Source organism: Thermobia domestica, chromosome 10 (assembly GCF_964235325.1).
Source record: "Thermobia domestica chromosome 10, izTheDome1.hap1.1, whole genome shotgun sequence".
Lineage (NCBI taxonomy): Eukaryota > Metazoa > Arthropoda > Insecta > Zygentoma > Lepismatidae > Thermobia > Thermobia domestica.
In genome coordinates this window covers 129383213-129527391 of record NC_137463.1, presented here as the reverse complement: position 1 = coordinate 129527391, position 144179 = coordinate 129383213, and the positions used below count along the sequence as shown (strand labels likewise).

The following is a 144179-nucleotide window of genomic DNA, read 5'->3' as shown; positions in this document are numbered from 1 at the left end:
AATATCATGTCCGCAAGTTCTGCTATCGAATACTCCATTTGATCTCACATTCGAACAAGCAAAGCACAAACTACACTAAGGAACTCGTACGCTACGAACAAACCACATGAAGAATGACCTTCCACCTTCCACAACGCATTCTAGTAGGGTTGTCTTATACTTTCCTTACCTTCGATTGTTTTCTACGACAGAAGGAAGAACAAATGCTTGTGATCGAACCTGAAAACTGTGGCGTACTTCAGGTGATAACACCGTCTGTGAAAACAAAATATCTTCTAAACGATAACAATATGATGACATGTTAAGCATTCTAGACAAAATCTCGGAATCAGTCCTGCAAAACATCGGAAGCAGCGACTAAAACAAACGTCCTGATAAATTGTTTTTCCTTGTTCTTTTTCAATGTTCGGGTAACGCACATTAAGGCTAATGATAAGAAACGGATATTTTACTGTTGTTCTCTGGCAGTGGTCACATTAACATGGGATGGCGGAATAATCCCCCTCTCGTAAAAAGTATCCTCGGCTCGTATCATCAAATAAAATAAGATTTCTGCCTGGAAGAAAGCGCCCATATCACCCGGTTTTTCCCCTTAGTTTTACTTGCTTTCAGTGACAAAACTACATGGAAGAAAACAATGTTAGTGTGATGTTTGTATAACATTTTAGTACTTTTCATGATTATTCCCTTTATTAAACGCGTCTATACGTACAGCGAACAGGACAGTGTACTATCATGTATTTACCATTTGTACCAATTTATTCACATTTTCCTTTTTATTTTCCCACTATTATTTAGTGCGCGTTATGCAACCACACATGGCACGTATAAAACTGTTCGCCATTTTGTGTTTGTGCGAGATATCGACTTAGTACAGACGCATTATTGCTAGCAGTTGGGACAGCTATTCATCCGTATCCTTTTTGACCCATCTTTCTTGACAGATTATCCGGGAATCCCTACGCTTCTTTGGGGAATCCCTTGTGCACGAATTGCACGATCTCGACCTAAGCATTTTTGAATACAGCAGCTTCGGTGTCTTTGACGTGACCATGCCGCATTAGCTCTATCATTCACCATAGTCGAGCTATAGAGCTTTGAATGTCATTTTCCCACGCTTTCGGCACCTTGTAACTCCGAAATTATGTACGCTGGACAAAAGTTTATTTGAACTTTTTTTCTTTTTTCCGTGTCAGGAATCATACCTTAAATTTTGTAACATAGTCACGCGGTCACCCTGTATAATCAGAAAATTGAGTTTTATCTCTATCGTGAATTTTTCGTCATCTGACTTTATGATAACACCATTCTTGGTGAAAATAATTTGCTTCACACTAGCCCGCGGAAGGTACTTCATGATTTGATTGAAAATGTGCCGACTATTGCTGTATTTGGCGTCATAATTGGTTAATGGAAATGAATAAATCTTCGGGCGGCTCGGTGATGCAACATAGATAAGAGGTGTTACCGAAGTAGACGGTGTAGGCTCTGGCAGATCTGTGGTAAACTGCATTTCTTCCGTACGTTCAGGTGGTTTCTGTATATAAGTAGGTGAACGGGATCGAGAGCGTTTATCTACAGATTCAGCACTACTTTCAGACAACGATCGATTGCGCCAATTTCTGCGAGGATCCCTTCCTGGATCTTCCGAGGGGCTGCAGGTTGGAGGTACAACTATCCCCGGTAACCGATGCATGATCCAAGAGGATCAAGACAAGGAAAACAGTAGATACTCAGAAGTAGTTAGTATATAGGTGAAGAGCACCCCGTTGGGATAGGTGCTACAAAAGACAAAAGAATTGGTCAGAGTATGAATGAAAACAATGACCTTCAAAATTTAAAGTAAAACCCTTCAGAAGATGAGGGCCTTCTGTCAGCCTCCTAAGTAGAGTATCTGTACTGATCTCTCAAGTACGTCTGCAATACTTGATCACAGTTTAGTACAGTAAGTAACTACGAGAGGAGTTAGGTTCGAAGTGCGAACAAAAGCACCTGAACTCCAACTTATAACATTGGATATCAAACCTTTGATTTACAGTTATTTGTGATTTCTCACGTTTAACAGAGATAAATATTTCATATTATGTGTACTTTAAATAAATTATTTAAATATACCTTTTTCATAAATTTTATTTTTTAAATTATTGTTCAAAGCCTTTGTATTTTAATAAGCCTTTTCCAAAATCAATGCAATTGAATTGTGCTGCAATCTTTGGGGTTCTTTTAAACTATACGTTTGTGGATGTTTATATGTTTGTGGCCAATCCTTTCAACAATGAGATCTCGGAAACTACAGGCTCTAGAAAGATGATGTTTTCACTGATCGATTGCAAATTTTAAGTAGGTTGTCCAGTTCTAATTGAATATTTTTTAAATGGACATTATTTCTTTATTATTACATTTTTACGGGTACACTGAAGTGTTGAAATTAGAAAAAAAACTAAAGCATCATATCCTACGCATTATACATTCCAACACAACATAATTGTATACATGAGTTGTATACCTCTCAGGCGTTTATTTCATGACCAAATGATAATGAAAAACGAAGGATAACTATTTCTCCACTCTAAGTTGAATCTTTATTGTTTGGTGTGTTTTGCTCAATGAACACCATATATTACTGACATTATAATTAATTATTTGTGTAATGTACGCATTTGCTTATTACATACTGCATGCAAGTAGAAAAAAAACACTCATCATACATGAATTAAAAACTCCAACCGAAAGTAGGCTCAATTCTTGCAAACAGTGCGAGATATTGAAAAAGTAATAGAAAAAAATCTCCCCCTTTATGGTATTTCTTGCCAATTTTTATCAAGAGGTCTTTCAGTTGTGTCTGTAAAGGAACATGTACAGATGTGAGGAATAACAAGAAGATTCATGCTCATATGCGAATGATGCGCAGTGTGGAGAGCGCAGATTCAGCAAGTCTTTATAGAAAAAACTGGAAACTTTAGAAATTTATATACCTTTCGGTTTTGATTCTGATCCAATTGGATCAAAAACTACGTATAATAGATAGAGACAAATCTTTAGTAAGAATTCGGTCTGTGAAGAACAAATTCCATCTTCGACCTTATTCTTCTACTGAAACTGGAAGCTACAGATTTACCACTTTCGGTTTTAATATTAAAACCCATAGTTTCAAAATCTACCGTTGTTTTACAATATGCAAAGCAACCCACTTGTTCACCGAAAGAAGAAAAAATGAACTGAACAATAATTTATAGTACTGACAGAACTCAAAAGTACTTAATTTTACACATATAACGGATTCCTAAAAAAAATCATACTGTTTATTTGACCCTAGAGGGCTTATAACCTTAAGAGAAAGGAACTTTTCGCCCTAGTAGTCGTTTTCTTCTTTTCAAAATTCTAAAGAGATTATAATACTTAGAATACTTATTACACCAATTATAATCTTGAATGCTCTTAACTTGAGTCTTCAAAGTACACACACCTCTTACTATGTTTTCTTTCTAAGACTAGTAAGACAATATAGGAGCAAGGTACTCGTCTTTGACAAAGAAGACTCGAATTCGATTCCCGTCGAGCGCCATATATTTGAGAACACACGTTAAGCTGTTGGCATTTCCAATCCTTATATCCAAACCCTTCAAGTTTTATTTAGAATTCTTTAATTTCTTCAGTAGCATAAAAATGTAGTTTTTATTGAAATTGGATTTCGCCTAAAGATAGAATGAACCAATTAACGAACAGTAAGGTAAAAGAAGAAAGAAAAAATCGAAGAAAATCGGTTGAATATAATAGTGGAGGTAGTGAGAAGTGTAGTATACAAAACATTCCTCTACGAGATCATTCCCAATTCGGATGCCAGTATCGCTTATCACTTCTGTTCGCAAGGATGGCGATTCCCGTTCACTTTTGAAATTTGAAGCTAGCAAAGGTGATCAACTACTCAGAGAACAAATAAAATACAGTGCAGAGAGCACACAAGCCCACAAATACAAAATGTGTTTATTGATTTTATCTGCCCGATTTGTGGGCTTTCGGCATCTATGGCCATGTTGGCCAATCGTGTATGAGAGATGATGTCCCTTAATAATCACACTATCCGAGGAAAGGGAAGGAAGAAAGGATTGGGGAAGGGAGGAACCTCCTGAGACACGTATGTTAGGTACTATCTTGGCATTTGTCTGGCATGAGTAAGGAAAACCTCCCTCAGGATGGTTACCTTTTTCAACCTAGTATCCCCACGTGGAATCGAATCCCGCACCACTCGTACCAAAGACAAGAAAGTTATCGACTGCTCTACGCGGATCCACTACAGAGATTCAAGATTTCGGGGATCCGGACCCTCAGGACCTATCTACTACGTACGTTCCTGGCTGGGATTGACTTATATCTTTGTAAAATCTCAAGCGAAAGGAATCAATGTATGCAATGCACAACAATAAGATGACAAGAAAATTTGTACATGATTTGGCATCAAATATGTACTTCATGAACTGTTCAAAGCTTCCCTGGAATTTAGAGTCCACACAAATGTTTAAATAACAGTACCAAGAGCAGTTGGTTTCCAGAGGAAACGAGCCTATTCCGCCTTGTACGGGCCCAGAAACATCCTTCCAAGTAGCAATTTTTATTCCATGCTTCAACGACATGATCTCTTCTTCAGACGAAGATTTTTAGCGCGTCAAGATATTGTACCATCTTTCCAGTACTTGATTCCAAGAAAGTGTGACGTGCCATTTGATAATGTTCGACCTCCGACCTGCATTCGAATTCTACAGAGACAACTTGATTAGTTCTTATGATGAAGTCTTTTGGGGAATATGGGAATTATGAAGATGAAAGTGGAGTGGATCTCAGGAAAAACCTGTAAGTGTTCTCCCAAATATAAACATATTGTAAATGCATGTTGTACTTCCTGTCTTTGCATCTGCGGTTGAGCTAAGTTTTTCTAAGCCGTAATTAATTAAAACGTATTTGAGTTATTCAACAAGTGAAAATGTTGAATGGACTTGTCTTATTTTGTACTCATAGAGACTTGGCTTTAGATATCATAAGGATGAGCAAATCATTGACCGTTTTGCTGAATCTGGGAACACAAGATGTTTACAATTCATTGTGTAAAATCTAAATATTACGAATATTTTCTTCACAGCATTAACGTTTTCCTTAATAGACTCATCCCTCGTTCTAACGGATAAAAGAGGGCTAATAGTAGTCCGATGTTGCTGATTATCTATAAATTCCGACACTAAGTCTACTAATATTTACAATTAGATTACAAAAGAATAAGAATAACACTGTACTGTACTTTTAATTATGGTAAACAGTACTATTAAAATACCTATACATAGTAAATATACACTATCTATATGTTTGTGGCCAATCCTTTCGACAGTGAGTTCTCGGGAACTATAGGCTCTAGAAAGATGCTGTTTTCACTGATCGATTGCAAATGTTGTGCAAATTGTTCAGTTCTAATTAAATATTTAAAAACATGGCCGGTATTTTGTTATTACATTTTTAAGGGGTACACTGGAAGTGTTGATTTTTTTTTTAAAAAAAGTATAGTATTATATCCTTAGAGTTAACATTCCAACACTACATATTTGTATGCAGGAGTTGTATATCTCTGAGGTCATTGTTTTATGGCCAAATGATAATGAGAAACGAAGGATAACCATGTCTCCAGTCTAAGATGAATCTTTATTGTTTGGAGTGTTTTGCCCAATAAACACCATATATCAGTGACATTATAATTAATTGTGTATATAATGTATTTGCTTATTACATACTGCATGCAAGAAGAAAAAAAACACTGATCATGCATTAGATACTCGAACCGGCAGTAGGCTCAAATCTTGTAAACGATACGGGATACTAAAATAATAATAATAATAATAATAATAATAATAATAATAATAATAATAATAATAATAATAATAATAATAATAATAATAATAATAATAATAATAATCGAAAAAATCTCCCCTGTATGGTACCCTTTTGCTGATTTTTATCAAGATGTCTTTTATTTATTTATTTATTTATTTGTGTCTGTAAAGGGATATGTACAGATGTTGTGAGGAATGACAAGGAGATTCATACTCATATGTGAATGATGCGGTATGTAAAGAGGCCAGGTTCAGCTATAACAATAAATTCAACATTATGAATTTAAAATAAGGACATTCAAATTGAATCAGTTGCTCCAATCAGGGGCGTCGTTAAGGGGGGTAAGGGAGGAGCCTCCCCTCCGAAGTTACCAATTTTTTGGCAGGTTGTCAAATTAAAATATCTAGTTGACAATTTGAAGAATGCCGTTTTGTTCAATTGACTTGGTTTAACATTTTCTTAGGTACCCAGTTGCTGTAAATTATTATCAGTTCATTCATAGATTTGGCATAAATTTTATGTAGTTTCCTATCTTGAAATAAATAGATATATTCGTTTAAAGCTTCTTTCCTTGTTGCAAGTGATCACACTTCACTTTTGTTCATTTGATGTTCCTAAACATTTTGAAGAATATATTTAATAAAAACTCGAGAAATTGTATACACGACTCCAAAAGTGCATTACCACCTGCAATTCTCCTTTTCCTGCAATAGCAGGCAACCCAAAAAGTTCGGCGCTTCGGTTGGTTGCGAATTCGAAAGGCGTTGGACCATACCTCAATTTTGTAACAAATATATCAGTGTGGCAAACTGAAAATAACCGAATAAAACGAATTATTGAAAATGACAATTTCATTATCGTGGCGGAGTTGGATGACATCAAAAGTTACAACATGATCTTACTTAAGCAGTTCAAACAAGATGAATGGCAAGAAACACATATCACAGGAAAGCATTTCTCTCCTCCTCCGCAACAATAAAAATTATCTCATAAAAAGAAAAAAAAGTTGCATAATGTGAAGGTTTAATATAAAAGCCTCACCAAATATCTTGAAAGTTGACAATGGAAAATTCAAGAACAAATGAACCGAAGTGCATGCGAATGAATTGTGCACAGATATTGCAGACGTAAAATATGGATATGTGTTTCGTATTTTCCTTAAAAAAGGTTGGGTGGGGCACGAGCCCCTCCGAACCTTTGATCAAGAAATATGAAACGTGCTAGTAACACTATGTCAAATGTGTGTAAAGGACTTGAAGAACTGCAACGAAACTTTGTGTATGGACAATACGCCAAAAATAAACAAATACGGGTTTTTATGTTCTGTGGAAAAACGATTTTAGGTGGCAAAAGTCCCCACGCAAAATGTTTAAAGCTGACGCCCGAAAGGCAAGGAGAAGTGAACGAAAGTGAGTGAAATTGTGAACAGAGATTGCAGACGTAAAACGAGGATACGGGTATCGAATTTTCTTGAAAAAAAATGTTGGGTGGGGCACGGACCCCTGCAAACCTTTGATCACGGAATATGAAATGTGCTAGTAATACTATGTCAAATGTGTGTAAAGGACATGAAGAATTGCCAGGAAACTTTACGTATAGACAACACGCAAAAAACAAAGGAATACGTTTTTTTATTTTCTGCGGAAAAACGGTTTCAGGGGGCAAAAGAACCCACCCCAAAATTTTGAAAATTAACGCCGGAAAGATTAAAGAAGTGAACCGAAGGGAATGAAATTTTGCACACATATTATAGACATAAAATGTGGGTATACGGGTTTCGTATTTACCTGGAAAAGACGGTTAGGTAGGACACGGGCCCCTCCAAACCTCTGATCACGAAATATCGAAAGTGATAATAGCAGTATGTCAAATGTGTGTAAAGGGCATGATGAATTGCAACGAAACATTGTGTATGGACAATATGCCAAAAATAAACGAATATGTGTTTTTATGTTCTGTGGAAACACGATTTTAGGGAGCAAAAGTCCCCACGCAAAATTTTTAAAGCTGACGCACGGAAATCAAGAAGAAGTGAACCGAAGTGAATTAAATTGCGAACAGAGATTCAGACGTAAAATGAGGATACGGGTTTCGTATTTTCCTTATAAAAATGTTAAGTGAAGCACGGACCCTTCCAAATCTTTGATCACGAAATTTGAGAAGTGCTAGTAACACTATGTCAAATGTGTGTAAAGAACATGAAAAATCGCAACGAAACTTTACGTATAGACAATACGCGAACAAAAGGATTACGGCTCTTTTTATTTTCTGCGGAAAAACGGTTTCAGGGGACAAAAGAACCCACCCCAAACTTTTAAAAATTTACGCCCGAAAGACAAGAAGTGAACCAAAGTGAATGAAATTTTGCACACATATTGTAGACATAAAATGTGCGTATACGGGTTCCATATTTACCTGGAAAAGACTGTTAGGTAGTGCACAGACCCTCCAAACCTTGATCAATTCTGTTTTTATATTCTGTGGAAAAACGATTTTCGGGAGCAAAAGCTCCCACAAAAATGTTGAAATTTTATGCCTGAAAGGCAAGTTGAAGTAGACCGAAGTGAATGAAATTGCGAAAAAATATTGCAGATGTCTAATTAAGGAATACGGATTTCGTATTTTCCTGGAACAAACGGTTGGGTGGGGCACGGAACCATCCAAACATTTGATCAAGAAATATCAAAAGGGCTAGTATCAGTATGTAAGATGTGCGTAAAGGACATGACGAATTGTAACGAAAGATTGTGTATGGACAATACGTGAAAAATAGACGAATATGAGTTTTTTTTATTTACTGCGGAAATACGGTTTTAGGGGACAAAAGCTCGCACCGAAAATTTTAAAAGTTGACGCCCGAAAGGCAAGAAGAAGTAAACCGAACTGAACGGAATTGTGAACAGATATTCCAGACGTAAAATGAGGTCACGGGTTTCATATTTTTATTAAAACAAAGACGGTTGGATGGTGCACGGACCCCACGAAATATGAAAAGTGTTAGTAACACTAGGTCAAATGTGTAAAGGACATGAAGAATTGCACGGAAACTTTACGTGTTGACAATACGCAAGAAATAAATGAATACGGGTTTTTATTTTCTGCGGAAAAACGGTTTTAGAGAGCAAAACTATCACCCAAAATTTTGAAAGTTTACGCCCGAAAGGCAAGAAGAAGTAAACCGAAGTGAATGAAATTATGCACAGATATTTTACACACAAAACAAGGGAATACGAATTTCGTATTTTCCTGGAAAAAAGATAGTTGGGTGGGGCACGGAGCCCTCCAAACATTTGATCATGAAAACATTGTAAGCGTTAAAGGTGCCTCCCGAAATATTATAAAATACTATATATACTGTTTGTGCTTACTGTTGATCTTCCAAATTTGAAAAATCGGATGGATACACTTGTGAAACACGAAAGGTCTTATTTTACATATCCAATATCTACACACAATTTCTTTCGCTTCTGTCCACTCCTTCCGCTACCAGACGCCTCGGTCCACCCAAAAGTTTTTTTCTTTGCAGGAAAATACGAAACACGTATTCCTTCATCTTTCCTCTACAATATTTGAGCACAGTTTCATTCACTTCGGTCCACTTGTTTTTGCCTTTTGGGCGTTAATTTTCCAATTTTTGCGTGGGGGCCTTTTCCCCTTTACCGTTTTTCCACAGAAAATTAAAAAACGCATTAGTTATTGTCACTACACAAAATTTCGTTGCAATTCTACATGTTCTGTAAGCACTTTGGCATATTGTTATTAGCACTTTTGATATATCGTGATCAAAGATTTGGAGGGGTCTCTGGCCCACTTAACCGTTTTTTCCAGGAAAATACGAAACCGGTATTCCCTCAGTTTATGTCTACAATATCTGTGCACTTGTTATTACCTTTCGGGCGTCAACTCTCAAAATTTTGGGTCTGGCTTATCGCCCCCTGAAACAACTTTACCGCAGAAAATAAAAATACACGTATTAGTTTATTTTATGTGTAGTATCTACCTACAAAATTTTATAAAAATCGGAGTGTTTCACTTGGGAAGTGTTACTTGTCAGTCATTGTAGAACTATTTTCCTTGTTTTTCCATCAATAAGAAATTGCCTGACAAGTAAAGGGTCCAAATGGATGAATCGAGTTGCGGGATAAGACTTAGTGCGACTGATAGAGGATATGGAAATATGTATATGTGCAAAGTTTTAAGGGCTGAACGCCATAAGAATCGGAGAGGGGTCAAAATTGATGGGGGGAGGGCTATGCTATGTTATTGAAATACATCAAATAAACTATTGAATCATGAAAATAGTGAAAGATAGACAATGCAAACGGTGATAGTTTCTCATAATGACAGAAGAAGAATGGGCAGAGTAGATCGCGAACCTCTGGCGGCACTTTCAAATCCGCCATTTTGAAATCTGTGATAATTTTGGAAATGGAAAGGTAGATGTGATATATCAGTTAGGGCCAGCATGTTCTCAAAACTCAATTATGAACTTTAGTGATCGGTATCTGTACTTAGTTGTTAGATTTAGGATAATCTAGGAGACTGATACTCGTATGTTGAAAGTTTGGACTATCACGAAAACACATGTAAGTTGAACATGTCCAAAGCCAAGAAAACTAACCTCGAAATTTGATATCCAATTTGTATATTATTATACTTCACTGTCGAATATCAAATTTCACTGTTAGTTTTCTTGGTTTATAGATAAGAGTTATTTTTTGTCCACAATACGACTAATAATGCTAAAAGACTCACAAATCAAATTTAGTTCGTACCTTTAGCATTTCTCACAATCAACGTTCAATTCTAGTTCTTAGCCTTTCAAAATTATGAGCCTCATAGACTCCTTCTTTCTTACAAATACTAGTATCAATAATATAACGTATTGAAAAATTATCTTAACGGTAACCCACCAACAAACTGTAAGCAACCCCTGTAAAATAAAATGAAGTATTTCATTTTAACGAACCACGATTATGCTCTTTAGGCTAAGGGAGACAATGATTAAGGCAAGAAAATGTTGATGGAAGATATGATGGAATGAGAATATGGAAGGTAATTGAAGTATCCCGAGAAAACCCACACACGATACGATGGTGTCCACCACAAAGTTTCTTGGCTGAGGATCGAACCAGAGGCCCCACGTACCAGAAACAAGTGTTTACCACTGAGTCACCGTGTCCTCCCCCAATCCCTAAAAGACGCTGGCATCCAGTTAAGAATAACTGACATAAAAAACGTACTTACCATTTTCTCACAAAGAGAACTCCACCAATCCCAAATTCTGACCGTTTGTACTTCTTGCATGTTGGTTTATCACAAACATTATTTAGTATATCAATACATCTGTCAGAATAATAGTGTTTCCTCCAAAGTAGGGGCAGGTGACTTAGTGATAGAGCGCTTATTTCTGGTGCGGGATGGACCTCGTTCGATCCCAGACTTAAAGTTTGTAGTGGATACCATCGTACCCGTGAGATTTCTCGGAATTATCCTGTTTCTCCTACATTCTCATTTCACAAATTATTTCCCAAAAATTAGCTTCCATCTTTTACCTCTCTTTATTATTGGATCGGATTTCAGTTTACCATCCCTTGGGTAGCAAAATTACATGAGATATGGAGCTACGGATTAACGTGAGATCCGAAATACTTGCGCTCCCGCCGGGTCTCCTATGCGAAAGTCGCAGACGCTACCCAATATCCATGCGTGATCTCTCTGTCTTCATTAGCCTAGAAGGCATAACATTTAAACTTTGTAGACTTCATATAATTTCAGTTCTTCCTCGATAGCCAATTCTATACTGAGACAAAGTAGATCAATCAAATGTGTCCATCTTCCCTTTTTTATAATTTTAATGATGTTCTTGTAACTTTGACCGTGTTCTAAGATTCCTGTTAGTAGAAATATCGTATTTAATTGTAGTTAACTTGCCTCGGTCAACGTTTCATAAAATATCCCCATAATTCTTCAATTTCTTTGAGGTGACCTTTGTGCTGTTCCTGTACCATATCGAGTTGTGCATTAATGGAAGCCATGGCTAAAAATAATATACATCTCCTTTCCCCCGACTTCGATCCGACATTTTGTTCTCGAGTTATTGCTGTTTTGAGCATTTTTCCGACTGGTTTTTGGCTGGTCATAGCGCCAAAAGGAAGCATTTGTGCACCCAGGTTGTCTTCTCATGGTGTCAGGAATCAGCTCCCAAACGTTGTCAGTGTTGTTTTGAAACACGCTCTATATTTCTATATTGTTTCGGATTAGTTTCTCTTTGCCAATCAATTTCCAGTATTCCCAAAACAAACCAAAAGTGAACTAAATTCACTAAATCGCCTACCCCCTATGCTTTCTTCTTGTATAGTACTTATTATATATTTATATTGTAGTTGTCAGCGATTGCCAATATTGATTGAAATATCTGGTTAAAATGCTAGTAGAGGAATTCCCTCTTCAGTACAGAAATTCCCTCCTTGCATCCTACCGCAATTTTAGGCGAGATGGGATTAAGTAAGATGGGAAATCCCATCTCGCCTAAAATGATAGGCATTGTTATCTTGGAGATATAAGTGGCTGATAAATCGTTAGGCTAAGTGGGATTAGGCTAGATGGGATGGAATCATCTAAAAAGGTAGGGGGACGGTAGGTAGCGGCATGACGTCACGCCGTACCCCATGCCTATCTTTGTCCATTGTAAGTGCTTAGGAAGTAGGAGATCGCCGTACCCAGTTGTTTGGAGGTGGGGATAGGTTCCCCCGCGTTCACAAGTACTTTTACCTCTGCTGCTAAGTATTAATTGCTGTGAGGACTAACGAAAAATATTACGTGATAATAATAATAATAATAATAAAGGATCTGAATGATAAATACATTTTTTTCAACTTGTATTACAATTGCTGTCTCTTCCCGTTAATCTGGTTATATTAGTTTTGTAAGGAATAAAGAGGCTTCAAACAACAATTTGATTTGTATAAAAGAAAAAAAGCCTTATCAGTTGTATTACAAACTGACCACTGACCTTCTGTCTGTTTTTTTTAACACAATGTTACGAGGCATAGAAGCCACCACGCCTGCGGTGTGCTTGCTTTTTTGCGTCAGGCACCTTCAGTACTAAAATTAAGACTTTCATTCTGTCAATTTGTGTGTAGCTAGGTATTAGTCAGTCACACAGGTTCTTTGCAACGCTGAATTTTACAAGAAAGGTTTTTTCAACGGATAGGAAGCGAAGCCCATCGTACGTTGTAATCCCTTCCCCTCTTTTGCACAGTGTGTGAAATTTAACTTGTATACTGTAGTAAGTTACAGAAAAGATAATGCTATTTTTTTAAAATGACATGATCGAATAAGATTGGCCATTATTACAATATATTCAAGATGGAAAATATTCATTTAACAGTCGTCGTACTTAGTTGCCTGCACTGAAATTCCCATAATGTGCCTTCTTCTTTCCTAATATGGTCTCCGAGCTTCTTCGTGGCTAAGTGGTTAGCGTACGAGCCTTTGGCGTGAGAGACCCGGGTTCAATTCCGGTGAGAGCTCATGTAGTACGGATTTCACGATTAATCAGCAGGTCCCATCTCACATAGCCTCGCTGCCAAAAGGGACGACAAAATCAACTCAACTCATATTCAGCACAATAGGAGATCTAACTCCGAGGGAAATTTTGCCCCTGGTAAACCTCCCAAAATCATCAACGGTACGAAATATGTCTGCAATGCAAGATGTCAATCATTTCCAACTCTATGCTCTGTGACCTAGTTTGCTTTTCATGTTTTCAGTAAACTAGACAGACAAAAGGAAGAATAGACGCTTTCTTCCAGAAAATTGTGTTCGAGGGTGGGGGCTCACACAGGCCCGTATCCATGGGGAGTCTAGGGGGAAGGGCTCACCCTAAATTTTTACATGAGAATGATTTATGAGCATTAAAGTAGTCAGCCATTAGGATTTTTTTGTTTTAGGATGATAGTAGATTCGACTCCTGGTGTAAGCTCAACTTTCAGTCCTGTCATTTGCAAGTCTCGTTTCGTACAGATTCGGTGAAAAACCTCTAAACATGTGCTATGACTAGTATGCGAACTAGTTTTTTTAGCAAAAAAGAGAAATTTCTTGCTTTAGACTCTGGCCTGTAATCCAGTTTTTCTGGAGGCGAGATAGTATGGTGGGAACGGCCAATCAGATTCAAGTTCCGAACCCACATTAAAAAACCTTCCTTTATAACCTTGGTGTTGTATAAGGCGAAAAACTAAAATACACTGATAGCTCCAGTAATAGATATTATGGGAAAGAGATTTAAAAAATAGGTGGTTTTGAAATAGAGAAAGGACAATACCGGAGCTTTATTAGTTTTACTAGCATATATTACCCGCTTTGCTAAGTTGAAATAAGAATTTAAAAGCACAACTCCGTATTTCATGTGTTTAGTACCCATGAAATATGTGTTTTCGTTTTTAATGGCATCGATTTAAACAGCATCGGGAAGATCATTGATCATCTCGGCGACCCCAAAAATCATGGATTCGACACCAATAATGGTCATTTTCGGTCATTTATATGTATATTTCCTCCTCCCCCATGTTGCGGGCCATGGCATCGAAAATGTCACTGTTCATTTCAGCGACCCCCCACAAATGTGTATTCAGCACTAATTATCGGTCATTTTCTATTATTTCTAAATATCTCTTCCTCCTCTCCCCTTAGTTGTGGGGTTGAATTTGAATTTAAAGGGATCGAAAGTACCACTGTTCATCTAAGCGACCCAGAAAGCTATAAATTTGGCACTGATAGTGGCCATTATCGATCATTTTATATATCACTTTCTCCCCTTCCCGCAAGTGGCGGAGCTGATTTTGCATTTAAACCGGATCGAAAATGTCACAGTTCATCAGAATGATCCCCAAAACTTTGGATTAGGCACTGATTTCGATTATTATTATTATATATAGCTCTCCCTCCCCCGTGCTGCGGCACACGTAATCAGAATTGTCACTGTTCATCTCAGCTACTCCTAAAACTATTGACTCGATACTAATATTACTCAGTTTCGATCATTTTTAAATGTTTATACCCCTCTCCTCCATTGTACCCCCTTCCCAACTATTAGGGCTGAACTTGGATTGAAACAGCATCAGAAGTGTCACTGTTTGTCTCATCGGGCCTGAAAACTATGGATTCAACACTAATATCGGTCATTTTTGATCATTTTTAAATTTCTCTCCCTCTCGCCCTCCCCTACGTTGCTTTATCAAAGTGAATAGCCTAAAGTAATTCCTGCCCCTAAGCTCATGTATGTTGAAAATTTCATTTAGATTGGTCTGGTGGTTCAAAAGTGATGAAGTCACAAAGGCAGTCAAATTTATTTTATTTTTTTACTTATATCTCCCCCTCCCCTTCCTTACATTGGCTCGTCAAAGTGAAACGATAAAAAAAAGCACCCAAGGCCCGACCCTCATATTTGTTGAAAATTAGATGGAGATTGGTTGGGTGGTTCAAAAGTTATTATGTTTTATTAATTTCTATTTATATGTCCCCCTCCCCCCCTAGGATGTACAGTTAAAGTGAAATTACAAAAATTTTTCCAGATCCAAACCTCATATATCTTGAAATTTGATTGCGATCGGTCGGATATTCAAGATATAGTTCAAGAGTTATTAAGTTACAAAAATAGTCACTTTCAGTTTATATAAATTGATTTTATATATCTCCCCTCCTTCTCCGCCCCCACGTTGCTCCGTTAAATTAAAATTACAAAAACGATTGAGGCCTGAGCCTGAGCCTCATGTATGTTGAAAATTTGATCAAGATCGGTCGAGTGGTTCAGAAGTTATTAAGTTCTATTTATTTTACACCCCCTCCCCTAAGTTCTACCATCAAAGTGAATAGCATTTAACCAGCCCAGCCGTAAAACTCTTCCATGTTACAAATTTGATCAAAATCGGTGGGCGGTTCGGGAGATTTAGAGTCACAAACATATTGTTTCTCAATTATATATATATTAGTAGTGTCGAATCTAGATATTTTCCTATGAGGGCAACGTGTGCCATGACCCGCAACATGGGGGAGGAGGAAATATACATATAAATGACCGAAAATGACCATTATTGGTGTCGAATCCATGATTTTTGGGGTCGCCGAGATGATCAATGATCTTTCCGATGCTGTTTAAATTGATGCCATTAAAAACGAAAACACATATTTCAAGGATACTAAACACATGAAATACAGAGTTGTACTTTTAAATTTTCATTTCAACTTAGCAAAGCGGGTAATACATGCTAGTAATACTAATAAAGCTCAGGTACTGTCCTTTCTCTATATCAAAACCACCTATTTTTTTAAATCTCTTTCCCATAATATCTATTACTGCAGCTATCAGTGTATTTCAGTTTTTCGTCCTTATACAACACCAAGGTTATAAAGGAAGGTCTTTTTAATGCCGGTTCGGAACTTGAATCTGATTGGCCGTTCCCAACCATACTATCTCGCCTCCAGAAAAACTGGATTACAGGGCAGAGTCTAAAGCAAGAAATTTCTCTTTTTTGCTAAAAAAAAACTAGTTCTCATACTAGTCATAGCACATGTTTAGAGGTTTTTCAACGAATCTGTATGAAACGAGACCTGCAAATGACACAGGACTGAAAGTTGAGCTTACACCAGGAGTCGAATTTAGTATCATCCTAAAACAAAAAAAATCGTAATGGCTGACTACTTTAATGCTCATAAATCATTCTCATGTAAAAATTTAGGGTGAGCCCTTTCCCCTAGACTCCCCATGGATACGGGCCTGTGTGAGCCCCCACCCTCGAACACAATTTTCTGGAAGAAAGCGTCTATTCTTCCTTTTGTCTGTCTAGTTTACTGAAAACATGAAAAGCAAACTAGGTCACAGAGCATAGAGTTGGAAATGATTGACATCTTGCATTGCAGACATATTTCGTACCGTTGATGATTTTGGGAGGTTTTCCAGGGACAAAATTCCCCCTCGGAGTTATATCTCCTATCAGAGATGGAATGTGTCAGTGGGTCAAGTGGGTCAAGTTTTCAGAGTGGGTCAGTGGGTCGTGGGTCAGCAGCATGTGACCCACTGTGACCCACCACCACCATGACCCACTGCGACCCACCGACTCAGTATGTTCTACCGACCCTCTCTGCTCACTGCATTGTAGACAGTATCTTCTGAAGAGTGGTAAATTTGTCTCCGTTTTATTTTCAAGACCTTCATTTCCCTTCCTTTTCCACTTGTTTCTGTCTACTTACCTGAGGTGAGTATATCTAACCAAGTGAAAAAAGAACTTCAGGCACTTTTGGATATTGATATTTTTAATAGTAATAACAGCAATAGGACTTACACTACAACTTGGCTTTTGAGACTAGTAGCGTTCCAGACCCCCAGGACCCACCCCCTGCGTACGTTCCTGTTCGAGACCTTTGAGTTTTTAGAGCTAACTACTGGAAAAAGTACATTTTTGAATCACTGTAATATATAAATTATTATATAAAAAATTGAATGTAACTATGTGTGCCTGATCATCACGGTCAAATTGCAAAGTCAAATGAAATTACTTTTGGTATATAGTTAGGCCTTAATCCAAACTGGGATGTTATATTGCTTTTATTATAATGCAATAATAATATCCTAAGGAGGTAGCGAGTATCCGAATTTTTGCGAAACAAAATGAGTATCTCGCAAGCCGTTAAACTTACGGAGCTGAAATTCCGTGTGTTAACTCTTTATTGAAAATAAACAGAATGTGTCCTAGCATTCTTTAAATTATCCTTTATGTGGGGGTAGGGCACTTTCTATATATGGAAAATTGGTAGTGAGTTGTTTTGTAGAAATGATCGAAAACGATCGATGTTATTTAAGAAAAAAATCAGAAACAAAAAATATAGTGATTGGCTTCATATATCCATTGCTTTCTGCTGTAATAATTTCTGAAGCTTATGTTTGTTATATGGAGTGCTTACAGTACAGGACAATCAACCCATAAAGTTGTTAGAAAAATAGGCATAAAATTTGTACTGTAAGCTTAATTACACGGAAATTTTAAGTTTGGGTTGTACGCATAATTATATGGAAAATTTTACCTTTAAATTAAAATTACCTTAAATTTTTTTCCTTTAAATTGGTCTACTTACCTTGATTTGGAACTTTCAAATTTCATCCTTTTTTCCATTGAAAAGTATCCATAATTAAACAAGGAAATACTTATACTATGATAATTTAATTGAAATTCCTCGTAATTTGGCACATGACAAACAGCAGTGTGGTAATTGAAGTAGAAGGAGGGAAAGAAATTCCCATTCAACTCTGAACACTTTCCAGGAACCTCGTTCCCGTTCGCTATCTAGACGGGGGAGGGAACTTGGTAATGGTATGAAACCTTCATGTGTAATTACAAAAATTAAATTATAAACAAATAAGAAACAATCAGTTTATCAGGGTTTAATTGATAATTTATTCACAAGTTTCCCTATCAAAGGGGTGGTAGATGAAGTTTCTGTTCTACATGGGTCGACATTACCAACTGACATGATCGATATGGAAAAGATGTTGTATGGTGATAGAGAGATGATACTTCTTTGTGAGTATTTCAAACCTGAACAAAAAAAATCGTTATCAGACTTAAGTCTAACAAGTAAATTGTCGATGAGAAGTTGCAGAAATCGGGTAGAAGTATTATCAATTTCCACGACAGAGTGGGAATGGGGATTTCCCCTTATGAATTTACAGATGACTGATATTAGAAATAGCCAAATGCTCAAACATTGTCTAACTTGTTGTTCATCAATGTTAATGGCCCACCGCTAGACATGCTCAAAGTAGATGAGCTAGTTATTTCTTGGCTGAAAGATGGACATCATTCCACTACGGATGATTTACCGCCAAAAAGTTACCAACAGGAATTAAATCCGATTTCAGATTTGTTTTAAGGTGGAATATTACGAGTTACGGAAAATGTATACTTATATTACTAATGGCTTGTTTGTGTTATTCAATTTTGTACCTAATTTTTAGTAAGTCTCTTCTTTGCTTTAGGTAAACTACTTTGAATAAATATTCATAATAATTACTATTATGCATATTTGTAACTTAAATTTAACGTGGTGTTTTAGTGATTACACAAATTTCAATTATGAGCATACTTTATGGAGATGCTCTCACATAGGGTACCCGAGCACCTTTATACCCTATGAACAACTGATTTTTCAAGTCTTTTGTGCCAAAAATACTGTGAACTGAGAAACCATAACCTTTTCCACATTGTACAGGGGTATTTTCCTGCGAATAGAAGTTTCTTGTGAAATGCCTTCAGAAATTAACACTTGCAAGAATACTCTCTTAGTACAAGTATATTTTAGGCACACACTAATTTCCCCCACCTCGAACTGTTTCAATTTCCTCACTGACAGACACTTTACCATATTATATCGTAAAGGACAGTTCCACCGTTATTGTAACAGAGTGGTGCTTGAGCGATTGACTAGAAATTCAAACTCCGATTAGTGACAATTTCACAGTCTTGTTTCATTACAAGTGTAAACTCTTTAGTCAGTTAAGAAGAGGCCGTGGATCGTGTTCAGACTTGATGACGATGGATTTTGGTGAGTTAGAGTAGGTCAAAGTGGATGAGAGTGGTTCATTGTGGGAGGTGTGCCACGGTGGGTCAGAGTGGGTCACCGTGGGCGGTGGGTCAGAGTAGGTCATCGTGGGTGGTGGATTATAGTGGGTCGTGGGTCAAGTGGGTCATGGTGGGTGATGGGTCAGTGGGTCATGGGTCAAGTTTTCATTGACCCACGCCAACTCTGTCTCCTATGGTGCTGAATATGAGTTGAGTTGATTTTGTCGTCCCTTTCAGCAGCGAGGCTATATGAGATGGGACCTACTTATTAATCGTGAAATCCGTACTACATGAGCTCTCACCGGAATTGAACCCGGGCCTCTCACGCCAAAGGCTCGTACGCTAACCACTTAGCCACGAAGAAGCTCGGAGATCATATTAGAAAAGAAGAAGGCACATTATGGGAATTTCAGTGCAGACAACTAAGCACGATGACTGTTAAATGAATATTTTTCATCTTGAATATATTGTAATAATGGTCAATCTTATTCGATAGTGTCATTTTTTTTTAAAAAATAGCATTATCTTTTCTGTAACTTACTACAGTATACAAGTTAAATTTCACACACTGTGCAAACGAGGGGAAGGAATTACATCGTACGATGGGCTTCGCTTCCTATCCGATGAACAAAACCTTTCTTGTAAAATTCAGCGATGCAAAGAACCTGTGAGACTGACTGACTGATAGCTACACATAAATTGACAGGATGAAAGTCTTAATTTTACTGCTGAAGCTGCCTGAGGAAAAAAGCAAGCACACCGCAGGCGTGGTGGCTTCAGTGCCTCGTAACATTGTGTTTAAAAAAACAGACAGAAGGTCAGTTGTCACTTTGTAATACAACTCATAAGGCTTTTTTTTATACAAATCATATTGTTGTTTGAAGCCTCTTTATTCCTTACAAAACTAATATAACCAGATTAACGGGAAGATACAGCAATTGTAATAAAAGTTGAAAAAATATATTTATCATTCAGATCCTTTATTATTATTATTATTATTATTTTTATTATTATTATTATTATTATTATTATTATTATTATTATTATTATTATTATTATTATCACATAATAATTATCACAGCAATTGTAATAAAAGTTGAAAAAATATATTTATCATTCAGATCCTTTTATATTATTATTATTATTATCACGTAATATTTTTCGTTAGTCCTCACAGCAATTAATACTTAGCAGCAGAGGTAAAAGTGCTTGTGAACGCGGGGGAACCTATCCCCACCTCCAAACAACTGGGTACGGCGATCCCCTACTTCCTAAGCACTTACAATGGACAAAGATAGGCATGGGGTACCTCGTGACGTCATGCCGCTACCTACCGTCCCCCTACCTTTTTAGATGATTCCATCCCATCTAGCCTAATCCCACTTAGCCTAACGATTTATCAGCCACTTATATCTCCAAGATAACAATGCCTATCATTTTAGGCGAGATGGGATTTCCCATCTTACTTAATCCCATCTCGCCTAAAATTGCGGTAGGATGCAAGGAGGGAATTTCTGTACTGAAGAGGGAATTCCTCTACTAGCATTTTAACCAGATATTTCAATCAATATTGGCAATCGCTGACAACTACAATATAAATATATAATAAGTACTATACAAGAAGAAAGCATAGGGGGTAGGCGATTTAGTGAATTTAGTTCACTTTTGGTTTGTTTTGGGAATACTGGAAATTGATTGGCAAAGAGAAGCTAATCAGAAACAGGATAGAAATATAGAGCGTTTTTCAAAACAACACTGACAACGTTTGGGAGCTGATTCCTGACACCATGAGAAGACAACCTGGGTGCACAAATGCTTCCTTTTGGCGCTATGACCAGCCAAAAACCAGTCGGAAAAATGCTCAAAACAGCAATAACTCGAGAACAAAATGTCGGATCGAAGTCGGGGGAAAGGAAATGTATATTATTTTTAGCCATGGTTTACATTAATGCACAACTCGATATGGTACAGGAACAGCACAAACGTTACCTCAAAGAAATTGAAGAATTATGGGGATATTTTATGAAACGTTGACCGAGGTAAGTTAACTACAATTAAATACGATATTTCAACTAACAGGAATCTTAGAACACGGTCAAAGTTACAAGAACATCATTAAAATTATAAAAAAGGGAAGATGGACACATTTGATTGATCTACTTTGTCTCAGTATAGAATTGGCTATCGAGGAAGAACTGAAATTATATGAAGTCCATAAAGTTTAAATGTTATGCCTTCTAGGCTAATGAAGACAGAGATATCACGCATGGATATTGGGTAGCGTCTGCGACTTTCGCATAGGACACCCGGCTCCGATTCGCGGCGGGAGCGCAAGCATTTCGAATCTCACGTTAATCCGTAGCTCCATATCTCATGTAATTTTGCTACCCAAGGAATGCTAAACTGAAATCCGATCCAATAATAAAGAGAGGTAAAAGATGGAAGCTAATTTTTGGGAAATAATTTGTGAAATGAGAATGTAGGAGAAACAGGATAATTCCGAGAAATCTCACGGGTACGATGGTATCCACTACAAACTTTAAGTCTGGGATCGAACGAGGTCCATCCCGCACCAGAAATAAGCGCTCTACCACTAAGTCACCTGCCCCTACTTTGGAGGAAACACTATTATTCTAACAGATGAATCGATATACTAAATAATGTTTGCCATAAACCAACATGGAAGAAGTACAAACGGTCATAATGTGGGATTGGTGGAGTTTTCTTTGTGAGAAAATGGTAAGTACGTTTTTTTTAGTCAGTTATTCTTAACTGGATGCCAGCGTCTTTTAGGGATTGGGGGAGGACACGGTGACTCAGTGGTAAACACTTGTTTCTGGTACGTGGGGCCTCTGGTTCGATCCTCAGCCAAGAAACTTTGTGGTGGACACCATCGTATCGTGTGTGGGTTTTCTCGGGATACTTCAATTACCTTCCACATTCTCATTCCATCATATCTTCCATCAACATTCAGTTGCCTTAATCATTGTCTCCCTTAGCCTAAAGAGCATAATCGTGGTTCGTTAAAATGAAATACTTCATTTCATTTTACAGGGGTTGCTTACAGTTTGTCGGTGGGTTACAGTTAATATAATTTTTCAATAGGTTATATTATTGATACTAATATTTGTAAGAGAGAAGGAGTCTATGAGGCTCATAATTTTGAAAGGCTAAGAACTACAATCGAACATTGATTGTAAGAAATGCTAAAGGTACGAATTAAATTTGATTTGTGAGTCTTTTAGCATCATTAGTCGTATTATGAACAAAAAATAACTCATATCTATAAACCAAGAATACTAACAGTGAAATTTGATATTCGACAGTGAAATATAATAATATACAACTTGGATATCAAATTTCGAGGTTAGTTTTCTTGGCTTTGGACATGTTCAACTTACATGTGTTTTCGTGATAGTCCAAACTTTCAACATACGAGTATCCGTCTTCTAGATTTTCGTAAATAACTATGAAGATTATCCTAAATCTAACAACTAAGTACAGATATCGATCACTAAAGTTCATAATTGACTTTTGAGAACATGCTGGCCCTACGACTTTTGAGAAAATGAGGGAATACGGGTTTCGTAATTTCCTGGAAAAAACGGTTAAGTGGGCCACAGACCCCTCAAAATCTTTGATCACGAAATATCAAAAGTGCTAATAACAGTATGCCAAAGTGCCTACAGAACATGACGAATTGCCACGAAATTTTGTGTAGTGACAATAACTAATGCGTTTTTTTAATTTTCTGTGGAAAAACGGTAAAGGGGAAAAGGCCCCCACACAAAATTTGGAAAATTGACGCCCAAAAGGCAAAAACAAGTGGACCGAAGTGAATGAAACTGTGCTCAAATATTGTAGAGGAAAGATGAAGGAATAAGTGTTTCGTATTTTCCTGCAAAGAAAAAACTTTTGGGTGGACCGAGGCGTCTGGTGGCGGAAGGAGTGGACAGAAGCGAAAGAAATTGTGTGTAGATATTGGATATGTAAAATAAGACCTTTCGTGTTTCACAAGTGTGTCCATCCGATTTTTCAAATTTGGAAGATCAACAGTAAGCACAAACAGTATATATAGTATTTTATAATATTTCGGGAGGCACCTTTAACGCTTACAATGTTTTCATGATCAAATGTTTGGAGGGCTCCGTGTCCCACCCAACCATCTTTTTTTCCACAAAAATACGAAATTCGTATTCCCTTGTTTTGTGTGTAAAATATCTGTGCATAATTTCATTCACTTCGGTTCACTTCTTCTTGCCTTTCGGGCGTAAACTTTCAAAATTTTGGGTGATAGTTTTGCCCTCTAAAACCATTTTTCCGCAGAAAATAAAAACCCGTATTCATTTATTTCTTGCGTATTGTCAACACGTAAAGTTTCCGTGCAATTCTTCATGTCCTTTACACATTTGACCTAGTGTTACTAACACTTTTCATATTTCGTGGGGTCCGTGCACCACCCAACCGTCTTTTTTATGAAAATACGAAACCCGTACCCTCATTTTACGTCTGGAATATCTTTTCACAATTCCATTCAGTTCGGTTAACTTCTATTTGCCTTTCGGACGTCAACTTTTAAAATTTTCGGTGCGAGCTTTTGCCCCCTTAAATCCGTATTTCCGCAGTAAATAAAAAAACTCATATTCGTCTATTTTTCGCGTATTGTCCATACATAATCTTTCGTTGCAATTCGTCATGTCCTCTACGCACATCTTACATACTGATACTAGCCCTTTGGATATTTCTTGATCAAATGTTTGGATGGTTCCGTGCCCCACCCAACCGTTTGTTCCAGGAAAATACGAAACCCGTATTCCTTAATTAGATGTCTACAATATCTTTTCGCAATTTCATTCACTTCGGCCCACTTGAACTTGCCTTTCAGGCATAAAATTTCGACATTTTGGGTGGGAGCTTTTGCTCCCGAAAATCGTTTTTCCACAGAATATAAAAACAGAATTGATCAAGGTTTGGAGGGGTCTGTGCACCACTTAACAGTCTTTTCCAGGTAAATACGGAACCCGTATACGCACATTTTATGTCTACAATATGTGTGCAAAATTTCATTCACTTTGGTTCACTTCTTGTCTTTCGAGCGTAAAGTTTCAAAAGTTTGGGGTGGGTTCTTTTGAACCCTGAAACCGTTTTTCCGCAGAAAATCAAAAACCGTATTCCTTTTTTTTTTTTTGTATATTGTCTATACATAAAGTTTCGTTGCAATTCTTCATGTCCTTTACACACATTTGACATAGTATTACTAGCACATTTCATATTCCGTGATCAAGGTTTGGAGGGGTCCGTGCCTCACCCATTTTTTTTTTTAAGAAAATACGAAACCCGTATCCTCATTTTACGTCTGCAATCTCTGTTCGCAATTTAATTCACTTCGGGTCACTTCTCCTTGCCTTTCGGGCGTCAGCTTTAAAAATTTTGCGTGGGGACTTTTGCCCCCTAAAATTGTTTTTCCACAGAACATAAAAACCCGTATTCGTTTATTTTTGGCATATTGTCCATATACAAAGTTTCGTTGCAATTCTTCATGCCCTTTACACACATTTGACATACTGTTACTATCGCTTTCGATATTTCGTGATGAGAGGCTTGGAGGGGCCGTGTCCCACCTAACCGTCTTTTCCAGGTAAATACGAAACCCGCATACCCACATTTTATGTCTACAATATGTGTGCAAAATTTCATTCCCTTCGGTTCATTTCTTTAATCTTCCGGGCGTTAATTTTCAAAATTTTGGGGTGGGTTCTTTTGCCCCCTGAAACCGTTTTTTCGCAGAGAATCAAAAACCGTATTCCTTTGTTTTTTGCGTGTTGTCTATACGTAAAGTTTCCTGGCAATTCATCATGTCTTTTACACACATTTGACATAGTATTACTAGCACATTTCATATTCCGTGATCAAATATCTGTGCACAATTCATTCGCATTCACTTCGGTTCATTTGTTCTTGAATTTTCCGTTGTCAATTTCAAAATATTTAGTGAGGCTTTTATATTAAACCTTCATATTATGTAACTTTTTTCTTTTTATGAGATCATTTTTTGTTGCGGAGGAGGAGAGAAATGCTTTTCTGTGATATGTGTTTCTTGCCATTCATCTTGTTTCAACTGCTTAAGTAAGATCATGTAACTTTTGATGTCATCCAACTACGCCACGATAATAAAATTGTCATTTTCAATAATTCGTTTTATTTTGTTATTTGCAGTTTGCCACACTGATATATTTGTTACAAAATTGAGGTATGGTCCAACGCCTTTCGAATTCGCAACCAACCGAAGCGCCGAGCTTTTTGGGTTGCCTGCTATTGCGGGAAAAGGAGAATTGCAGGTGGTAATGCACTTTTGGAGTCGTGTTTACCACTGACAAGAGTAGAATAGAAGGGCGTGCAAACTGGAAACAAAGACAGACAGAAGAGGCAGTTCGGTGGCAGGTACGTTGGACGAAAAAGCATTTGATGCAAGAGCGTATACAAGAGAACAGGCAGATTGTGGAGATTAATAAGAATTTATATTAATAAAAACTTTTTACTATCTATAGTATGTAAATTTGACAAATTTAAGAGTTCTTTCCTAATAGTAAAATGTCAAAGGGAAGTAGATTTTGATACCAGAGTGAATATATTGTGTAACCGTGTCTGCTTTGATTTGAAACAAAAGGTGATCATATTAATATAGAGGACAACAATAGCTTATTTTTAGGGATGAGCACGATCGAGTTCTTTGAAACTCGACTCGACTCGAAACAGACATCTTTGAGCTCGACTCAAGAACTAGGCTCGAAAATTTTCCTTCAACTCGACTCGAATTCGGATCGTGTTTCGATTCGAGTCGCGCCAAAACGAGCCAATTCGAGCTAAATCCTCTGTGTAGTTCCAAGTACTCTACTCAAGTATCCTACATAGACAATATAATTATCAATGATACATCAACAACAACAACAACAACAACAACAACTACTACTACTACTACTACTACTACTACTTATTATTATTATTATTATTATTATTATTATTATTATTATTATTATTATTATTATTATTATTATTATTATTATAACAACATTGTATATAACCATGAAAGGTAGGCGGTTTGTATCTTAATACTGAAAATTATTTTACTGTCGATCTCGGTCATTGAGAAGTCTTTAGGAGCAAGGACATCGGTCATGAGGTTCTGGGTTTGAGTTCCGGAGGAGGAAGTATTCGGGCTCAAGCCAAAAATTGTTAAAAGTAATAGGGCGCCGGCCAAACATGTCCAAAACTGCTCGGCCCGGGTTTAGGCCTTGTCAAGGGCTCGAGTGGTTCGTATCACAGCTCATTCACTATCGAGCCGAACCGAGAAGTGACCCGAGCGAACAGCTCACCCAACTTAGTTGGCTCGAACCGATGGGTCATCCGAGCCGAACCGAACTGAGCTGATTGCTCACCCAACTGAGCCGGCTCGAGCCATCGACTCAATTGAGGTGAGTCGAACTGAGCCGATGGACTAGTTTCAACAAAACTGGCTAGAGCCAATGGCTCGCATGAGCCGAGTCAGTGACTCATGCCAACCGAGCAGGCTCGAGCCATCAGCTCAATTGAGCCGAGTCGGTGACTTGTCCCAACCAAGGCAATGGCTCATCCCAATCAAACCGGCTCGAGCCGTTTGTTCAGTTGGAACCGAGCCGAGCCAGTTGACATCACTACCTAGTCTGGGCTTCTGCTTGGGCTAAAAAAAAAATCGACCGTACAGGTCTCAGCCTTGATGGTAAGAACTACATAATTGCATTGGTAGGCCTATATACTTACATTGGTCCTCACGACATCAGGCTATCTCGTTATAAAAATGTATTGTCGTCTTGTTGTCGAGACGAGACGATACATAATAGAAGTACCCCACAAGATGCACTAATAGTACGAGACGATATGCACCCCTGTCGTGAACAACACTAAAAGTATTCCAAATTACTGCTTACACTTCTCATGGTTTTTCCTTTCCAGTCTAATCAGACCATGATTTCAAAACGAGTTAAAACGAGCAGAAGGAGCGAGCCATTTATCTAACTCGACTCGACTCGAAACTCGACCTCAAAACAGTAACTCGACTCGAGAAAATTAGCTTTGACTCGATTCGAAACTTGAATCGAATTCGAGTCGAGTCAAGTTTTAGCTCAACTCGTGCCCATCCCTACTTATTTCAGTTCTGTTTTGCAGTCAGACTATCTATTTACAGGGCTTTGCGAGTAGAGAGAATTGAACAAAAGTGTGTTTTGGGAATAGTATCACCAGTGCCTTGTGTAAGCGGGGCGACGGTCCCGAGCGAAGAAGTTAAGGGGGCGCAAAATGGGGAGGAAAAAAGAAAACAAGGGAATGGAAAAAAAGAGAAATACTTGGAATATTACTAGTATGTACTAAATCCTATTTCTGCTTTAGAAAGTGATCCTATGTTACTTATGTTAGGAAAATATATGTGTACATATATAAAATGGAAGGAAAAATTAATAAAAAGTGCTCAAAATCAAGGAAAAGCAGGGTTTATTTTTGAAAATTTTCTTGCGCTTCGCGTCAGCCATGGTGGCGCTTCATGGCTCTCTTTCGACCTCACTCATGTATACGGGGGCGCCGTCGTATACTCTCGCCCGGAGCACTGATTTTTCATGGCATGGCACTGGGGAGCACAGTAGATTTCTCGGGGTGTTGATCGATGGGGGCAAGCTACAATGGATGAGTCAAGTCATTTTGTCGCTTCCGCTGTGAACCTAAGTATAGGCTATTATTCCAAAAGTCACATTTTGGGAGATCAAACAATACGTCTGTTGGATAAAAGCATAGACCGGTGTGTTTCACTTCGTTTTCATAAAAATGTGTAGCCTTTCCTACCCTTTTTTTATATATATATTTTTTAAATCCTGTAGTTGCTTCTTTCGGAAAGTTAAACAAAAATTGCAATTCTTCTTTTCTTTATACTATTTATAAGTCAAAGCATTACATAAGCATTGTATGTTACTTACGTAGATCACTGGGTTGGAACTATGGGGGAGCAAGTAAGGCACGTGTCCCGGGCGCGTGGTTGGAAGGGCGCCTAAAAGGGAGGTTATATATTAGTATTTTTCTTGCCGATATTTAATACTTTTCATCAGAGTGCGAAATCATGAAATCGAAGTGAGAGGAGACTGGAGGACAGAAGAGAAAAAGCTCTGCGCACTTCTCGTGAGGATTGGCTGGCGGGGATTACCTAAACTAGCCATGAGTTGTCAAATTAACAGTTATGCATCGTGGGTGATGATAATGATTCTCAGTTGAGGTGTGAAATTGGGGGGTGTTCGTATTCGTATCTCAGATGGGGTATGGAATGGGATGAATATGAAAATAAGATTGCTGTAAAGTTCTCCACAGGGTTGGTAAAAGTGAGACTAAGATTTTCGAAACACTTGGCAATTTTTTTATCAAGACTTGGCAATTTATTTAATCATGGCTTGGCAATTTCAAGTTTCATCCCCCATAATCTCGTAATGCTCGCTACGCCGCTGGCTTCAATTTGTGTCAATTGCTTTCAATATTTGTTAAATGGAGGTCTGTAAAACCGAGAGATGAGTGTACTGTATTCTTACATTCTTAGAACTATCCATTACAAAAATCTCACCAATTTCCTTGGCTGTTATATGCTAGTTTATAAACAAACTTGATTAAAAATGTAAAAGAAAAGCTTTACTGTCCATTATTTAAATATACATAAAACTTGTGTAACTTCGATATTAAAATAATGTAAGTTCTAATATATTTGAAATTTTTAAATCGATTATTTCTTAAGAATTACACTATCACAACAGAATAAATTGTCCAAATATGCGAAATACAGACATTATTTCTTAGCTAGACGATTTTTTTAGCTCTTTAGGATAACAGATTTGATTAAATTTAACTTTGTAGTACTATGCACGTTACAATTCCTACCCCTTCTGAAAAACAAAATCCTCCATGCATCAGTGGAACCTTGCAAATTTACTCTAATCACAATCTTGTTGACTATTGCATGATAAAATACAAACAAATCCGTTGATTTAGTTTGTTTTTTTGGTGAATTAACATATCTACATAATTTTTACCTTATTTTTACTTGATTTATCCAGATTAACTTGTAAGTGGAGTAATTTTAGTGCTTTCCTGTTCTTACTCACGTGTCTTACTAAAGAAAGAAAAAAAGAACGACAAAGAGTAAAGACGATATGTGATCGACGTGTATAGTAAGTGTATGAGTGCATAGGCACTTTACTTGACTACCTCGCTTCATTCACCTTGCCAAACTGCGGGCAGGAACACTTCCTGTCGATTACACAACTCGTTTTTTCTTCTTTTTTTGAGATAACTCCTGTTCTTTGTTAAGCCTGTGTGAGTATGTCATGAGTGTCTGTGAAATTCCGTTGCTATAGTGTTCCTTTTTTTTAGTCACTTGATGAAACTTTCAGAGGCATTGAATAACGTTATCCACACTATTAAACAAAACGTGACGCCAATTTGTTTTTCACTTGAGAGGTAAGCTTGAATTCTGACATTTTCTACACCTAATATTATTTTCTACAAATCTAGAGATTACTGCACGCTAGCGAAGCATGTGAAAATATCTATCTTTAAAAAGGAAAAAAAAAAGCTTATGTTTGGTGGTGCCTGTTTATTTGGTAAATCAATGCTAACCTATTAATGTGCTTTGTTAGTTTTTTCTATTTGTTGAATACCACGTTTAATAGAAATTCAAATTTACTGTTCTTATGCGAAAACACTTTCCAGTATCTAAGACATCTCTTACAACATTTTTTAACAAATAGTGAGAGGAGAAAAAATGGAGATTCTTTATCCCCTGAGATGATAATTTCAGGGATTGGGACGGGGGTATTCCTCCCTGGAGCATATTTCCAATTCTGCTCAACGTGAGTTACCAGTATTTTTTCAGTACTACTTTCATCCCCAGCAGGTCCGCAACCAGCCACAAAAGTGTAGGGGGTTGGAGAAGTTTAACTATATACTTTCACGCAAGTTATCTACTAAAATAATAATAATAATAATAATAATAATAATAATAATAATAATAATAATAATAATAATAATAATAATAATAAACTTTATTTTTACGTGCTGAGAACAGCTAAAATACAGTAAAAATACAGCACTTCGTCTTATTCTACATTATTTTTATCAATGAATATATAGTACTAGTGATAAAATTATGATTACATCTATAACATAAATTATTAATAATAAAAACACTGACAGTGTAGTGTACGTCAATTATTAAAACAAAGAAGTGTCAAAAATTACAAGTAAAAAATAAAAACTACTAAGTTATAGTTAAAATTCTAAAATAAAGTCATATTTTAAGATATGCATTCATTATAGCTTTCTAAAATCCGACAGATTAAAATATGTTTTCTACTATGCGGTTGCAATAAAATTTTTACCCTTGTACCATATGTTGGAACTTTAAAATCAACATTTTTAAAAATATAGTCTGACGTATATTGGTTGTCAAGTAACTTTTCTACAAATACAGATTCAATCAATTTTCTCCTGTCAGCCAGTCGTTCCAAATTAAAATACATTATCCAATATTCATACGTGCTAGAATAATAGTCAATTCCTAAGTTAAAACAAAGTATTCTAATAAAACACGTTTGCACCATCTCGAGTTTGTTTACGAGAGTGTTTGTTAGGCTGTTCCAAGTCACTGATGCATATTCTAGTTTCGACCTTACCAGTAATTTATATAAGAGTACATATGTATTTGATTGACAGAAAGCAGGCCATTGATTAAACAGGTAACCGATTATTTTTCTTGCTTCATTACATACATTTTGTATATGATCACCAAAGCGTAGTGACATGTCAAATGTTACACCTAAATCCTTTATTGTGTCAACTTTCTGTATTACAGTACCTTGTATTTCGTATTGACTTACATAGTATTGTGATTTGTTAATAATAATAATAATAATAATAATAATAATAATAATAATAATAATAATAATAATAATAATAATAATAATAATAATAATAATAGATATTTCAATAGTATTTATTATCCCTACAAACATCAACACGTTCTGTTATGTATAGATTCCTTTTAGTAGCGTAATAGAGCTACTCATATTAATTTTCTTTATCACCCTTTTAAGATTTTTGCCACAATATTATTTACCCAAATGTCAATAAAGTGTTTTATTCTTAATCTGGAGAAGGCAAGTGGGGGGGGGGGGAGCGTTTTACTAATTTCGTGACTTAAATATTAGATATTTAGATTGGATTATATTTATCATCATCACAGGCCTTCTGCCATTATTGGCAAATTTCTTGCCGCAACTGAAAAGCCTCCATGTTCCACGGTTTTCCTGTAACTTCTTCGTCTTCGAGTATGATTTTTCTGTTTCGATATCCTCCATTAATCATAGTATCCCTCGCCCCCACCTTCTCTTTCCTGCCACAATACTCTCTAGCACGACCCTCATGATACAGCTACTTCTTAGCCAATGTCCCAAACAGTTTCTATTCTTCTTCTTCTTAATATTATCTGAAATTGTTCTTTTCTACTCCACCATTTCTAAGACACTCTCATAGATCTCATTCGTTTTCCGCTCGACCCAGCTAATTTTCTCCATTCTTGTCTACACCCACATTTCTAAAACTTAGAGTCGTTTTTCATCATTTTAGCCTAATGTCCATGTTTCTGACCCATGCAGTATAATCCTCCACACGAAGCATTTTATAAATCTTTTTCTTAGCTCTTTATTCAAGATCCCACAAAATGGTATTTTCTTTTTCGTAAGGGCTTCTTTCGCCATTCCTATCCTTGCTTCTATTCCTCGTTCAGATTTCTATCATCATTAATAATGCGAGTAATACCCAAGTATCGAAAACTAGTAAGCATAGTACCTATACTATTTAAAACAAGTTAAACACACATTTAAAGAGAAACGAATTAAAAGATATAAACCATTCTTTCTCCTTTTCTCCTTTCCATTTATTAAACGAAATAAAGTTATGTGCAGTTACTACTAAAACTTTCATGAAATATGTATGAAGAAATTATAATAGTCGTTTTCAGAAAACTTTGAATAAAGTTAAACTACTTCGTATTGTTTTTTCATTTCAAATTGCATAAGCCATATTGTAGGGTTGTTATTGTGCTTATTTATAAAATATGAGCAAAATCGCCTTTTTTACTTATTCTATATTTTTTTAATTGTCTGACAAATTACAAAGAAACACTACCCCTTATGTATAGTTATGGAATGAACGACTCACACCACATTATAGGGTTGTTAATAAAGTATTCATTTATGAAATGTAAACAAAATGGTTTGAACAGTTTTTGGTTAAACTGCTTATGCCACGTTATAGCGTTGTTAAATGCAATACGAACAAAATCATCAGAAAAGTTTCTGAGAAAATCGTTCGAAAAAAAAAATCTCATCTCAAGAATAAACTAACTTTTAAGAAAATTTTCATGGGAAATGGCTTAGGTCACATTACAGGATAACTAATTAGATATTTATTTCTGAAATACGAACAAAATCGCCTTAGTTCATTGTGAAAAACTCTCAAAATATCCCAGGAGTAAAATAACTGTTTAAACTGTAATAATTGTTTAAAAATGACTTACACCGTATGTCTATTAATGAAATATTTGTTTATATAACATATGAACAAAATTTCCTGAGCTGTTAATCAACAATCGTGTAACAACCGTCGGAAAACTGTTATCTCTTTTGGATATTTTCTAGAGAAATGACTTAAAGCATATTAAGGGTTGTTAATGGTATATTGATTTATTAAATATAAACAAAATTGTTAGAGCTGCTGTAGAGAAAATCGCAAATTTTAGTTTTCAGCTTGCAATAAACTGCCCCCTATTATTAGAGGTAAGAGGAAAATTCAACAAGCTCTATTAGAAACTGTAGAGAACCTTAGAAAATAGTTAAGTTTAAAATTCGGTCTGGATATGTTGAGCAATATGGCCTCCTGGCAAGTGTATATACATCTTGAAAAACGAACAGAGGGGCAGATATCCAAAAATAACTTTGTCGGTATAGGGCCCACGAAACTTGTGAATTTGTTGATATTTTGAACTCGATTATTTTCACGGATTCCATACTTTCTTCTCTCCTACCGACGCTTGAAAGTAAAAATGCAGAGAAACATAAGCGTCTCTGGCGGGGGGACGAGGGGGTCGCGTCTCCCCCAATATTTTGAAGTACAAAATATTCAATATTTCATTCTAATTTAATTTATTTACTAACGACAGAATAACAAATAAATAAATAAATAATAATAATAATAATAATATTTATTTGGAATATATTATTCAGGCTGTGGAACGATTATAGAAATATCAGAGTTCTTGATATACCTTAGGGGATCCTTGAAGGTAAGCAGAGAGGTAACAAATGAAATCGAAGATAACAAATAGGTTGGGCTAGGTAGCACCATTTTAATCACTTTCTTCGATGTCCCCCCCAAATTTTACATGCCAGAGACGCCAGTGCAGAGAAATAAATTAGAATATAAAAGAATAGGATCGGACATACAAAGGGTAGAACCTATGTGGAGACTCCATTGAAATTGATTTGATGAAAATTAAGAAGAGTGCAGTATTGCATAAACTGCCCAAAATTATGCATTCTTAGCCATATCAACCTGTACAACTTCAGTTCAATAGCATTATTTTTGATAAAGTAACAAATTTCTTCCAAAAATTTGCAGATTTGGACTGGTATTTGACAGTAGTATCGATTAAAGGTGAAACTGAGTTATACGACCCATTTTCTAGCCTCGAGCAATAATAAAAATAATAATACCGTAATAATAATAATAATAATAATAATAATAATAATAATAATAATAATAATAATAATAATAATAATAATAATAATAATAATAATATAACACAAAAGGTGTTTTGAAATAATACATCTTCCCTGTTGCTTCTCATTTAATTGTCAAATTCATTCTCTTATGCTAGCTCCTAAATGCCTATTCATACATACAGAACATCCCAGCTTCAATTAGAATTCGCGGGTTTTGAAACTTGTTTTATATCCCAACTGACCGACCTTTTCTAAATCCATATGTGTTTTGCACTATTCCGCTTAATACCATTACCGTCATTCCACTCGCTATATTTTATTTACGATATCATTGAGGAATTACCAATAAAGTGCCTGTGACACATCCATACATCGACACACTGTGGATTTGTCCTGCAACTAGGGGGCCTAGGGGACCAGGCCCCTAAATTATCATTATCTCCCAGACTAGATTGCGTCATTATATGCTATACAAAATACAATTTGCATATATATGTAAAAGATGGTTTATTTTAATTTCATTTTAAACCCTTTATGAAAATACGAGATGAAGAAATGTGAAAAGCGGGGAACGAATGATAGGGTGATAGAGATACCGTCTTTTCAGCATTTTTTAATACAAAGGGCCTGTGACACACCCATAAGGTATCTGGGCCACAACAACCGATTTTGATGAAACTTGGTAGACTAATAGGACACCTTGCAAAACTGATGTAACTAGCAGGAATTTGTCGAAAAAGCTGTAGTTTCTGAGATACAATCGATTCATTGAAGATGCCATTTGTCGTGATGTCTCGAGAACGGCTCCACCGAGATCAAGCAAACTTTGCGAGCCATAGTAGATACATGATAGCTTTAAAACGAAATTAAAACGAATTGTCTGGACCTGCGCAGAACTGCGCATAATGCGCAAATAATTGTGCGCATGCGCATATCTCGAAAACGTGAAGACTGCGATATATTTTTCTCTTGCTTAGTTTGAACTACATGACGAGTATAGCATAATGCAAGAAAAAACTAGACTCAAAGGTGAGCGTTTTCAAGCAACTGATGTAAGAAGATGTTGGGGGTGGTCTGCCCCCGGATACCACCCTCTAGTTACGGCACTCTGTCTGGCTTCTCAATTATACATTTCAATTACACTTCTGTAAAAGTCTTATGATTAACGTTAATAGTCGCCATACTCGGGTCGTAGTGATATCAAGCACTGTGAGTCATCAATTTTGCACAACAGTAACACAGTATTAAGAGAGCGTAAGGATAAACAATCAGGCCTATGGTCGCGGTCTATTGGAACACATCAGTGTGATGCAGGCATCTATGCTTCAAAGAAACTTGCTAAAATCATAGACCATAGGGTTACCAATATATAGTTAGTGTGGCCATGAGACGAGACCTTTGGGGTTGTCTCAACTCGTCACGTGGAAGTCTCGTTGCAAAAAGTATAGCCTGGTTTCAATTAGAGATGGGCAAAACCGGTTTTTATAAAAACCGGAAACCGGTTTCTAGAAAAACCGAAATTCGAAAAACCGAAAGTTCGGTTTTCTCCAAAAACGGTCAGGTTATTCACCGAAACCGGTTTCGGTTTTTCACCAAATCTTGTTTCTGTGAAAACTTTTGGAAAACATAAAACTATTTCTATGGAAACGGAATCGATTTCTGGAGAACAACTGAACACTATTCTGGTCAGAAATAGAACCAATCCACAGTGTGTCGAAAGCTCCTTCCAGGTAATTTTCACTAGTCCCCTCGTCAGAACCATTATAACTTTAAATCAGTTATGTACAATATAGAATAAGTAAGAGAGCAGGGTCATCTTCAGAGTTACATTTGAAATTATGAGATTATGAAATAATAAAGTAAGGTAGATTATGTTCTTCATATTCAATGTAAGTTACGTTGTTTTGGAAGTTATACTCCCTTTACACTCTAACCCACCCCCAAGAAAGGCCTATTGCAACTATACTATTCACACAACTAAAGTAAGTACTTGTTCGTGCAGCTACAACATGTCACCGTCGATTGGCACTAGCAGACAACAGCTGCATTTTGCATGAATATTACTCATACCACTGTTTTTGGAATGAACAGTTTATAATCTAAGTATATTTTTGTGCGATTCTGAGCGTTCGAAGTCACGCACATCCCTTGTTAGCATGATTTGTTGGTATTACCGAGGGAAATTACACACAAACTCACCACAGCATCGTCTGTGACATCGTTCAATAAATGAACTAGAATAGCCTGGAAACTTGTGAACCTAGTTGAAAATATTACTTTCTGATGATGGTGCAGTGAACTGAATTTTCATAACATGTCTCTCAGGGTTGAAGAGAGTGTAGTGTCGAAAGTTTTCGTTTAAAACAGGAAAACCATGGTAGATAAATGCAAAAGAAAATATCAAAAGAATCTATATATTAAGATGCAAGGTTTATATGTTTGTCTCTAAAGAAAGGTTAATATGTTTGTCACCAATCTTTTCGACAATAAGATCTCGAAAACTATAAGTGCTAGAAACATACCGTTTTCGTTGGTCGACTCCAAATTTTGTGTAGATTGTCCAATTGTAATCGAATATTTTAAAAGAAACGCAGCCGTTCTTTCTTTATTACACTTTTTAGGGTTACATTGGAAGTGTTGAAATTTTAAAAAAAGTAAAGCAGCATATCCTATGAGTTATACATTCCAACACAATATAGTGTATATAGGAGTTGCCTATCCCCCAGACGTTTGTTTCATGGCCAAATGATAATAAAAATGAAGGATAACCATTTCTCCAGATTAAGATGAATCTTTATTTTTTTGGAGTGTTTTGCCTAAAGAACGAAATATATCACTGACATTATAATTAATTATATGCAAGAAGAAAGAAAACATTGATCATACATGAATTTGAAACTCCAACTGGAAATAGGCTCGATCTTGCAAACGGCGGGAGATATTGAAAAATAATCGAAATAATCTCCCCTTTATGGTAGCCCTTGCCGATGTTTATCAAGATGTCTTTCACTTGTATCTGTAAAGAGACAGGTATAGATGTTGTGATGAATGACAAGGAGATTGAGGTTCATATGGGAATGATACGCTGTGCAGAGAGCGCAGGTTCAGCTAGTCTATCTATTAAAATGCTACAATAGCAATTAAGAGCGACTCAGCTCCAACCTATAACTTTGGCATTCAAAACTTTGATCTACGGTTATTTGTGATTTCACGTTTATAACAAAGACAAATATTTTTAAAAAGGTGTACTTTAAATAAATTACTTAAAGAGATATTTTTCTCAAAGTTTATTCTTTTAATTATTGTTCAAAGCCTTTGCATTTTAATAAGCCTTCTCCATAATAAATGCAAGTGAATTGACTGCCATCTCTGGAGTTTTTTAAACTATACATATGAGGACGTTTATATGTTTGTGGCAAATCCTTTCGACAGTGAGATCTCAGAAACTACAGCCTCTAGAAAGATGATGTTTTCACTGGTCGATTGCAAATTTTACGTAGATTGTCCAGTTCTAACTCAATATTAAAAAAAAACATGGCCATTATTTATTTATTACATTTTAACGGGTACACTGGAAGTATTGAAATTAATAAAAAAACTAAAGCATCATATCCTACCTATTATACATTCCAACACCATATAATTGTACATAGGGGCTGCATATTTCTCAGGTGTTTGTTTCATGGCCAAATTATAATGAAAAACGAAGAATAACCATTTCTCCAGTCTAACAAGTGAAGAGAGGGAGATTATATATCGAAGTGGAAGATGATTCATATACCAATCGAAAGCACTAATGACACCTATTATGAAACTGTAATAAAAATTTTCGGAATGCATATATAGTACGAGTTATATGAATATAAAGGGTGTCCAGAAAGTCCCTTGCCACCCCTAGAAATCGCAAACGGTGAGACAATTACCAAAACAGGAAAACTCGTTTGTCATCATTTCGAAAGTACAAGGCATTAAAGTAAAAAGTGTTCTCCGAGGGTCACTCACAGGGTCCCAGGCGGGGTCCAACTCAAAAATTACAAATGGTAAGGGGATCAAGTAGCATATCGTTGGAAAGATGTTGGAAAATAAAAGAAGATGGAACAAGTCTTGATTCTCTAAAATTACCCTGTGCAAAATGGCGGCTGATCAAAATGTCAGCAAAAACATTGTAAAGTCTATGGCCACTCCAAAAAGCCTGAAACGGCGAGACAGATGTCAAAACAGCAAACCACGTTTGTCATCATTTCAAAAGTACAATGATTTAAAGTAAAAATATTTGTCCCAGAGGGGGTCATCCTCAAAATTTTCAAATGGTAAGGGGGATCAAGTAGCATATCGTTGGAAAGCTGTTGAGAAATGAAAGAAGACAGAACAAGTCTCGACTCTAAAATTACCCTGTGCAAAATGGCGGCCATTCAAAATGTACATCCTCATTTCGATTCTCCAAGTACATTCGCTTTCCATTTAGCAATCGGTACTTGTTGTCATTGTGGCACGATTGCACGTATTCGCTGTTCCTGGTGCAAGAAAATTTTTGTTTGAATCATTTTATACTTGATAATCCAGGCAACGAGCATAAGTAACACTATAGTACATTATATATTAACTAGTCAGTTCCATACTTAAATGTGTCAAAGTTACTTCTTTTCTTTTCTTTATTTCTTAACTAGCAGCGTTCACCCCGCTTCGCTGCGGTCACCCCGGAACGCAATAAACTTTGTTACTTAGATAATTTTTACTTTTTCGCTTTCAAGTGATATGATAAAAACCATAGAAGATTGCAGTAAATCTTAACATTATATCGCCTGTCATTTATGTTAACCCGCCCCGCTTCGCTGCGGTCATCCCGGTGCTGGCATATTGTAAAAGTGTCTGTAAAAATAAGCAAATCAATTAAAAAATTTTAAACAGAAGATTCAAGCTATTTTCCGCTGTATATCGCCTGTCATTTATGTTAACCCGCCGAGTGACACGGTCATGCGGGTTGCATATAAATACGTTTATTTTTACCTATGATGAACTAATAACAAAGGATTTGTACGTTATGGACACTTGAATGGTCAATTATCTCAAGACACTGGTAATTAAAAATTAAAGTGATATGATAAAAACCATCTAGGGTCCAAATCCTAATAACCCCCCAAAAATGAAAGAAATTGGTTCAGCCGTATTAGCGTGATGAGCGGACAAAATTTTGTACGTTCTCTTTTATATATATAGATTTATTTTATTTTATTTTTTTTATTTATTTAGACATTACTGGGCCCAAAGAGCAGAATCTCACATTAGGGGCATTTCCCTTCTTTCAGTTGAGTACAATAATTAAAATGAAAACAAACTAAAACCTGACTACAGACAGAATAACTAAAAAGCAAGATGTTTGCGTAGTGCGTCCTGACTTGTTCCATCTGCTTTCATATAATAACAGCTTTCAAACAATATGCTATATGGTCCCCCTTGCCATTTGAAAATTTTGAGGAGGACCCCGTCTGGGACCCTGCGGAGGACCTTGGACAAATATTTTTACTTTTAATCATTGTACTGTTGAAATGGTGACACAGGTGTTCTCCTGTTTTGACATGTGACTCACCGTTTCAGTTTTTTTTTTTTTTTTTTTTTTTTTTGGTTTTTGGGTGGCCATAGACTTTACAATGACGTTTTCGCAGAAATTTTGACCGGCAGCCTTTTTGCACAGGGTAATTTTAAAGAATCGAGACTTGTTTCGTCTTCTTTCATTTCCCAACAGCTTTTCAATTTCCTGTTATGTCCAATATGTTACTTAATCCCCTTACCATTTGCAATTTTTAAGTTGGAGCCCACCTGGGGTTCTTCGGGTGGCCCCGGAGCAACATTTTTTGCTTTGATACGTAGTATTTTTAAAATGATCAAACACGTGTTTTCCTGTTTTGGCATCTCTCACAGTTTGCGATTTTTAGGAGTGGCAACGGATTTTCTGGACAACCTGTATATTCATATAACTCGCACAGTATATGCATTCGGAAAATTATTATTACAGTTTCGTAATAGGCGTCATTCGTGCTTTCGATTGGTGTATAAACCATCTTCCACTTCGATATATAATCTCCCTCCCTTCCCTTGTAAGTTGAATCTTTATTGTTTGGAGTGTTTCGCCCAATGAACACCATATATCACTGACATTATAATTGATTATATGTGTAATGTATTAACTTATTTTAAAATGTATAAAACCCTGTTGTTCTGTATGGTTGCGAAATATGGTCTCTTACTCGGAACGAAGAACATAGATTGAAAGTATTTGAGAACAAGATCCTGAGACGAATATTCGGACCCAAGAGAAACGGGAAATAGAGAATGGCGGAATCTTCATAACGAGGAACTACATAATTTATACGGTTTATCCAACATTCTTAGGATCATCAAATCTAGGAGGCTCAGGTGTGCAGGTCATGTAGCCAGGTTGGAAGAAAGAACGAACGCTTTCAAAATCTTAACTGGAAGACCAGCTGGAAAAGGACCATTAGGAAGACGTAGGCGCAGATGGGAGAACAATATTAAGATGGATTTCGCAGAAATAGGAATACAAAATAGAAACTGGATCCAATTGTCTAAGGATAGAAGTCAGTGGAGTACTTTTGTGAACGCGGCATTGAAACTCCGGGTTCCATAGGTCATAGAGTTATTTAGTTTATGTATTTGCTTATTACATACTACATGCAAGAAGAAAGAAAACACAGATTATACATGAATTAAAAACTGCAACCGGAAGGAGGCTCAAATCTTGCAAACGGCACGAGATATTGAAAAAGGAATCGAAAAAATCTCCCCATTACGGTATCTCTTGCCGATTTTTATCAAGACTTCTTTCACTTGTATCTGCAAAGGGACATGTACAGATGTGAGGAATAACAAGGAGATTCATGCTCATATATGAATGATGCGCTGTGTAAAGAGCGCAGGTTCAGCTAGTCTATATATTAAAATGCTAGGTTTATATGTTTGTCTCCAATTCTTTCGACAATGAGATCTCGAAAACCACAAGTGCTAGAAACATGCCGTTTTCACTGGTCGATTCCAAATTTCGTGTAAATTGTCCAGTTCTCATTCAAATTTTCAAAAACCGTGTCGTCGTTATTGTTCTATTCAATATTTTAGGAGCCGGTTTGAGCCTATAATGTTAACTTTGTTGCAGGCCGAAACTACGGTGTTAGGCGACCAGTAGAGATGATATGTAGGTCGGGTTGACGGATATTGCAGGCGCTTAGCTTAAATCTGAATGACAAAACCTATTGCATGCTGGCAACTTTAAAGGCCTCAAGAGACGCAAAGAGGCGTACTCGGACGGATATGGATTTATTAGAAAAAAATACTTCCATTTGATATCGTGTTACTCCTACAAATTTGCTACAAACTCACTCCAACATCCAACATGTATACATAGTAATTCACTTCCTTTGTGAGTTTCCTATCCTTTACTTGTGTGAGTAGGGAGACATGCACAGTGGGAAGGAGATTCACGGTCATAACAGAACGATGCGCTGAGTAGACAGCGCAGGTTTAGTTCGCTAATTATAAAAATATAAATGGAAAATGAAAGGTAATTGAACGTTGATGGTCTTTTTTCTTCAATGAAAACAAAGAAAATTTCTGAATTAGTACATAGACCTATTATATCACTGTAGTTATGAACATAAAATCGAGAAAATCATAAACCTTAAGACAAACTACAAACTTTATAACAAGTTCACAGCTGTCCCATCAGATATCAAATTCAGGACCATGTGCTTTAAAAGCGCTCTCCACTAGACTAACGGAGATGGTTACTTTAAACTGACGGTAAAATTATAACTTACAAAGTAGTATGTTTGTTTACATAACAGAGAGAGAGAGAGAGAGGCAGACAGAAAGAAAGATAATTCATATATTAAATAGTTTTTTTCTCTATAATGTTTAATTGTGTTGGAATGTGTTATGTGACACCTGTGACAGAGAAAAGAGAATAAATGTAGGAAACACTTCTCTATTTACCCTTGCGCTTAACTTTGGAAGTTAAGTTGGATTGTAAGAAATTAAGAGGTAAGGAGTTATAATACGAAACATCAAGTATTGCTTTTCATCATGATGTCGCATAAACGTTCCTGATGCGTACTTTTGTAAACCTTACAAGAGCAATATTTCTTATGGTGCGTAGTTTTCTTTAATATATATATATATATATATATATATATATATATATATATATATATATATATATAGCCTACTTTTGTAAATCTATAAATAGAATTAATGATGAACAAGAATCACGTATCACAAGAATCACAAGAATCTGAATTCATCTTTTAACAAACTCTCATACATAGTTTTCGTTATTTAATTTTTGAAAATAAATTATCAGATCAACCAGGAAGCAAAAATAGGTCCTGCGACAGTTGGGGCTCTACAACGAAATAACGTTTGAAATCAAATCTAAACACACACAACTCAAATGGAAGACAAGGACTCACGTCCGAAACTTCGAACACTAAAAACCGACAATGCCTAGACCTGTCTGCTCAAAAGAAATGACTTTTGGAAATCTAAAGTTGATGATTATAAGAACCATGTTACTCAAACTGATATTGACTCATATTCATAACAACTTCTTATCTATAGTTTTCGAAAAACAAATAATTTCGTAAATCTAAAATTAATAATGTACAAAAATCACGTTACTAACTTTTTACACATTCTTATGTCTATCTTTGAGAAAGTATATATATAAAGTACAAAGACAGTTCGGTATTAAATAAACTTTTATCAAAATATTAAGATGTATTGGATAAATTTTCATGAGTAGTTTTCGAATTTGTGCAATGTCGTTCGATATTTATTTAATTTACCTTAGAAATTATACATCCAGTCCTAATAATGGCGCACGTAAGTTTGTTAAAAAATAAAATTATCTTAAAAATTAAAAGCTGACCTATCTCAAAATGAAGAAAAATAGTTACGTTGAATATTCACACAACAAATGTAGGAATCGTTGTAGAAATGAAATGTTGATTCAAGAAACACATTCATGGCTGTCAATCATACTGTAAATAGAATTATTGAACAATATTAAGAAACGCTTAATGCGGAAAATAGTGATGGCATCGGTCTCGTCTCGTCTCATTACGAAATTTTTAGAAGAGACCGAGGTCGAGACGGATGTTTGTAAATCGAGACGAGCCGAGACTCATCATATCGTGACATACTCTAGACGAGATCGAATCGAAACAGACACTTGAAATTCGAAGGAAGATACCGAAACATGACTAAGCCCAATCTCGAAAGTCTCGCTGTTTCTCAAACACTGGAAAAAATACTGAAATTATATTTACTCAAAATTCGTGTCTGTTATGTTAAATAGACTCTATAGGATAGTGGAACAATTACCCGTGGGTAGCCACAGTCATGGGCTCATGCACGGGAGAAAGGAAGGAGACCAAATGCCACCTATAATGACGTGGTATATCGAAAGCATTTTAAACAGCAGACAATTTTGAGTTAGGATTCAATATATTTTATTCTCTTTCTAATCATTTTAATCTTTAAAAGAACATGTTGCAAACATGTTCCAAAACGTAATTTTGTAATGCAAACACACGATTTTCAACCTACCAGCAATATTTTCTCACGTAGTTCAAGAATTACTCAGGGAAGAACTTGTTTTAAAATTCTCCTATAAGTAATGATAGACCTACCAACTTTCCTTTAACCTTTTTGGGAACAATGGGATTACACTTTCCGCCAAAGGCGCCTAACGTTATTTTTGTTAAAACCTTGAATCTATTTCACTAGGGAAATGGAAATCTTACTCGAAAGATGATTTTTCTTGAGTGTGTTGCGTAACATGGAAGAGATATGGTCCTATCAATTCTAGAAAAAAGCGGCTCATGAAAAGATTAAAACTCAAATTAAAATTTTCAGATTACAGGAGAATAACAGCAGAAATTTTGCAAAAGTCTAGGACAATATCATAAGGAGAAACAACATCTGATTAAATAAGAAAATTATTTACAAGCATTTTACATTCAAAATGTGTAAAAAAAAATGTATATATTAATACAATATTTCAAAAATGTTTTTACTAAGCCTTAAATAGCAAACATTCTCTTTGCCTCTGTTTCTTATTTCTACGTGAACTGTAGTTCGAAATACAATCAGAGGCGAATCCACGGGGGGCGATCGTCCCTCCAGAAGAGGAAACTTTCTTGTTTTATATATAAATAAATCCATCGCAGAGTTTGGAGCTCTTAAAAGTAGCTGTAAGCAGCAATATTACACCCCCCCCTGAAGTCCGTCCTGGATTCGCCCCTGAATACAATCCCAATATGTGTTGTGAAATTACGAATTCTGTGTTGCGGAAATGTTCAGTACTGCCTAGGCCCTACTTTATAGAAACTTATGTAATTACACTATATATAACCCGAGATGGTTCTTTCATCCTTAATAGAAATAAATAAGAAGGCATCACTTCTTTGCTTGCATCTTAACTTTTCTAAATGCGAGGTGGATTGCCTTGGAACAGATGAAACTACATTCGACGAAATCTTTAGAAGATTTAATGAGGCTGCACCAGGCATACGTCCTCTAACAATTCAGAATGCTTGTCTTCTAGATTCTGCTCTCACGTCGGAAGCACTCACGAACGTGCTAAAGAATAAAATATCTAACTTAGAATTGTTCTTGTCTCGACTTTCCTCAATTTCAGCCCATTCAGCCTTTTTTCTTTTACGGACATCTTTATCAATCCCTCGTTTAACCTATTTTTTTTATTTTTTTTTTTTACAATGCTTTCCATCTTGGCATGAGAGTTCCTTGCTGGAAAAATATGATACTGTCCTGAAAACTGGCCTTGAATCAATTCTGAACTGATCCTTAAATGACGACTCTTGGATGCAAACATGTTTACCTGTTGGCTCCGGAGGGTATACCAGTATATAATATTTTCGCTTTATTTTGACCTGAAGAATAGCACTCTGTTGTCTGTGGGCGCCATTTTTAGAACACTCGATATATATAATACTTGTATTGTTACACTACTGAATGGTTGATGGGATGATGTAAAGTTTAGCTTCTCTTTTAGCACCGAGGACAGATGAGACGTGAACCTAGGATATAGCTTAAGTGGGTGCAAACCACATGATCTCCCATCGAGAATCGAACCCACATTTCCTATGCGGAAGACGTGTTCACTAACCATATAGCCACAAGAAGCTAATTCTTTTAATGAGTAAATATAATATATTATATTGTACATTTCGTTTCTTGTAGGTTCACGTTCTTTGAAAAAGGAATACAGAAGATGTCCTTTCAGAAGTCTTGTCATTCAATGTCCCTTTTTAGAAGAAAAAAGCCAGAATCTTCCTCGAAGTCAGAAAGTACGTTACGAGATCTTCAAGATTCCTTGAAGCTGCAACAAATGAAAGAAGAACACGAAATACGAATGAGTATCCTGAAAGAAGAGCTTAAAATGAGGAAGGAGGAGCTTCATATGAAAAGACAGGAACATTCGATCAGAATGGACATTCTGAGAGCTAAACTCCACGCTGGACAATCTTTGGGAAATAATAATATCAAATCTTTGTGCCAACACCAGTTACCTCCTGGATGTCACTCAGTGAATTATCAGCATTCACAACATTTATCTAACCGAGACATTGGACAAACGCAGAGGTTTCCAACATATTTTCAAGTATAAAATTATTTTACTATAAAGCATGTTAAGTTGGCTCCTCTTTAATCGTCTACTTAATTCAGTTATCTGTGAAGCCGTGTTAATGTAGTCAATTGTTGATATTATCACTCCATTGTACAAATTGGACATTTATTGTCCAGGCTCGTATTGTCTGCTCAGATTGGTTTCACTGTATCACTTTCATTCGTTTCATATGCTTTTCATGCCATATAAATAAAATATAATATTTTTATCACGAGATATAATCGAAATGCTCTTCTCCAAAAGGACCTCAGTCATATTTAAGTCATTGTGATATAGGGTATGTATAGTAACTTCTGAGAATTGACAAATCATTCTAGTACAACATCAAGTCATAAGTCACATCGAGAATTATGCATCAATTGAAAGGTTAGATGACTAATTTCCTTTCAATATTTGAAATCACATACTTTTTAATTTTTATCAGCGGAAAACCTATTGATACAACAATTCAAATATCACTCTTTAAAAATTACAGTTTCGGTAAAAAAAAAGCTAGAATCTCTCCGTTTTTATGTCTACTGATTCTGCATTTTCTGGCACTTTCTTCACAGTCATTCGATCTATATACTGATTTTTACTAAAGATTGCCAAAATTTTCCAGAATCCGTACTCCGGAAAGTTTCTGGAATCGGAAATTTTACTTTCCGGAGTTCGGAAAAAATCAGGATTTTTCTGAAATTCGGAACTTTCCGAATTCCGGAATTTTTCCGATTTTACTCTCCGGATCCCGGAAAGTAAAAATTCCGGAATTGGCCATCCCTAATTTTTACCTACAATGGTCTTATTCACTATCAAACGTGAACAATCATTATCACCACTTTCACTATCACTATTATCTGTCTCCTTTGGTCTAAAGATATAATCATGCGACTTCTAATTAAGCTAACTATTTAAATCAGAAGTTAACATCGCAGTAACTCAATTAGCAATAGAAATTAATTGTAGTTTAGTTTATTTTAATCTTGTTGATATTAAAAAAAACGAAATGGGGACGTAAGGGCTCATGGACAACAATATTAATCAATAGTTGTATCTATATATACTTTTTGGCTGGCAACACTGTCTAAAGGAACATCTTTGGACAGATGAACTGTTCCTACGCATTCTTCAATTAACCGTCGAAAATAATTTTATCACAGTAAGAATTGTAGAACAAGACGGTATTGATGAGCTAAGTTCCATGCGATTGACAAACAATATCCAACTGGCAACGTGGTAATTGCATGGAATAAATGAATTCTCATATCAAGGAAATACTCTTACTTAGGACAATGCTAACATTGATACTGAAACAAAGGTCCATTATTAATCAAGAGAATAAGTTCGTTTGGAAAATTATTATTTTTTTTTTAATTTAGAATTTTCGTTTTATGAAATAAGTCGAGTCAATACTATTCCAACCACTTCTGTGATCGTTAAGAGGTTTTTTTTTATATGTTTCTATCTGAATATTGCTGATTACAACTTTGAAACTACGTATGTGAGAACAATCGGAAACTTTTAATTATCACTATGAACTAATAGAGACAGAGATTTGAATTTTAAGAACTTTCTTAAGATTTTCCTATATAGTCTCCATACAGAGTTACATATTTCTCCGGCGTTTTTTGACCTGCCAAAAGCCGTCGTTGTAGAGCTCCAGAGATCCCAGGCAAAACCATTTCTACACCTCTATTGTGAGTTCATCTGTGTTTCAAAATGAGGAAGGTTGTCAAAATGAATGCACCGAAGTGGATTCTTCATCTATGGAAACAGGAAGAAGTAATTTGGTGCAAGATTAGGAGAACAGGTTGGGTGCAGCAATATTTCCAAGCTACGTCAGCAGTTTTCACTGACGCTACGTGGAATTTACGAGTGGGTGCATTGTCCGCAAGGAGACCGATTCCTTTCGTGAGCATACCGCGACGTTGTGGCTTAGCATCATCTTGTAACTTCCTCAGAAGGGAGCATGAGTAAGTGCCAATGCTAGCACCACATCTCTAAACGTAGTCTGTAAGGATGACTCCATGATAATCTGAGAAAGTATGTATCTCAAGTCAGGGACGCCCGAACAAAATTTTCTTGGGGGGGGGGGCACATCTCCATGACTATATTAAGTCTGGTGTTAATATACGTGGTTTGCTATATTACGTATACAATTTCGTGAGCCAGAGGGGGGGGGGCTCCACTCTGCCCATGTCTCAAGTATCTCAAATGTATACAATGATAAATTGTAGAAACTCGACTTCACTTGCTTCCATTTATTAAGTAATGATGGTTTTCCTTTTATTTGTATTACTAATTTACTTAAATAGGGTATGAAGAATAAGATCAAACAACCTTTCAAATGTTTTAAAAAATATCAAATAAAACTATCATTAAACATCTCAAGAACCATTTCAATAAGTAATAACGAGACTCATGATTAGTTGGTTTATTTTAGAAACTGTGCTATTAGTTTAATGCCGAAATTAATATATTCGTGTTATTTTAACCATGGTTACTGTCTCTTTGCAGCTAGGTTTTGATTTTAAATTATGAGTCATAATTTTCCTTAAAATTATCTGCCTAAACTTCATTTAAGGTGACACATTTTATGTATAAAATTGCCATTCACTTCCATTACAAAAGGTAGCTGAATCTTTGTTAGACTTGTTACAGCACACATAAGCACAAGTATGCTGTATATATCATATGGTTAATTCCTTTCTGCAGAATGTACTGTATTCTAATTTATATTGTTAGTGTAGTATTGGTGAGAAATGATGAGTAAGGAATATATACATGAATATATCGTTATGTCTGTACTATTAGTTTAAGATCAAGAATGAATATATTTATGTTAATTTTAGCATGATTACTCTCTTTGCATTAGGTTTCATTTTAAATCCTACCAGTCATAAATTTCCTTAAAATTATTCAGCTAAACTTCAGTTTTATTGCCAAATTTTCTACAACAGAAATGAAAGCACTATCCACTTACAGTGCCAAAAGATACCGGTAGCTGAATTATTGAAACTGGATATATTCATAGCATTTAAGGTATGTTCTACATATTATATGGTTGGTTCCTCTCTGCAGAATGCGCTCTATCATAATTAATATTGCTTGTTTAGTATTGCGAAACATTAATTGCATAATTATTATTATTGCGAAATAACGATTAAGGAATGCATGGAGTGACGTAGCATATTACAATGTACAAAATGTATTTTAATATACCATCATCAATATACATAAAAAGCGGTAACACAAAATGCACACTTATGATCGTAAATTACAAATCGATACTCATTCTCTTTTTGTTCACATTCACACACATATCACACAGGCGATATTAATGACAATAATGCATTCATTCACGAACAAATATTTTCATTGAAAACAACTATAACAAAACACACACTTACATACAAACATCATAAAGTAAACAGAGACATGATATGACTTACAGAGTGATTTACTTCTAATAACAAATAAACGACAAAACATAAAGAAGATATGGGCGTATTGAGAAACGAAGTTAAATATTTTTTTCCTTAAGCGGGAATCAATTTATCAACAGAATGAGAATATACATTCAAATTGGCTATAGGACTAGTTTAAGCAAGAACCTTCTACTTTAAAATGCTTAGCAGAAGAGTTTACAAATTGTCATGGGTTGTGCGTTTTTCACAACATAAAGCTAGTATTTAAAATTATAAATATTTACAACACTTTCATTCTGTGAAACTGATATATACCAATATAGGAATAATAGCTAGATACATATATTATGTTTTCTTTAAATAATAAAAGAATGTTTTCTTATATGATGTATATATATTTGTATATACGCTGGCAACTCCTATGTTTAAATGATGAATTTATGTATTGTATGTGAGATTACTTACTATGGCTAATAGTACATTTTTAAAGATAACGAAATCACACTAGGTGGGTATAGTTATTGATGCTTTTTGCCAAATTACAAATTATACTATGATTATTCTATTCATTTATTTATTGTTGTTTCTTATCTTTGCAAGTGTTTTCGTTATTATGAGTGAGAATTTACCATACAAATAAATTCTATTCACAATCTCAATCTGAAACTCAATTATACCCTTTGGATAAGGTAAAGTCAATATTTTCTTTATACGTTCTGTTTTATGTATACAATTAAACTTTGTAGAAATCCATTTGAGGATTACATCAATTAGAAAATCAGATTAAGTACTTAATGTGTATAAATATGGCAATTATAGGTGAATTGTATAAAATTTGAAAAGAGAAGCAAAATCTTCCCATGAATGTTATAAGCTATTTCTTTTTTACACAATTTATATGGTATGTATGGATTCTAACTTCAGTGGAGGTTCTTAACTCGGATAAAAATCCAAGCAATGATCCCACTTTAAGCAGTTGGCCTCGTTTTGTATAGCTTCGACGCTAAAACCGAACGTTAAACTTTAAAAAAAAAAAAAAAAAAAAAAAACTACTAACTTAAATAATGGATTATATACTTAGAACTCTGCCTTTTAAAAGAATAAGCTATCCGTTTTTTATTTATATTGTTACTAAAAATTGTAGTTATGTAACATATGTGTAGTTATATATTATGTGTATAAAGAGATCGTGAATAGCCTAGTTGCGCGATGTTAATGTATGGATGAATATTGCCAAGTAAAATACATGTATCGTCTAACAGTAACTCATTAGCCACCACTAACATCGAGTAAAACAAGACTTAGTAACTTGATTCTTCGTTGTATGTAGTTATTTCTTTCCGTAACCCTGGGCAAAACCTGGTTTCAATGCTGTATCAATTTGAAGATTTTCCTGGGCTTCGACATCATTTTGTCGATCGACAAATTCTGCAGCTGGTCTTGAAAGCACGCTATTTATCCATTCGACGTCTGTTTCTGCAAACACACTTGGAGAATTCTTGTTCGTGCATCCAACATCCCAGCTGTTGATACCAGCTAAGACATAGTGACCATCTCCTCTATCGCATACTAGAGGACCTCCAGCATCGATCTGTAAGTAAATATCAAAATATTTTAATTAACGTAATATTCTTTAAGTATATACAAAAAATAACTGCTTTTACTACCAAATTTAAACACAAAGTAGATAAGTTTACTGAGTACTCACACTCCTTAAATGAGCTAAATTACTACTTCAGTGATTTGTTTTTTTTATGAAACAGAGTTGATACCAAATGTGAATTTTTTTTATCTGGTTATGACTTGGAATTAATGATTGTATAAAAAATTACGCTTTAATTTAAGACCTGAATTCTAGTTATGTTTTGCGCAAAACTGTTATTCTTTTCACATTAATTAAACTAAATACTTCAAGGTTTTTGACAACTATGCCCATGTATTTTACCAGTATTTCAGTTATCTACTAATACAAGATATTTACGAAATCAGTTCTGATAATTTTCTGGACGCATTTACTTTTGTTATTATACAGCTGTATACGTAAAGTCAGAAAAACTATTAAAAAGAATTATATGCCGTATTTTTCCATCTAAGTTACAACTTGGAACTTGAAAATGATAAGTGGAAAACAACATTCTGCTCGATCAACCGATATTGTTTATCTCAATTTGTTAACATTTAGATACTGGTATGTACTATGTATATTTAAAAATTAATAAACTACGTACATAATCCTGAACATTTTTTTGTTCAGAAATAAATTTTATATTTGAATTACTGTCTATCAATAATCAGGTACTGAATTTTTAACTGCCAAGTATCCTAGAGCTGTTAACTAAATACGAGTACAACTTTTTTTGCCGAGAGTATTCTGGAAAATCATAATACATGTTTGGCTAGATACTAAGCTACTAAGAGAATTCTCTTAAGTGTATGTAATATTTTGGTGCCAAAAATTGTCCTCATATTATGTTGTAATTTCAACAATAAGTACAATGTTTTAACATTATCCTTCATACTTACAAAAGAACCATGAAAACAACATATATAACAATGAGGATTATAAAATTCATAAAACATAATGCTTAAAACTGTATTCTAATAATTCCCAAAACTAGTAATTTACTCTAACTTCTTTCGTCAAATTATAAAGAAAAAAAGCTGATACAGGAATAGCGTTCTTCGCTGAAGTTGCGTGTTCATTTATGGAAGCACAGGGAAACTATACCATTGTACATATCATACACTCAAAAGAAATTTGAGTACGTACTTAAACATACTGAAATATTCGCTTAAACACAAAAATACCTTGCAAAGATCTGTTGTTCCATCTCCAGAAGCGCAATTAAAGCTCTTGTTCAGGATAAAATATTTTCCTAGGTAAGTTTGCCGGAGCTTGTGCTCGCACCAAGAATCATCCTGTACCTTCAGATTAAGTCTATGAAGTGTTCCAGGCCGCCGTCCTGCAACAAATATAATAAAATTTAATAAAATATTAACAATTTCAATTAGATTGGCATACAAGGAGATTACATAATTAATAAAAGTCTATGTGTCTTTCAAACTAACTCAAGTTATACTAAACTTTGGTATATTAACACAAGTACGGCAATGTTTATTGTGTGTGTATTTACATATTGAAATCATGTCTGCTTTAGTAGTGCATATTTCAATATCAAGTGCTCTTTCAAATTGTCGAAAGCATAGTATTTATTCCTTAAAATTTGAAGCAAAATTCTAGTAAAACTTTATAAAATTTTGTAAGAAAAATCTAAAAATTTGTAGATTTTAAGAAGTTTGAAAAATAAAGAAATTACAGTATTTTATTTATTTAATTATTTTGAAATTGAAAGAGAAGTATAGTTTTGTGTTTTATTTTAGTTGTTTTCAGTTTTATATTGCATATTATAATAATATGCAAATTTGTCATTCGCAGTGAAATTCGCATCTTAAAAAGATCTGTGAAACAAAAAACAGTCTTATAATTTACAGGATGTAATCTAAACAGTATTATGGTATATGCAATGATCAGTTTCTTGAACCATGTTTAGAATGGAGAAAGACTCATTATGAAGTTATGACATAAAATCATGACACGTTTTTGAGCTGTATATAACATGATGAAAACTACAGCCCTATTTCATGGTACTTTCTAAATTATAGGTCACCATATTCTTCAAACTTCGTTTTGCAGTTTGTTTTACGGCAATTTAAATACAATAAGAAAACTGAAAATTTATTGCGAAGGTTTTGAAAGTTAAATTATATGCTAGCAATTATAAATCTTCTACCAAAAATAAATTTGAATAAGTACTAATGTTTGAGTAATTAGTAAATTGTAATTAGTAATTAGTAAATTTGAGATTAATTAGAAATTCTACATAATATTTGAACAATCATTTCTAAATACTGTAGATAAATATTATAAGTAAATAAATCCTTTTTGTTATAGTCTGCCATCTGGCGCATATTTAACTTTGTTATGAGTTCTCAGTTCATTGGCTTCCGAAGTTTTCTAGTTTTCAACTAATACTCCAATTGCTTCATGTTGTCTTTTCAACACCAAAAATTCACTCCCTCTATCAGAAATAAGGTCTGAGATTGTCCATCAAAAGCAAATGCGCTAACATATGAAAGCACAACAGAGAAAAATAGAATGGAAAATACTTATATAATTATATCTTTTAAATATTAATAATCGATAATAACTTAGTTTTTAAAAAATGAAACGAAATATTTAATGTCGAACGATTATGTCCTGTAGGTGAAAGGAGTCGGATGAGTAATGAAGGTGAATAATTATGAAAGATTTGGAGGAATGAGAATGTGGAAGGAAACGGGGAACACTAAGTAAACTCACGGACCCCATGTTGTCAACTAATTCACATGGCTTGACATCGACTCAGGGACTCCTTGCACTAAAGGTGAGTGCTTTACCACAAAGCCACTATGTCTTCCCCAACCAGTATTGTTTCAATTTATGTTTATTGTTAAAAGGTTTGAATAACTCACTTAGCCAATTTAATATTTACCTGAATATTCTTTCATTTTCCCGAGAGCAAATTAGTGTTTTAGGGTTAAAATCTGAAAAGCGATTATCATTGAAAGAGTGTTCCTGCTACTGTAGTATCTTGCTAACATAGTTTGAAGCCGATACATATGTGTAGCAGTGGATAAGCAGCATCACGTGTAAATTATATGAAAGCGTTCTTTAATTAAGGCCTATAATTGCTTTTGATGAAACAAGAAAATTTTTGAATTTTCGCCGACAATATATATTTCTCAATATTTTTAGTATTACAAAATTATAGCGAAAAATAGTAGTACAGTTAAACAAGATTTAGTTTTATCCTAGAAGTATACTTGAATTGAAGTGCCAAGGTAATTTTAAGCAACACATGACCAGCATTTTGACTTTCGAGGAGAAAACTAAAGAAAAATATAACAATGAACAAGATATCTGTTCACGAAGAACTAACTAACATGTGTGCTTTCTGCTTGTGTTGTCCAGACTTCGATTCCTCATGGTGATGCTTCCTTCGAATTTACTTATGAATAGTGTTTTGGATCTCACTTTAAACAATAGGTTCAGTCTCTTATGGCATATGTGCTATAAAGATCAATCAATCAAAAATTAGTTAAGTGGAGTACAAGATTATTGACTTACCTTGTACTACTTCTCTTCCCCAACCACTGCTAACACAAATCTTTTCATCGAATCTTTCATTTTTCTCTGGCAAACACACAACATCAACATGACGATCAGGTCTTGCAGGTTCATTCAGAAGAAGAAGGGCTAAGTCACTGAAGAGTGAACCAGGCTGGAAGTCCGGGTGTTTGGCAATAGCAATGACTCCTACTTCTTGGTAAGCAAGAGGCGACGCGCCAGAACCAAGCTTCCATTCCCCAAGCTTCACTAAAATGTCTCTTGCACGGATTCTAATTGGAAGAAAATATGTATTACGAATTGCAATTATACATGGCTAACGACTTTTCATTCTCAAAATTTGATAAACTTGCAGTTATAGATTTATAATTTGAGTATATTAATCGTAAGAAATGTAAGATTTCACCTTTTCCATATAGGTTGGTGAGTAGAGTTATTCTCAGAGATGATGATTTCAATAAATTCAAATTCTATTCTAATCCAACAATTTCATAATTTAAAGTATAAATCAATGTATTCACACATATATTCAAAGTAACTTATTTTGCTCTTCTAAAGGTTTTATACCTCTTATACAATTAAATATAATACTTATTTCCTATAACTATTCTATCAGGCCTTGTTTCCATTTTGTACTAAAACACAATACACTGAGCAAGGCTATGTGATAATATGAAACAAAACACACAATCACGTAACAGTTTCGACACAATAACTGTGTTTTCATCAGACTTCCACTTCTTCCGTTGTGTGTTTTGTGACTTATTTCCTCTTGATACAACGAGAAAATGTATTATATATTGTAGTTGAATGTTAATATTATTTTAGGTAAACTGTATCTGAGTTTAATATTTGAATGAGGATTATAAAATAATGTCGAAGTTTAATTTGGAAATAGTCATTTCGAAAATACGGTGAAAATTTGCAATAATATATTTGTTTTCTCTATGGCTCCTTTGATTCGTCCAAAATGTGTAAACTTTATACGAAAAAAAATCAGTGCAATAGACAAAAATTTCTCAAATGGTATGGAATAAATCAATATCCTAGTGTTTATTTCTTGAATTATAAAGGAATCCTGTGAATTTTGCAAATGTGTGTGTAGTATACTTCAGAAGTGAACTTATACTGTAATTTTATTATTGAAAAGTACAGATTTAGATTTTTCATTACTTCATGAAGCTGTCGAAAAAATCTGACAGTGTAATCTGACAGTGAGTGGTTAATGCTAATATTGTCCTCTGTTAAACTTGCCTAATTACAATTCGTATTAACACCTGTAATGTAGGAACAAACATCACAAATAAAAAAAAATACTTACTCATTAACGCAATGTGCTGCAGTGAGGACAGCTTTATTGGAGACCAAAACACCGCTACAAAGTCCGCTCTTGTTGCCAGCAAGAACCAATGCATGCCATGGGAATTCACCAAAACTAGTTTCGCCATCTGGAAGTACTCCATCATTTTCTACTCTTCTAACTCCACAGGTCGATCCTGGGTTTACTGATATCTGTTGAACGGACGGTGCTACAATGGTCACTTGACCATGATCATGAGCTACAAAACTTGAAGATGATTGTGCAGGGAAGCTTGTTATTTGGGAAACTGTAGGACTTGGACGAACTGCAAAACTAGATTGCTGTACCTGAAAGTGTCCTGTTGTAGGCTGAGAGAAGCTAGGCTGTGGTTGACTGGGAACTGGACGAGTTACACTAGAAAAGTGAGTTTGAGAAGAATGTGGGAGTCCTTGAGTAACTCCCGAGTAAGATGGTTGGGGTTGACTTGGGGATGGGCGATGTGGAATACCTTGGGTTGTAGCAGTGAAACTTGTTTGGGCGTGGGTAGTTGATGGTCGATGTTGGGTGACCGCTGAGAATGATGTTTGAGGGTGAGTTGAAATGGATTGAATGGAGTGAACAGGTTGAATTGTCTGAATAGGTTGGATGGGTTGAACGGTTTGATGAGGAGGACGTTGAGAACCTACTGCAGATACTCCATAAGAATAACTTGATTGTGATTGATGTTGAGGAGCCTGAGTGACTGCAGGAAATGAGGATTGTGTAGCACTTGTTTGGTGAACATTGGGTCTACTTGAGAAGGAAGATGATGGAGAATGCGAGGACTGTACTTGTACAAATGATGATTGAGATTGAGATGTGGGTCTAGGATGCAAAGACGGTTTTGGAGAACTAGGGACAGGTTTCACTGGGAAAGTTGTGTGGCTACTAGAAGAATATTGAGATGAAGTAATGAAGTTCTGAGTCTGCGGCTTTGATTGGGTGGCCAGATGAACAGTTTGTTGAGGTACAAAAGTAGGCTGTAGAGATGAATAACTTGGACGTCGGAAGTCCTGTGTAAGTGTTTGTTGTTGTTGCTCTTGGTAGGCATAACTAGACTCAGAATAACCTGACGATCCAGGACTTGCACGAACTATCGCTGGCCCTGGTGTCACTGGTCTACTTTGGGTTGGGGCAAGACTTTGACCGTTAGTAGGGTTGTTGCAACACACACCACTTGCTCCATCAAGTGGAACTCGGCAACTCTAAAATAAAAATGAAAGCACGTCCATTAGGATATGTATTACACTGTTTTATTTTTTTGATAAATTTTCCTATACTATATTAAATTTTCCTATACTGGTTTCTTATACTATATATTATATTGTTCTAAAAGTATTATCATCCCAAGCACAGGTGAGGTACGAATGTTTCCCGAAGCGTTTATATATATATATATATATATATATATATATATATATATATATATATATATATATATATATATATATATATATATATATATATTAATAGGCAATAACTTTGGTTACAACCTTATTTCTTTTATATTTTTCATCTTATCTTCAAAACATGTTTTGTAAAATATAATTCATCTTATTTTTTTAGCAAAATTATTTCTGGTGGGGTACAGATGCACTCTGTTTGGTCATTTATATCACAAAACTTACATTGGAGCAAATACGCTTTGACCGGTGGAAAAGGTTTGATAGTAATAGCGTAGTTTCCAAAACATAAGTCTAATAGATTATTCAAACTTGTAATTCAATTTTGGTAAAAAAAAATTCAGAAATCATAAGAAATTTTATCATCAAGACCAACAAGGAAACTCTTAGTTTACAACTTTTAAGTTCATCAAATGCAAATGCAAACCGTCGGTCTAGAACGAGACGTATCACTTGAAAACCACGGAGAGCAATGACGTAAATCTCCTGCAACACAAACAATGGATCTTTCCCGTATTGCATTTTACAATCATATTTCGAATTACTTGGCAAAAATATTGTAGAAGCTTTCATCTTATAGATCACAGAAGATCGAAAACCGAAAGACTTATTGAATCCATGCACCTCTCATGTTTTCAATTTCGGATAAGGCGAGTTGTGAATTTGATAGACTTACTTATTTACCAACAGCCTTATTCTATTTCATTGTCTTTACTGCCCTATTTAGTGTTGCACACGAGACGAGAAATATCTTGGCTCGAAAATGAGATGGGAAGTGAATTTCAAATTCGAGAAGTTGCCCAAGCCTCGTGACCAACATTAGTTCACTTAAGTCTTAACTCTCAAACACTGTTCAAGCACATGAATCATAGTAGAAAAGATATAAATTGATAAAATACTTGGATGAACACGAACAGGATGAAGAGGATTTCTTATTAACGTTTAAGGGCACACAAGTCATTACACAATATACTCCAATAATAAATATAGTTTAAATTTTGATATATCAGATCCTTCATGGACTGCTAGTGACGTAGGAAGATTCTTATAACTTGTAGATGAACTTAAGAAAAAATTCAGAGCATGAATTTTGTGCATAAATTTACAAAACGAGACTACAAAAGTTTCGAGACGAGACAAGGAAAGATTTACGAGATTTCCTAAAACCTTACTTCTCGTCTCTTCTCGTGGACCACATTAGTACTATTTGGATTAGATTTCTGTTGATTATTTTTCCGTTTTGCGAAATCAATACACTTTTCATAAAAATTGAACAACTTACTAATATTTTTGTTGACGTAAATTGTAAAAAATAACTAATTACGGTTATATAATTTTTACTTCATGCATTTTCAGCTTGGTCCTCAGAGAACCAAGCTGTATTCTCATTGATTGCGTTTTATTTGTAATAGCATAATTATGTAACTACAAGGTTGAGTCACAAATTTGCAATATTCTGGTACAAAACATGCCTGTATTTATTACAGTACAAACAAAGTAGCCCTTTCCTGCGTTTATTGATTCCATAGCGTTATCCTATTGCAGGACAATGCATTTTCGGTTCACCAATGTAGGATACTTGTGGTGTAGTGCAGCATACATCCTCTCTAACTGTTCGGAATAAAAGTTGGTATTGATGGAACAGCCATTAGGAACAACCTCGAAGTGAATTACACCCTCGTAGTTTCACCGTACACAGAGCATGACTTAATGCTTGAAATGGTTCTGCTTGACAAATGTTTCTGGAAATTGGCACTTGTTCGCCATTGTTTTTGCACATTAAGATTTCGAGAAACAAACACTAGCTTTTGGTCACATGTGATAATTCGTTTCAGGAAACGCATATCATACGGATATTGAAGGAGTTGTCGGCACAGATCCACTTTCCTCTGGGCCTGAGCGAAGAACTCATATGACACTCGTGTCAACTCATGAGGCAACTCTTGATAGTTTTCCCGAATTTGTGAAAGTAATGCACTACAGTGGACTGGGACATATCGAACTGGTTTGACAACTGTTGCGTCCTGGTGAATGGATTTTCTTCAATGGCGTGTCATATGACCTCAGAATCTGTTATGGAGCTCCTCCGTGGCTAAGCGGTTAGTGTATGCGCCTTTGGCGTGGGAGACCGGAGTTCCATTCCCGGCGGGAACTCATGTGGTTCGGATTCCACGTTAATCAGTAGGTCCGCGTCTCATACAGCCTCGCTGTTGAACGGGACGTTAAACCCAAAATCAACTCAACTCAACTCAGAATCTGTTATCCTGGCCCGGACCTTGGCTGATTTTCGACATTTATACAACCTGTACGAACTTTTGGAACCAGTGAGTTGTCCTGTGATTCACTGAATCTTCTTCTTTTTAATGACAAATGTTTTGGGTTGGTGCCGCAGTGTTATGCCCAAATTCGAATTCATTCAGTAACCGTTTACGTATCAGACGTTGTTGAGCATCATCACCACTACTTTTGAAAACTGATTGAAAATACTAATGAAGTGTCAGCCTCCGTGTTAAATAGTCCGCTTGCCACTCTACTTCTTGAGCCAGTTTGACCTTGTACTTACGGTTGATTATGGCGTATATATGCGCCTGCTGTTTGCGTTGCAGAAATACTGCAAAACTTATAACTCAACTTTGTACTAGCAAATGGCCCCACAGGTTACTGCTGGCAATAATTTTCGTTCTTCCCTCTTAATCTTTCCTATATAATTCTTATGAACTCAAAGTCTTGCATGGATTTTATCTTAATGAATTATCACCAACCTTCTTCTTCCCTCTAGGTTAAGTGTAAAAAAAATCGCTGAAACATGCGTTTAATTATTTTAAAGGAAAAGTTCAAATAACAAATGTCATGTCTGTAACGTCAACAGATTCCGTAATATGGGCATTATATTATAATAATTGCAACCTCACTTTACCCTCTTCCACTTCAAATTTCTAATCTCACTTTCTTCTCTTCTACATCAAATACTGTAAGACGGGGTTACTTTGCACATCAGGGGTTACTTTGCACAAAGTATGAAAAGAGTTTCACAGTCATCTTTCGGTAAAACCATGAACTGTAAAGAGAAAGTTTCAACTGCCACCGTAATATAGAACATCTAACTGTATTTTGGCTATAATGTTGAGGGTTAACATCAGTTCTAATTCCCCTAGGAGTTTGTTGTAAAGGTATGGAAAGCAGTCACTGTAAAGACCGCCAAAATTTGAAGATATCACCTACAAGAATTTCCGTCAAAGTTAAATCAGTTTCGTAGAATACTCCTGTGTATAATGGGACTTTGATGCAATAGTTGAAATTGAAATGTGAAACGTTTTTAAAAAGTTAAAACAGGAAGAAGGCGATTTCAGCCTCTAATCGGGGTTACTTTCCACAGGTCCAAAATACCTCTTAGATAGGAAATAATTACTAGTGGAACCTCCTGCATTCTAAATTTCGGTAAATTTCCTATTTAGGTAGATGCCAGAATGAATTTCTTATTGGAAAATAAATTATGAACAGTGGCAGATCCAGAAAAATAGTTTGAGAGGGGTTTCATTCACAAATGCTTTGTTTATTGTTGAAATAACTACACTTTTAGGGAGCTTGAAGCTTATACTAATAGGAATGACTAACATTAGATTTTTTTGAAAAAGAAATCATTCAATTTGGGTGGACTTCAGCCCGAAAGTCCCAAATCCCGTAAATCTTCCATTAATTACGGTTGGGATGATATTCTTGGACATAAGGAATAACCAAGGCAAATCAGTTCACGGGGATTTTTTTCTATTTCTGAGTTGGCATTTTTGTGGGACATATGCTAAATGTGGTTCCTGTGCCGGTACCAGAAAATACATAATTTCTTTACAAATATTGGTAATTCATATTAAGTATCGATACTAGTACCTTCATTCTAATATTTGTAAACTGTATGCAGTTTTGTGTAGAAAGTAAAATGTATAAATACTGAAGGGAAAACATTGCACAGAAACCTTATATTTGTATATTGAACATACTTTTTTTGTGTTGTACAAAGTAACCCCAACTATGGGGTTACTTTGCACCAAAGTTTATATTTCAATAGCTATGGTCATACTGAATGTTTACTAATGAACTTACACGAATGTTTTCCACATATATCTAGCTATTATATGTTTAAAATACAGTGTTCTAAATCATTACGTTTGGAAGTTACATGCGATTTTTTTTTTTAATTCCCTGAATCGTGTGCAAAGTAATACGGTATATAAGAGAAGCTGAACATTTGTTTAATTGTTTTAAACGAAAAGTTAAAATAGAAAATGAATTGTTTTAGGTCAATGTTCCATGACTATGCATTGAGACTAAAGACGATGGTAATAATGAGATGTATGGTTTCAATGAAATGAAAAAAGTGGGAGGAAACGGGAGAACTCTGAGAAAATCTACGTACTTTTGTCCATCACAAGGCTTACTTGGCGGGAGTTGGGGTCAAACCAGGAACACCACGCCCCAGAGGTAAGCACTCAACTACAAACCACGTTTCAAAGTTCGGATCTCATGCTAAGCCGTCTGCTGCAAGGGAGACTAAGTTCTAATAAATCAACCAACCAATCTTACATCAGAAATCCTAGTATTGTCCAAATATTGTTTCTAGCATGAGCAGCTTAGCCTAGGTGTTATCAGTCGGTTAGTCATTTAGTTAATCAGAACTTCTTTTTTATAGAGAGATAAGTAGCATTTAATTCGAGAATACCACATGGAGACTTGATATTCCACCATCCAATAATAAATATAATACGTTTACTTAGTCTTATATATCATTAATTATATAGTGATCTCTGCAATAATTGGCAAAGAAATGATCTGTATAATGAGAGTTAAAGCGTGTCCCCTGAATTTTAAATTGTCTCTTCCCCTCATGAACAAAATTTGATTTCAGTATGGTTACTCACCATGGTTCCTTCAAGTACACAGTCAAACGGGTTGAATAGACTTAGATATACGTAGTAACATGATTTTGATTAAATAAATTACATTTCGATGTCTATAAATCAGTACTTCAAATGAAAAATAAATGAAATTTATTTTTTTTAAATGTATTCAAATTTACGAAATGTGTTTGTACGAGTACTGGCTTCCCTTCTTCATAAAGGATAACGCTCATAAGAGCGGAGATAAATTTAGCTTAAGACAGCTTAATAATCTAAATCTGTTTCTGGTTGTGTTAGTAAAACATTACAAGTTAATATTAAAATGAACTGTTAGAAAATAAGGAGAAATAATGCATACCTTAATAGGATGCACTTTGTTGTTAGGGTTGCATTGGTATGCGTGGACACAGCTAGCAAATGCTCCGCAATTCTGAACTTCTTCTACATGACTGTGAGAGTGCACAAGATGAGAACCTTGCCCTTGACCATTGCCTCCAAGCATATCAGGCCATGGGTCTTTGTAATTAGGATCTCGGCAGCATTTGCCATATTCTCCAGTCTCTGGATTGGAACAATCCTGTAAAGAAAAAAGTGGAAGAATTGCCTTATCAGAACATTATTATCTTTAGATTAATTAATTGCAAAAGTCTTACAAAAATACAGGAAAGTCTTACAAAAATACACATTCAAAGTTACATTATTGTACAAGTATATTGATCTTTACAACAAAAATGAAAGGTACAGTACATACATTTTTCTGTTTAGTGATTAAATGCGATATTTATCTATTTCTGCCTAGAAAATATTTCCAGAAAAGTAACTGAAGACGACGACATCTTTTTGTTAGGTTGAAAAGTTACAATCATCCAAAATGTTATTCCAAGATATTCTAAATGTCTTATTCAACAGATTTTGCTTTTATGGAAAAATATATTAATGAAATATGTAATATATTCTAATATAAAATATTTAGAATGTATTTCGAAAACGAATGTGTAGATTTTTAATTTATTCTTAAAATCTGCTTTATCACTGTCACATTAAAATTCAATTCACAACTCCTATTATGCACAATTAATATGTCGCAGAACTATATATAAAAATATTACTGTATAGACTCGATGTGTTCTCGAATAGAAATGAAAAATCGTCAATTTTAACTATCATTCACCATATCCTTGATGAAACGAACTCTTTAAACGCAACATTTATGATAACATAAATGCTCAATACAATTTATTCGATAGGTCTATTCTTTTTGCTCATATAGCAGATTCAATGTTGAATGAGAAAATCACTAACTCCAAGAATTTATTGGTTTCAAAATTTAGATATTCATGAAAAGTAAAATTAGAAAAGAAGAGAATTTATTCCATATTTTTAATACCCACCGTCAGAGGAACTCTGTTCTCTTGCTGCTCTCTACTTAAGTATACGGGTTCGTTGACCATTACACCTTCAGCATTGCAGTATATTTCGTTGACGCATTTCAGGGCAGCTGCACATCCTGGATATGGTGTTGTATTTTGAGGTATGTTAACTGGTGCAATGGAGTTAGGGCGAAGAGTCTGGCTGGATCCAAGAAGGCTTCCACCAGAAGATGGTACTCTTCCACTTTGACTTGCAATAACACCGCTAGTGGTTGGTGTCAAATGAACGAATCCTGGAGTGCCTGATGGGAAAGTTCCACTTCCAGGTTTTGGAGTGATGTGAATTAAAGAATTGCTGGTGGTTTGTGAATGTACTGGAGAGCTAGCACCACCGTAAGATCCACCAGGAAGAGAAGGAGTTTGTGATATCGGAGTACCTCCATAAGAAGCTGATGCGATTTGATTGTTGTTGTTATTGGTTGGACGGACTCGGCAACAAGTTTCTTTGGTTGTGTCACACCGTTGGCTCTGAAAAGTAAAATATGCATTCTTGTTTTCAAACCTCGCAAAACTAAAATTACTCAACATATTTAATATTTTTACTTATAGTAAATACATTGTCTATTACTGCAAAAATACAAAGTGTGTTTGAAAAAGAACTCCCTAGTTTTAATGTATACTAGAATCTGTACAAAGTGACATACACTATTCTAGTTTGTGGTGTTTCATTAATCAACTCTCCAAGTTTGGCTCCCCTGCAGTTGGCAGGTCTGTTCGACCTAGAGACGGCACCAGTGCTATTTTTTCCTCTATTTCCTCAGTTCAGCCCCAGCAGGCGTGCAGTGCAGAGCAACTCAGCAACAATGTGTACTCCGCAACAGAAAACGCAGTATGTTATTTAATTAATTTCTTTTGGAGTCACATAAAAAATGTGTACAGTGAAAAGATCAGAGACATCAATCATTTACGGGAAAGGATCGTCGCGGCGGTTGAGACAGTTACACCTGAAATGTTGGTGAATACGTGACGAGAAGTGAAATATCGTCTCGACGTGTGCAGGGCCACAAATGGATCCCACGTTGAAGTCTACCAACATTAAACAAAACTTGAAGGAATTCTCTTTCATAATATGTACTCATTGATGTAAGTTTTCATTCATTTCTCAATTAAATTTATACTTAAAACTAGGGAGTTCTTTTTCAAACACCCTATATATATAGTTTATTAGAAATAGTTTTAATAAATAGTTTATTAGAAATTATAAATACTTTTCTATTCACATAAACTGGAAACTTTAAAATATTTGTGGAAAAATTGTTTGAAATTTTGATATACTGTAGGCCCTATGTTCAGAATTATTTTTCTTTAATTACAAAAAAATGTAAGATTATTTTGTAATTTAAATTTATTTCTGTGTAACTTTTAGGGACAATATAAAAGGTATTAAAACAGTTTTCCCAGAAACATGAATCAAAACTGTAACAAGTACATTTGAATTACTTCTGTTAATATTTAGATATTGTTATGAATTTAAATTAAACACATAATACAAAATAATACGAAATAATTTAATTCAACCAGGAGTAAGTAATTAAAAGTTTTATAATCACGTAGATTTAGCAATGACTTACTTTCATCCAGAATTTAATATTTTCATAAGTCATTTATTACCAAAAAACCTTGACCCAAAGAAAGTTCTTACGGGAATTGTGTTTCTATTTTTCTTTTATTAGTTTCCTCTGTGTACTGATAAATTATACTTGAACGCAACAAACTTAAAGAAAAAGTTTTTGGTTGTAGGGTTTAAGAAATTAACCCTACAGAAATGAAATTTATTTTAATTTGGTGCAGATTATATTTACTTCGATAATTTAATTTAGTTTGAAGTAGGTTAATGATGTTGACTCATCCTTGAAAAAACTATATTTAAGCTTTTAAATAATTCATGGACCCTATGAATGAAACTTGTTGCAAGGTTTCCCCTAATCATCCGTAACAACATCTAAATTTGATTATAAGAGTTTTCACTACTCTCTAAATTAATTAGCTACTCTCGCTTAGAGATTACGAAATATTCAAAAGCATCTATACTGATTATCATATTAATACTTATAGCCTTCTTTTGGTGTTTGACGTTACACTTACCCCACTTCGTACTTGGAATATTCCTTGGCCATTATCGACAACGTATCCATTTTGACAAAGATAATGAGGAACGCATTGATTTCCTCGTCCACAATAAATAGTGTTACTCGTAGTAGAACTTGTAATTGATGTCACAGTGGAATGACTTCCATGTGATCCTGATGGAACTGGGCGAGTGGAACTTCCTTGGATGCTGCTGTGTTGAGAGTTTGTGCTTCCATATGAGTAGGTGTTGGAACTGGATGGGAAAGAACCTCCACCAATATTGCTCAGAAAAGGATTATTTTGTAAAGAAGAGGATCCTTGAGACGGGAAGGAAGATGAGGGACCACAGCTTCCTCCAGGTCCCCCGCAGCCTGATGCAGGAACATTGCCTCCTCCACATGCTCCTCCAGGACCTCCGCAGCCGCTAGTTGGTGATCCAGAGCCAGTAGCAACTCCACAAGCCCCTCCAGGACCTCCGCAGCCGCTAGTTGGTGATCCAGAGCCAGTAGCAACTCCACAAGCCCCTCCAGGTCCTCCACAGCCACCTGCGGATCCACCTTGTGATGTCACTACAACTTTATTGCTATGTCCTTTGCCGAACGGAGATTCTGGTCCTTGCCACCAGAAAGGACCCTTTGGCAATTCTGTAACGGAATTTCCACCAATAATAGCGGGAGCTTGCGTTGATGCAGAAGGATATAACCCAGGGGAAGAAGCACCTGGAGCAATTCCACCCGTGTAATCCACATTAGACTCCAAAGGTACCTCTGGAGTAGTCGAACTGTGATGCTTCTTTTTATGACCTTGTGGTATACCGTAGCCATATATTGACGGTACACACAGCAAAGTGGCTAAGAAGATAGCTTTCATTTCCATGTTACCAATCCTGAAAATTATTACAGAAAAAGGATAATTAGAACTAAAAATATATAATGCGTTAGAATATTGAGTTTTCATTTTAAGGAATATTTACTCATTTAAAACACGAGTGAGTTACGTGTTACATGAATAGTGACTTAGCATAAAACACTACAGAACAGTATAGTATAGCACAACCACTCCCAAGATAATTTCTACATTGAAAAATGCAGTAATATGCTACAAGCGGTACATCTGAATGCATAATCATATTCTTCAAAGCTCTGGACAACGATCCTATTCCTTCTACGCAAGGATTTTTTTCTGATATGAATATAAAATTAGATCTCTTTCACTCTATGCTCAACTAAATATGATATTTGAACTTTTAGATATCGAACTGAGTACTATAAATAACTTCTCTTATGAGCATATTACTATATTCAATCTGCTTTCTAGTATCTAGTTCACGATAATTCTAAATCATTTGTTTTCCTATATTTATACTTCTGCGCTTAGTTATTTTTTAAAATAATGTATTTACTTTACATTTCATAGTTTATCTTTGTTCTTGACTTAATTCGTTTGTTTATTTGGAATTTAACACTCTTTTCAAGATAAGGATCGTACAAGAGCCAGGTTTTGTGCATGAATGTAATGTAAAGTAAGATGCATAAAAGATGGAATGTAAGTTAACCATTTTTTTTTTCTTAACGAGAAAGTTTTGTATTCTATTTCAAAAGATAGATAAGTGAAAAGAAAGTGACTTTTTAGTCTCATATCTCCACGTTTAGGTACTGTAGGCTAAAAACAACGAAAGACAGAAGAGTGAATTTTAAAATTAGTGTAATAAAAGAAGTGGAAGAAACCGAAAGAACCTTAAGAGAAATCATGCAAACAATTTTGTACACTATATAACCCATAGGCCTGGAATCTAACCTGGGATTGTTTGTACCAGAAGTATTCTACCACTAAAGACATAGAGAAATGGGAAGAAATTATTAAATTACTTGAAAATTGTACAATAGAAGAAAATGACAATACTTATAATGTTAGTTCTCTAGTAGACACATAGACATAGTCTACTAAAACTTTCTCTCTTTTTCACACATACATTAAAAAGAAAGAAGGCAAGAAAATAACCAGACTACGTCTGAGCTATTAAACAAAAACATAAGAACCAAAGGAGTTAAATGTGACTGACACAATTATTAAACATTGCAGTTCTATCTGTATGTATTCATTGTTTGAGTGCTTTCTTTTTGTATATATATAAAGTGCTTTAAGATCATTTTGAATATAAAGTTTGTACCTATTTTATATGTGTTTTTGTCTAATTTTGTTTAGGTGTGACAAAAGTAAGAATCTAAAAATCATAAAGTTATGAAACATTATCCAAATTTTCAGATTATAAAATCATAAGACCGTAGAATGAAATCTGCAAATTTCTCATCAATAATAATCTATAAACACTCATTTTATTTCTGAATAAAATGCTTGAAAACGTGAAGCGTATCGAAATTGTTGTTACCTAAGTTTATGTATAGGAAACTCATTCGGATTAGAAGTGAGTAGCCTACATGCTTGCTTAGCTTTTTACAAGACTTGTTTATTGGGGTACGCTTAGCTATTGACACGACACGCCCTTCGTTTATTTCGCAGATCAGCATTACCATCCATCCACACCCTTGAATGTCTTTGCGTATCCGGTCGACGACACGTTGGCATCAAAGACCTTGTTCAGAATATTGACTTCGCGTGCTTGAAAAAGAAAATACTTACAACACATAACCTTGTCTTACATCATGATCATTTCACACTGGGGATTTCTTCCTGTTACATTTGCTGAAAGCTATCTAATTCATTCTATGATTTCATTATCCATTATTAACACTGTTAGTACCTTTCAGGAAAACGAAAACTGTTCAGCGTTTCCGATATTGACGCAGGGGCGGAGGAAACTTTCTTATTTTATATATAAATAAAACCCATACTAGAGTTTGGAGCTCTTAGAAGTAGTTCTATGTAGCAGTATTACAGCCTACCGCCCCCCCCAGAAGTCCGTCCTGCATCCGCCCCTGCATTGACGCATAGTAAATATGTGTATATATGCATCATCTTCAGTCAATAGATTTCTATAGAGAATTTTATTTTCACAGGTTGTAAATTCATCGTAATCGAAGTGACTGCCGAGGGAAGAGATAGGAGTCAAAAAAAAAGAGTTTGGCACGAATGCTTCGACATAGAGTTCACATATTTGAAAACTGAAATCTTTCAGTTTTACGTCCCACACTATGTGTTTTTCCACCCAAAGCCGACTTGGCGCTAATTGAGATCGAACCAAGGATTCCACGCAATAGAGGTGAACGTTCTACACTGAGCCACCGCGGCACTTTTCATATGTTTGAATACTCATAATTATTAAATATATGGAATAAGAGATAACGCTAAAACAGGTTACGTAGGATTGTATGTACATAATGCAGAAATAGAATCGACTATCACCCCCTGTATTTTCGTTCTGGATGTATAGTATTCCATTTTTAGAAGAATATGGGAAAGAGTTTGGGTAGACTAAGACGAGATTAGGAGATAATGTACACATGTACATGAGAATCTAAGAGAAATTGGAAATCTTTGAAATATTTCAGTTTTACATCTCACGACTATGTACTTTAGGCTAAGGAAGATGGATGATTAAGGTAAGTGAATGATGGAATAAGAATTGGTGGAATAAGAATGTGGGAAAACGGGAGTAAATCTGAGAAAAGCCACAGTCACGATATTGTTGACCACAAACGTACTTGGCCGGAGATTGAACCAGGGACTCCATCGTGCCCCCTACGAAAAGTTGGAAACAACAATTTTGATTATATTTGCGGTACTTTCGATAACGCGACAATACATTTAGAGTCGTAGAGTATAGAGTTAGGTAATATATTCTCACTACTTGGATTGTCTACGAGCCAAGAGCTGAGGCAGTTTCGATTCGAAGAGGTGTCGTGAAAGAAATGGCTCGTCTCAGAAAGTGTATCTGCTTCTATTGGAAGAGTTCTGTCACGAAAATTCTGTCTCGTCCCATCTCGTGGGAACCTCAATTAACTTATATACATGTAAAACTCCTCAACGGTTGGCAATGTTAATATCATAATTCACTGACTTCAATGTGTGCATGTCCACGCATAATTTTAGCATAGATGTACCGATTTTGATTATCTATTTTAGTTTTAAAGAGTACACTTTCTTCCAAGCTTCATATAAACTTTTAGTTGAGTTGAGTTGATTTTAGTTTAGCGTCCCTTTCAGCAGCGAGGTTATATGAGACGTGGACCTACTGATTAACGTGAAATCCGAACCACATGAGCTCCCGCCGCGAATCGAACCCGGGTCTCCCAGGCCAAAGGCACGTACGCTAACCGCTTAGCCACGAGGAAGCTCATCATATAAATTTTGTTGAGATCTGATGACAGTCTTTGGAGTTAGACCATGAAACTTCTGAACATCTGATAGTGTTAACACCGTGTGTATTTTTACATAAATTCCGTAACGCGTGGATCGATTAAAACATACATATTTGGTCAAGCATATTTTATGTCCACTCATTTTATAGGAAGTTAGTATCCTACCTTCAGTATAGGCATCTAAGTAAACTACTGGGGCAACAAAGAAGTGGAAAAATTAAAGAAACTTTAAAGAAAAATAACGACTTAAGAAACGCATTAAAAAGCAGAAAATAATTCATCACTATTATATATATATATATATATATATATATATATATATATATATATATATATATATATAAAGTTTCTGCCAAGCCCAACAAATTAATTCTAATATAAAGTTATTTTGGATGATAATTTTATGAGGTACTTTTTCGGCTTGGCACATACTTAATTTTTTTTATATTTAATAATAATCAATGATTTTCCGCTTTTAAGCACTTAACTATTATAATTATTATTATCTACTTTTTAGCGCTTTTGTTGAAGTCCATTAATATATATTTTTTTTTTATTTTTAGATTTTATATTTAATTTGTATATTGCGGATGATATGGCGCTTGTTGCAGAATTTGAAGAGAAAATCAGTGGAAAACTTGATGAAGGGATGTGAAGAATATGGGTTGAAAATAAATGTTAGAAGACAAAAGCCATAGTGACTGGAGTCGGTGTCAAATATTGAAGTAGGAGGGAAGAAAATAGAACAGATGACTAGTTTTCGATACCTGGGTAGTATTATTAGTGATGATATGAAGTGTGAACGCGAAATAAAAGCAAGGATAGGAATGACGAAAGAAGTCTTTAGTAGAAAGAAAATACTATTTTGTGGGATCTTAAATAAAGAGTTGAGTAAAAGACTTATAAAACGCTTCGTGTGGAGTATTGTGCGGTATGGGTCAGAAACATAGACGTTACGCACAAAAGATGGAAAACGACTGGGAGCTTTCGAAATGTGGGTGTGGAGGAGAATGGAAAGAATTAGCAGGGTCGAGCGGAAAACGAATGAGAGGATGTTAGAAGTGGTAGGGGGAAAAGAACAATTTTAGATTTTATTAAGAAGAAGAAGAGAAATTGGTTGGGAGATTAGTTAAGAAGGAACTGTATCATGAGGGACTTGCCAGAGGGTATGGTGGCAGGAAAGAGGAAGAGGGCAAAAGAGAATACACTTAATGGACGATATCAAAACAGAGAAATCGTACGTGAAAAAGAGGTTAGCAGAAGACCGTGGAGCATTGGAAGCTTCTCAGTTGCATCAAAAATGACCTGCTAATAATGGCAGAATTTCTATGATGATGATGATTGGTGAAGGCACGATGCAGATACAAGGCTATCACACACTGGAAACATTAGAAATGGAAATGGAAAGAAAATCAGTCAAGAACTGTTTGAAGTCATGTACATATTATATATACAAGTAGTCTGAAATAATTGAGTGGTCATTATCCTCCTACAGTCTGTTAACCGTGTTCCTCTCCTTGCCAAAGAGTTTACTCACTTATTTTTCATGAATTAATAAATTTGATTGACCCAACTATTTTGGTTTCGGCAACTAAAGTCTTGTTCGTTGTAACTAAGGATTTTGGTTGAAACTATTTTAATAAAATATTTTGCTTAATAATGACCAATTATTTTATCTTTGTACTAACAAGTATTTATTAATGTTTACTATTATCAAACCTAGCTTATGTTTAAGAACTGGCTTTTCGATGTTTGGAGAAGTTTGTGTGCTTTATATCAGTCTTAATTGCAAGCTTTTTATGTAGTATTTTTTTTAAAAAATAACTCCCAAAACCCTGTACGTATAGAATAATTAGAAACTTAAAAGTAGATCGAAAATGGGAAAAAATATAAGAAATGAAGTCTCGATGAATTGTTTTCCTACTTCATTGCCGTTATTGACAAAAGCAGATGTAGACTCACTAGGAAGAGATAAAACACATTTCTCCTACTAATAAATAAATACATTTCTGCCGAAGTTAGTAATTCAGTCCTTGAGTGATATATGGCGCAGAATCCTGCTTCAAGCAGAACACTCAATTAGATGATCAAGCGAATTAAACTAAGGTGAGTTTGTGTTTCTATTCAATACTGATAAACTGCTAAGTTGAGGAATTCAAAAGTTGAAATCATTAAGGATAATCAATAACTCGTAGTCTGTAAATCACTTTTCTTCACAATGAATTGAAAGCTCTGGATTCACGTAAACTGGAAATTTTGTTGCTTCTGTTCTCGATGTTGAGAAAAATAAGCGAGAAACAAAAAAGGGAATTTGCTGGCTCTTCGTTTTAGAATTTAGTCTAAATGTCTTTAGTTTTCATACCAGATAGAGTTTTTCTTTGCCACTGTACAATAATCTAAAAGATATTTATGACTGTAGTATATATATTTAGCTAATGAATAAAATGCTGCTAATGAATATACAACTAATGAATAAAATTGTTCTAAGTATGGATAAAAATATCTTCTAAGATACACACACATTTTGACATACTACATATTCAAACTATTCAGTTTAGTGTGTAAAGGTTATTTTCTTTCAAAATAAAGCCTTTCCAAATAATTTCCTTTTCGTCCTATATCCCTCTTAATATTCGGTACTTTCTTTTCATTATAAAGGTTACTTTTCTCTAGATGTGTTAACTGTGTCACTTACTAAATAAATTTGAGAATATTTCAAATTAATCAAACTAGCAATCTAAAGGATGAACTAATAAATCTACAACATAAAAAACAACTTTTATCTTGTACTTTTTGGCCATTATATATATATATATATATATATATATATATATATATATATATATATATTAAGAAAAACAAATTTACCAACAATGATAATAAATTTCACTTATAAAGTCAGACAGTAAACAATATTGATAGTACAACTTCATTTAATAGTATCTCTGAACATTGGAGGGGACTGAACGACATAGGTTTTGTTAAATTTTCTTGAAAGAATTACGTAAAAAACAGAAAACAACAGAAAAAAAACAAGTCATTTCCTAAAATGTAATAAACCATTCTATTATTTCTAAACAGTGTGTGAACTAAAATAAAATTATGTTGAAATTGTTTATGATAACACTCATTAAGACATGTGTACTCTTTTTAGAGTATTCAAGGCTACATTAAAGTAGGGTAATTATCTTAAGTTCAAGATCAAAAATAATAATGCTCAGAAAAGTACAAGGAAAAACTTCTTTTATGTTGTAGATTTATTTCATTCTTTAGATCCTTAGTTTGATTAATATGAAATATTCTCAAATTTATTTAGTAAGTGTCACAGTAACACATCTAGAGAAAACTAACCTTTATAATGAAAAGAAAGTAGTGAATATTAAGAGGGATATAGGATGAAAAGAACATTATTTGACAAGTCTTTATTTTAAAAGGAAATAACCTTTGCATACTAAACTGAATAGTTTGAATGTCTATTATATCAAAATCTGCGTATATCTTAGAATATATTTTTATGCATATTTAGAACAATTTTATGTATTAGCTGCATATTGTAATTACAAAATAATTTACTAAATTTAGCCAAAAACTATAACTCATTATGCAAGTACTTATTCCAGAATAAATAAGAGAATATTAAAATAATTTTTTAAAAGACCATTGTCTTTTTGAAGTACACAAATAGTACCAAAAGTTGATTCATAGGGTTAATTTCCAACGTGTTTTAAACTTGTGTAGTTTTCTAATATTCTTCCCCTAAAACAAAGGACGAATTTCAATGATAAATATAGAAATAGTGTTATGTATATCGGGATCTCTTGACTGAAGAGGAAGGCAGATTGCTCAATACGAAGCCAAAATCTATTTAGGCTGAATTAGGATTTTAATCCTATTTTTCAAGCCTAAACTTTTTTTTTGCCAAAAAAAAAGGTTAAATGATCATCATCACAAAAAAAATATCAATAACATTTAATATTATACAGAAAATTAACTGAAAATTACTCTCTTAAGTAAAATAGTGCCTCCTACACAAAATAATATCGTCGTTCTTTTGCTGTTAAAAATAATGTCATCGTGTCAGAACATGTATACTACTTCAGTCACAACTATGAAGTTAACAAGTAATTTACAATATTGCACCTTGACATATCTGGATATTGTAACAAAAAATGAGAATTAATAATTGTAGTAGTGCTGGCGTCTTCATAACAAAACTGGTTCCTGAGCCAAGGATCTTCTGCTTAGAAATCTTAGTACAGTATACTACTATTATTATTATTATTTGCAGTTTATCATACTTAACACATAAGAAAACTGAGGAACACATGGACTGAACTAAAATCTTTGACTTAACATCCTCATGGCTATACCCTTTATCTTTAGGCTAAAGGAAATGGGTAATTAATAAAAATGAACGGTATTGAAAGAAATTATGGAAGGAGAATGTGGGAGGAAACGAAATAATCTCAAGAATATTCACGGACTCGATGTTGTCCAACAGAAATTCACGCAGTCTAGGATCGAACCAGGTTCCTTCACAACAGAAGTGAGCGCTTTACCACTAAGTTATTGTGCCGCATTTACAAAAAAATATATTTTATATATGTAGTTAATTGTTCAGTTTCATATTAGAAATTCAAGGTTTAATCCTTTACGTAATATGTTCCTAAATACACAAAAGATGCCGGATACTGGCTCTGTTACCAAGAGTTCTGGATTCGATGTCCAGCGATGGTAACAATGACAGCAAGAAATAGGCTACTAATTAGAACCTAGAGTATTGTTAGCGCACGATATTACTTCTTAGACAAACTGTATGTCTAAGAATCTCGTACACACACACAGAACATATATTTCCCTCAACGTTATATAAATTGCAAAATATTTGTAATTCAATAAATAAAGATTTTGATATTCTATCCGTGTTTATTTTATCAGACAAACGTTTCAAACACTGACTGCATTTACCTTCAGAGTTGGGCTATTTCGGAGAATTGTTGTGTAATTATTCTGATATAATTTTAATTGTTACATTGTTGTAATTTTTATTTCAGTATTTAAGAATCAAATATTGTTACAACAATGACTGAAATTTATAATATCAACTGTTTTCTTACGTATTTCTGTTGTTTTCGATTTCTTCAACTTTTTTATGCTATTTTTTCAATATCCCAAGTTTCACGTAATTTCAACCTTTACACTCTGTTCAATATGTTATTGCGTAATTTTATTTCTATTGCTTTTCTTAATAGCCTTTTACATCCATGAATGGATCTACATATAACCGACCAATTTTCAAACATTTTTTCTATGTACTAGAAGAAAAAAATGCAATTTTGTTTGAAAGTGCATCGGTTATATGTAAATCCACTCATGGATGTAAATGATTATTAAGAGAATCAATAGAAATAAAATTACGCTATAACACTGAATAAAGAGGAAGATCTGAAATTAAGTGAAATTTGGAATATTTTATTACCATTATAAAAGTGAACAGAACGTAAATAATTATAATATTTAAGAGAACGACTAATATCATAAATTTGGATTAAACTTGAGTTAAATTTATAACAATATTTCATTGTTAAATATTGAAACAAAATTATAATGATTTAACAATTAAAATTATATCACAATAATTGCACTATACAACAATTCCTCATATTAGTACAGTTATCAAGACAAACGCATCTAGTGCGTTTGTAATGTCAGTCTAATAAAAGATACACGAATGGAATATCAAAAGTTTTATTTTTTGAATAACTGAAATTCTATATTATTTACAAAAAAAAAAAAAAAAAAAAAGTAGCAGTGATCGAATTGGAACGGTAATCAGCCGGTGCCGGTAGTAAATTAAGACACTCAAACTCATATTGGCTGTAAACATTGAAAAATAACTACTACGTATGTTGAAGTATACCTACAACAAATCTATGCTTACGAGATATCAGTTCTAGTTTACCTCCAATTGAATCACTGTAAAGTAATACATTTTTAAGAAGTCTTGATACTCACCTGCAATGAACGTTGATTTAAAAATGAATTGAAGTTTGAAATGTTGAAACTTGATATGTATTTAATAAGATCACTAGGTTCTAAAGTCACTTCTAGATAACTATTAATAAAAATTATAAAGTGTCACTAAAGTTCTTTCACAGTACACTGTAAGGTACTGTGATGTGTGCTGATATGTTCAGACACACTTACACACACACTCACTTGTGAATCTCGACAAGTTTTGTCTACAGTTATATAGTCTGATGTAAGGAGGCGTGGTCTCCGTGAAGCCCTTTGAGGATCTTGAATGGTTAAACGCATAACAAGGGAAGAATTCTCCGAAAGAAGATGGCTGAGGGACAAGGGAGAGGGTAACAGGTTGTTAAACGTGTGGATGAACACCTGAAGAAAAAAGAATAGGTAAAAAAGTCTTTATTATTTTTTTTATCCCCAAGGCCATATTCACTCTGGAGTCACTTGTTGTTCAGGGCTCGCTCAGTGACGGAGTTTAACGCGGGTTTTCCAACGAGAAGAGCGTGCTGGTTGCCTACGTAATCATATCCGTGACCGAAGGGTCAAAGCGATCATTGCTACATTTTGCTTATGTTCTCAAAGTTATATCTTTTTTTTTTTCATATTCTGTAAGAAAAAAGGAAGGAAAGAGAATCACGTAATAACAACCCAACAGGTCTGAACTCTAGATGTCTACAGGCTTATTTCAGGCATTGTAGTTGCAAATTCTGCATACTGTGATAGTAAAGAGGGGAGATTAAAAGGCCTCTTCATGAACAACTTGCTCATGCATATGCATTCTGGGCGCCTGATCTTGAGTTCGATCTCATTTACAAGTATCAAATTATTGATTGATAAAAGTGACTTCAAATTATTTGATTTCCACTTTAGATAATTGGTCTCTCGGTGGTGAAAATTGACGTTAAACTCTAAGCAATAAATAATAAAATTAAGAATTCCTCTTCCACTAAAGTAATGCCAATAATTTTACTAGTGTCATTATTTAAAAACATTTACTGTGACGATGTGTATACATAAGGCTTAAGTGTTTATTGAAATGAATATTCTCTTCATTTTGAACAACCCAAATTTGAATATATAGTAACTTCCAAGGAGAACAAAAGAGCCCGAAGCTCTTTTAGGTTAAATGATACAATGACAAATGCTAATAATGAATAATTTTATCAGAATTCTAAGAGTGGTAGAACAAAAGTATCTGCATTCAATTTTAGGTACACAAGCTATTGTTACGATAATAAATTGTATTACACAGACTATGCTTCCAGCAAGCACCACTTTAGGAGGCACGTCCAACTATTCGGGAGGCTATTCGGGAGTCATTTTAAGATGTTCTTGCTCACTGATTCAGTAAGATATTCATTTAAAAAAAAAAAATGAAATGAAATCTTTGAGTTTTGCGTCCCACGATTATGTTGGTTAGGCTAAAGAAGACGGTGATGATGAGAAATGACGGTGTTTGTCCACCACAAAGTTCACTTGGCGGGAGCTCGGATTGAACCCGGAACCCCAAACACCAGAGGGATATTCATTGGAAAAGTATAATTCTCCCTCCATTAGAAGAGCCTCCTCCACGAAAATATTGTGATTTTTTTTTAATTAATAAAATCGTTTTCAATTAATTTCTGTACTGAAAGTGTTGTCACGTAACCAAATAGTTAAGGTTTATGGTTTTGATGTACAACGTCCCGGATTCGATTTCAAACGTTGGCCATCGTCGTAATGAAATTAAAAGGCGTGGTCTATAAAACTAAAAATAATAGTTATGAGACAACGTGTTAATGAATGTGAAACATCTCCCATGTTCCATCGTAGATTTTTGGGCCAGATAGTTTAGTTTATGGGAAAGAATATGTATCTACTCTGTTGTAGAATTTATTTAATTGAAATCATACTCACTAATAAAAATTTGGTTTGAGTATTGTAAGAGTAATTCTTCCGACTAGAATGTTGTTCGCCAGTTGTCTTCTTTTGAAAAGCTTGGTACCATTCTTTTGTTACAATTAAATATCCTCTAAGGTGCTAAACACTAGAGTAAGGGAAATTTGGTATATTACCATAAAGACAAAAACAAAATCTGGGATAATATAGGCCACAAAGTTACCATGCTGTACATTTCGTTAGTTGGATCACATATGGACTTCATATTGACTTCCATCATTATCATTTTTTATTTTCTAGATTGAGTTTCGCTACTTCTTCTTAAGTAGTTCTGCCACAGAAAGTCATTTAATGAGGAAAGTTAGCTATATCTGCGCCTCTTAGGTAGAATTGAATATGGACGATATACACGAAAGGAATATATTGCAACCAATTGCATACGTAAGTTACATGAAAGCAATGTATATACACTGTATACTTAAAAAAAACCAAGCGCAAATTATTATACAAATTGTAAAATATTTCCCCAAGTTTCTCAAACACTTCTTTATAATAGTAGATATGCCATTCATCTTACGATCCTGGTGAGAGAACTCTTCTAGTTGTATCTATGAGAAATTGTTTAAAAATAGTTTTTGAAATATTCGAAATAACGATACTATCAACCAGTCAAATACTTTACAAAATATATAAACATGTAATAAAAGCTGTTTAATTCACTGAACACTGTTGTGTGTATTTTCGAAGTATTTTGTCAATAAAATTGAAATGTTTCACATTATTTAAGAAAAGAAAATAATTAGAACTCTGAGATGTATGAAATAATTAATTTATTTGAGATGGAATTCAAATCAAGGAGATATGAGGAAGAATGAATACAAGTTGAGTTTGGGAGGAGCTGCCTAACAACTTTACCTTGAATGAATAATGTCCGGCTCTCTGTCGTATACTTAGAGTATTCATGTAATCAATCGACTGGGAAAGTTCACTCCTTTCTCATGACGACATAATTCATGAAAACTACTATACGTCACTAAAAGGAGAAAATAACATGAATGTAGTCCTGATGAGATCACTCACCAGTCTCAAGGAGATCATACCAACAAGAATCATTTCTGATTCAGCTGTTTGCCTATTACGACTGATCCGAATGACACAATTTATTAAATGTTCCCTTCATGAACTACCTACGGATATCCTAAATTGTATTCTTGATACAATCTGTTCAAGAGAGATATCTGTTATCGATACAATCTGTTATCATAGTTTTGCATTTGGTCATGTTAAAACTGTAGTTTTATAAAAGCTAAAACTCGTTCCTTATTCAGTCTTCGTCATACGAATGAAATAGTTGAACACGTGATAATAATAATGATTTATTTGTAGTGCTATGAACAGCAATCATCCAATGGGGCAAACAGTGTCTACACCACGATACGTAAGATCGTCATATGTCATGAAAAGATACTAAACTCCTCGTGGTTAAGCGGTTAGCGCACACGCCTTTGGCGTGGGAGACCGGGTTCGATTCTCAACGGAAAGTTGTATGGTTCACGTTAAGCTGTAGGCCCACAGCTCATATAGCTTCACTGCTGAAAGGGATGCTAAACTCAAAATCAAATCAAATGAAAAGCCACTTTCAGACCACAGGGTAAAAAACATCCTGAAATCTGGTTTGAACACGGATCTTCTGGTCGGTAGTCACTACTTATTCCTACTCCGCATCGAACAATGGCAATCCCTTACTGTTAGACACTTGTTTTGACATCTGCAGTACAATTGCCACATCATCTATTTTTTACTGGGATCTACTTCCCAAACAAGGCCTCGGAAGTTCAATATCATATGATATTTTCATATTTTTATCTCTACCATCATCCTCGTTGAGCACAGGTGCGAGCTTTAGAACACTCGATGTAGATCTACTTAGCTATATAATAGAACTCCGCCAATTTACCTGAAAACCCTAATACTAAGTTAATGATGTACCAACTGAACCACGGTCGCTCAACATATACTTAGCATGTTTGTTATTTTTCTTTTACTTAGCAAAGCGCATTAAATACAAATGACCTCTCAAAATGTTAATGGCATCCTTACTGCCCCCTAAAAAGAATCCCAGCTACGCTACTGTTTATAAGATTGTTCTGTTCTATATGTAAAATATGGCAAAATAATTTTAAAAAAAATGTCAGCTGCGATTTAAATTAGCGGTTCAATCATCCTGTTTTATGTGTTTTCATGTGAACTGACACTTCTTTTCACTTAATTTTCATCCTGGCATCTCTCGGAGTGAGATTGTGGATGTAAAGTTTTTAACTAGACGATACCGAACACTTAAAAATTAATGTACAAAATATATAGACTACCGGTGCTGTTTGGCATTCCTCATTTCAAGCACTGGTTATATAAGAAATGTTTCCAAATTTAGAGGAAAGGTAATCTTAACCCTTTCGTGGACCAATTTTTTCTACAAGTGATAGAACGAAATCTCCTCCATGTTACCCAACACGCACTCAAAACAACCAAGCAATCAAAGAAATTATTTCTCTAGGGCAATTGCCATTTCCATGGTGAAAACGACTCATATCCAATGGGAATATCGCTTCCCAGTGGAGCAAATAAGATCATACTCATGTTCCCTTGGCGGGAACTATTCTTCCCATTGCCCACGAAAGAGTTAAAGAAGGCAAAGAAAGAGAATATCGTTTCTTCTTATTCGAGCACTTTATTTCCCTGTATTTTATAATAGAGACACGACGAAAATCAGCAGATGTTTTCGAGTTTTAAAACCATTTTATTACTTCAAAACCGAAATTCATTTTCGAGTTTCATAACAGATGTTTGAATTCTTAAACAGAAAATTGGTTTCATGTTTTGAAACCGAAAAATCGGTCATCGTTTTCAAAATCGACAATCGATTTCTGTTTTTGAAACTGAAAATCGATTTTCAGATATTAGACTTTTCGAAGAACCGAAAGCTGGAAATGTCATGAAATGTGAACAGCACTAGTCATCAGTAAAATTATTTATCCTACCTGAGATGTTCCTTGATGTTCAGGTGTTTGTACAGGCATACTATCCGATCTGCTGAGTAGACATCTGTCACTTATGAATTCGAATTTTTCATTTGCCATGAAGGTTTCATATTCAATTGAACTGATTTTAAAATTGTTTCTTGTACAGAAACTTTTTTTTTTTTTTTTTTTTACAGAAGTAGCAAGCTCCAACCAGTTGTCTTCCAAAAATTGGGTTACTGCAGAGATCGCACGTGTTCTCTGCAGGCGTCATTTTGAATAATAATAATAATAATAATAATAATAATAATAATAATAATAATAATAATAATAATAATAATAATAATAACACTGGTCGGCATGAAAATCCTCCCACGAGGGTGAAAGGGTGTACCGGATAGATTTCGAGATGCTAATTACGAATATCTCATCGAGAAAGTTCCAGCACGTATTTTTTTTGGGGGGGGGCGGAGTGCTGGTTCCATAATTGACAGAAAAATCGTATTTTTCGTATTTAATATGTGTTTTCCGTGTTTGGAGTGCATAGTTCTGAATTTTAATCTTAATCCAAGAATTGTTACTAGGCTATATCCCAGGAACATTTTTTTCTCTAGCTCACGACCCCCCGGAAACGTACCCCCTCCCCTTGGGTTGCAAAGATTTATTGTCGTTCCACACTACATGCACTAAAACCTAGGCGTTATTGACGGAAAAAGGTTTCATAATCAACTTGCGATCATTCGTCGGCTCCCTTTTGTCTAAACGACAGACAGATTGTTGAAAACAGGCGCCAAGACGTACACCACGTTGTCGCGTGAAACAAATATTTCAGTTTCGAGTTGATCATCGTGTTAGAAGGTGGTGTTACGCTGTGTCTGTGTATACCGTAGGTGAAAAATATTTCTGCGTGGTTGTGTTAAACGAACATGCCGAGAACTTGCAACAATTCGACAAATTCATTCTGCTACATATGTGGGGAAGTGATTTTCAAGGGACAAAGTAGGCCATCGTCACCGGTCCATCTGTACTTCGGGTGTAAAATCGGTGACCAGGATCGCGTTTGGGCTCCGAAACAAAGTTGTAACTCGTGTGCGCGTACTCTCACAGGATGGTTGAAAGGTACACATAACTCGATGCCGTTTGCCGTACCTATGGTTTGGCGCGAGCCCCGTGATCATGTTTCAGACTGTTACTTCTGCCTAACTAATATAAAAGGTTTCTCAAAAAAACATGAAGCATAAAATACAGTATCCTAACTTGGATTCCGCGAGGAGACCTGTGAAACATGATGTTTGTCTGCCTGTACCCATACCACCAGACTCATACACCCTGTACAGTGTTTCATCCGATGAAGAACCTGCTGCTTGTGAGGATGTTGCACAATCTTCGAGTACACAGTCAGATCCCAATTACGCTCCAGTGCCTGACACTAATGAACCACATGTGATAAGTCAAGAAGAGCTGAATGATCTGATCAGAGACTTAAACCTTCCCAAGTCTAAGGTCCTGTTGCTTGCATCACGACTTCGACAATGGAATCTACTAAACCAAGATGTGAATATATCGATGTATAGGAAAAGAGAGGTGAGCCTAGTTCCTAATTTTACAAAGGATGGTGATTTGGTGTATTGCAGTGGCATTCCATCGCTTATGGGACAACTGAAGTTGAACTACAACACTGAAGATTGGAGACTATTCGTAGATTCCTCTAGGATAAGTCTCAAGGCAGTGTTACTACACAATGGCAATGAAAAGCCAACCAACCCTATTGCTCATGCTGTAGATATGAAAGAAACATACGAGAACATGCGAAACCTATTGTAGAAAATAAAGTACGAACAGTTCCAGTGGTCTGTATGCGCTGACCTTAAGGTTATTCCATCCTCATCGGTTTACAAGGAGGTTACACAAAGCACTGCTGCTTCTTGTGTCACTGGGATAGTCGAGCCAACGATCAGTACACCATCACAAAATGGCCGCCAAGGAAGCAACTGGTCCCAGGGGAGATGAACGTGGTTAATGAACGTCTTGTGGATCCGGAGAAAATATTCTTACCATCCCTTCATATCAAATTAGGACTCATGAAGGTCTTCGTCAAGGCCCTGAACCGGGATGGTGAAGCATTTAATCATCTCAGAAAACTATTCCCAAGACTCAGCGAGGCCAAGGTGAAGGAAGGTGTTTTTACGGGACCTCAAATCAGAGACGTTTTTAAGGATACTACATTTTCTTCTAAGCTTAATGAAGTGGAAAGTGAGGCTTGGAAGGCGTTTCGAGAAGTGTGCAGTAACTTTCTAGGGAATCATAAGTCACCTGATTACAAAGACATTGGGGGCAGGTTAATTACTTCATTTGGTAACATGGGATGTAATATGTCCCTAAAGTTACACTTCCTGCACAGCCACCTGGACTCCTTCCCTGAAATGTACAGCTTGGGGGAGGTCTCTGACGAACATGGGGAAAGGTTTCACCAGAAAATAGCTACCATGGAGAGGCGCTACAGTGTTAAATGGAGTGTGAATATGTTGGCAGACTTCTGTTGGAATGTGACACGCGAGACACCTTGAGTAATTACAAGAGGAGTAGGAAAACCAAGTAACACGTAAGTGTTAAGCATTAACTTTTTATGCAATTTTATCTGCACAATTTTATCTGCATAACTTTTTATGCAATTTTATCTGCAATATTGATATTTAAATTATAACGTGCAAATTATTATGGGTGGAGAATAGCATCTTTGGGCGGATATTGAAACACCACCCCCCTTCCTGAAAACTGGTGAAACGGGTTACGGATTCGAACTCAGGAGCTCGAAACCTATAGGAATCACCTATTTTCGTTCCTGGGAGCGAAAAAAAGTTTCATTTTGCCCACCAGTGTAATAATAACCGTAGTAGTAATAAGTTTGATTTTTTGTTTTACGTTCTTATCCAACACCGAGTTTATGAAGGGCAGGACCTCTATTAACGTCGACTCCCTACCACACCAAAGTTTGAATCCGTTGCAGTCAGTAGATGCATAGGTCATCTTGCGAGATTAACTCTTACAGCTGCAGGCTATTCCTCACCACTCGTTCTTGCCACAATGAGAGTTAAATTACAGTTTTATACTGTAACATATATGAATCTCCTATTGTAGGGATATTCGAAAATACGATATGTTAAAACTAATAGATTAACTTTCGGAAGTAACGAAATGGATGCACAAAGTAATCCGTAGTATTACTAAAAATCAAGTCTACTGCTCTTAAAAGTACAAACTTCGTGAAGTCCATTCGAATCGTTACATTATTCTTGAATATTAAATATCACTGTATTTTAATGTTTTTTTTTTGATAGAAATCTCTGTAATTTTATAACGTATTCACTTGATACACGTAAATTAGATTTTCTTTTTGACAATACGAAATTATATAATACTGTATATCAAGAGATAGTAGTTGCGAGAAATACCCATGCCCAATAGACAAATTTATTTAAATACTTATGAAAATAAAATGAATTTTTTAAGTATAATCATTGGATGTTATAAGAAAAAATTGGTTTCATCTTAATAAATATGAAAGAAATTAAAAATAACATTAAACTTGGGAGTTAGGCTTATATAATTATTTGGTAAGTCAACCGCTACCAACATACACTCGAAGTACTTACTAAACTACAACTTAGAAATAATTTCCATATATGTATATAAGTAGAGTAAGAATAATGCTTAAGAACCTTCTTTGTCTTCCTGATCATTTTTTCCTGTTTTTTTATTAGTAACTTAGCTGACAACGAATTATACGATAATTTTGGAAAGTAATTTATTTAATACAAAATTATATTAAATGTATTGAGCGGAGCTGGACTTGATGTTACTATTCTTGTTTTGAAATATAGTAATTCTGCGTTTGAAGTCGGTAGCCGGCTACCCTGACAGATTTTCCACAGAAAAAGAAAAAAAATCCCTCAGTTCTCTCAATCGAATACAGAGATGATGGTTTTAAGTGTATCATCAGGTCGATTTCCTTCCACTTTCTTTTCCATTGTTATTGTTCTTGGTTGTAATATAAATTGATATTGTAAATTGTTCCTGGAAGATGTTCACATAATTACAACTACATAAATACTTTACAAATTGTTTTGGAGTGTAAGGAAAGGCCTGGAATTTTGTTTAATTCTTGTCAATTTGCATATTCTTCAAAGCCAGGGTCTATCATTTTATTTAATATTTTTAATCGGGCCTACTAAGCCAATAAAGGAGAATAGTATGGCCAGTTATTTTCACTTGTGTTTCTCTCATGTAATTAAAGGATTTGTCGAAAAAACAGCGCAGAGGTATAATAATAATAATAATAATAATAATAATAATAATAATAATAATAATAATAATAATAATAATAATAATAATAATAATAATAATAATAATAATAATCATAATAAACTAAATTGTCTACTTCCTACAATTATAGCTAAAAGTTTCATTTTATCCACTCTCACAAATGAGAAGCACGAAACTTAGAATACATGTAAATATTTCAGAGTAACATAATATACTTCCATCTTACATAATGTGTTTCCCTAAGCATAAATGAATGGGTCATAATGAAAAAAGAAGTAGCATTGAAATAACAGCTGCAGAAAGTAAGCCATACTGAACGATATTGATTTCAACCTAGATGATGCCAAACCTGAAGTCTACACACAGAAGTATTGGGAGAGGTATATAGCATCAATGTCGGTTCTAAAATCTTGGTAAACTCATCTGTTATAGCGCCTCCTTCAGAATAAAGAACACAATCATCGGAAGTTTAGATTCAAAATATAAAATAACTAAATGGTAAAGTTGCTAATTCGTATATACCTAATTCTGTAAATCACAAGTTACTGAAACGAAACTCTCTCAATATACAGGAAATTTCCAAGATTATTACAAGCTCTCTTTCCAGCCAACTCCTTAACTGATATTTCTTTTTTCTTATATGCAAAGGACGAAAATATAGTCTAATCACATGCAGCTAGAATATTAAATACAGAGATAACCTTACCAAAAGTAAAATAAACCACCTACTTGACCTCAGACACACACAACTACAAACTGACAAGACTATCTTTTAACCCAACCAATGTGATCATCTCATCTTTAGTACATTTTTTAACGTGAAATGAATAAACAATGCTTTTATTCGAAAGTTCTAATTAGCAGAAGTATGAAAAGCGAGAGCATTACCGTGCAAAGGCACAATAGAGTACGTTCTCTCTAGCCACTTTAGCATTCTAATAATTGCTCACATAATGACATACAAAATTACAGGATAAGCGTGACACCGTCTGAGAACAACAACATTAAAATTGCAATACGACAAATACAATAACGTAAACTTTAAGTCAGACTCTTGGAAGGAAAACATGAAGATAGTTTTATGTAGAATTTACAAGAACCACGTTTATTATTTCCTCTCAAATAACTTCCATTTGTGACCATCAAGAGAAAGATAAATAACTCTTTTAACTTCCGAATTTACTTAGTATTTTGTTGCATAACACAATACATGTTTCTTCAGCTCTATATGCTACGCAACTGTGTGTACAGTATTTATTAAATACATAGGATCAGGTCAAATGATGTACATTTGCATAGAAAAATCACGTGCCTGTTTCACTTTATTAGTTCATAGCCAATAATAGATTGTCACACCATGGAATTTCCAATCTCTAGTACTATATTACCATTGAAATATGAACTCTATAACTGGCTGAATGAATTCTGGCTCAAGTTACTTTGCTAAGAATAGTATGTATACTTACATCTTTGTCAAAACGCGCAAAAGCTCTCCAAATAATCATTCATTCTTGGTGTTATACATGCTTTGAAATTTCACTTACAAGGCACAAGCAACTTTTGATTGTAATTGAATGTTATAAAACCACTATATATGGAACTACCAAGGGTAAAACAATTTATTTATTTATACCAGCTTAACAAGGATAGAACAAAATTTATTTATTTATACATATTTCTGGACATTGCCGACATGGATGGCTTTAAATCCGCCACCCAGCGACCGCAAGGGAAAGCGGGAAGGAAGAAAGGATTGAAGAGGGAAGGAAGTGATGAGATCTCTATGTCCCGCCATTTTCTATCGTGAATGAGAAAACCCAGGAAAAATCTCATTCAGGATGACTAGCATGAAAAAAAAACTCCAATATCTCCAAAATGTCTTCGGCCAAATGTCTACACCGGGAATCGAAGTCTGGAATATTCCCACCAAAGCCGAGAGCGGTAGAACAAGAGAATAAATGTCTCATCTACTGGGAGTCAAACATAAGCCATTTGATGGTAGGCATATTGACTTACCAATATGCCATGCGGCTCCTACATGCCATGATAATACATAATAGTAGGAAAAAATACCAAACCTCCGCGGTTTGTTTAGATGTTAGGGTTAGGGTTGCCCATGAGACAGAATTTTCGTGACAAGGTAAGAGTTCTTGTGTTACACTTTCCGAGACGAAACACCACTTTCACACTTTTTCGAAGCGACGCGACCTCAACACTTGTCTTGTTGGCAACCTAAGTTACGCCCTCCAAAAATATTTTCCTTTTTCCCTTTTAGATGTTTCAAGACTGAAATTATCTAATACATGCACATGGATTCAACTATATTTAGAGTGGATTAAAAGTTCGGGGCCATAGGCCAACTCCGTTATGAATAAAGATATGAACGAATGAAGAGGCAAGCTGGTGGAAATAGGTAATTTTCAATTTAAAATGTGGAATTGTTGCACCAGCCACTTGGGTTCCACACTAATAGGGCGGTCTATGGTAAATGAAAAAGTAATGTATGAAACTCTGCAGGCTGCTCTCATGAGCTCTCACCATATCAACAAGACATCATTATTGGGAAACGAATTCGGTATGTACTCGGTTCCCTTATACAAAAATGTGCCATTTTCTCGTGTTGTTACGTGACGCTCGAACAGCCTGTTGCACTGGAAAAGTTCCTTTTTCATTTCATTAGGACACTTTACTCATATGGATACCAAACAGCTATTGCGATTGTAAAATTCTATAATTTTAGATTGAGAACTGCCTATTTCCAACAATTTTCCTCTTTCCATTTTCCCACATCTTTACTCGTAACAGAGTTGACCTATGGGCACGAACTTTTGATACACCCTGTATATGTATAAAAAGAAGAGGTTGAAGATTAAGCCCTAAGACATAAAATACGGAGAAATAATGTTCATGAACTCCCTCGTTGTTAAGCGGTTAGTGTACGCGCCAAAGGCGTGGGAGGAACAAGTTCGATTCCTTGTTACAGTTCATGTGGTTCGGATTCCACGTTAAGCTGTAGGTTCACGTTTCATATAGCCTCGATGCTAAACGGGCCGCTAAACTAAACTAAAATCAAATAATAATAATGTTCATATCCTAAGCATGTAATTCAAACGATGAATATCATTTTCTTAAGCTGGTGAGGGCACTCGGTCGAAAAAGTAGAAAAAGCTTTTTCAGATCAGCCATCCTGAAAGAGGTTTTCCTGGGTTTTCCTCAGTTACACCAGGCAATGACGGGGTGGTCCCAGGCCGCTTCCTTCCTTCCCCAATCCTTTCTTCCTTCCCTTTCCCCGGATAGTGTGCTCGCTGAGGAACTTCATTCCTCATACGTGACGGGATAAATGGTCATAGATGCCGGAAGCCCAGAAATCTAAATCCTAAATCCTAATTTTCTAAAATGACTAAAATGTTTTAGTATAATATATTTTTAATTTCGAGAATTAAATAAGAGAAAAATCTTCATAAGAATAAGTGAAGAAATAGAAAACTGGATTGGCTTAGCAGCATCGCTGATGTACATATTTCCACACCAACGTAAGAATGAATTTGTGCTCTGTTTTATAATGAAAACTTTTAATCATCATGGAGAAGTTATCGTTTTAAGAGAGGTAGGACAATAAATAAACTTTCAATCATGCATTAAAATGTTATGATTTTATTCTTTTAAAATATTTCCTTTCGGTGATCATTAGTGAAACGGGGTACATACACAAAGATTTGTATGAGAATTTCATAGAAATTCGCAGATTTACTTACGATTGTTTAAATTACGCTTAGTTTGTTTCATGATTTTAATGTGCTGATTCCCCCTTCACCATGTATTGCAAATAATAATAATAATAATAATAATAATAATAATAATAATAATAATAATAATAATAATAATAATAATAATAACTTACTCTATGACTTATGGAACCCGGAGGTTCAATTCCGTGTTCACAAAAGCTCTCCACGCACTTCTATCCTTAGCCCAACTGGGTGCAGTTTCAACTTTGTATTCCCATCTCTGCGAGATCCATCTTAATATTGTCCTCCCATCTGCGCCTAGGTCTTCCTAATGAACGTTTTCCGATTGGTCTTCCAGTCAAGACTTTGAAAGCGTTTCTACTTTCTTCCATTCTAGCTACATCACCCGCCCACATCAGCCTCCTAGACTTGACGACCCTAACAATGTTGGGTAAACCATATATGAGTTCATCGTTATGAAGTTTCCACCATTCCCCATTCCCGTTCCTCTTGGGTCCGAATATTCGTCTCAGGATCTACTCAAATACTTTCAGTCTATGTTCTTGTTTTAGAGTAAGCGACCATGTTTCGCAACCATATAAAACAACAGCCATGATTATCGTTTTATATATTCTAAGCTTCAAATTCCTCGGCAGAATTCGCGACGACAAGAGATTTTGAACTCAATAATAACATGAATTCCTTGCGTTTAGTCGATATTTAATTTATTTGTGAATATGATTTTCGTCTGTTAATATTGATCCTAGATATTTGAAACTATCCACTTTAACAAAAGTATTATGTAATATTTTAACGCATCCATAATTTGTTGTATTACGGTCCTGACGCACTTCCATGTATTTAGTTTTCTCTGCATTTACTTCTAAACCCATGTCCCTGCAAGCGTTTAATAAGATCTCTGCATTTCTTTCTATTGTTCTCCTGCCATCCCCTATTAAATTTACATCATCAGCATATGCCGTAACCTGGTGAATACCGTTCAACTCTAGGCCTTGGTTGCTATCTTTGATATTCCTGATATTCCTTATAGAGTATTTCAGGACAAAGTTGAATAATAATGGCGACAACGCATCTCCTTGTTTCAGGCCATTTTCGACGTGAAAGCTCGTGAACAAAAAGTTTCCTACCCAGACTTTACTTTGGGATTCATTTAACCATATCTTAATTAATCTAATTAGCTTTCTCGGTATTCCAAGCTTTGTAACTACGTTGTATAATGTTTCTCTCCTAACCGAGTCGTAAACCTTTCTAAAATCAATAAATAGTTGATGTACCGGGGTATTGTATTTCCACTTCTTTTCTACTATTTGGCGAATGGTTAAATATTTGGTCGATAGTTGATCGATTTCGTCTAAATCCGCACTGATAATCTCCAATAATTTGATCTGCGTATGGGGTCAATTTTGCTAATAGAATATTTGAAAGTATTTTATAGGATGTTGACAGCAGAGAAATGCCTCGATAATTATTACAGTCAGTTTTGTCGCCTTTCTTGTGAGTTAGAACAACGATTGATTCCTTCCTTTCTTGTGGCAATTCTTCCTTGTTCCAGATAAGGAGAATGAGTTTGTATATCTTGTTCCACAATTTTTCGCCTCCAGCTAAAATAAACTCAGCCGGAATTCCGTCTACACCCGGAGATTTTTGTTTCTTTAATTTCTTTATAGCGGTTTCTACTTCTATTCGGTTGGGTACTGGAATATATGGTTCTGCGGTGTGTATCTCCCTTTCTTCACGCACACTAGTTTTTGGCTGCGTATTCAGCAAATCGTCAAAGAAATCTTTCCATCTATTTAAGATGCTATCCGTATCAGTAAGAACTGTTCCGTCAGCTTTCTTTAATACATAAGCACGAGGTTGATAGCCTTTCTTAAATTCAATGATCCCTTTATACATGTCCTAAATGTTTTTATTTTTGCTATTATCTTCAATTTTCTTAATTTTAGCTTTCAAAAAATCGCGTTTCTTTGTTGTAAAAGTTTCGGGAGTTTCCCGCCTGATGTCTACGAAATTTTGTGTAGTTATTTCATTCGGATTTTGTAGCCAGAGTAATTTTGCCTCTTTTCTCTTCTCTGCTAGTTTAATATATTTCTGGTCGAACTATGGTTTGTTTCTATGTATTTCCGCGTGTCGCAATTTTTCTTTTGCTAAAATTTTAATATTATCTCTAATTTCAATCCAAGTGTCCTCAGCACTAGTGCACTCCGAATCTTCTAAAGCCGAGAATCTATTCGAAACTTCAATCTTGTATTCTTTTCTTACCTGGTTCTCATTTAATTTCCTTCAATTAAATCTCTCCGTTTCCGGACATTGAATATTTCTTTTATCCAACGATAATCTCTATCTTATTATCGCTACTACCAGGTAGTGATCAGTGTCACAATCAGCCCCTCTAAAGGACAGGACATCAGTTATGCTAGATTGCCTTCTTCTATCTACTAAAACGTGATCTATTTAATTATGTGTTTTTTCGTCTGGTGAGGTCTATGTGTATTTATGAACGTCGCGTTGTGGGGATTTTGTACTCTTCACGATTAGGTTTTTGGGTGTTGCAAAGTTCACGAGTCTAACACCATTGTCATTACTTTCCTTATGCAGACTTTCGTTCCCTATAATCGGTTTGAAAATATCCTCTCGTCCTACCTTCGCATTGAAATCCCCTAATAGAATTTTCATATGGTATCGCGGGAGTTGGTTAAATATCCGTTCCATCTCTTCGTATATCGTCATCCTTATCTTCTGTTGGGGCGTGTACATTTAAAACAATAATATCACTCCGCCGACCCTTAAGAGTAATAAAAGAAAGTCTGTCAGTAACAAATTCAACCCGCTTAATTGCTGGTAATATTAGTTTGTGAACGAAAAACCCTGTTCCTAATTGATGGCTTTTATTTCCTTCCCCGTAAAAGAATGTAAAATTTCCGGAATTAACAGATTCATTTCCTTCCCACCTAACTTCCTGAACTCCTACTAGGTCCATTTTGTATTTCTCTTAACTCACTCGTTACGGATTTTAACGCGCCTGCCCTATAAAGACTTTAATATTCCATGTTCCAAATCTCATGTCCATTTTCTTTTTCTGATATCGTGCCAAGTTATCAGTTCTTGTCCGAGGCTTTTGTGAATGTTTCTGAACAAGTGCATGTTTTACAAGATGAGGTTGTTAGCCTTACCCTAACCCCCAAGGTGGAGGACAATAATAATAATAATAATAATAATAATAATAATAATAATAATAATAATAATAATAATAATAATAATAATAATAATAATTCGAACCTTGATTACATGTTTATAACTGTAAAAGAAGAGAAGGTTGATTATTTGTCGGACAATTTGATTCTGTAGCAAAACATACAAAACACATTCAGTAATATTGGAGCAAAAAATGCCCTTAATTCCTTCACGAAAGAAGTTAAGCTCTATGGTTTCTTAACCAGTGAGTCATGTGAACATAATTTCATACTTCTAGCGTTGATTTGAAATTGACAGAATCAAGTTTTAAGGGATTTTTCTTTTTAATTTTTAGAAACCTACTTCCGAAAGGCCATAGCTTCTAAATGAAGCGCTTCTTAATGAACCCAAACTGCTTAGAACTTTTTTTCTTTATCTTTGCATGTACTGTCTAGCAGTTTACTATATTTTCGCCATTTTATATTGTTAATGTTATATCTAACGCAACAACTAAAATACGTAATGTTACGCACGAAAATAGACTCAGCACTGAATGTCCCAAGCTCAAACTGAACTTCATCTTAATGGCATTACTACAAAAAATAAACATTTTATCTGGAGTTCGTTTTCAAAATTAGAGTTTTTAAATTATTTATTTTAAAAAGTAATCAAGATGCAGTGGTACAAATATTAGAATATTGTGACAATGAAAGGAAAAAATGAAAGTTTTTAATAAAAGAGAATGTAATTTTTTTCTGGCTTATTCGCTCTTAAATCTGTTCCTATTTAACCTCTACGGTCCCCCAGTGCTCATTTGAGTACATTCATTTTAATATTACGTAAACGTATGTCGTTTCATTTCAATTGCATCCTTACAAGTTTTGCTACTCAAGTACTCATTCGGGAATACATTTAGTGCAGTCTGAGTCCATCATATGCCAGCTTTGAGTATACAGTGTACTAGCTAGAAAATATTCAGAAATAATTTTTTCGTGCAGTAAAAAAATTCGGGTCTGTAGAGGTTAAATTTGATCCAATATCATTAATAATGTTTCACTATCTTCAAAGAAGGATAATATTATGACTAACTTGAGAAAAATTGTATTGGGTGTAGCATACTCTTTTTTAATGATAGCTGTAAATGAATCAATAAATAAGAGATGGAAAGGAATGGAAAAGGGAACACTCACAGTTCTTGGATTTACTTGGTATCTGATTTAGATATACTCCTCTTAAGAAAGAGGAATTTTCTTTACATTTACCAAAACAATTCCAGAAATTCAATCCTTCAAGGAAAAGGCAGGTCAATAATGAACTTGCTGTTTAAGTTGTTGTATGGAACCCAAGACGCCTTTAAATCTTTCTTAAACGAGTCAAACATTGGAGCTTTTAGTTGGATGTTTTGCAGGGGCGTATCCAGGACGGACTTCTGGAGGGGGCGGTGGGTTGTAATACTGATAAAGATATACCACATTGACTTGATCCCTAGCCTTCGTTGCAAGCGCTGCTATCGGCTGAAGGAAATCCACTCGCTTTCTCTCGCTTAGCAACGGCTGAACCCTTATTGGCTCAACGCGTGGGTGTGTGAGGCTGTGAGCTTTAGTTCGCATTTTTGCCACGGCTCAAGACATTTTGGCAGCACAATACTTAGAGCTACTTTTAAGGGCTCCAAACTCTGGGATGTGATTTATTTATATATATAAAATAAGAAAGCTTCCTCTTCTAGGGGGGCGATCGGGGCGATTGCCCCCTCACCCCCGCGGATAAGCCCCTGACGTTTTGTACATGATCAGAATCCTTGACCATAGTAAGTCACAATAGAAGAGGAATATTAATTGATGTGTGCAGATGACTTCATTTACTGGAAATGGCGACTACTAGCAAAATGAATTGATAATGTAAGTTCTTGTATATCTGATTCTCAACTCGTCCCTCCCCTACAACTCTTTAATTTCCAGTTTTTCCGTATACTTTCTAACTCGCAGAGAAACAAATTGGTCGCTTTATTCCTACTCTACTTGTGGTTCTACGTAGGTACTTTAGGGCAAATATACTGGACGCTTCCTTCGCAGAAACACTCATACTACAAATAGCATGTTTATTTCTATTAAAAAAAAAATGAAAAATATTTAGTTTCCCCACTGGTTTCAAGAAGTAATGGAAAACGTTAACATGATTAGTTGTCAAATTAAAACATTAATCTGAAAATTAACAGTTACTTAATTTTGATTTTAAACATAGTAACGAAACAAAAATAAATAAAATAAGTCTATTAAAAACGCAGCGTCACTAAGTTCATATAACAATTTCTGAGAGTGAAGACACACTTATTAGTTTCAAAGATGAACATTTTGTCGTTTACATAACACATATTAATTTAACGTTACCAAGGCTTCTGCTGATAACCTAAAAATAAAACAATGACGAGAACGGACCACTATGTGGCTACAGATGAAGAATCAATTATATAATATAATAACGTTTTGCTATTTAATAAAAGACCGACAATCGAATCCGAGAAAGCAAATTTACACTGTGAAGTATGGTTGTTCACAGAAAATCGTGATTCATGCGTCCCTGATGGATATAGAAGAGCCACCTGGATGCATTTGACTGCGCAAGGTGAAGGACGCCATCTTGGCTGGAGAGCAAATCATGAAAATGCTCCTCCCTTTAGACAAAATATTATCTCAAAAAGTGTAAACAGGAAATAGTGAAACTATAAAACCTTAGAAGAAGAGATTCATACAGTTGCCAACAACGGCATAATTTGGAAAGAAGTAGGGTATCCACGTAAGTTCTGACGTAATTGATCATTCAGCTGTCGTCATTCAGTATATTATGATTTTTTTTTTGTTAATTTATTTACGTAGCATTAAACAGCCGGAACAAAACAGCTGCAATATTATAAACTGCTCTTAACATTTTCCAACCTCTTTCCCCAACACTATAAAACAAAGATGAATAGAGCAGCGCATCAAAATATTTAAATGTTATACGTCTGTTCAAAACGTAAAAGAATAACCTTGGTGCAAATTACAATACTCTACATGTACTGCACTACAATAGATGTTCCCACACTTCACCTGACTTTTGTGGGAAGCAATATTTACCCAGAAGAAAGCATATCCATGTTTTCCTTTCGTTGTAGCGAATAGTTTCATATTCCCAACACATTATATATGAAATATGAACTACTATTTACAGTAAGCAAATGTAAGGTTATTTTCTTTAAAATGGTTTCAGATTATCAATCATCATTATAACACGACAATTCTACAGTATAATCGTCGCTTATTAATTAAAATGGTATATGCAATTAACATTATAAGTATTGGCGTCAGACAAACTCTTTGACTTATTGGTTCTCTTGACATTCAAAAGCATCACAGTTTCATCGCTGTTTACCGTGTACGCGTACAGTAAAAAATGGTTGTGTTAATTCAACTCAATTTTAACACAGGACAGTGGTTCCAGCGTGACTACCACTATGCGGTGTTAGTTCAACACAGACCCCGCGGTGTTAGCGTTTAACACAGGGTGTGTGTTACGCTTTTAACACACAACCAGTGTTAAGCGGTGTTAAATTCGGATCTGTGTTAGTATTTTCGGTGTTGATTCGACACAATGTCAGGGTCAGTAGTGTGGGGAAAAGTGTTTTGGCGGTACTTTTGGCGGTGTTGCACCTACACGAAGAAAGGAACACAGTGTGTAGTGTGTTAATTATTTTGTGTTAATATTACACCATGTCAAGTATTAACATAACACAGTCCCTGTGTTATTTCAACATCATTTTCTTGTTATTTCAGCATTCTTGTTATTTCAGCATCATTTTCTTGTTATTTATCTGTCATAATTCAAGGTCAAAGCCGTATAAGTAACACAGTTTTGGAGTTAAATCAACACTCTCTGTGTTAAAATTCAAGATCAGACCACCAGATTAACACCATTTTTGGTGTTAGTTCGACTTCAGTTCTGTGTTACTACGACACCTATTTCGTTGTTGAAATAACTCCGTGTGCGGTTTGTTGATGGAACCATTTTTCTGTGTTGGGAAAGCTTGTGGTGTGCATGTTTATGATTGCCGAATATTCTACTTTTAAAATAAGAATAGTAAACTACAGAACACTTCATTTAGAAAATCTTCATAAACTTTTTTGTCGTCTTCCCCAAAACTTATTGTGAAGTATTTCTTTATGGTTCGAAGCACAACCTTCACCAACAACTTGTTCAAGAATGATAGGAAATAGAAAACTCTTACCTATATCTTTATAGTATGTTTGCCTTTTAATCGTGTTTCTACTGGTTTTCCGCCATTTTTGAGAGTCCCTGATGTTGACTGGTGAGCTCTAGTGCAGTATAGAAGTGACACAGTAATACGGTGCTGTTTCTCGCTGTTGACATATTTTTTTCAGAAACATTATGTAAAACAATTGAGAACACATATTGCGGTTTGCACGTTGAAATTTTACGAATACCTGGATTTGTTTAAGTATTGCTTTCTACTGTGTTGACTGTAGCTTCAGACATAAACCTTTATAATTAGATGGCCAGCATATTTGGCAATCACGCAGAAAACAACACCGAAGATTCTACACGTTCGTTATTTAACACACAGGCTGTGTGTCATTTCAACTACCGGCATTTGACACACAACTTTAAATGGAGAGTGAGTTGTTCAGACCATCTGTTGGTGTTCTATTTTAACACAATTGTGTTAACACATAGACATGTCGTTGAAATAACACAACGATTTTTTACAGTGCGCGTTGATGGTTGATTGTAGGTCTTTTGAATATTGCTATCAAATTTTAATATGCAATTCTGCATTTTCCAAATTTTGCATCTCGCAGAATATATATAGGGGTACTGCGGGGTAATTTGAATAATTTCAGACATTTTCTCATATATCTCAGAAACTGTAATTGGTATTCAGATACAAAATTGAGAACATAAACTTTGAACCTTACTATTACTTAACAATTTTTCTTAAGATAGCATCGTTGTGAAATTTGGGTATTCAATTTCCCCTTCCCGCAGTGGCTCAGTGGTAGAGCGTTCACCTCTGGTGCTTGGGGTAACTGGTTCGATCCCAGCTCCCGCCAAGTGAACTTTGTGCTGGACAAACACCGTGTGCGTGGATTTCCTCGGGTTTCTCCCGTTTCCTGCCACTTTCTTCATTCCACCATTTCATTCATTTCTCATCATCACCGTCTCCTTTAGCTTAGCCGGCATAAACATGGGACTTAAAACTCAAAAATTTCTTTCCAATTTTTTCAATTTCCCCTTCGAAATTTCGAAAAACGTAAATGCTTGGGGCAATTTGAATAACGAGTGGGGTAATATGAATAACTGGCTGCAATGAAATTGCTCACACTTTTGTGGTTTTATCATTTTTATCTGATAAGTCGTTGACAAGCTGTCATAATGTACAGGATTCCGCACAAAACTATTAAGCAATGTTGTCAGATGGAAAATATTTTCTCTTCTGTTAGAAAGGAGCAGCTTAATACCCGAACTAAAGATCAAATAAAATTATTAGGACTGAACTTTTTAATTTAAAAAATGCAAAGGAATTAATGATTTGTATTTATTGATCAAACTATATTTAGTTAATCCTCAATATAAGTTGTATTTTATTTCTGTTTCTATCCTAGTCTGAAGGAAAACCTTGTTTGTGCACAGATTTTAAGGCAACGTTGGACAAAAATCTATTCAAAAAGTCTAACAGAGATTTGTGCACAATTTAGGATCTAGAGTGTGCGCAATCCAGTTGCTCCCGAATAACTTACAAAATGATCAAGTCTTAAATAAGGGAAATATTTATATCTAGAAATAATGTATAAACTATTTAATAGTTAGATTGCAAATTCTGTGGAAGTTGAAATGTGCTAATCTTAAATGAAAAGAAGTACATAAATTGTAGATATGCGTCACCTGTACCTATCTTTTTGAATATACACTAAAAATATTGTTAGGAACATTGTCTAAGACAAAGATCCGTACTAGATTAATTCACCTTCCATCGTTCGTATTTAACGACAACGACCACAAACAAACTGTTTTCGACCTTCTGCAAAGACACAGACCTCGTGGAATCATGTTTTACAACACTGACAACGAACCCAGTCTCCCTTTCTAGCAGAAGGCAAAAACCGCAATTCCATGTTTGATCTTCATTGCCTGAATCCGTCTTTAGACTTAGGCCTACGTCTTCGTCACGGAAGAAGTAGAGGATACCAGTTTCTTTCGAGCTTTCATTTGTTTTTACTTGGCAGGTTCTGTATTAGTACTCTTCTTTCTTGTAGTGTTCTTGGATTTTGTTGCACCCGATGCATGCGTCTTTCCTTGGAGTTGTTTTACTGTCATTGCCTGAATATTTTCAGAAGTCGAGCTTTTCATGATTTCCCTGTGACACGATGTCTCTTCTTCATACAAACTTTTTCTGCGCTGGGAAGCACTTGTTGTATGGGTTCATGTACGGGCTTCGTTGGGTTAACGTTTTGAGAGCCATGACCGGAAGAAGAAGGCGCGTTGTTAAGATCTCCTGTGAAGACTGCTCCTTAGAATGTGTAACAAGGCCATATGTTTCCGAAGGGGCGAATCGAAACTCTTCAATAGCTTGTGGTCTAAAGAGATATATACCGGTACATGAAAACCCATTAACTGTCAGTCCAACAGAAGCTGCCCGCTTCCAGACTTCAGTGAACAAAATGCAGAACTGAGATTTACTAATCACTGAGCTCGGGTTTTGCTGAATCCAGGTAGAGCTTAGCTCACGAATCTCTGCCGCGACTCTAATTCTCTTTTGCCGTCAACCGCGACAGAGATTCGTGAGCTAAGCTATAGTTGCCTCTTGGTGGTAATTGGCTTTAAGGGCCTTAAAAACAAAGCGATTGAGTAGTTGTAATACTTGTGTTGTGTGTGGAGATAGGCAAAGCATTTCGATGTCATAACTTTGGAGAACTGTAAGGACGAAAGTTATGAGTGACATTTATGCCTGTCCAAAATCAACAGAACCCGGCCCGGAACTCGGTAAAGTGCTTGATAAACTTTTAAGAAATAGCTTTATTAATGTATCCACTATCACTCATGCAGACAAATGATCCATGCAGGAGATGGGTTTTACAGTCCGGATTTTGGTTTACACCTTTGAATATTACTACAGGAGGGATAAAATACCCTCCATCGTTGCAGCATGCTATCAATGTTGCATTTTCCTCGCGCTCTACGGATGTTAAACAGATCACTTGTTTTTTTTTTCGTTTTCTGCAAAAATTTAGGGGGTCTGTTAGTTAGAGGAAGTCCATTTTCGTCCAATTGTAAATAGGTCTAGGATGGTTATGGAGATCATACTCCTTCATTAATTTTCCCAGTAAGTCAAAATAAGAATTCACAGTTTCCATGTTAACACCAGAAGCTCTTGCTTTTGACAAACCTTCAGGTTTTCTCAAACTAAGATAATTTTGCTTACAAAACATTTGACACCAGGCCTTCCCTGCCATTTTAGTTTCAGTCCAGAATTGAAGAATGTCAAGTTCACATTTAGACGCATATAAATATGCCGCTACACACACTTTCTTCGAGTAACTCCACGTCCTTTGGATTATATATATTTTACCCTATCCACTATTTGTTTTCTCAAGATCAGTAGGAAACACGCTTGGTCTCCCAATATTACCGAACGATATTTTAGACGTATTGCCTACAGCAGAAACATCAATCAGTACCCTCTCTTGTTATTTAACTCGTTTGTATTAGCTTGCAAAAAGAACACTAAATAACTTTGATGCTCCCAGTATCGACAGGTCACCATTAACAACTGATTTAACTGCTTGTTTCATACACTCTTTGTTCCATTTTAATCCTTTATCTTTCTTATAATTTCTGACCATCTGAAACGAGAAAACATTACAAATGCTTGATCAGAACCGAGCCATAAACAAATATAAAATAGTAGGCCTATAGTTTTAAATGCACTGGTATTCAAATTGTCCCGTTTTGAATTATTCAAATAGCCCCGCTGTCAAGGAATATTCCATTCAGAAAGTGGTATGAAAACTGCTCACTAGTTGGCGCCATCGTACAGTGTATCAACGCAACACATGCTACTGATACGATTATAATCCAGAGGGGTTTCATTTTGTCCAGCTAATAATAAGGAAAGGTTAAGGAAACAACGTTGAAAATTATAACGACTGAAAAATAGACATATTCATACTTATCTTGCATCAAGCAAAAAATATTTAACATTATTCAAATTCCGCGCCTATTCGAATTACCCCGGTTTATCCTATATATATGTAAAACTACATGAGCTGACATAAATTATTGAGCACTTCCTGTAGGGCTACAATGATTAAATTTGGCATGATTGTAGTTTCCCGGAACTAACTCACAGAAAAATTGCCAAAAGAGAATATTTTTTAATTTTTAGGGAGCCTAAAGAGGGGGTGAAGAATTATCCTATGTCATTTAAATGGGCCTTTTTTGAATCTATAATCTCATGTTTTAGGTACTTAGAATTGGAATAAAAACTTGAAATGCGATATGCTTGTATGTTTTTGTTAGCGTTACCTAAGTGTATCATCAGAAATAAAAATTTCCAACCGTAGAATGGTTTTATAGGGAACTGAAAAATCTTCCCCATGTTATTTATATGTAACACCTTTTACACCCCCAAATTATTGAACACTTCCTGTAGGGCTACAATAATTAAATTTGATATGATTGTAGCTTTGCCAAAAGTCAATATTTTTAATTTTTAGGGGGTCTAAAAAGGGGATGAAAAATTTCCCCATGTTATTTGAATGGGCCTTTTTTTGACCTATAATCTCATGCTTTAGGTACTTAGAATTGGAATACAAACTTGAAATTCGGTATACTTGTATGTTTTCGTTCGTGTTACCTAAGTGAATCATCAGAAATAAAAATTTCAAACCGTAGAGTGGTTTTATGGGGAACTGAAATCTTTCCCATATTATTTATATGGGACGTCTTCTACACCCCAAAATGTTTAGGCACTTCCGGCAGGATTAAAATGATGAAATGTGACATGATTGTAGCCTTCCAGGACTAACCGACAGGAAAATTGCCAAATGTGAATATTTTAAAAGTTTTAGTTGTCTAAAGGTGGATGAAGAAATTCCCATGCTATTTAAATGGGCGTTTTCTTGGGATACAAAATCTTATCTTTTAGATAGTTGAAATAGGAAAAGAAACGATAGAATCGTGGGTTCAAGAGGTGCGGGACCGTAGGCCGAGCAAAGAGAGTGTGTAGGGGCGAAGCCTCCGGACTGGCAGATTTAGGAAATATGAAGAGTAAGTTCACGAAATTCACTGTTGATACAAAGGCCGATAGATAAGACATGCGAGGCCGTAGGCCGAGCAGACTCCGGGGTCTGGGAGCAGAGCCCCTCGCTAGCCAAAAGTAGTATATATATGAGAAGACATCGTAAAATTTTAATTACCCCAAGGCGTTATTGAGAATTTTGATGGAATTTGTCCTGTGTAGACATTAGGCCTTACATGTACGATTTAGTGAAAATTATTCACGTACATTTATTTTCTTTACAGGTGGCTTTAGTTGTCAGTAATGTGCAGGCTGAGTAGATAAATGCTCATGACGTGATTAAATGTTTGCATTTGGAGGGTTAAAGCGCCTGGTGAAATGAAGTTGCGTATGGTGGTGATCGCCATTACACTTTCCTGAGGTAGAAGAGGGAATTTCCAAACAGGTCATATTTCCAAACCTGAACGAGCCAAGATCTGGACGTACATCAACCACGGAAAACGACGCCACAGCAAGGAAAATCAAAGAGCTGATCCTGGAAGACCGATGAATAATCATATATAACACAATGCAGAGAAGTGGACTTTCAAGGAACGGACATGAACCTTTAATCCGGACATCAAACCTAGTCCATTCGATAAACATAACAAAGATATGTTCACAAAAATTTAGGTGCCATGGACAGTGGAGTAAGTCCCTGGGGCCTATTAATCCTGTTAGTATAATGAAAATAATAGACTCATCTTACGTATGGTCGTGCCTATGGGAACCTACATGAACCACAACTACTATATCATGAATATTTTGCAAATCGCGTTCTTCCCAACTTTAATACCTTTACTGTTGTCTATACGGCATGTTTCTTTCTCGAGAAAGTCTCAATTTTGGTTTATACACGATGATGTTCCACCTCATTTTCTGCGAGACGTTCGTGTATTTCTTGATCAGTGCTTCCAAGGCAGATGAATAGGGCGAGAAAGACCATACAGTGGCCTCCTCGCTCCCCTGACCTAAATCCTTTAGCTCTTTATTTCTGGGACACCTCAAAAGTATACTGTACACAACACAATAAACGAAATTCATGAATTGGAGAAAATAATTCGTGATAGATTTGCAATGATTCGTATTACGCCTATGCGTTTTAATCTTATATGTGAATCACAGTCAACTCGTGCAGAGTATTGTATTGAGGTGACAGATGACACTTCGAGCATCCTTTATAATTATTATTGTTATCTGGATTCTTGTTCAGTGTAGTAGTTCAAAACAAATATGTACACTCTTACGTAATAGTACGTACCGCTAATAGTCCGTAAATTTGTGGTGGACGACATCGTGTTAATTGGTTTACTCGAGATCTCCCGTTTCCTCGAACTTTTAATTCTATCATTTCTTTCATCATCATTTACTCACAATATCTACTATATCTACTATTGGATAGAAAAAGTGAGATATCAGTGAATGTACCATGCTACATCCGCTATTCGGTAAACAATATTTCTCGAATCCTTTGCCCTGTGTTCGTTTCCACAGCATTTCGGATTTCTGTATCTCTGCAATTATTTGTTTATTATTTTCGAATGGCATTTATCTTGCTTAGATCACCATTATCAAATGATATTAACTATTAGAACTTGGTTTGCAAATGTTATCAACAACTTTTCTTTGATGTTAAACTGTGCTATGTGTGGTTGAATAATTACAGATATTCAAGTTAGTGATAATCTAAAATTTACAAATGATGATACTCATGTACACGATATAGCAGCTTAATAAACCGATAATTAGACATTTTCTATCGAAACACATCTTCTTTTTTCCTATGCGTGCTTAAATCAGGGTTCCGATATCCCAGCTCCCTCTGGAAAATTTGTTGCGCCGATGCGATCTAACTCTGAAACATGGATATTTGGATATAGAGTGTACTAGTTCCACTGATATTTCTTTAACCGCTTTTAATATGTCTTATAGTTTTCGAGCTATACAGTCTCAAAGTTACACTTTCCTCGTTTTCGGCACTGTATGACTTTGAAACAACGCGGTTTTCACCCTGTATCCATATGGGCTTTTTTGTTTGTTTAGTTGAGAGGATTTCACTAGTGGATTTTGGCTACATAACAAATAAACACCCTATATATATATATATATATATATATATATATATATATATATATATATATATATGGGAAACCGGGGTATTCGCGAACACTGGGGTAAGGCCGAACATCGAAGTTTACTCCCAAGGATTTTGCTGTATGCTAGCAGGGGGACCTGGACAAGTGTAGCATAAATTTGGTGACAGTCAGTTGAGCGGATTGCCAGAATAAAGACTTTTTGTTGTTTTTGTCAATTCACCTATAACGCCGATTCAACGATCTGGGCAAAGTAAGTTGGCTCTTATCTATATTGTTACAGGTAAGGTTATATATTCCTCTATATTTGAGCATTAGTTCTTTGTAATCTTATTAGCCTGTATGCAGTCAACAATTAGTTTCAACTTCAATAATAAAATGGTGTCTCATGGGAAAATGCTGGTCAGAATGTTTGCCATTACCCCGGAGTGTTCGATGTTGCCCCATGGTGAAATAAATTATCAAAAATGTTTAAATATTTTTTTATTGAAAAGTAAGTAATAAGTTAACGAAATTGGTTTATGAAATAGATCATGTCTTGGTAATAAGCGTCATTAGCTTTATTAATTAGAATAGTTTGATATATTTATTCTTTTATTCCGTTAGTAGCCTACTTTGTTATTCTATAGTCAGTAACCCTATTTTAGATATCTGATCCTTCATCATAGGCTGGAATTCTTTTCTGTGTGTGATTCACAGAGTATTTTACAAATTTATTTAGAATAGTAGCATTCATTAGCAGTTAACCAATTTTGTTCAGCCCATTGACCGCATTGGAACATTGAATTAATAAAGAATATTGTCCTTGGAAGTAAAACATTAATACATATATCTGTGATTTCTACAATTCGAAATAATGTTTTCATTTTATTGAATATTTTACTTAATGAATCGTTATTTCTGAATCTGTTTCATAAGAATACATTTTGTTTAGCCTATTATCTATTAGCTTTCATTTGTAATAGTTTTGTAATGGTCGTGTTTATCATTAACTTGAGTTGTATTTGCAATTATATTTCTTACTGAAGATTTAAACACAAAATTACGGTACAATTTTAATGTATTTTAATGCATTTCGCTTCTTTCGTAATGAAAAGTTTAAAATAAACAGTATGTTCAGGATTGCCCCGACCACTGCGGCAATTCTGAACATAGGTACATTTTTAAAATATCTCACTGATTTGTTCAGAAATATTACTTTGACTTTCCTCTGCACTTTAGTAAACAGGAAAAACTCCAAGCTTTCTATACACAAGAAATTTTAATTTTATCTCTAAAAACATGAAAGCTTAAGTGTCCGTGAATACCCCTGTCTCCCCTACTTGTATTTCTTTTACCAGAATACTTTTTCAGGCTAATTATATTATATAACTGACATTGACACATAAAATCCTTATTTGAGGTATCTGCTTAGTATATATAGTGACTTTAACAGATGTAAAGAACAGTAACCTTAACATCAAAAATTTTCCTTCGTATTTTCTATATCGTGCTATAATAAATACTTTTTGATAGCATTATCCAAACATCTTGAACGCAAGTGTTCCATAACTTTCTCTTGTATCTGATTGAAAGTATGTTCAAAGTTGATTAAAGGAGCAACTACCCCCTATCTAGGCATGAAACAAATCTGATGTAAATAGTATGATAAAGTTTCATGTACACTTTACGTAAATAGAACGAGTTAACTCTCTTAAACCTACATTTTTGAAATTTTATTTCCTTCGTAGTCAAATAAGTATTCTTGTGTAACTGAGTGACTTCCGCGTGGCTCATGGTTCAATTCACGGTGAGGCACACAATTTTTGGTGTTGACCCAGCGTCATTAAAATCCAGTGTATTTACTTTCAATATCATTTTGAAAATTCAAGTGTATGGGGTCCAGAAGCGTATTAATCAAGTTCCTGTTATTTTAAAGGGAAATATTTTGGGGGAAATTGAAGTTCATTTTCCAAGGTATCACTGTTTAAGTACGTCCAATGTGATGGAAAATTGAAAATGAAGAAACTAAAGTTGCACTTGTTCAGAAATTCAAAGTAAAATATTTAAATTTGTTGCAGATAGTCACACAAGTCAATCTGCAATGAGAAAAGTTTTCGTACATCAAGTGAAGGAAAACTGACAAAACCAGGACAACATTAGTAAGTGTGGAAAGATAAACCAACTAGAAAGATTAGAGAAATAGGAAAAAGTCCAGAAATTAAATTACTGAAAAAATGAAAATAGTAATAATAAAGAAGACATGTTACAGTAGAAGTTAAGAATAAAAAAAGTAGGTAGATAAATAGAATATATTGAGGAATTATACGAAAGTAGGAACTGACAGCGTGTTTTCAGTATTGAGGATTAGAAACTAATAAGGAACGTTCACAAAAGAATTATGATAATAAATTAAATTGAGCTAGTGTTTATGAATATAAAGTAGGAAAAGCAACTAGATATAATAAATAATATGCCACTGATTAGTTACAAATACGAGGGCGGGGTGAAAAGTTCTCGGCATTACAATGGAAGACTGCAAATTTCTATTCAAAAATGATTTTACTTTTCGACATAATCTCCTTAACTTTAATACATTTGGTCCAGCGTTTCTCCATCATCAGTATTCCTTCCCGGAAGTGAGGGTCTGGAAAGTTGTGAAAATAGTCATCCAACACCCTCTCAATTTCTTCATTCGATGGGAAGCGCTTCTCAGAAAGAAATTTCTTCAAGTTTAGGAACAGATAAAAGTCCGATGGTGCCAAATCAGGAGAATATGGGGGATGGCCGAGCAAATCCTAACCCAAATCCCGCAATTTTCCCATCGCCAACGCACCCTTGTGCATAGGCACGTTGTCCTGCTGAAAGAAGAAGATTTTCTTTCGTCCTGGCCTTTATTTCGTCCTCGCTTTCCCGAAATTCCTAACTGAACTTCCTCGCAGCTATATGGTTAGCGGACATACTTTCAGTGTGGAAGACCTCGGTTCGATTCCCGGTGGGAGATTAGGTGGTTAGCATCCCATATTCGCCTGTAATTGTTCTCCCTTTTGCAAGGCAATCAATTAACAAGATCCCTTTCGCATCCCAAAACACACTGGCCATGACCTTTCCTGTTGATACGATCGTCTTCGCTTTCTTCGGCGCTGCACCACCGGCTTCCACCCACTGCTTGGACTGGTGTTTCATTTCTGGCGTTTAGTGTCATCCATTGTCACAAATCGCCGCACAAAATCGTTCGGATCCCTTTTGAATCGATCCAAAGATTGCTGCGAAAATCGTTTTCGCATTTGCTTTGGGTCGGCAGCCAGCAAATGCGGCACCCATCTTGTGCAGAGCTTTGGCATTCCTAGTTTTTGTGTAAGATGTTTCGTACCTGTTCCTCCAATATCCCAACACTCTCAGCTATCTCACTCACCTTCACTCGCCTGTCGTCCAACACGATATTATGCACTTTTTCGATTGTTTCTGGTGTGGTTGCGGTTTTTGGCCTTCCTTCACGTGGGTCATCTTCGAGGGATGTGCGACCACGTTTAAATTCAGCTGCGCACTTTTTAGTGGTTGACATGGAAGGAGCAGAGTCCCCGTAAATTTTTGTCAACTTCGGATGAATTTCCGAAGGGGTAATCCATCCACAACGAATAATTTGATTACCGCCACAACTAACACGCAAGACGTCTAACTGCAAGAATGCCTACACACAAACTGCTTGAGAGAACAAGTTGAAACTTCTTATACGCACAACTGAAAAGAGCTCCCAGGCAAGAACACTAAAATTTTGCTGATTGGAGTGCCATCTCTGGGTCAGACCGAGAACTTTTCACGCCGCCCTCGTATGGGTTGATTTGTTGATTTGTTTATCTGCATTCAGTTCCGAGACCATATGATATGTAGACATACAGTTTAACGTGGGATGCTAACCACCTAATCTCCCACCGGGAATCGAACCAAGGTCTTCCACACTGAAAGTATGTCCGCTAACCATATAGCTGCGAGGAAGTTCAGTTAGGAATTTCGGGAAAGCGAGGACGAAATAAAGGTATATTTTCAAAAATGCGAAACGGGAGAATGACTAGAGGATTTTCACATACCAGAAATAAAGAAAATCGGAAAGAAAACTTGAAAGGTATTTTTAGGGACTATTACTTTATTAGTGCGTTGGGCAAAAATTGTACAGCAAGTATTAAACAATGGATCATAACAACAATAACAATTATGAAATTGAGTAGAAATAATTTGAGTTTTGGAAGGGAAGTCATAAAAAAAACTCTATTTATTTAATTAAAGAATCTGTGAGAGGTTAAAAGAAAGAAAAAGAAAAGTGAAATTGGAAAGGAATTTGCTGTAGACGTTATCTTTCAGTGATATTCCTCAATATCTACTTCTAAGAGAGAGTGAAAAAGAAGCTTATATAGTGAAGATTTATTTCAATAGGAATTAGATGAATTAACCGTTTTCTCTATTGAGATGACATGATCCTTTTAGTGGATCCTGTAAGCCAAAGAAACAGTACGTTAGAGAATTTAAGGAAAATTGTAAAGAGTGATAGATGAAAATAAACGTTTCAAAATGATAAAATCGATAATGATTGGAAGAATGAAACTTTGACAGTAAAGAAGCTGAAGGAGAGAAGGTAGAAGAAGATACTGGTATTAGTATAGTTAATTATTAGTAAAGAGTTGAAATAAACATGAAACGTGGAGTAAGGAATGATGAAAGAGTCCTATAGGAAGAAGAAAATCATATTTCACGGTTCGGTGGATGAATTGTTACAAAAAAGAATCGTTAAATGTTTTGCGTGGATTTTTTTACGAAGTAAAAAGATGAACAATACGACAGTGTGTTGAAAAACGATTGAAAGCAACAAAATGTAGATAAGAAGATAATTTCTTCCATGCCAGTCTAAGGTATCATTGATGAAGTATCATATAAATTGAAGAATATTAGCAAGGAATGGAGTAAACATAGTGAATGCCAAGCAAATTTACAAATGTTTTAACTTGTTATGATATTGAATCATTCCATGTTATAGCGTACACAAAGCAGTTCAAATTCGTCATATCCAATTTTAATGAAATTAGAAACAGTAAAACATTATGCTAAAATATGGTATCGTATGAATTTCTGGAGATTCTAATATAGAAATGTAACATGAAAGTAATGTTACAAACCTTCAAAGTTGATTTGAAAAATCATTAAATTAGACTTCTTGTAGCATCGTCGGCCATCATTAGTCACAATCTTGATCCTTGAATATTTTCAAATGTTGAGACACTTTACGAATTTTTAAAGTCTATTTTTAATGCATTTAATTTTATCTTATTTGAATTTGATAATAATAATAATAATAATAATAATAATAATAATAATAATAATAATAATAATAATAATAATAATAATAATAATAATAATAATAATAATAATAATAATAGTACTCATCATCATCATCTATATTCAAACAAAGGTTGATTGGCGAAGTGGAAGGATTACATTTTCTTCCTGTTTAGTATACAAATAATTTGACTTGGTAATTTGGTCGTAGTTTACCGAAGTTTCTTTCTTAGTCTTTCAAGTCTCGTTCTTCGTGTAGCTTACTTTTACAGAAGCGCGTTGGTTTATTTTGATCGAAAACTTCCATTTGTCTTCTTTCCGTTTTCCTATCTGTTCATGTACTACATCCGTACACCACTCGTACATTTTAAAGAAACCTTTTAACAACACTTTAGCATACTAACTTTAGTACTTTCTTTAATGAACGTAGTAATTTCTGTAAAATTTTGTTTGTGATATTCTAGATTCATAAATTTTAACATATTTTCAGTTCTAGGATGTGGTATATTAAAATACTTAAATGCCTTCAGTCTTTCATTTTTCATGGCCTTCAAGAAGATTCTTATTTCTTTCTGTTCCTTCGTGCAGTTAAGGATGTTAATGTTTTTGTTTATTTTTATACATTATTACATCTTTTCTTCAGTTCCTCATTCAAATTAGACAATATCTTTTGCAAGTCTTCTTTCCTTTATGATAGTAATGTGGAAATTTATCGTGCTAAATAACTTGCCTTTATCTTGGTGATTAAATACTACTACTACAACCACCACCACTAATAATAATAATAATAATAAACTTCCATAAACTTTGTTTTTACGTGCTGAGAACTGCTGTAGGGTCTAATACAGCAAAATATAGCACTTTGTAATATTCTACATCATTTTAACACTATAGTATACTAGAACTGATAAATAATGATTACTTTTTTAACATTAATTATTAATAATAAATGCACTGACAGTGTAGACTATGTTAATTCATAAAAGTAATGAATGTCAAAAATTAAAAGTGAAAATAAAAACTATTAATACTAAGTTATATTAAAAATTCTAAAATAAAGTCATACTTTAGGATATACATTCATTATAGCTTGTTAAAATCCTAGAAATTAAAATATGTTTCCTATTATGTGGTTGCAATAAAGTTTTTACCCTTGTATCATATGTTGGAACTTTAATATTTATATACATAAAAAATATAGTCCCAGGTACATCGGCTGTTAAGAATCTTTTCTCCAAAAACAGAGTCAATCTCCTATCAACCAGTGGTTCCAATTTAAAGTATGTTTTCCAATATTCATACATGTAGAGTAATAGTTCAGTCGTAAACTAAGATAAAGTATTCTAATAAAACGCTTTTGAACAATTTCAAGTTTGTTCATGAGACTATTTGTTAGGCTGTTCCAAGTCACCGATAATAATAATAATAATAATAATAATAATAATAATAATAATAATAATAATAATAATAATAATAATAATAATAATAATAATAATAATAATAATGCTTTTCAAGCCCATTAAGGAATATTGACCACTAGATGTCACACTAAAAACAGTATTACTAATATGTATAGCGCTAATATCTCTCAAAGTTGAGTTTAAGTTCTTATGCAACACCTAGGATATAAACGATGGCAAATTATCTAACGTATGCTTCAAACTGAGATCGGATCTTGAATCCGGTGTAGTTGGGTGTATAGACCGTCATGTAAACATTTCCTAACCGCCAAGAGAGGTGGATTACAAGATCACGCTAACGATCCCTTGTAACGTCTTTTAAGAAAATTAGGATACATTTTTTTAAATTTGAAATGTGTTTTGATGCTTTAGTCACCCCTAGGACGTAGTATGACTAAAAGAAACCTATTTGAATAATGCTGATGCTATTTATACTATTAACAGTACTGTTTGCTGCATCTATGGTGATGTGTCTATAATACACTGAGAGTTAAAGAATTTGAAATTCGACTTTAGAAGAAACGCAATCTCGTGAGCTTACAATTATGAAGTAAGTATTCGCATTGTACACCAATAACACTGTGCAACACGGAATCTGTCCTTTACATGGAAATATGTTTTTTCATGTATTTTTGCATGAGTAAATCAAATCTGTAATTACTTTTTATGTATCATATATCAATTTGGTGAAAAATTGAAAAGTTCGAAATTTTGTACTGTTAAATCCGTATTTTTACGGGGAGTGTGAAATATGATTAGTGTTTGGTTTGGTTATTGAAGTTTAGTGTAACCTTTTCTGCAGCGAGGCTATATGAGATGTGGACCTACAGTTTAAGTTGGAATCCGAGCTACCATATCGTTCAATGTTCTAACGGGAATCGAACCCGAGGTCCCGTGCACTGAAGGTGCGCGTGATACCCACTAGACCAGCAGGGAGGGCAGAAATGTGCTCAAGATAAAAATTGTTGCATACGTAATATACCTTACAATATACGTTCATTTAAACATCATCCAAGAGACAATTTTTCTTCTTTACAGTAGGAATACGCTGTTCATAAGAAGTTCTCCTCATCCCCCAATTTTCTCCTGCATAAGTCATTTTCTGCATTATAATAAGAAACACTAGTTCCTCATATTTTTCCTTATTCTTTATCTTCATTTCAGTTAGTAGCCAATTAACATCTAGTGATAAGCGATTTCGAATTTGAGAAACTGGCTACAAGGAAAACGTAGTTCTATGAAATTTGCTCTTCCTATAATTTGGCACGAACAAATACAGCATATCATGTAATTGACTTAGGGCTTTTCATCTAAATCTAAACATCAGATTCAGTACCCTAATTTAAAGTCAGCTACTCCACCAGTTTCCTACAGTGAAGATCTTCCAGGACCTAAAGCTCCAGAACATTACACTATTGATTCAGAAGAAGATATCTCAGACGTTCCAAGCAATAGGAAAGATATATACTTTCAGCCATCTATATCCAAGTCAACGTCACCTCATTTGATCACACAAGTAGAGCTTAATGATCTTGTACGAGATTTAAATCTTCTCAAAAGAAAAGTGGAATTGTTAGGCTCCAAGCTTCAAGATTGGAACTCGTAGCTCAACGTGTTAAAATAAGTTTGTTTAGAAAACGACAAAGTCACTTTAAGGGCTATTTTGTTGAAAATGGAGGCATTGCTTATTGCAATGATGTAGATGGCTTATTTCAATATTCGGGACATGAACATAATCCCATGGTGAGGCTTGTTTATTGACAGCTCGAATGCAAGTCTGGAAGCAGTGCTTCTCCATGTCGAAAATGTTCACCCATCGGTTCCTGTAGCATATGCGGTGGTACAAAGGAGACGTATGAAGTTATGAGTGTGATATTGGATTTCATTGAATATAAAAAATCCAAATGGCATGTGTGGGGAGACTTGAAGGTTATTGATATTGTCACAGGAATGCAACAAGGATACACAAAATATTGTGGATTTTTATGTGTGGGATAGCCGTAACAAAGCAAACTACTACGTCCGTAAATACTGGCCTCAAACCAAGATTTCCTTACTAGCGCCAAGAACTTATCTCGTAAACCAGTTGTGAACTCTCAAGATGTATTTTAGCCACCACTGGATATCAAACTTGTTTTGATGAAAATTTTTGTTAAAGCACTAGATAGGGAAGATGTTGCTTTCACGGACCTTAAGGAGAAATTCCCAAATTTAAGTGAGTATTTGTTGGTCCACAGATTAAAACAGTCATGCAAGACGAAGACTTTGAAACTAAACTCTCTGAAATTGAGAAACTAGCTTAACTGTCATTTAAATCGGCAGGCTGTTCAGGTTTTCTTGGGAATGTAAAGGCTGATAATTATGAAGCTATTGCTAGTGACATGGTGCGCAGTTTCCAACTCATGGAATGCAACATGTCATTAAAATTACACTTCTTCTACTCAAACCTTTACTTTTTCCATCAGAACCTCGGCGAGGTAAGTGATAAACACGGAGAAAAAGCGTTACAGTGAAAAATGGACTGAAAGTATGTTTGCTGAGTATTGCTCGTCTATCATAAGAGAGACTCCAGGAGATGTCTACAAGCGTAAGTGACCAAAGAAAGTATTATAAAGGGTAAATCAACAAATTTAATATTAGTAAAATACGCATTCCTAGCCTACATTAGATAGTAAATAACTGTAAATATGTACATTTCGTATATGTCCAACAAAAACGTGACGTGATGGAGCATTTGATTTCCACCAATGAATTCAGCAACAGTCATTAAGTTAAAATCACATAATTTCGTTTAAAGAACAGAAAAAAGTTTAAATTTGTTGCACAGTGTAATCGTTTTCACAGTTAGTTTCTTGTTCTTTTGCGGAACGATGCGTTAGCAATTATTTACTTAGAATATATTACTTCAGTAATTAAATTATTTATGAGACACGACTAAGAAACTGCATATATGATGCTAATGTTAACCTTAACATGGAGTTTACTTCTAACCTTACTTCATTTCCACATTCTTCCATCAGTAAATTTAGCTGCTAGCAACAAGAAACAAAGTGGGATTCTTTGCATTAAAAAGAAAAAAAAAATGTTTATGAGAGTCATAAAGGTACGTAGAATACACATTTAGATTCAAGAGATGTTCATGGTGTGCAAAACTTGGATGCCGAGAGCAGTTGCTATTTATGTTCCATTATACGAATATCAAGGCTTTCTACGTTAATGTTTTTATAGTTTCTTCTCCTCAAGTTTCAGTCCCTAAGAGTGTGATGGACGACCTCTACAGAAAAAGCCCACAAACTTTTCAACACTTTTATTACGGCTCAACTTATACAAATCTAAAAGTTAGAATTAGAGCGGAGTATTGATATTTTGAATTTCAAAAATCCAAACTACCCAAAGAAATTAGAACACAAATAAACGGGGATTAAGAACAAACACAAAATTCTAAATTTTCCTGCGTATACTTGTAGCTGTGAGAACGTGATCTGTAAACAAGAGTTGTGTGATGAGCGTCCGCCCATCTTCGAATGAAAATGAAACTACACTTTTAAAAAATCAAAAGTTTAAATAACTTTGTATATAAAGCCAAGGACATGATATGAAGAAGAATTAATCTTTCGACAAGCGTCAATTGATACCAATATTGTACAAAATAGGCATTTCATTGTTGTTCTAAATGCATTCGTCTTCCAATGGTTGATATATGACGTAGGAGCACGGTTTTATAATGCGAGAGAAGGAGAGTGACACTTAGTGAGGAAAGGAGAGGAGGGGATGAGGCATGGGCGGATCCAGGACCGACTTCTGGGGGGGGGGGCGGTGGGTTGTCATACTACTACTTTTAAGGACTCCAAACTTTGGGATGGGTTTTATATATATGTACAAAATAAGAAAGTTTCCTCTTCTGGGGGGGCGATCGCCCCGATCGCCCCCCCTGGATCCGCCCCTGGGATGAGGTACGAGAGCAAGTGTTGGCAGTGTATGCAGTCATGGATCCACGGGAGTATGTCAGGAAAGCCATCGATTACGCTATCAATGTTCTCGTTTGACTGTTACCACTGCTTTTTTTTTTATCTATATATAAACATCGGGTTACCTATCAGCTTCTTCTCCTCTCACTGAGATGAACAACAAACTGTAACGTCACGGAACAATTAGTTGGAAATGACTTCTATTAGCACGTGATTAAAACCAAAAATAAAACATGTATAAAATACGGTGCGTTATTAGTATACTTGTACTGCAGAAAATATGTGTATTAGAAGCAGCAAAGGCCTTTCCATTTCCAAGTGTTATAAGTATTTCTTTCTATTGTTGTTTTACACTTTACCTGGTGGTTTAGGATTTTTGAGAACATATCTATACTTTCAATTTAGTCGAGTTTATATTATTTAATCCGTTTGTTTGTAGGAGTTTGCATACTTTTTCAGCACCGAAGCCATGTTTCGGGCGCAAAATATTGTACCTAAAAGTGAAATCCAAATCACCGTAATGTGTTCAAATGTTCACGCTCTCCAACCGAGTTACTTTATATTCTATGTGGTAAACTTGCAGATTTTTGGGTATAAGAAAAATTGAGAAAACAATGAGGCCTAATGATTTACTTCAACATATTTTATAGGTAGCAAAAGAATTATTATATCTTTTCTGTAACTGAATAAATAACAAATTCTAAATTAACTACAACTTGTGCTACAGTTTTGGAATGTATCATTTCCTTCATCAGACACATTATGATAGTTGTTCTCAGAGGAGTATATGGGTAGAGTTATCTGCGAATCTAAAAAGGGGAATAGGGAAGTGGAAAGACAGAATGGTGATATTTTTGGTAAACAACAATAATATTATGAGATGTTTGAGACAAATTCTATGTCAAACGGGCTTAGAATTGTGAGGACAGGAATGAAGTAGTGAGAAATAGAAAATTGGTTTTAAAAGTGGAAATATTATTAATATGAGATCTAATAAGGAAAGTGGAAGTTAGTGAAAAATTACAATAAATATGTAAAATCATGGAAGAGAGAGAAAAGATCGAAGATAAATCATCTGTATGCTTAGAGAAATGCAGGAGAGTTTAATAGAATGCAAATAATAGTATAGAGAAAGACAAAGGTCAAAATTGAAGAATCGGGATGGAAAGAAGAAGAAAGTAAATGAGTAAACAGAGTACGAAAGTAAATCGTAAATGTTTGATAACATAATGAATATACTGAGTGGAAATCGCAATGAAATTATGCACATATCCTCGTTGTGATCGTCATCGTCAACATCATCATCATAAGTATGTGAAATTATTGGCAAATGATTTGCTGCAGCGGCTGAGAAGCTTCCATGCTCCACAGTCTTCATGTTCACGTACGATTTTTCAGTTTTGATATCGTCCATTAATTGTAGTCTCCTTCGCTCTCTCCCTCTCTTTCCTGCCACCATACGCTCTAGCACGTCCCTCATGATACAGTTCCTTCTTCCACAATGTCCCAACCAGTTCCTCTTCCTCTTCTTAATAATATCTAAAATTGCTCTTATCTCCCTCACCATTTCTAACACCCTCGCATTCATTTTCCGTTTGACTCAGCTAATTCTCTCCATTCTCCTCCACACCCGCATTTCGAAAGCTTCCAGTCGTTTTTCATTTTTACTTAATGTCCATGTTTCTGACCCTTACAGTATAATACTCCACACGAAGCACTTTATGAGTCTTTTTCTCAACTCTTTATTCAAGGTCTCCTTCCTAAAAGCTTCTTCGCCATTTATTTTCTCTACTTTTATATCAAGTTCACACTTCATATCATCATTAATAACACTACCCAGGTATCGAAACCTAGCTACCTGTTTTATTTTCTCTCCTTCTTCTTCTATTTTCGATACCGACCGCTCCGTTCAGTTCTCATTGTGTTTGTCTTTCTAACATTTATTTTAATCTCATATTCGTTACAGGCTTTATTCAAGTTTCATAACATCTTATTGATTTCTTAAAATTCAGATTCCGCAACAAGCGCTATATCATCTGCAAATCGTATATACCTAAAGAGTCTACCTCTTACTGAAATGCCGTCTTCATTACGTAGGCACTTTTTCACTAGATCTTCTGGATAGATATTAAATATTGTTGACGAGTGACAGCACCCCTGTCGAACTCCCGTTCCAATTGCACTCTCCTCTGTCATTTCTTCCCCTATTTTAACACTTATTTGTTGGTTCAAGGTAGAACGATATTCTGTGAAAAGAGAGTGAGGTACAGATATTAAGATTCATTATAAGAAGTCAATCAGTTCATGTTACTAAGATATAAGATTACTTTTAAGATCAAAGAAAGGTTTTATGTAAGATAATTGATGAGTGCAGAATTTAAATACAAAAGATGTATTAATGAATAAGTTAAATACCTATGGATCGCGTTGGATCTCACGTAGTGTAATTCCAAAATGGAAAATTTTCAGGAGAGAAATTCGATAGTCAATGTCTCATAAACAATTAATATTTATAGTTGCAATCAAAAACATAATTATAAAATTTATTTTCAAATATTGATAGTAAATAACATTTTATTGATGCGATCTACATTAGATGTTAAAGTTCAAAGTTCTCTCATGGAAAATATCAATTTTGAAGTTGACACCACTTGGCATCAAGCAGTCCATATTACAGGATGGCCACAAAGTCCCGTTACCCCTTGATAAATGCTAATGTAAGTTTTAACGTTACCCATTATGCCCTCGCCGTACGAAAATATCTTACGGAAGTATTCCCTGGCCCTGGACGTCGGATTGGTCGTGGTAGTCCGATCTGCCCAGATCTCACCACCTGCAATAATGCGCTATGGGAATTTATAAAGGGCATCGTTACACAAAACCGTTACGACACTATGTCGAACTGACAGAAGCTGCGAAACAAGCTTTTACTCAAGTTACAAATGCAATGCTCCGCAAAATGTCGCACAGAACGTGGAGGTGTATTCTCCTTTGTCATGAGAATGACGGTCTACAGACTGATCCTTTGGTCGCTTAATGTTTCCTATCTCAATGAAACTTCTCGAAAGCATTATTATTCATGTCATTCAATTATTTCCGTGTAGTTATTTACGTACGTTTAGTGGTTTATGTTAGTTATTTTCAGGGGGAATGGGATTTTAATCGCCCTGTAAAGCGTGTTGCTAATATCTAAATACCACTGCAATTTATGTTCGAACAGCAAAAGATTAGCCTAGAGAAAATTCAGTAGTAAAGAAAGCAAAACTGAAGAGAAAACTTTATGATATATATCTATATCTATATCTATCTATCTATCTATCTATCTATCTATCTATCTATCTATCTATCTATCTATCTATCTATCTATCTATATATATATATATAGATAGATAGATAGATAGATAGATAGATAGATAGATAGATAGATAGATAGATAGATAGATAGATAGATAGATAGATAGATATAGATATAGATATAGAAATAGAAATAGATATATATAGATATAGATATACAGAGGCGGATCCATGGGGCTATACCCCCCCTTGACACTCAAGTATATACTGGATAAAATGGGCTCCAATCCTGCTTTACACTGAATAAAACTGCAAACTATGGTTTAGCCCCTCTCTTAATCATATCCTGGATTTGCCACTATATATATAAGGTGATTCAATAAGAACGTACCAGGCCTATATCGCAGCTAATACTGCATGTAGAACCTTCAAACAAAAAGAATGCATTACCAAATCGTATGTGTAGAATGCAATAAAAATAGTAGCGAGACCAGTGGCGTCTCGTGAATACCTCCAACGGGGGGCAACTTCAAAATTTGAAATGGAAAGTGGTATAACTGTTGGAATCTTTCGAAAGGACATGCGAGTTTGTAAGTTAAATGCGATTTTCTTTAAAGCGCCTTAATTCTGGTGCAAAGTAACCCCTTCTTACCGTATATTAATTATACAGCTCGCTTACAATTCAATATTTAGACAGCTTAAAAATCTTCTTCCAAAAATTGTCATTACAAAACATTTCTTTTTTATATTTCCTATCTAGACATACTCATCTACGAAACACTTCAGGTCAAATCATAATGGCATTATTACAACTTCCAGCAAATGGTTGATTGGTAATTGTGACCTTCAGCAGTAGGTCATATCGAAATAGGAAAAATGAACATAATACAATAAGCTATTGTTTTAAATTCAGAGCTGAACAACGATGGAAATAGCGTTTCTAAGAATAACTGCTTTCCTTAGAAGTACAGTAGTTTGCATTGAAACAAACGTAATTTCAAAGATTCGTCGACAAAAAATTAAAACACCTTAACTCCTTTTACTGTAGTGAACTAAGCTAAAAATAACCTCTTACAGATCAGCACCCTTTGAACCTTATTTTATTGTTTGATGTTTTTATATTGTTTTCATAAAAATACATTTTCATGTAAAGCCCATTTCAGAAAAAAGTAAGAGTATCAGAGTACTGTATTATTTTTAAAGAAAATGGGTTTATAAGAACAAAGCGTTTTCTTTAAAAATAATATAAAGTAACAATGTAAAATCGAGATAAATTACCGTATATTTCTTATGGAAAAGAAAAAAGAATATTCTCCCTCGGAAATAATGTTTTTAAGGGTCGTTGAAGGTTAGAGGTACGTATTATGTCCTAAACCACATATTTCCAAAATCTCACTGTTCTAGGCGCTATTATGTTTTCTTCAATCCTTCTAACAAAATGACACATTCTGTATTTCATTATATGTAGAGATTTTGTTAATATACCAGGTTATCATAAAATAAGTATCGCTGTTCAGAGAACTCTGGAGACGTAACCATTTGACAGAATGCAACCAAACCTGGTAGAAGTACATTTAGGAACATGCAGAAGCGATTGGTGTAGAAAAGAAAATTAGTTCCAATTGCCATCAACAGCAACACCAAGTAAGTGCAGTGTGGAAGAAAAACGACACTAGTGAATATAAATGATAAGAAAGTCTGTAATTATCTTTCCTGTGGGTCTCGTGGCATTGATTACTAATGTTATTAATACCCCGTTTTCAGTGGCGGATTTACGGGGAAGGGACCTTTTGAACTGAAGCGTCACTTTAAAATTCTTGGATATCTTACAAAAATAAACTTAAATGTTAGTCTTTCCTGTGGTCCCTAAAATGCAAGCTCCCTCCAAAATTCCAGGAAAAGATTAGTGTCAAAGCTCACCTCCAGAGGCCATTGTGTTTCTGTTCAGTTTTAAGTAGGTTAGTGTGGTATGGCAAACAAATTATATTGATATTCAATGAACGAAAGGCCGTAATTATGCCCCCGAGCGACGCGTGATATTGATTTGTACTTCTATTAATAACCCCGTGGTGTAGCGATGTGTTATGAGCGATGATGATGATGTGGAAGTCCCTGAGCAAGGAAAATACATGGTGCCTAGCACCGTATGAGATGATGATTGTGTTCTAAGGACAGGGCCTACAGGGTAACGTGTGTCTTCACCGGAAATCGAATCCGGGACCCCTTGAACACAACGCAAAGAGCGTGGAAAGAAAAAAGAAGCAAACATCGGATCACCATTAATTCACTTCTGGCACATAGTGGCCCTCAAACCCGTATCACTGAAACACATGCAGGCGTGAGTAAGTGTCTGGAGAGGTAATTACAGTCTTTCTTATCATTTATCATCACTAGTGTAGTTTTTCTTCCACGCTACACTTACATGGCGTTGTACAGCACCACAATTACCTCAGGTGGCGAAAATTGGAACTAATTTTGTTTTCTACACTAATCGCTTCTGCATGTTCTCAAATATGCACCTTCCAAATTTGGTTGCATTCTGTCGAGTGGTTACGGCTCCAGAGTTCTCTGAACAGCGATACTTATTTTATGATAACCTGGTATTTAATAAGTTAATGTAGATCTAATATTAGGTTAACATTTATTTCCTAGTCCATAGATTTCAGTTTCTCTTTTACTTATATGTTTACATTATTAAAAAAATTTTAAGGTTTCTTCATTTTTAAATTTTGCGTTTTGATGTCCTTCTTCGCTCAAAGATGACAGGACGTTGCTCCCGGTTCCCCAATGTTAATATCGCCACTGTTTAAACACATCCATATGGTAAGTGTTTTGGTAGGATTTTGTTTCATATTCACAGTTATAAGTCCAATGCTAGTTTCAATAGGAAAAGTTCTGATATTTTAATCAATTTTGATAAAGGGGAAGAACAGTTGAAACAAGCGTTAACGTTTAAAATCCACCTCGGCCTTTTCTACATTATTACAATAGTTCCTTTTTTTAAATGTTTTTATGGTACTTATGATTACCTAAAATAACCTCTGAAATGTATAATCAGAGTATATGAAAACAGAAAATAGCTAACTGACACATGCCATATCTATAGTGACTAGAGCCATAGATAGCAAACGAGTTAGTCATGTAACAGTTTTTGCCTTGAAACAAAACATCTCACACACGATATACATACAGACATGCTTCATATCTAGAAGAAGTTATTCAGGCGCCTCTTCCCCTGTGTTTGTCCCTTTCAAGGACGAGAGCATGTGTAACTGTTGAATAATTCCTCCCACTTTGTGTTTGACAATCGCTCAGTCTCCCGCCTCTGGGAATTCACGTTATGCCGTTACTTCTATGTTTGGAAAAAGAGTGATCTCACTTGGCAATCTGCTTCACAAGAAGTGAAGGAAGAGTGGGTGACACTGCGACAATTTGTGGGTGACTGTCAGAATTGTACAAGAAATAAGACAAATAGTGCGTTTGCAAGACTGTTTACCAAGTTGGTGCATTGCTATGAAAGTAAGCATTCTTCAGAAATCATGGAGAAAATTTCGGTTCGATCCGAGCTCACGCCAAGTGAGCCTTGTGGTGGACAAATACGGTGTAAGTTTTCTCTGGTTCTCCCGTTTCCTCCCACTTTCTTCATTCCACCATGTCATTCACTTCTCATTATCACCGTCTCCTTTACCCTAGCCGGCATGAACGTGGAACGTAAAACTTAAAAGATTAAATTTCATTTCATTCCAATATTTCATTTGAGAGAAGAAAAATCTTTTAAAAATGTTCCTCCACATTACCAGTACGTTGAACAGTGCAAGAAAAAATATATTATTATTATTTTCGGACTGACTTGTTCAAAGGAAAAACTTTGTCCAAAAGTGAGACATTTACTGATCAATAGGTTTTACTGAGCTGGGCAAAAGATATGTGTGGGTGTAAAAGGTGCGTAGTTTTCGAAAAAATGGAGAAAAAACAATGAATTTAAAAAATAATATACGAGAACCATGCCACTTATTTAAACTGATCCTGATATATATACTCTTGTTAAGCTCTTCATTATGTTACTAGTAAGATGACAGTTCATAGAATAGTTAATAAGATATAGCCCAAAATTATCAATAACTCTTAAATTTCAATTTCCATTTACTAGGGTGTCCCATAAGTTTTCCGCCATAAACCATGAACTTCGGGTGTTCCTAGAAACATTAATGGTTAACAGAGACAAAGCAACTATAAGTAAAAAAGTTTGTAAACAGAACGCTGCAGCCTAGCTATTGCGCACCTAATCCTACATTTCCCCACTCCCTTCTCCGCGACGATGATGTTTTGCAGTGTTGCAATCTGCAGGGAGCGGAATGGTCTGATGATTTCCTACGACATTTGAGTGTAAAAGCTGTATATTGACTGTGCCAGTTCGTACCAATGAAAAAATAATAATAAAAAGAGAAATTTTCCTTTCAGAAGGGGTGAAGGGATCGCCCCGTTGGAAAGCTCACTGCTTACAGTGTATCCATGAGGTAGTCTGCACAGGCCCGGCCCGTGAATTAATAATATGAGGCCCGACCCGAGTTAGAAATATGTTTTAGCATTTAGGCCAGGCCCCATGTGATAATCAAATGAGCCCCAAATACACCCGAATTACAAAAACTTAACAATTAAGGCAAAAGTGTATTTTTTATTTGCAACAATTAAATGTTTAATTTTGCAGTTTAAAAGCTTTCATGATTCAGAGACAACAAGAAAATAAAGGATATCCTTTACATTTAGTTAACTATGAATTCTCTTAAAAAAAGAAGTCATTATATAAATTCTCATATAATATAAACTGACATTGTCTTGAAGAAAAAACCAAGACACGTTGTTCCCAATGCTCTTGTTCCTTTAATTCAGTGTAAGAAGCAGTATTTTCACTCAGACAAGCTAAGCATATTTATTTCTGTTACTTTTAGTTTTTTTCTCTCTCTCTCTCTATTACACAGCTTTTCTCTCAATTGTACAGTGATTTTAAGTGTGGGCGTCTCAAGTTACAAATTTAGGTGTGCGTAAAAAGTTCTAAAGAAAATATCGTTGTATTATGCCCGAAAAGGTCCAGAGAAATATTATTGTTTATTTAAAATTTTACGGCCCGGGCCCAAGCTCGTGCAGACCTCTACCATGAGGTTGCTTACCTACTAAAAAAAAAAAAAAAAAAAAAAAAGTAAGATTCGGACTTTAAACATTTTAGCAGGTGATATTTGTTATAACATAAGTTTGCTGAGTTAGTATCACTGGAACTTACAAAGCCAGACCAGCGGAAGGAAGAGTAGTGGGGAGGACGGCGGAATACGAAGTGCTCCGCAGCGATCTGCGCATCTTGGTTTGAAACTTGTCGAGTTATATATATACCACTGTAAAGGCGAAGCCTTCTATTGGTAGATATCCATTAATAATTGTTTTTGCTTTAGTTATAGGTCGTTCTCAGATCTGAAATATAGAGCAGCGAATATCTAACAATGATTCATCAGTTCCTTATGTATGAGTTTCAACTGATTTGTGAAACAGCACGGAACATCATTGCAGCAAAAAGAGAGCATGGAGTGAGTTACGACACAGCAAAAGTTGGTTTAGAAAATACAAAGCCTCTGCAGTTTGGCTAGGGGCATATAATTTGAAGTACTCACCAACTACCTCTACAAAAATTGTTGCGGAAGTACCGCAGGATTCTGAAACACGGATATTTGAATAGGGTACATACTAGTTCCTAAATAAAGTCTTGGCCCGACTACGGTAGGTCCCATAATATTGGAGCTATGGACCTTTTAATTTCATATTTGCATGTTTTCGGCAGCCTGTAACTCCGAAAGGATGCATTTGTGCACCCAGGTTGTTGGTCTATACTTTTCGTCTTATCTTGGTGTCACGAATCATCTCCCAAACGTTGTCGGTGTTGTTTTGAAACTTCGGTGTTGACTTCGTACCTGTTGAACCACCCGACCGATCGCAATCAAAGTTTCAACATAGATGAGGTTCGAGCCTGGGATGTTTCTTTTTATCATTTTACTTTGACGGTGCAACTTAGGGAAGGAGGAGGAGGAGGAGATATTTAAATGATCGAAAGTGACCGACATTAGTGTCGAATCCATAGTTTTTGGCGTCGCTGAGACGAACAGTGACACTTCCAATGCCGTTTAAATCCAAATTCAACCCTTTATGTCCAAAAGGAAATGTATTCTCCCCGTGCGGACAATGGGTATTCTGCTAGTAAATAAATAATCATATTACTTCATATATAAGTAGTATTATTTTATATACATTAGTGCTTCAATGCTTTATGAGATTACCTGTATGTGTGTGTTACATTTAGGAATGGCGTAGTGCTCGAATTTCTTACTTTTTATATATCATTATTCGAAAAAAATCACGGTTTCCCTTTTACGTGATTTATTTTGAACAGCTTCGGAACGAGTGTAATAGGGATACACACGAGACAAGAGTTAATATTTTCTCGTCCAGAAATATGTTTTTCTAATCGTATTGGTAGAACTCTTATCTCATCACGAAAATTCTCTCTCGTCTCGTGCGCAATCCTAGATGTATAGCAATTTGATAGATTCCCAAAAACTAAATATATATGGGCCTATATATTGAAATATTCGCAGTGAAAAATTTGGTTTGTCTAACGGCCAAGCATTTGACTTATAAATTTAAACGCATACCGTAATTAATCCCTACACTCAAGAATAAATCCTCTCTCTTTCTTTTTTTTCTTAATGAAAGTTTATGGTGAAATATTGATGAATTTGGAACCATTCATTTTCATAGTAAATTTTCAGTATACTCCCTGGAAAAATATGTGTAGCTATGCTTACGTTTCTTGATCAAAATCGTAAGCAATTATTATGCCTTAAGTTTAGCTACACATTTCTGCAAAGAACTTTAAATGAATATCCCACAAAAATACAGATGTAATCACAGTACGTCTACAAAGAAAAAAACAATGGACTTAATACAACTCAATTTTGACACAGGTCAGTGGCTCCAGCATAACTGCCACTTTAGCGCGATATTTCAATACCAAAAGTTCCAGCGTTGCTGTTAACACAGGCCCAGTATTACAGGTTTCACACAGAAACGAAGTGAAAATAACCACGGTAGTGTTACAGAACCTGGTGAATGAGAGATGAAACGCGAAACTAGGAACAACGTAACGGTATTCTTTCAGTGTATACTCCCTGTGTTGTTAGTAATACCCTAACTCGTATGGTAAACGTAAGCCTAATCGACTATGATAAACCTTCTTAAATTGCTAAAAGAATGCTTTGGTAAAGATATCACAGCCGTCTCAAAATCCTGAGTATTAGATATAGTAATATTGTAACTTTTATTCTGATGTTTTTGCTAGCCGGAGCGAGCTACCCACTCAAGGGTTGCGCCCTCTATGAGAAGGTGAGTAGCAGCATAATGGAAAGAGGTATGAGAAGTTGTAGCTGCCTATGGAATAGTGTTGTATTGAGTTAGAAAAGGGGTAATGAGTTCAGAAAGTGGAGGGTGGTAAGGAATTATAGAGAGGAAAATATTATTTATTTATTTATTTCAAGCATTGTCGGTTTGGACACTGAGATCTTTAGATCACAATCATGAGGTGAGAAGACAGACGAAAGCCCAAATTAGTAACCGAGGTGTTACAGTGTATAATGGACAGATAAGAGGCTGGGGATCGTTGGTTTTCAAATATTCTTTTAAATAGAGATAATTGTAGTTTGGGGACAGAGTGTAGCGGTAAATCGTGGAAAAAAAAAGATAATGGGATATGTATATTAAACTGCAATAGGTCTATGTGTCTATAAGTAGCGAATGGAGTTCATACAGGTGTTTATCGATATATTTGAGACGGAGAGTTCAAGATGAAAGAGAATATGTGGGAAAGGTGTTCTTTCGTACAATTCATATGTCGGACTGGGAAAATTTATGCTATATGCAATGTAGACGATATGGCGTGTTATGATATTTACTTCGTTGTAGAAGACGGAGGTGCAGCGATCTAAGCCAGATTAGCATACGTGAGAACTGGATGCTAAAGGACGCTTATAAGTTTAGAACAGTTGTAGTACTGAGATCCAAAGTAGTACCTTTGAGACTTTTTAATAAATTGAGATGGTTAGAAGGTTTGGCAATGAGGTCCTGTAAATTTGTTTGCAAGTGAGACGTGGGTCTAACGTAAGGCTGAGGTATTTGGCAAATTTCCTAAGTTGATGGCGGGTCGACTGTGAGAGAAGAAGCTTGGAGTTTCGCTGGACCTTCGTGTGCTGATGGCAAGAAAACAATAGTCTGGGTCCGTTAAAACAGTAGAGAGTTAATCTTTAGACACCACTGTTCACGCCATTTAACAAAGGAATCAATGGCGGACTGCATTGAGATATCAAGTTGGTGAACAGTTTTGCCGAGTCCTAAGATGGTATCATCAACATATTGGAAAACATTGACATGCCTAGGCAATGGTGGTAAGTCGGTTGCATAAAGAAGATAAAAAAGAAGAGAGAATGAAGATCCTTGGGGTACGCCAGAGTAAAGGAATATAGGATAAGAGAATGTATCATTAGTAGAAACATGTGCTAGGCAACAGTAGAAAAAGTTATAGATGAATCGAATGTAAATAAGAGGAAGACTGAAATTTAAAGGTTTGTACATGTATTGTGTGCCATACTTAATCAAACACTTTCTCTTAATCAAATAAGGTAAGAGAAGATGGTTGTGATGTATTATAATGTTTGGTGATGGTTGAGGAGATGTAAATTGATCGTTAATGCTATAGTTTGGATAAAATCCTGTTTGAGAACGTAATAAAAGGTTATAATGAGTAAGATGAACATGTAATTGTTGAACTAAGATTGTTTCGAGAATTGTGCTGAATACGGGAGTTAATCGATACGAAGAGACACTGTCGGCGGGTTTATTAGGTTTGAGAAACAGTATCTTGGACGTCTTCTTTTGTGATGGTATGAATCTAGAGCGAAAGATGAAAGTATAGATACAATAAGTGATAGAAAGAGAGAACTACGTATGGACTCTCCTTGATATGGTGATAAGAGATGGGATCTTTTATGTATGGACAGTGTTACATTTCCTTATAATGGCTGAAGTGATATTATTAGGAGTGAAGGTCGCTGTAATTATCGGTGAATATTCAATGGAACGTCACTATCCTGCTGAATATGAGCAGATGAAAAATTAAAGCGATCCTTCCGATGATTATGAACAGGTCGATCTGGAGTAAGTGGTGTGGAGATACCTTGAAGATATGTGGCTAAGGCATTTACTTTATCGAGATCAGAGTGAAGAGGCGTGTCTTTAAGAATGAGTGGATAGGAAATTCTGTTAACTTTCCAGAGTGCGTTGAGGAGTTTCGAATAACGTGAAGGATTTAATGTGTCCGAGAGGAAGCTGCAGATTTTTACCCACTGACGTAATTTATATACTTCGACATAGTTTTGTACCGTACGTTGAAGAGCTCTGTCATGGCAAAGTGCCTCATGACTCCCCGGAGGAATATAGTCACGAAAACTTATCGAGATCTCTGCCCCATGGCAAGATATTGCGGTGGGAGTATAGGCTTATATGGCATATATTGCGATTGTGTCATATATTGTGCAGAGGCATGATTAATATAGCGTGTAATCGTCTCCAGTATACGATATACTTCATCTTCTGCAGTAGGTAGATCATGATTTTCTATGTGTTCTGAAAGATACGAACGATATTTCTATCAGTGTGCATTATTATACCTTGGAATCATGCTAAATGGAGTTGCATCAAGAGGTCGAGGAGTGCGACATTGAATGCATAGCTTGTCGGTACATGATCACTACCTGAAGGATTTAAGATGACAATTATCGTGCGCTGTGTTAAGGTAGCTGAAGCAATAGCTATGTGAGAAATCTATTAGAATCTTGTGTTGTTAGTATTGGTAGTTAATGATATGTTCGTTGTAGCAATGGTGATTAAGTTTAAGAAATTCATTTTGTCTCTATTGGAATTTGTAATGCACTAAAAGAAGGTCAGAGATGTTAGGTGGGCTGGTCGCATGTAGATTGTAGTTATGGTGATGTAATTTAATGTAAGAGTGATTATTAGATGTTCCGGTAGGTTCTGAACTGCGCTTGTGCTTATGCGATATGGTATAAGAGGTGAGAAACCAATAGCAACTCCACCGTTGGCATATCGTGCTGATAGAATACTATCTTTCCGAATTAACGTGTGGCCTGGATTTTTACATCGTAATTTTAGAGTAACACGAGTTTCGTACAGGAGGAAAGCATTGACTTTTCTTCCAGAAGAAGTTGCTCAAAAAGTGGTTTGTAAGCAGAGATAGAACGAATATTAAGAAAAACTGTACCCATAATCCCAATGACGTGAAGGAATTTAGAGGAACTTCGTTGATATGTAAATATATTAAATAAGCGGCTGGTCCATTGTAAGTTGTGTGAAATTGGAGGTAAAAGACTGATTGTGCTGCGAATTGGACATGTTGCAAAACTACAGAGCGTGCGAACGGATGTATGTTTAAAAGATTGAGAGTGATGAAAATGAGAATAAGTTAAGAAATGTTTGGTAGTTAAGGGTTGATCGGAGGAAGTACTGATTTCAGAAGTTTCATTTTGTGCATCACGCGTGCTGAATTGAACAACTAAATCAGGCTGTGCTTATTGAGGAGGTAAGTTTCAATTTGCATTTGTAATTATAAGCAGGGTAGCTTTCATGGTAGATAGGATAATCGGGTAGTCGTCGGTTGTTTAATCAAGTCCGGATGGTGGAGACCACCACAGAAGCTGCAATTAAAAGAATTAGTACATCTTGATGTTGGATGTGTATACTCCTGGCAGCGGTCGCAGTATTCTGGTAGAGGGGCAGATGTTTTCGAAGGTTTTACTCCATGACATTTCTAGTAAATGTATGTCTCATGTTCTAGTATATTATCAATAGTAGCTTGTAATTCTTGTAAGACCCGGACTATGCAAATAGGTTCTTGGTTGTTACGGATGCAGAGACATTTTTTGAATGTTTGACATTCTTAATGTAGTTCCTCTCCGATTTCTCCATCGTTGGGCGATAAATCTACTCTCCAATGACCACAAATAGAGTAGGAGATCGTCGTGGTGGCGGCATTAGTTTTGATCGTTGGTTCTGAAGTTCCGTTAATTTTGCAGTTTAATCGAAAATTTCGAAACTATAATTGTTTTAGCAAAGATCAGTAGAGTTTTCTTACTATGCTCATTTTGTGTGTAGACAATTAAGATTTTAATCTGTGGCCTATACTTTGCTGAAGTAACCGTTCGGTGTTGCAGAACTTAGGATCATTATCTTGTAAGAGATAATTGTGCTCTTCCGGTTGAGAGTTACTGGATACCGCCTAATATCATGAGGCAAGAGCTGTTGTCAAAACTGGAAACACTGAGGTTGTCATTGCGATGTTTCTTATGAGATGGAGATGTAGATGTAGATGCTATATTGTCATCATCCATAGTCCTTTTATTTTCGTCTGAATGCGGAGCCGTATTGATTAGTCATGCATGAATGATGACTTTCATAGATAGAATGGGTGATGTAGCAGCAGCAGCAGGAAGACTAGGGTGTTGTCCGCAGGCCATACCAGCCGATGAAGATGTTGAATAGAACACCAATAATCAAGCAGTTGAATGTTGCAGTAAAATGAACAGATGAATGATGAACTAAGCTTTCAAGAATATACACACTGATGTGTACAATGTGCCGCAAAAATTCTTGATGTAGAAAGTCCATTAGCCAACCCAACTAATGCCTGATCCAAGATTAATTACGCCTGGTAGTAGCTAGCACAGCAGCTTGAAGTTGCCCCCAACTGTCAAAAGCACAAATCGTAAAGAGTGTTTTTGTGCAGAAGTGGAGAGAAAAGCTGGCTGACGAAATGACAAAACGTAGTCTTTGGATGCTTGTACCCACAGTAAACAGCACAATACCAGAAAAAAATATACGGACATCAGAGGCGCCGATGAGAATATAACAGTCAGGGGACTTAAATAATCTTATAATTAACTCAAATGAGGCATTATAAACCAGCTAACTTACTACTGATTGATACGTGATACTTCGAAAGAAGAACTTATCCGATTTCATTATTCGTTAAATGACTTTTGAGAATGCTAAATATTGGTATGCAATAATTTATTTGTAAATATTAAAAATGCGTAATTCGATAACACTCAAATAAGTTGGAGAATTTATCCCTACTAAGCTAATTCCCCTTAGGTTGAAAATATAACTGATGGTTCCTGATTTGTATAATATTTCTGAAAATTTACACATTGAGACACAAGGAGAAAAGGGGAGAGTATAGTGTTAATTAACAACAGTTTAAAAATGCACAAAATTAAGGGATAATATCAAATATAGAACCATTAACAGAATTAACTCGTTTTCTCCGTTCATTTTTCTTCCTTTATTTTCAGGATTACATCATCACTGAATTTCTCCACTGGAGAATATCTTCGCTTAGCAGCATCCAACTGGAGCTCAGCCTCGTAACTGAAACATAGGAAAAAGTCTAAAGGGAGAGGGCGCAAATCGAATCCCGACTGGAAAATTAGGAAATCTCCACGCTAACCATTCACCTAAAGCTTTACTTACTCTGGGTCGCCTAAACAAAGACATCTTTTTCTGTCGCTCAAAACAGTAGCTTGTTTATAGTCAAATAGATTGACAAAACACAGGAATATGTAATTGAGGACTCGCAGGGCATTATATCATTGTATTCACTAAATTGTCAACATTGCAGATTTTTTAAAAAACAAAATACAAAACTCCTTTAATTTGAATCAAATACGGCGCGTATATTATACACGTAAACAGACTAAAGACGAATCAATTAACGCGTACTAATCGTGGTTCAGTGGTCAAGGCGCTCGATCACTAATCTGAAGGTGCGGGAAGTTTTTTTTTCAATATACAGTATAGAAACATTTCCTTAAATATAAAGTTCTGTTTTGAAGTGCTCGAAAAAATAAAATCAACTCGTTTCGTCACATTTATTAACAATGTCTATCATTTATATACGAAGACGCTAAAATGAGGAACGTTAACATTGTTTTAATGGGAACTGATTTCTGATTTGAATACCAACCTTAAACCACACGTCCAAAATGAAAATTATTTATGTTCCTGATACCTACTGCAATATACAAATGTATATGTAGAGAAAGAGAGATACTGTGTGTGTGTGAGAGAGAGAGGGGGAGAGAGAGAGAGAGAGAGAATGTGAGAGAGATTAAAAATGTAATTTTACTTACAATGTAGAAATATTTTTTAATTCATAATCTGCTACTTCTAAAGCGGTTTGAACGCTTGAAGCGACTTAATGTTTATAAAGCTTCTTTTTCTTAAAGCTTTTATAATTAATATCGCAAATAGTTCGATGCTTTGTAATATGTGCCAAAGAAATAAATACATGGTTTTAGCAGGATAGTATCGTCTACCCCATGCTTCTATTGTTGGTATAAAACTAACGTTGAGTTGATGTTGAGTTTAGCGTTGCTTTCAGCAGCGAGGCTATATGAAACATTTCCTTACTGATTAGCGTGGAATCCGAACCACATGAGCTCACACCGGGAATCGAACCGAGTCTCTTACGTCAAAGGTGCGTACGCTAACAGCTTAGCCACGAAGGATCTCGGTATAAAAAATGAATACCACATCATATTGCCCCATATTACTTCACCGACAGATTTCATGCTATAGGGAACATACAAAGAATAAATACAATAAAAACGAAACAAGGACATGGATTCAATGTAAAATGCTTTGCCTCTCTCCAATAAATTACTCAATGTATTACAAGTGCAAATCTCGAGCCTTTCCGTAGAACTACTAAAACGCGCTGGCCTTATAACTTCACTGTGTAGGTTAGTGCTTAGCTCGTGCCTTTCGAACGTAAACTTTCAAAATCTTCGGTGTGGGCCATTGCCCCCTAAAACCATTGTTCCGATGTGTAGTATCTACCTGTTAAATTTTATCTAAATCGGAGTGTTACAATTGGAAAGTGTTACATTTAAGTCAATTGGTCTTCCTCCTCTTGAAAATTCCTAGTAAAATATCTTCCTCTCTTGAATTGACAAACAAAAGAAGCGAGCAAGAAAGCGTTATGATAATATAGATTATCAGTCCCATAGTCTTTGGTCAGATGGTTAGCGTACTGAAGTCCTGCTTCAGAGGTCTTGAGTTTTATTCCCGCGCAAGGCAATCTTTTTATTTGTTTTCCCAAATAATAATTTTATACATTTTAGCTTCAATTAATACTTTATTAAAGTTACACACAATAAAAAATTCGATAATTGTTTTGCAAACTAGATAGCTTTATAAAGTGGTACAGGTCATAGGGTATTTACAACAAAAACAAATAATTTTTGTTGCAATTTGTATTTCTTGCAAATTAATAAATTACGGATAAATACATTATTTTTATCGAAGTTAAAATGTATGAACTTATTACTTGAGTTAAAAAGTACAAATTAAATTGTTACATTGCGCGCGAATTGAAATTAGGATCTCTCATTCCACAGGCCAATACCCTAACCGTATGACCACACAGCACGGACCTGTCAACCCACATTTTCATAACGTTTTGGTTCCACAGTCATTCTGTAAAAGATGTTCTTGGCGCTTCGTGATTTATCAGTGGACAATGTGCGAATTACAAGGGGGATAAGGGGAAATTCCCTTTGGTAATGCTGGATGTATGCTATAACCAGGAGCGTAATTTCAAACGACAGTTGCATGAGAAACTATTACAGTTGTAGCCAAGGACGTCATTTAGGGGAGCAAGAGGAGACAATTACCCAAACCCACAAGAGTTTGAGGAACACATATACTTTAATCAATTGTCTATTAATATACTACTACAAAACGTGAAAATCTTATGTCAGTGGTGCTCTTGCCCCACTCAAGCGAAGTCTTAAATTATGCCTCCGGTTGTAGCATATATCTAGTATTACCAAAGGGGATTTCCCCCTCATATCCCTTGTAATTCGCACTGCCCAGAGGTATGAATACGAAGCGTCAAGAATAGTTTTGGCACAACGACTGCGGTAACCACAATATATCTAGTGACATCAATAAACTGTGGCGTATTTAGGATTTTCTTTCGGGGAGGGGCCATGCACAACACGTTAATTAGCACTTACGTTTTTCCTTTTGGGTGCCGACAAATTTTAATGAAATTGTGTATTTACGAAATTTATATCGAGGAGCTCGAGCCCGATAGCCACCCCTCTAATTACGCCACTGTCAATATATTTACGGATACAACTGATTTGAACATTTTTATTGTTGTATGCATTATAAATATATGGTGAATAAATATTTTACTTGTAGTTACAAGAAAAATGATTCGAGCGGGACCTTTGGGCGTAAGGTATAGATATTCCTCACTCTGCCACTTGATAACTTAACGCGTTCTATCATTTATGCGGAGAGTCAGAAACTTTAAGGCGGGTTTTCTGGCTATTGCAGTTTGTATATTGACACTTTAAATGTGCACTCCTACCTCGCGAAAGGTAGCGCGGAAGTTCATTTAGCAAAGTCTGCTTTCCCCTTGTGAGTAACTTGTGTTCCTACTCGGTTATACACGTTCTACAGATATTTCCAGTAACCTTGAACGACAGGGACACGAACACAGACATATCGAGAACATTTAAAATTCCAAAATTTCTCCCACCGGAAATCGAACCCAGGACCCCGCACACCACAGACGCACGAGCTAAGCACTAACCTACACAGTGAAGTTATAAGGCCAACGCGTTTTAGTAGTTCTACGGAAAGGCTCGAGATATGCACTTGTAATACATTGAGTAATTTATTGGAGAGAGGCAAAGCATTTTACATTGAATCCATGTCCTTGTTTCGTTTTATTGTATTTATTCTTTGTACGTTTCCTATAGCATGAAATAAGAAATACATTTTTCGGCACGATGTCCAGATACTATTTTAAGTGATCATAAAACAGAAATCTGTCGGTGAAGTAATGTGGGGTAATATGATGTGGTATTCAATTTTTATACCGAGATCCTTCGTGGCTAAGCTGTTAGCGTACGCACCTTTGACGTAAGAGACTCGGTTCGATTCCCGGTGTGAGCTCATGTGGTTCGGATTCCACGCTAATCAGTAAGGAAATGTTTCATATAGCCTCGCTGCTGAAAGCAACGCTAAACTCAACATCAACTCAACGTTAGTTTTATACCAACAATAGAAGCATGGGGTAGACGATACTATCCTGCTAAAACCATGTATTTATTTCTTTGGCACATATTACAAAGCATCGAACTATTTGCGATATTAATTATAAAAGCTTTAAGAAAAAGAAGCTTTATAAACATTAAGTCGCTTCAAGCGTTCAAACCGCTTTAGAAGTAGCAGATTATGAATTAAAAAATATTTCTACATTGTAAGTAAAATTACATTTTTAATCTCTCTCACATTCTCTCTCTCTCTCTCTCCCCCTCTCTCTCTCACACACACACAGTATCTCTCTTTCTCTACATATACATTTGTATATTGCAGTAGGTATCAGGAACATAAATAATTTTCATTTTGGACGTGTGGTTTAAGGTTGGTATTCAAATCAGAAATCAGTTCCCATTAAAACAATGTTAACGTTCCTCATTTTAGCGTCTTCGTATATAAATGATAGACATTGTTAATAAATGTGACGAAACGAGTTGATTTTATTTTTTCGAGCACTTCAAAACAGAACTTTATATTTAAGGAAATGTTTCTATACTGTATATTGAAAAAAAAACTTCCCGCACCTTCAGATTAGTGATCGAGCGCCTTGACCACTGAACCACGATTAGTACGCGTTAATTGATTCGTCTTTAGTCTGTTTACGTGTATAATATACGCGCCGTATTTGATTCAAATTAAAGGAGTTTTGTATTTTGTTTTTTAAAAAATCTGCAATGTTGACAATTTAGTGAATACAATGATATAATGCCCTGCGAGTCCTCAATTACATATTCCTGTGTTTTGTCAATCTATTTGACTATAAACAAGCTACTGTTTTGAGCGACAGAAAAAGATGTCTTTGTTTAGGCGACCCAGAGTAAGTAAAGCTTTAGGTGAATGGTTAGCGTGGAGATTTCCTAATTTTCCAGTCGGGATTCGATTTGCGCCCTCTCCCTTTAGACTTTTTCCTATGTTTCAGTTACGAGGCTGAGCTCCAGTTGGATGCTGCTAAGCGAAGATATTCTCCAGTGGAGAAATTCAGTGATGATGTAATCCTGAAAATAAAGGAAGAAAAATGAACGGAGAAAACGAGTTAATTCTGTTAATGGTTCTATATTTGATATTATCCCTTAATTTCGTGCATTTTTAAACTGTTGTTAATTAACACTATACTCTCCCCTTTTCTCCTTGTGTCTCAATGTGTAAATTTTCAGAAATACTATACAAATCAGGAACCATATTTGCAACCTAAGAGGAAATACGCTTAGTACGGATAAGTTCTCCAACTCGTTTGAGTGTTATCGAATTATGAATTTTTAATATTTACAAATAAATTACTGCATACCAATATTTACCATTCTCATAAGTCATTAATGAATAATGAAATCGGATAAGTTCTTCTTTCGAAGTATTACGTATCAATCAGTGGCGGCGGTATTAAGGAGCTCAGACCCTGTTTAATCCCCAAAATTTTAATTTGAGGCTAAGTATTCCCTGGAATGATCGATCCATACTATAATTGATTTGCAGGTAGGACTACTGTTAATAGTTTCAAAACTCAGCGCAAGGCTTTGTGTTTAGTTAAAAAAAAATGACCTACTACATATACCGCATAATTTATCCGTATATTATTTGATACGCATATATGTATAGTCATTTGAAGTAAGTTGGCTTCTTTATAATGACTCCTTTGTGTTAATTATAAGATTATTTAAGTCCCCTGACTGTTATCTTCTGATCGGAGCCTCTGGTGTCCGTATATTTTTTTTTGGTATTGTGCTGTTCACTGTGAATACAAGTATCCAAAGACTCCGTTTTGTCATTTCGTTAGCCAGCGTTTCTCCTCACTCTTGCACGAAAATACTCTTTATGATTTGTTGTTTTAACAGGTGAGGTATACTTCATGCTGCTGTTCTAGCTACTCTACCAGGCGTAATTAATCTTGGAGCGGGCGTTAGTTGGGTTGCCTAACTCACGGACTTGTACATTAAGAATTTCTGTGGCCCACTGTATACTAGTATAGTCTTCACTCGAGTGAAACCCTTAATTTCTATCACTCTCTCGCCCGTTACTAAGCACTTCCGCGTTTTTGTCCACAAGCATGTAATATCCTCAGCCTAGACTTGACACTGAAAACAAACCTTTTAGTGAGGGAACTAGAAACTAGGTAAGGTAGTGAATACCTTGCCTTGGACGGATGTCATGAATATCTTAGTAACTGGCTGTGAGAACTTGTATTAGCTTTTATTTTCAGCTATCAGAAAAGTTTCAGTTGGAATATTTGACGTCTGTACAAGTAATGAATAACGTATAATATTTTCTCTAATATTTCAAGTAAATGTTTTTGTAAACCCATGAATTTTCTGACAAACTTTACGTCGGCAGAAGTACTGTGATATTTTTTCAATGTTCTTACATTTGTAATTGATTACTTTCCAAACCCACAAATGTAAGTGTTAATTACAGATAAATAAGAATAAATAAATTATTGTTGATGAAATGATACTATTTTAATATGAAATATAAATGAAGAATAAGAAAATATACATATAGATTATGGATAGAAGATAATTAACAAGAAATGTGGAGTATGAATAACGAATATTTAATGTAATATGTATAATACAAGTAGAACTTTTACCTTCAAACGTCCTTGTAACTTTTAAAATAAAGAAAAAAAACACTTAAATTTTGTACGATGTAAGTATCAACTAGGGACTTTAATTGAAATACTCTCCAAAACCATTAAGTTAATAGTATTGCTAAAAAAACATAAAGTTGTATGTTTTGTTAGTGACACTGCATCAAATTAATACATATTACAAATATGCAGATAAACGAAAATTCACAATATCACAATATCAATATTAGTAAAACTTATACTAGGAATTCCGAGACTACAATCCCTCTATGTAAATGACTCTTTTGAATCCATTAATAGTCATAAATATCACAAATGTTATCAAAACGAAAATACAAATCTGAATTTAACATATAAATATATCTCCAGAATAAATGTGTATTTTTTATCGTAAATCAATTATAACCACAGAGGGCACTAATTTATCTCTAGGCTGTCGAAAAAATGAATTTAGTTGTGCATTTTAGTGCAAATAATCTTACAGGAAGAAGGCGATTCGTTCCAATGATCATCGCTAAAGTAAGTAATGTTTGGCTTGTAATTTCAGGTGGCATGATAGTGTAGGGGTAACGTAATGGCCTAATGAATAATTCAGCTACTGAACATAGGTTCAAATCCAGTTCATGCCAAAATTGATTTTTTTTACAAAGTGATTGTGAATAATCGACTCATCATACTGGACGAGCAATACGTAAGAACATGGAAGCAAACACCTGTATCATGATAGATATGATTTACAAATGTTGGTTGAAAATGGCAAGGGAATTACCAGACATTCGAAACACATCATTGATCTGCGGTATACACTTTACGTGTTATCGTTCTCAGAAAAAAACACTACACAATTTGATAAACAAAGTTTGGATAAAGCAATCGGTGGTGTAGTCGTAAAGTGCTAGACTTCCAAATGGAAAATCTTGGTTCGATTCTTCATCAGGTAGTATGATTTTTTCGCATAAAATAATGGCTGCAGAGATTCATTTTCTGTTAGAGAACTTGCAAGGCATCACTGGCGATACTTCGAGTAAACAGTGTGTGCGTTCTACATCATACATTGTAATCATAAGAATGTTTCACATTTATATTCGTCCCCCCTTTCTCTCTCTCTTTCTTGACTTTTCCCTATCCTGTCTTTATATATTTCACTTCTCTCTCCTCTCTTTCTCATACACACACACACACACTTCATTTGCGTGTTCAAAAGTTAAAACGGAGCAAGAAAATCTAGTTAACTGGGAACTTCGGCGTCGTGTTTTTCGTACTCTGGGGATAACATCTCCAGTCCAGGTCATCTCCTCTTGGTGAAACATACCACATCTATGAGAAACATGAATTTTTCCTTTCGAATATTTGTAACTTTTCATTTCGATGCAGCTTGGACTTTGAATATAGGTTATTTCTGATAGAAATTTAGCAGTAAAATAGCACTCAATAAATTTTCTCTTTCTTCGTTTCTTTTTCTTTTCTTTTCTTTTTTGGTTTCGTTTGCATTAATAGTCTGAAATGGAGAATGTGATCAACGCTATCTACTGGGTTTATTAGAATGTATTTTTGTTCAGTACGTCCAATGAACACTACCGAATTTGCAATCAAACCACGCGGGAAAAAAGTTTGTCTGTTAAACATTTGACACTATCCTAGATGTGTCTCGGAAATTTACAGTTCTACTGGAAATTAAGTATGTTATCCTTTACGAGAGTGACTTAATGAATGTTTAAAGCATCCTCTATATATTCGAATAGTCCTGAAAAATATGTAAAAAAAAAAAAAAAGTTATTTCTACATTACTGTTGGATTTCTGGAAACGGAACTTTATAATGTTAGGTTCTTTTCTTACTATGTTTGAATTCCACATTTTTATCTGTTCTTCCTTTTAGTTTCCTTCTCTCCTCTTCTCTCTCTCTCTCTCTCTCCGCCTCATTTCTGAATCTCTGTGTAATAGGCATCCACTGGTTTCAATTTTTCATTGTGTGTGTTTCAGTTTCTCCCAACATCAACTTATGAAGCTTGTTTCGTCCCGGTTTTGTTATTTCATTTTATCGAAACTAATACATGTGTAGTTTGAAATTAGAATTGAGCTCATGTTGTTAGCTAATTTTAGTATGAGAGTTGCGAAAGAAGGAAAGAGAGGTGGTCTCTTTACCAGATACGATTATGGGATAAGAAAGTGTATATTGGATGGCCTAGGTGCACGGCGTTAGCTGTCGCAATTTTTTTGATACGAAGTGTACAAAATTTCGCAAATCAAATTGGGAAAATATCATATATACAGGATGTTTCAGAACAACACCGACAACATTTGGGAGGTGATTCCTGACACCAAGATAAGACAAAAAGTATAGAGCAACCATGGTGTATAAATGCTTCCTTTCGGAGTTATAGGCTGCAGAAAACATGAAGAAATGAACTTTAAAGTGCATATTTCCAATACTATGGAACCTACCGTAGTCGAGTCAAGACTTCACTTAAGAACTAGTACGTGCCCTATCCAAATATCCAGGTTTCAGAATTCTGCGGTACTTCCACAACAATTTTTATAGACGTAGCTGGCGAGTATTTCAAATTAAATACCCGTAGCCAAACTCCTTCTATAAAAATTGTTGCGTGAGTACCTTAGGATTGTGGATCATGTATTTATGGATAGCTCACGTATTAGTTCCTAAGTGAAGTCTTGACCTGACTACGATAGGTCCCATAGTTTTGGAGCTATGGGCTTATATAGTTTTTTCATGTTTTCGGCAGTCCATAACTCCGAAAGAAAGTATTTGTGCACTCTGGGTGGTCTATACTTTTTGTCTTATTTTGGTGTCAGGAATCACCTCCCGAACGTTGTCGGTGTTGTATTGAAACACCCCGTATATATATATATTATGGTGGAGCGTTTTGCACTTTTGTTGGAAATTCGATTACGCCTAGTGAGGAAAAGGTGCCATTAGTGGCACCGACCTTACTGTTTTTTTTTTTTAAATTGTACAACCCCTTACCCTGCCCCAATGGACTTAAAGTTCTTTAAGTCTTTGGTTAGGCAACACGCACAACACCAATGACAGGCAAGCTACTTGTGATCGTTTTCAGAGTTACCTGATGGCTATAATACAATTATTTTATTAAAAGAAACTTGTAGCAATGCCAGTAAATAATTTTAAAGGGTGGTATTCAGAGAGAATTCGTTAATCTAGGGTTAGTCTCAGACTAGTTAGTACTCATACTAACAATTTACTAAGGGAGGTGCACGTTATGATATTCAGAGTCTACTTTGAGTACAACTAAAATGATGATTTGGGTATGATTAACTTATATAACCCCAATGCATCGGATGAGAAAAATAAATGTGGCAACTACGGAAAAGTAGATGAGCGCACGCGTAGTCTGTAAAAATGAAAATATATGAAATACGAAATGCGAAATGTTGTGTTGCACGCTAAACCGTGGGTAAAAGATTAACCTCTGCTCTAGATTAATTAGTCACATGTGATTAACTTCGTCAAATACTACGTCCTAATCAGAGACTCTGAATATTATTTTGATAACCACCCGTTAGTCAACTACGTAGTATAGCGTTAATCAGACTTGAAAACGTCTCTGCATAAGATCCAAAATGTTTATGAGTCAATGTACAGCCATATGAGCTCAGTTGTTGGAATTAATGTCCAGATTTTGTTTGGAATGCTGTAATGTACCATTACAGTTGAAGGTAATGGCAATTTTTTTTTACGCACCCTGTACCTAGTAATTTTTTTTTTATTCAATTTCGGTTTAGCTACACAATTTATTTACTCCCTTTACTTCGAATTAAATATAATGAATCGAAAGGTTTCATTAATAACCATATTCCCACTGTATAATATATTTATTTACATTTTGATTAAGTGTAAATCCCATTTTCTGATATATAAGTTGAAAAGTTTCAAGGTTTACCATTCTGACGTCATACCGAAACATAGTTCTGTCATTGGATATAAATTTTCTTAATTTCAGACCAATGTAGAATTTAGTCAGGTACCTAACCATTTCCCTCACCCCCTCTCAGTAGTCCATAGTCACTTTCAGATCCGGTTATATCTGGATTTACCAAATTTCCATTCGCTTTGTAATTTCCGCGGCTAAAGTTTTCGTTCTGATTGGAGGAATTCTCCTACCTCTGGCTTTTTCGGCGCAATGTTATGAGAATAATCAAGAACGACTCTACGAGCACAGCCGTGGAAATCAACTACGCTATACTGGCTGGTAAAGACGTGGATTTCGAGTGTAAAACAGGTAAAATTTAGACTAAATGTCATCGTAAACGTCATGTGATTAATCGGGAGCCAGGAAACCCATATTTTTGTTGAAAGAACTGCAAAACCAGGGGAAAATATCTGATTCAGGATTTCGGTTTGCAGGAAGCCATGTTTGCTGCCCAGCTATAACAGCAAAAGTGAAAGAGTGACTTTACTTTTTTTTTTTCTTGTTATTCCAAATTCAATTAGGGATTAGGGAAATTACGACCTGATTAGTGCATGTTGGTCGTGTATTAAGTAAATGTGAATTATTATTATTTATTTCGTAATTGCATGTATGTAGTAGGTTTGATAGTATTGTAAATAATCATAATGGCAGCTTAAGTTAGCTTAAAAGGGCTCCTATCCCCTTTTCTAAATTGAACCGGTTCTAGCGGGGGAATGGGTTAGTTATTGTTCGTTTTAGGGCCTTTTCCCCTTTCAGGGGAAGGGACCCTCCATAAACTTCGTTAAGGTGCCCCCCGGGCATCAACTTTTGGTAGTCATTATGTAAACAATTGGTCAGGTCAATTGGACCTAGTGTTTACCTTTCTCATTTTGCCCCCTATAAATTAAATAGAGCCGACGGTATATATCAGAAGGGAGTATTTATTTTGTCAACATGCATGTAACTAAATGGTACATGTTTGGTTTAGTTAGTTGTTTTATGTATAGTATTAGCAGTGGTGTATGTAGTTAGTAGTTTTGTGTGAGTGTGTGAATTTTCGATTTGGACAGTGTATAAATATGTGTTAATTTAGTACCATTTTCCTAACAGAAATAAACCAGAGTAAATATTAAATTTCTGATTAATGAGTACAAGTATAGATTTCAGTACACGGTAAATTATGCCTCCACTACAGCGCCACAGCGTCCGGTTTCGGTACTCAATTGTTTGTTGACAATACGACATCGCATAACTTAGTGATCTAGGTTGTTGGATTTTAGTCATTTATTCAAAAATTACTTTCATTGGACATGGATTTCGGGTCAGATGAGTATACCTTCGTATAAAATAGCATGAGATCTTACTGTACTGAAAATTTCAGCTTGCTAGGGTCAGTAGAAATTGAAATATCCGCCGAAATAAAGAATACCTATTTTCTTAATAGAAGTAAAGCCCATATGCTGTTACTGTTTGGTTCAAAATGTAGTATTAAATTCTTTTTTCCCGTGGCTGTCGAAAATTCCATTGTTGCTTCAGTTTTATCAACAAATCAGAAATAGATTAATCATTGACAATTTAACTTTCCGTAAATACATGTATGATTTTTTTTTTAAACCTGCAAGGTAAATACAATTTGGGTGCTTCGAAATAAAGAGTACGTGGTTCGATGAATGTGATCGTGTGGTGGTTTGAGCGTGATAGATTGTGATAGTTATATATATATATATATTTATTACTGCGTAATGTAAATATGTGTATGGCCTGCGTGTAAAATGTATGAAATAGGGTGTTTATAAAATATTACTTCGTGCGAAAATTAGTAGATAATGAATGAATGTAATGATATGTTAATAATATGATATAAAATATAAATGAGATGATGACCCCTATAGTTAAATGGATAGGCCTAGTGTATGTTTTATAGTGAAAATATGAATATGTTTACGAAGAAAAGAAAAGATCTCTCGCGTTTTGACTTCTACACCAGTACATTCATCCAACCGAGTTTGCTACTTGAATGTAAATTATAGTTGGGAATTGTGTGTTACTTTGCATTTATGTACCTCATAATAACAGCCCCAGATCTTAAGCCTTTCAATAGATAGAGTAGTATCATGTGGGAATTACTTCTAAAGGTCGACAGAAATGATAATTAAGAAAACCAACTGCTATATTCTGTGATCATCGAAAAGTACAGGTTTCGGTCATTTATACCTTTAACATTCATTGCCTCTCAGAGATTTTTTTTTTGTCGCTTACCTTATTTAGTTATTGTGCAGTGTTCATATAACTCAGTTCGGACTATCCGATTAAATTAACTGCTACTAAATTAATATTCATGTCATTAGCGTACCCGGACGTCGACCCCTAGTCCCCTTAAGTATTTTTCATGTCTTTTCTTAGTTTAATTAGATGAGGGAAATTAACGACGTCCCAGACGGTGGCATGTCTGCGCTGGGTAGCCATCGGTGATGTTTCGGTAATTGAAATCACCGATCCAAAATTCAGTTTATTTATTTATTTTTTTTTTAATTTTGGCGAATTACTAATTAGGGATACCTTAGCTATTACTCTAATTTCATCCCTATTCTGGAATCTTCTAGTTTCCAAGAGGTCGGATGATTTTTTTTTTCTTGAAATTCTAAATTAGCGCCTTCTCTAACCTTCCGGACGATTTCCGGGAACCTGCTGGTTTGGGCCGGATACGGGGATCGGATTTCAATCTTACAACCAAATTCTTGTGGGATTGGGATCTGATGGACACAGAACTTGCATCCTTGGCAGCAGGGCGTTCCTTGAGTCTACGTATTTGAGTAGACCACCCTTTTGGCATGTTAAGAATATTTTGGCTATGGATTTGTCGAGATAGAAATTCGACTTTTGTCTTTGTAGCGTTAGTTATTTCTCACTTAAGTCTTTGGCGCCACTATTCTTCGTCTTCCTTCTTCTCTATCTCTCTCTGTCTTCATTACTTCGAAATTTTTTTTTTTTAATTTTTCAACCTTGCCCCCCCCCCCCGATTTCTGAAACTCATGAAAATGTACAATATTCCATATCACTTATTTCGATCGTATGTACTAACTGAGACATCGAAGGATGCAATTCGTGGAGGTATTGCAGCACAACTCAGGACCATTTTCGCGATATTCAATCCACCACGGGAGAAATTGACGGGAAGGTACACTATGCTTTCAGATTCCTAGAAACCTTCGTTATTCATTGATCATACAACTTATATCAATTGATTACTGATTTCTGGTTTTTATTTCTATTGATTGGTCATATAGTGTGTATGTATTAGTAGTCTGGGCCCACTAGTTTCCAATAACATTGATTTTTTTTTATATACATCTATATATGTGCTTACATAGTTTTAAAAGTTACGTGCCTGCTCAATTTGTTACATTTCCACCTCTTATGTCACTAAATAACACCAACTATTTTTTATATATCTACGCGGATCTTTAGTAAATTGAAAATGATTATTGATTATCGGGTTTATACATAGAAAGTACAATGTTGCAACCTTATGAGAGAAAAAAGTGAATTTTGATAGTCAGGGTTTTTGTTTTGTCTTTGAGCCAATAAAATATAAATATTTATAAAATATGAATACTTGTCGAATATGAACGGTTATGTAAAATTTAAACGTCGACAAAATACTACGATGGATATTAA

At 35.3% G+C, this 144179-nt stretch overlaps 2 protein-coding genes across 2 annotated transcripts; one reads left to right on the top strand and one right to left on the bottom strand.

The window, feature by feature from the left end:
* The first annotated feature begins 29877 nt into the window (after positions 1-29877).
* LOC145662708 (uncharacterized) lies at positions 29878-46419 on the top strand. Its single transcript, XM_081728560.1, has 2 exons — positions 29878-30011; positions 45608-46419. The coding sequence occupies exons 1-2, from the start codon at positions 29932-29934 to the stop codon at positions 46032-46034; spliced, it is 507 nt and encodes a 168-aa protein (XP_081584686.1). The 5' UTR covers positions 29878-29931; the 3' UTR covers positions 46035-46419.
* A 2807-nt stretch (positions 46420-49226) lies between these two features.
* Positions 49227-76317, bottom strand: LOC145662707 (uncharacterized). Its single transcript, XM_081728559.1, has 8 exons — positions 76098-76317; positions 65779-66649; positions 63655-64161; positions 62622-62840; positions 55951-57173; positions 54630-54901; positions 52271-52425; positions 49227-51053 (listed from the first exon to the last, which is right to left on the bottom strand). The coding sequence occupies exons 2-8, from the start codon at positions 66637-66639 to the stop codon at positions 50793-50795; spliced, it is 3498 nt and encodes a 1165-aa protein (XP_081584685.1). The 5' UTR covers positions 66640-66649; positions 76098-76317; the 3' UTR covers positions 49227-50792.
* Positions 76318-144179: the final 67862 nt, after the last annotated feature.

Coding starts and splice junctions, on each gene's coding strand:
- LOC145662708 (XM_081728560.1), top strand. CDS start 29,932: ATGAAACTTTCAGAGGCATTGAATAACGTTATCCACACTATTAAACAA. Junction 30,012..45,607: donor ATTTGTTTTTCACTTGAGAG/GTAAGCTTGAAT, acceptor CGTTTCTTGTAG/GTTCACGTTCTTTGAAAAAG.
- LOC145662707 (XM_081728559.1), bottom strand. CDS start 66,639: ATGGAAATGAAAGCTATCTTCTTAGCCACTTTGCTGTGTGTACCGTCA. Junction 64,162..65,778: donor TATTCCAAGTACGAAGTGGG/GTAAGTGTAACG, acceptor TTTACTTTTCAG/AGCCAACGGTGTGACACAAC. Junction 54,902..55,950: donor GCAGCACATTGCGTTAATGA/GTAAGTATTTTT, acceptor TCTTCCAATTAG/AATCCGTGCAAGAGACATTT.